Below are 135,358 nucleotides of genomic sequence, written 5' to 3'. Positions count from 1 at the left end.
CCTACTCAGTTAAGCCAACCAGAGTTACTGTCTGCCTACCCTGCAGAACTAGGAAGTTGAACCGTATTTGTTTACTGTGTCAGATTTGATTAAAAGAGATGCGATAACTGATCTATGTAAATGGGTTACAACCACGTTTCCTGATGAAATCAGCACATCTTCCACAACTGTTTTGTATTTCTTTCTATCTTTCATGCTCCCACTGTCCCTTTTTATCTGTCACTCGTTCTCACAATCCGCCTCTCACCTCCTCTCTCTTTCACCTACTCTCTCTCCATTATCCTTCACACTCTCTGCTCGTATCAAACCCTCTGCTGCATCTTCTGGAGGAAATCAGCGGGTCAGGCAGCATCTGCGGGAGGAACTGGGCAGTTGATATTTCGGGTCGAGGCCCTTCCTCTGGAATGCCAGTACCAAAAAGTCGATGGTCCATTTCCTTCCACAGACACTGCCTGACCTGCTGAGTTCTTCTTGCAGTTTGTTTTTTGCTCCAGATTCCAGCATCTGCACTCTCTTGTGCCTCTCTCCCACGTCTCACTATCTCATTACCTCTCTCAGAGCAGTAGAACTCCCATATTCTGCACCCTTGGGACTTTGGTGGTGCAAGCTTTCTGGACTTTTGGATGTTATCCAATTAATTCCCACTTTTTCATTTAACTTTTACATTTTTCTTGGTGGTGTAATAAATTTTCCGGCAAACCCTGTATGTTTAAAGGGATTGGGATAGTCAATGATGCACAGGAGCAACAGTTTGTACCATTTATTGTTCCTCTAGAGTCAGAGCAATACAGCACGGATACAGGCCCTTCTGCCCAACCAGGCCATGCTGACCATAGTCCCAATTTCCTGCATTCAGCCCACATCCCTCCAAGTCCCGCCCCTCCATGTACCTATCCAAGGGCTTTTAAATGATACCATTGTACCTGCCTCAACCACTTCCTCTGGCAGCTCGTTCCAGATACTCACCTCCCTCTGTGTAAAAAAAGTTGCCCCTCAGGTCCCTATTTGCATTTCTCCTCTCACAAACCTATGCCCCCTCGTTTTGGACTCTCCTACCCTGGGGAAAAGACTGTTACCGTCCACCTTATCTATGCCCTTCATGATTTTATAAACTTCTACCATTATCTACCAGCTAGGAGGACAAAGGCAGCAAATGCACGGGGAACACCACCACTGGAAGTTGCCCTCCAAGCCACACACCATCCTATCGTCCTTCCTTCACCGTCGCTGGGTCAAAATCCTGGAACTCCCTAACAGCATTTTGGGTGTACCCACACCTCAAGGCCTGCAGAGGTTCAAGAAGGCAGCTCACCACCACCTTCGAGGGCAACTAGGGACGGGCAATTAACTGTTGGCTCATCCCATATCCCTTGAATGAACTCACACAAAAAAAAAACCTGGTGTTTATGGCCTTGAAATTCCCAGCAACCTCCAGGCCACAAGACTGTCCACAAAGAGACCTCTCCTAGACTCCCTGATACCCTCTTGCAACCTGTGCTGCTCAGAGCTTCATAGAAACAGTGGAATACATCTAAATACAGAAAATAAAAAGGATTTGAAACTAAACTATTTTAAAAACCTATTCAACCTGTAGAAGTCAATTGAGCACATTAAATTAAAAAACAATGAAGCCACTACACTCCATACTGCTTGCCTGTGGCCACACAACCCACTCGCTTTCTGGATCCCTGGTTCACCTTCCAGGCTAATGTGTTATCCAGATCCCGGACCATCAGGATTTCCGAACAAGTGGATGCTGGATCAGAACAAGGGGATGTCCCTGTAGGACTGAGATGAGGAGGAATTTCTTCAGCCAGAGGGTGGTGAATCTGTGGAATACATTGCCACAGATGCTGTGGAGGCCAAGTCATTGGGTGTATTAAAGTGGAGGCTGATAGGTTCTTGATAAATGGTGAGGGGGGGGTTAAGGGTTACAAGGAGAATGGGACTGAAAAAGAAAAATCAGTCATGATTAAATAGCAAAGCCAACTTGATGGGCTGAATGGCCTAATTCTGGTCCTTTATTTTATGGTCTATCCCCATTAATTACCTCTCTAGCATGCTTTTTGACCCTTTCCATCTCCCTTCATATTTTGCACTCTCCCTTTCTCTCTCTCTAACCCCCAGTCTCCACCTTCTCTGAAAGCCACAAGAACACTGCTGGTGCCTTCAGTAAGAAGCCATTCTTCATGTACAAGCCTGAATAAATCACCGGTTTGCTATGAAATGCTTGGACATCGTCCCAATTCCACAAAGTAACAATAACTGAAAGCTCTGAAGGGCAGGGAAATGTTAGATGGGGAAATTCCTACTTTTAAACATCCTTTCGCTTTTCTGACATATGTTTTAATTTCTACACAATAGATCTGGACAAATTCCACTCATTGACAAATGCGAAAAGGACATGAAGATAATCAGGTGCCTCAGCCAGTCCAAGTTTCCTGTTTTCTCACACCAAGTCAAGGATAAGGTGATCAATCTGAACTCTTGTTTTTCCAGATAAACTACCATGCTATAAAAATTTCATCCATGTTTCCTTATGACATAGAAGGAGGAGGCCATTCAGCTCCTCTAGTCTGTTCTGTCTCACATTCCCCACGAATTTTTCTGTAAGCCATTTTCACTTGGTACAGCAACTGCTCTGCCTGTAACCGCAAGAAACTGCAGAGAGTTGTGGACATGGCTCAGCACATCACGGAAACCAGCCTCCCCTCCATGGACTCTTGTCTACATTTCTCACTGCCTCAGTAAAGCAGCCAGCATAATCAAAGACCACACCCACCCTGGACATTCTCCCTTCTCCCCCCTCCCATCAAACAGAAGATACAAAAGCCTGAAAGCACGTACCACCAGGCTCAAGGACAGCTTCTATCCTGTTATAAGACGATTGAATGGTTCCCTGGTATGATAAGATGGACTCTTGACCTCACAATCTACCCTGTCATGACCTTGCACCTTATTGTCTGCCTGCACTGCATTTTCTCTGTAACTGTAACACTTTATTCTGCATTCTGTATTGTTTTCCCTTGTACGACCTCAATGTACTGATGTGATGAAATGATCTGTATGGATGGCATACAGAATAAAGTTTTTCACTGTATCTTGGTACACGTGACAATAACAAACCAATTTTTCTCCAGTTTCTCATCAACTCCCCCCAGATTCTACCACTCATTTACTCTCAGGATGATATACTAGCCAACTAATCCACCAATTTGTATGTCTTTTGGATGTGGGAGGAAACTGGAGCATCCAGAGGAAACCCATGCAGTCAGAGGGAGAGAGTGGAATCTCCACACAGAGAGCATTGGAGGTCAGAGGGATCCTGGGGTCCAAATCCATAGCACCCTGAAAGCAGTCATACAAGTAGATCGGGTGATAAAGAAGGTGTATGGCATGCAAGCCTTCATTGGTCGGGGCACTGAGTATGAGAGTCAGGAAGTCATGTTGCAGCTGTATGAAACTTTGGTTAGGCTACACTTGGAGTACTGTGTGCAGTTCTGGTCGCCCCATTACAGGAAGGATGTGGAAGCTTTGGAAAGGGTATAGAAGAGGCTTACCAGGATGCTGATTGGATTAGAGGGAATGAGCTGTAAGAAAAGGTTCAACAAACTTGGGTTATTTTCTCTAGCGCGTCGGAGGCTGAGGGGAGACCTACAGATGTTTATAAAATTATGAGAGGCATGGATAGGGTAGATGGTCTGAGTCTTTTCCCCAGGGTAGAAATGTCAAGAACTACAGAACAAGCATTTCAGGTGAGAGGGGGTAAGTTTAAAGGAGATGTGCTGGGCAAGTTTTTTTTTGCACAAAGAGTGGTAGTGTTAGGGTTGTTGACAAGACGTAGGGTGTGTTGGCCTTCATTAGTCGGGGTATTGAGTTCAGGAGCTGTCAGATAATCTTGCAGCTCTTTAAAACTCTGGTTAGACCACACGGAGTATTGTGTTCAATTCTGGTCGCCTCATTATAGGAAGGATATGGAAGCTTTAGAGAGGGTGCAGAGCAGATTTACAGACAGAGAAGTCAGAGTGGGAGTGGGATGGAGAATTGAAGCTTCAGGTAACAGAGGCTGAAGGCCACCCCTGGAGTGAATGCAAGTGCTCTGCAAAGTGATTTCCCAATCTGCATTGATTTCTACATTGTAGAGGAGACCACATGTCTTATGAGGATAGGTTGAGTGAGCTAGGGCTTTTCTCTTTGGAGAGGAGGATGAGAGGTGACTTGATAGTACAAAATAAGAGGCATAGATCGAGTGGACAGTCAGAGACTTTTTCCCAGGGCGAAAATGGCTCACATGAGGGGGCATAATTTTAAGGTGATTGGAGGAAGGTATAAGGGGGGATGTCAGAGGCAAGTTTTTTTTTGATACACAGAGTGGTGGGTGCGTGGAACTGACTGCCGGCAGAGATTGTGGGGGCAGATACATTAGGGACATTTAAGAGACTCTTAGATAGACACATGAATGATAGAAAAATGGAGGGCTATGTGCGAGGGAAGGGTTAGATAGATCTTAGAGCAGGATAAAACGTCAGCACAACATTGTGGGCCAAAGGGCCTGTACTGTGCTGTATGTTCCACGTCCCTGGAACGGGCTGCCAGGGGGAGTGGTGGAAGCAGATACAAAAGAGGTGTTTAAGAGGCTCTTAGATAGACACATGAATATGCAGGGAATGGAGGGATATGGATCACATACAAGCAAAAGAGATTTAGTTTAATTTGGCACAGATGTTGTTGGCCAAAGGGCCTGTTCCTGTGTTGTACTGTTCTACGTCAGGATTAAACCCAAGTCACTGGAGCTGCGAGGCAGCTGCTCTACCAGCTGCACAAATGTGATCATTTTGTTTTACCTTTTCCTTCCTGCATATTTCTGTACTTGGGGTTTCTACACAGAAGGAGGCCTCCTGTCAGTGATCCCTGTGCTGGCTCTTCCAGGTTGGTATCCAATAAGACCCGGTCACTCCCCTGTGCTTTCCTCGTGGGCTTGAAAGGGGCTGTTGGGTATTGACCATACCTAAAGCAGTAAAGGATGAAAAGAAAGAACAGTTAGTTATCAAAGTACATCATCTGTACAAAAAGAACTTACAGTCCGAATATCAATACTGCAAAAATTGCTGGAAGCACTTAGCAAGTTAGGCAACGTCAGTCCTGAACTAACAAAGGGTCTTCAACATGAAATATTCACTGTTTCTCCTTTCACAGATGCTGCCCAACCCGCAGAGTGTTTCCAGCATTTTCAGATTTCCTGCATCAGTAGTTATTTTTTGGATTTTCATATCAACACCACAGTTTGAATAAGTCCATAATATCAATCCCGGCTTTATGTTGAAATGTTTCCCTAATAGTTGCTTGGTTTTCTGCGCCCTGCCAGGTTGTAAAAACAATGCAAGTGTTTTACATAGAATACATTTACATACAGGGCATAATATTGCATATAAGTAACTTTTCACACATACATTCACATGTAAACACCACAGCTAAGTATTGGTATTTATCATATGAACATGATCTGTACTTCAGATATTACTCAAAGGTCTTCAAATTGGATATCTTGCACAATATGGGAGTATTACACTTTCATTCCAAATGCTGAAGGTGCACAAAATCAGATCCCATTACAGTTTGGGAAGAAGGATAACTAGTGGCACATTAGTTGGCAACACAAGGACACTGATTTGTGACCCACAAAATCACCAGCCACAACATTCGTGCTGGGGCTCTTATCATATAAGAGGGCATGCACTTAAGGTGAGAGGGGGCAGGTTCAGAACAGACATGAGGGGTACGTTTTTTTTAAATGGAGAGTGGTGGATGCCTGGAATGTGTTGCCTAATAGGGCAGTGGAGGCAAACTCATTGGGGGCTTTTAAGAGGGGCTTGGATGAGCACGTGAATGAGAGGAATATAGAGGGATATGGGCATTCTGTAGGTAGGAGGGATTAGCTATGTCGGCACAACATTGTGGGCTGAAGGGCCTGTTCTGTTCTACGTTCTATGTAGACGAGTGATTTGGATATAGTCAGTTTGCAGATGACACGAATGCTGGCCAAGTTATTAAGAGTGAAAAGGGTCAGTGAGGCAACATAATATTATCAGCTGGCAATGGCAGATGGAATTTACTCCTGACAAGTGCAAGCTGTTGTCCTTTGGGAGGTCCAATTAGAGCAGAACATATACCAATGAATGGTAGAGCCTTAGAGCGATACAAAGATTGGTGGCGTTGAGGATAGTGAGACTTTAGAGAGGGTGCAGAAGATGTTTACCAAGATGCTGCCTGGATTAGAGGGCATGCGCTATAAGGAGAGGCTGGACAAACTGGGGTTGTTTCCTCTGGAGCAGCGGAGGCTGAGGGGAGACCTGATAGAAGTTTGTAAGATTATGAGGGGCATAGATAAAGTAGACAGATGGTATCTTTCTCCCAGGGTAGAAATGTCTAATACTAAAGGGCATGCACTTAAGGTGAGAGGAGGTAAGTTGAAAGGAGTTGTGCAGGGCAAGTTTTGTTTTACACAGAGTGGTGTGTGCCTGGAATGCGCTGCCAGGGGTGGTGGTGGAGGCAGATACAATAGAGGCATTTAAGAGGCTCTTAGATAGGCACATGAATGTACAGAGAGTGGGGAGGATGTGGACATTGTGTATGAAGAAGGGATTGGTTTATTTAGGCATTTAATTACCAGTTTAATTAGCTTGACACAACATCGTGGGCCGAAGGGCCTGTTCCTGTACTGTACTGTTCTATGTTCTAGAGCACATTGAGGAACAGAGGGACCTCGGTGTACAATTCCATTGATGGCTAAAATTGTCTGTGCTGGTAGATAAGGTGGTGAATAATACATATGGGATACTGGCCTTCATCAGCCAGGATAGAGAATATAAGAGCAGGGAGGTCATGGTACAATTTTTGGCAACAACATTTAAAAGACATGTGGACAGGTACATGGATAGGAAAGGTTTAGAGGGATATGGGCCAAACACAGACAAATGGGACTAGCTTAGATGGGTGTCTTGGTCAACATGGATGAGCTGGGCCGAAGGGCCTGTTTCCATGCTGTATGACTGCATGACTCCTTGAACTTCATAAGCTTTAGGCCACAGCTGGAGAACTGTGCGCTGTTCTGGTCACCACATGACAGGAAGGATGTGATTACACTGGAGAGGGTGCAGAGAAGGTTCACCAGGATATTGCCCCAGATGAAATGTTTCAGTTACGCGGAGAGATTGGGTCAGTTGGGTTTGTTTTTCTTGGAGCAGAGGAAGCTGAGGGAGAATCTGATTGAGATACACAAAATTATGAGGGGCATAAATAGTGAGAAACTTTTCTCTGTAACTGAGATGTCTAGAACCAAAGGGCATAGGCTTAAGGTGAGGAGGAAGGAGATTAGAGGGGATCTGTGGATTTTTTTTTTGTGCAGAGGGTGGCTGCAATCTGAAACACACTGCCTGAGAAGTTGGTGGAGGCAGAGACTCTTGCGACAGTTAAGATGTAACTGGATAAGCACTTAAATCACCAAGGCATTGAAGGCAACAGACCAAGTGCTGGTAAATGGAATAATGTGGATGAAGATGATGGTCAGCCTGGGCATGATGGGCTGAAGGGCCTGTTCTATGACTCTGTCATATGAGGAAACATTTTATTTTTACTGAGTGCCTGTACTGCCTGCAAGTGTATCAATCATTTCTTTGCCCAACTTGTAGACTGGAGCTTTAAACCCTGAAGAAACGCTTCCAACCCTTAAGAAATTTGGCTGCAACCCAAAAAGCAAATTGCAAGCAAAAAAACACTGATGCAAAATCATGGTACAAAAATAGAAAAAAAATACAGAGCTTCCAATGGTTTATTAACTGAGATCTTTCATCGGTTAGTTCTGTTCAGTATTAATGTTATTACAACAAAATGTAAAGGAAACACCATTTTAACATTTTAATCTGGATTGTTGAGTGAAAAAAAGTGACTGTGCAGTTATTAAAAATAATTCATGAATTAATTGTGGCTCTAATCAGTGTGAAACAGTGATCCAAAACCAAATAGTTTTGAATAATGCAAGAGGAAAATTGAGAAGGAAGGGGATAGGAAACAGCATCCTGTGAGCCAGATCTCAAATCACTAGGATTTCCAAATAATAGCATAGAAGACTTCTAAATAATAGCATTGGAGTTTACTGTAAATCCAAAAAAAGTCTGCTTAAGAAACAGAATCTTCTTTGAGTTCAAATCCCGAACCAAACAGTCCAAAAGTGCTTTTGACACAAAAACTTGCAAAACAGATTTGGAAGATTAAAAGCTGGTTACTTGATTAAAATCAAAGAAAATCAGTGACGTAAGTAAAATTAAAAACATTCCAAAGATATTTTATAAGCAAAGCTTAAATGGAGCGAAGGAGGTGACCCAAGATGTACATAAAATTATGAGAGGCATAGATAAGTAGATAGTCTTTCTCCTGTGGTAGTGGTTTCAAAAAACAAAAAAGGTCATGGGTTTAAGGTGAGAGGAAGGAATTTTAAAGAGTATCTGAGGGGTAAGTTTCTTTTACACAGAGAGTGGTTGATAGCTGGAGTGCACTGCCAGAGATGGTGGAACCGGAAACAATTACTGCGCTTAAAAACCAATCAGACAGACTTAAATAGGCAAGGCATAGAAGAATATGGTTCTAATGCAGACGTGTAGATGAGCAAGAAGGTCAACATGGATGTGATGGGCTGAAGGGCCTGTTTCTGTGCTTTCTGACTCTGTGACTAAGTGCATAAAGGGCGAGAGGAATATTGAAGAGTAGGGCCTTTTAGTGACCTAAATAGTAACCTGACTATGGAGGTGAAGGATGTGGGCGAGGGTTTGTTTCTCTCTCCACGGATGTTGCCTGACCCGATGAATGTTTCCAGCATTGTGTGTTTTCTATAGGTGGTTCCTCCCCAGCCACTCAGTGTTATGGAGTGTCAAACTATGGAGCACTTGTTTGGAAGATCACTGTCACTAAGTCTCCCAGACCTCTCTACTTTTTGCACAAGAATTCTTTGCTACTCTTCTTGGAAGAATTATACTCTGAAATCCTCAGATTAAAGAAAGAGCAAGCAATTCAGAAAAAGTACAAAGGAGCGAGGCTTTGGGTGCCTTCAGGCCCTCAAGTCTTCTCCACCACTCATGACATCTTTATCTTGGTTCCATTAACCTTGATCCGTAATCCTTTTAATTCCACTTCCAACAAAAAAATTATTGAAATTTGACATTTTCAGGGCATCCCCAACTTGTTCAGCTTTTTGGGGAAGAGTGTCCCAGATGTACAGAATCATAGAATCAAACAGCACAGAATCAGGTCCTTCAGACCATCTCATCCATACCGACAGTGATGCCTATCTACACTAATCCCATTTGCTTGCATGAGGTCATGTCCCTCTACTCCTTTCCTGTCTAAGTACCCATCCAAGTGTCTTTCAAATGTAGTTATTTCCGCCTTCACTAGCAGATTGTTCCAGAGATTCAACACCCTCTGTATGAAAAATCTATCCCCCACAGATCTCCTTTAAATACCTCCCCTCTCACCTGAAACCTGTCCCTTCAAGATCTGGAACCCCTGCCCTGGAAAAAAAGACTGACACCTATCCTATCTATGTCCCTCATAATTTTATGAGCATTTATATGTTCACCCCTCAGTTACTTACCTCCCAGTGAGAATAAACCCAGCCTATTCAATCTTTCCTTATAACAACAGCCCTCCATTCCAGGCAACATCCTGGTGAATTTCTTCTGCACTCTGTATATTGCCAGCACATCCTTCCTGTAGTGTGGTGACCAGAACTGTACACAATACTCCAGATGCAGTCTAACCAATGTTTTGTACAGCTGCAACATGAAGTCTGAACCCAGTAGTGTAGCGGTTAGCATAACGCTTTACAGCGGCAGTAACCTGGGTTCAATTCCAGCCACTGTCTGTAAGGAGTTTGTACATTCTCCCCGTGTCTGCATGGGTTTCCTCTGGGTGATCCGGCTTCCTCCCATATTCCAAAGATGTATGGGTTAGGAAGTTGTGGGCATGCTATGTTGGCGCCGGAAGTGTGGCGACACTTGTGGGATGCCCCCAGAACAGTCTACGCAAAAGATGCATTTCACTGTGTGTTTCCATATACATGTGACTAATAAAGATATCTTTTCTTAATGCCTTGGCCTATGAAGGCAAACATACCAAATGCCTTTTTTGCTACCCTATCCACCTGTGATGCCTCTTTCAGCCCCAAGGTCCCTCGATACAGCAACTGTCCTGAGGTGCCTGCTATTTACTCTATATGTCTGACCAGAACTTGACTTCCCAAAATGCATTACCTCACATCTGTCTGGATTAATTTCCACACAACTTTCCAGCTGATCTTTGTCCCACTATATCCTTAGACAACCTTTGCTCTCTACAACTCTTGTCAAGCTCACTAATCACACCACCTACATTCTTATCCAAGTCACATATATATTATAAACAACAAAGGTCCTAGTACCAATACACTTACTACAAACTTCCAGGCAGAGAAACACCCATCCATCCATCATAATCTCCCTATTAACACCAAGCCAATTTTGGATCTAGTTTGCCAACACATCTTTGATCCCTCGTGCCTTCACCTTCTGGACCAGCCTACCACGTGGGACCTTGTCAAAAGCATTATTAAATTTCATGGGTACCACGTCTACCACTCTGCCGTCATCAACTTTCTTTGCGACCTCCTCAAAAAACTCAATCAGATTTGAAAGATGTCATCTCCCCTGCACAAAACCATATTGACTCCTTCAAATCAATCCCTGCCTTTCCAAACATAGAACAGTGCAGCACAGGAACAAGTGTTGTGCCAAACTAATTAAACCAGTAGTTAAAAGCCTACTAAATGAGTCCTTTCTGCCTACACATCCATATCCCTCCATTCTCTGCACGTCCAAGTGCCTACCTAAGAGCCTCTTAAAAGCCTCTATTGTATCTGTCTCCACTACCACCCCTGGCAATGCGTTCCAGGCCCCCACTATTCTCTGTGTACAAAAAACTTGCTCCACACGTCTCCTTTGAACTTATCCCCTCTCACCTTAAATGTATGTCCTCTAGTATTAGACATTTTGACCCTGGGAAAAAGATACTGGCTGTCTTGTCTATCTAGGCCCCTCATCATCTTATAAACTTCTATCAGGTCTCTCCTCAGCCTCCACCACTGAGGGGCAACCAGAAGTGAAAGCAATACTCCAGATGCTGCCTAACCAGAGTTTTATAAAAGCTGCAACATAACTTCCTAACACTTGAACTCAATGCCTCAACTAGTAAAAGCAAACATACCATATGCCTTCTTTACTACCCCATCAACTTGTGCAGACACTTTCAGGGAGCTATGGTCCCTCTTTACATCAGCACTGTTACAGTTACAGAGAAAGTGCAGTGCAGGCAGATCACAAATTTGGTGCAAGGTCATTTACGTATTTTCTATCCTTTTAAGATCAACTGCATTTTATTGAGCATTCAAAGCTCATCGCAACTAACGGCAACTAATTTCCACCAGAGGCTGTTCCTCTGATTAAGAGTTGCCCCAAACTAAATGGGAGGCAATGAACTGCAAAGTACCCAGTGACTCTTCATCCAAACTTTTCTCCTCCATTTCTTTAACCATTATCAGATGTAAAAACCAGCAAAGAGAGGAAATTCTCATAAAGAATGGAACCTGTTTTGGTCAAATTCCATTCCAGCTTACCATCTCTAATTCTCTCATTTGAAACTTTCTCACTCTCCCCCCTACCATCAGCTTTGGCAGACAGGAAAGTTTTTGAGGACTTCTTTGCCAAAGTACTCAGGTGGCAGCATTTGGAAACAATATCTTGCAGTCTAGGATGACGGCACAGCCTCAGAATAAAGAGATGTCCCTTTAGAACTTTAGATGAAGAGGAATTTCTTTAGGCAGAGGGTGGTGAATCTGTGGAATTCTTTGGGTGTATTTAAGGGAGAGCCTTACAGGTTCTTGACTGGTGAGGGGCTTAAGGGTTACAGGGAGAAAAGGAGGGCGGTAGTGATAGGGGATTCCATAGTAAGGGGGGCAGATTCTGTGGATGTGAAAGAGACTCCCTGATGGTACGTTGCCTCCCTGGTGCCAGGGTCAGGGATGTCTCTGATCGGGTACACAGCATTCTGAAGGGGGAGGGTGAACAGCCAGAGGTTGTGGTACATATTGGCACCAATGACATAGGTGGGAAAAGAGATGAAGTCATGAAGAGGGAATACAGAAAGTTAGGTAGGAAGCTGAAAAGCAGGACCTCAAGGGTAGTAATCTCTGGATTGCTGTCTGTGCCATGTGCCAGTGAGGGTAAGAATAGGATGATTTGGCAGATGAACGTGTGGCTGAGAAATTGGTGCAGGGGGCCAGGGTTTCAGATTTGTTGATCATTGGGATCTCTTCTGGGGAAGGTATGACCTGGACAAAAGGGATGGGTTACACCTGAACTGGACTAGGACCAATATTCTTGTGGGCAGGTTTGCTAGAACTGTTGGGGAGGGTTTAAACTAGTTTAGCAGTGGGATGGGAACCGGAGGGATAGGTCAGAGGTTGTACAAGTAGATGCAGAGTGTAGAAAGACTGAGGAAGGATAGGCAGTTGAAAGGGCAAAATTGCAGTCAGTTGGATGGGCTAAAGTGTGTGTCTACTTTAATGTGAGAAGTATCAGGAACAAGGGTGATGAACTTAGAGCATGGGTAAGTGCGTGGAATAATGATGTGGTGGCCATTACAGAGACTTGGCTGTTACAAGGGCAGAAATGGTTGCTGGACATTCTGGGATTTAGATGTTTCAAAAGGGACAGGGGAGGTGGTAAAAGAGGTGGGGGGGTGGCTTTGCTGATCAGGGACAGTATCACAGCTGTAGAAAGGGAGGATGTCTTGGAGGGATAGTCCACTGAGTCAGTGTGGGTGGAAGTCAAACAAGAAAGGAGCAATCACTCTATTGGGAGTATTCTACAGACCCCCCAATAGCAGCAAAGACACCAGGAGCAGATTGGGAGGCAGATTTTTGAGAGGTGCAAAAATAACAGGGTTGTTGTCATTGGTGATTTCAACTTCCCTGATATTGATTGGCATCTCCTTAGTGTAAAGGGGATAGATGAGGCAGAGTTTGTTTGGTGTGTTCAGGAAGGATTCCTGACAGTATGTAGACAGGCCGACTGAAGGAGAGGCCATACTGGACCTGGTACGAGGCAATGAGCCTGAACAGGTTTCAGATCTTGCAGTGGGAGAGCATTTTGGAGATAGTGCCCATAACTCCTTGAGCTTTACCATAGCCTTGGAGAGGGATAGGAGTAGACAATATAGGAACGTATTTAACTGGGGGAGGGGGAGTTACAATGCTATTAGGCAGGAACTTGGGGGCATAAATTGGGAACATAAATTGGGAACAGATGTTCTTGGGAAGTGCACAGTGGAAATGTGGAGGTTGTTTGGGGAATATTTGCATGGGGTTCTGGATAGGTTTGTCCCATTGAGGCAGGATAAAGATGGTAGAGTGAAGGAACCATGGTTGACAAGAGATGTAGAATATCTTTTCAAGAGGAAGAAAGAAGCTTACCTGAGGTTTAGAGAGCATGGATCAGACAGGGCTCTGGGGAGTTACAAGGTAGCCAGGAGGGAGCTTAAGAATGGGGCATGAGAAGTCCTTGGCAAGTAGGGTCAAAGAAAAGCCCAAGGCGTTCTACACACATGAAGAATAGGAGGATGACTAGAGTGAGGGTAGGACCGATCAGGGATAAAAGAGGAAACGTGTGCCTTGAGTCGGAAGAGGTAGAGGAGGTCCTTAATGAATATTTTGCTTCAGTATTCACCAGTGAGAGAGACCTTGATGTTTGTGAGGATGGTGTACAACAGGCTGATACGTTTGGGCATGTCAATGTGAGGAAAGAGGATATGCTGGAACTTTTGAAAAACATTAGGATAGACAAGTCACCGGGGCTGGAAGGGATATATCCAAGGTTATTAGGAAAGCAAAAGAAGAAATTGCTGCACCTCCAGTGATGATCTTTGCATCCTCACTGGCCACAGGAGAAGTGTTGGATGACTGGAGGGTGGCAAATCTTCCTTTGTTTAAGAAAGGGAGTAGGGATAACTCTGGGAATTACAGACCAGTGAGTCTTACTTCAGTGGTGGGCAAATTACTGGAGAAGATTCTTAGAGATAGGATTTCTGGGCATTTGTAGAAGCGTAGGCTTTGAGGATGTGACAAAGCACATTGATGAAGGTAGAGCAGCGGATGTGGTGTACATGGATTTTAGTAGGGCATTTGATAAGGTTCCTCATGGAAGGCTCATTCAGAAAATCAGGAGGCATGGGATCCAGGGAAACTTGGCTGTGTGGATTCAGAATTGGCTCACCCATAGAAGACAGGGTGGTGGTAAATGGAGCGTATTCTGCCTGGAGGTGGGTGACCAGTGATGTTCCACAGGAATCTGATCTGTGACCCCTGCTCTTTGTGATTTTTATAAGTGACTTGGATGAGGATGTGGAAGGGTGGGTTAGTAAGTCTGCTGATGATACAAAGGTTGGTGATGTTGTGGATAGTGTAGAAGCTGTAGATTACAACAGGATATTGATAGAATGCAGAGCTGGGCTGAGAAGTGGCAGATGGAGTTCAACCCGGATAAGTGCAAAGTGATATACCTTGGAAGATCGAATTTGAAGGCAGAATACAAGGTTAATGGCAGGACTCAGCAGTGTGGAAGAACAGAGGGATCTTGGGGTCCACGTCCATAGATCCCTCAAGGTTTCCACGCAGGTCAATAGAGTTGTTAAGAAGGCGTATGGTGCGTTGGCCTTCATTAGTCAGGGTATTGAGTTCAACAGCTGCGAAGTGATGTTGCAGCTCTATAGAACTCTGGTCAGACCTTACTTGGAGTATTGTGTTCAGTTCTGGTTGCCTCGTTATAGAAAGGATGTGGAAGCTTTAGAGGGTGCAGAGGAGATTTACCAGAATGTTGCATGGATTGGAGATCATGCCTTATGAGGATAGGTTGAGCGAGCTAGGGCTTTTCTCTTTGGAGAGAAGGATGATGAGAGGTGACTTGATAGAGGTGTACAAGATGATAAGAGGCATAGATTGAGTGGACAGTCAGAGATATTTTTCCTAGGGCGATAATGGCTAACACGAAGGCACATAATTTTGAGGTGACTGGAGGAAGATATAAGGGGGATGTCAAGGGCAAGTTTTTTTCTAAAAAAACAGAGTGGTGGGTGCGTGGAACTCGCTGCCTGCAGAGGTTATGGGGGCAGATACATTAGGGACATTTAAGAGACTCTTAGATAGACACATGAATGATAGAGAAATGGAGGGCTATGTGGGAGGGAAGGGTTAGATGGATCTTGGAGCAGGATAAAACATTGTGGGCCGAAGGGCCTGTACTGTGCTGTTATGTTCTATGTATGTATGTCAGACTTTTGAATTCAATATGAGGGTTCATTCATATGTAGAGGTATCCATAAGTCATGCGTTCCTAACTGGTGTATGGTTTGTATTTTTAATTTCATATTTTTTTCCAGGGAAACTGAAAGACATTGGACACAGCACATGGTTTCTGCTAGCTCGATAGATTTATGGGCTGTTTCCTACTTTTGTATTCTGTTTTGATTTGGAACTGTACCTGGAAGGAAAGGATCCTAATCTTGACTCCATTATGGAAAAGGTTATTCTAAGACCCATTACACCCAGTTCCATCACACAGTTGGAGTTTAACAAATTGAGAAAGTCTCTGGAAATAAATCATTTAAATTCCATATTATGCAATTGTAATAAATCAGCTACTTGAAAATTGTGGTGCTGCAGGTCATGAGGAGAGAAAGATCAGCGTGTGCTGAGAATTTTTGCTTGTCGGTGTGGTGTCCCTGTTCACTAGGGCAAGGAACATGGATGGAGCTGCTAATGAAACATTCCTCACTGAAGGTAGCCAATTGTGAACTATTGAAGAAAGGAGGGAGGGAAATTAAGGAAGCACAGACCAGTTAGCCTGGTAGGGAAAGTGCTGGATTCTGTGTCACAGAAGTTGTGACAATCTGGGTATGATAGTGTTCTGGACAGGGTGATTCTTAATACTGAAAGGGACAAAAGTTAATTTGATTGGTAAGGAACGTTTCATACTTTACTCTTTGATCATTAGATCTGTGGCAGCAACATAGTTCAATCAGGTCTGCTGTAAAAATAAATCTGCCTATTGCAGCTTTACCGTATCGGTCATACGTCTGTGGGTCATATTTGTACTGGAGGCAGAAGGTTGTCATTTCAAGTCCAGCCTAGGGGCATCCATACAACTTTTCCTCAGGTGCAGACTTGTGGGATTCTTGCACTGCTGGAGGTACTGATGTCTAAACAAGATGTTAATAATTCACATGGTAACAGGAAGCATCCTATCAGGATGCACCATGGCTTGGTACGGCAACTGCTCTGCCCGGGACCACAAGAAACTGCAGAGAGTCGTGGACACAGTTCAGCACATCACGGAAACCAGCCACCCCTCCATGGACTCTGTCTACACTTCTCACTACCTCTGAAAAGTAGCCAACGTAATCAAAGACAATACAAAAACCTGAAAGCATGTTCCACTAGATTCAAGGACTGCTTATATCCCACTGTTATAAGCCTATCAACTAGACCTCTTGTACAATTGGATGGAATCTTGACCTCACATCATGGCCTTGCACCTTATTATCTGCCTGCACTGCACTCTCTCTGTAATTGTAACACTATATTCTGCATTCTGTTATTGCTTTTCCCTTGAACTACCTTGATGTGGTGAAATGATCTGTATGGATGGCGTGCAAAACCAAGTTTTTCACTGTACACGTGACAATAATAAACCAATTACCAATACATTAACAAGTTTGCAATTATGCAATGCAGGATATTCATATTGCCAAACATGTCATTACATTCCCAAAATAGTGGAGGAACTCTGCAGGTCAGGCAGCATCTAAGGAGGGAAATAAACAGTCAATGTTTCAGGTCAAGACCCTTCATGAGGACTGGAAAGGAGGAGGGCAGAAGCCAGAAAGCTCCAGCATTGTGTGGGTGGTTCCAGGTTCCAGCATCTGCAGAATCTCTTGTGACATCATTACATTTACTTTCAATGTTTACATTATACCAACATGAAATCGATGATTCATTCCTAACATTTCATCAGCAATAAACTTGATAAATTATTACACAGAGCACAGGATCATGAGCCACGCACAGGCTCAGGATGAACATCACAAAGGTCACTGCATCCCTTGCCAAATCCTGTTGGCAAACAGACATTCCAGGATGAGGTAGCCGATGGTCTCATCCATACTGCAGCCCTGTCTAGAGCGGTGTTTGGTGGGTGTGATGCTCTGGCTGTTCATGAAGGATCTCATGGGGAAGTCCCTTCTCACCACCAGCCAAGTAAGGTCTTCTGCTCGTTTGACAAGACGTTCTGCCGGATGACTCTGACAATCTGCGTGGGGTATGATCCCACAGGATCCACCACTTGCTTTTCCCATGGCAGCTCGAGGGTATTCCTTGCAGATCACAGCCTGACTGATTTGTACTCAAAGGTGAATTTCTATAGAAATACATTTATGAAGGACAGTTGCTACAGCAAGGTCCAAGTAAATGGAATGTCCTCTGCCAATATAGCCAGCTCTATCTTTCACAACTCTAGGGACAAGTGTGACCTCAGCACGTAGTGATACTTGGCACTTGCGTAACTAGAATCTGTGCAAAGCTTGTTGACTGGTTGGGTACATTTTTCACCCTTTTTAGTTGAAATTATCACTGCTCAATAGCATCAAAACTAGACCATGGTGCTGTTTATGGGACCCTGGCGTGTATAGACTGGCCCCCTCATCTCCAACGTTATGTAGCTTTGTAAAACTCTGGTTAGACCACATCTGGAGTATTGCATTCAATTCTGGCCACTCCGTTATAGGAAGGACGTGGAGGCTTCGGAGAGGGTGCAGAGGAGGTTCACCAGGATGCTACCTGGATTAGAGGGCATGTGCTGTGAGGAGAGGTTGGATAAACTAGGTTTGTTTTCTCTGGAGTGATGGAGGCTGAGGGGAGGCGTAGATAGAGGAGACAGCCAGAATCTTTATCCCAGGGTCAAAATGTCTTATACTAGAGGGCATGCATGTAAGACAAGAGGGGGCAAGTTCAAAAAAAGATGTACAGGGTAAGTATTCTTTTTAAAATAAACAGAGTGGTGGGGGTTAGAATGCACTGCCAGGGTTGGTGCTGGAGGCAGATATGATGGAGATATTTAAGAGGCTTTTAGATAGGCATATGAATATGCAGAGAAAGGAGGGATATGGACCACGTGCAGGCAGAAATTATCAGTTATATACGATATGATATCTTTATCAGTCACTTGTACAGTGAAACACAGTGAAATGCATCTTTTGTGTAGAGTGTTCTGGGAGCAGCCCGCAAGTGTCGCCACACTTCCGGCACCAACATAGCATGCCCTCAACTTCCTAACCCGTATGTCTTTGGAATGTGAGAGGAAACTGGAGCACCCAGAGGAAACCCACGCCGACACGGGGAGAACGTACAAATTCCTTACATACAGCGGCCGGAATTGAACCCGGGTCACTGGCACTGTGATAGCGTTATGCTAACTGCTACACTACCGTGATCAGTTTAATTAGGCATCATTAGTTTAATCAGTTTGGCACAACATTGTGGGCCGAAGGGCCTGTTCCTCTGCTGTACTCTTCTATTATGACATTTCAAAGATACTACATCAGCTGTAAAGTGAATTATAGCATTCTAAAGTCATGGAAGGAGTCATAGAAAGGTATGTGCCGTCGTTAAGGTAATTGAAATTAATTTACAATAGTAAACTTACACAGGAGCCAAAATCTCTTCGTCAGATCACACAATTCCCACATTTCAATGTTATTCTCTTATCTTTTGTGCCAAGGTAGCAGTGACTTTTTATCTGAATTGTAAGTCTTTATTTCCTATGCCCAAGCTGACTAATCATGTGCTGTACCTCACTTTACTAAAAAAACACATTTCAGTTATCAAAATCAGGTTTATTATCACCGACATATGTCATGAAATTTGATTCTTAAGAAAGCCATATCTGTTGTCCAACTGATAAGGGTAAATAACCCCAGAGCTGGTTACAATAAGGACTTTCTTTCTCTATCAAAATAGCAGTGATATGAAAATTTATGACCACATCTCTAATTCATTCTGCGCTGATGACTCTGACATACAGCCCTTTGTTTTTCCCAATTGCCACCTGCAACACTTAAAACCAAGCCCATTGTTCTCTGAAAATGACGACACAGGTGGATAGTGTCGCGAAGGTGTCTTGCTTACTTGCCTTCATAGGCAGAGATATTGAGTGCAAGTGTTGGGACATCAAGTTGCAGCTGTACAAGACATTGGTTAGGCCACACTTGGAACGTTGTGTGAGGTTCTGGTAACTACCCTTTCAAAAAGGTGTGGTAGTCCCAGAAAGAGAGCAGAAGAGATCCATGGGTATGTTGCCTTGACTGGAAGGCTTTAGTTACAGGGAGAGTTTGATAAGATAAGATATCTTTACTAGTCACATGTACATCGAAACACACAGTGAAATGCATCTTTTGCGCAGAGTGTTCTGGGGGCAGCCTGCAAGTGTCGCCACGCTTCCGGCACCAACATAGCACGCCCACAACTTCCTAACCTGTGTATCTTTGGAATGTGGGAGGAAATCAGAGCACCCGGTGGAAACCCACGCAGACACAGGGAGAACGTACAAACTCCTTACAGACAGCGGCCAGAATTGAACCTGGGTCTCTGGCGCTGTAAAGTGTTACGCTAACCGCTACACTGCCGTGTCTATTCATCATTATTAAAGAGAAGTTTCTACTGACCATAATGTTTGCTGCCAAGTTTCTTGAGATTTTTCTTTGTTGATCGCTGTCAATTCTTTCAAGGAAAATCATTCCTGTTTGACAAAATCTTCTCCTCAAAATCTTAGCTCAATAATCTTTGGAGAAAGCCATTTGCAGACACAAAAGGCTGCAGATGCTAGAAACCTGGGGAAGAACTCAGCAGGTCAGGCAACATCCATGAAGGGAAATGGCCATTCAATGTCTCAGGTCAAGACTCGTCATCTGGACTGGCAAGAAAGGGGTGAGATCGCTAGTATAAAGAGCTGGAGCAAGAGCTGGTGGGTGATAGGTGAGGGGGTTGATGGACAGGTGAGGGAGGGAGGGAGGAGAGTGGGAAGCTGGGAGGTGGTAGGTGGAAGTGACAAAGAACTGAAGATGATGGAATCTGATAGGAGAGGACAGCGGAGCATGGAATAAAGGGAGCGAGGTGGGGAGGGGAAGGTGTGTGGGTGATGGGCACATGGAGAGGGTGGGGTTTGGTTGGATCAAGAAGACAAAGAAAAGAACAAGGGGGGAAAAGGGATAGAGGGGACTGGTTACCAGAAGCCATTTGTGTTACATTCTTTAAAAATATTGTACAATATAATTCCATGCTCACTGGCCATTTGATAAGGGTGATCACTATCACAGCAACAGTCAGCCTATTCGTGAAGCAAAGAGCTACCCCTTATAGTAAATTGGAGCAATTGATGTCAGAATGAGCAATTCCAATCAAATGAAGAATGAGTGATTCTAATCAAACACGAAAATAATTGATACTGTTGTTACCCAATGGTTGATTCCAATTGGGTAAATAATGATTGATTCCAATAGTTTGAAGATTGATTGGTTAATTCCAAATACAATTCTACCCTTTTGAAAACATGAATTATAAAGTTATTTTGGGGCCATTTTCCCTCAACTTTCCTGATCAATTCCCTTCACAGTCAGTTCCAAATCTAACTCGCTGAGGTGAAGGAAACAAATATCTGCCTCAACTGTCTGAATAGCCTGTCTTCAGTCATTCCAATAGGGGCAGGGAGACAGATGCCTGAATCAAATTTGGGGTGAAGTCGTTGACTACAATTTCAGTGCAAGGTTGACCAACATTCCAGTTCAGCCAATCCTCTTGCACCTTACGGGTATCAACTGAACAGCTTCATGAATAACTGCAACCGCTGAACACAGAAGTATTTCATAAATGTTTACCCATTGAGGAGTCTTCAGAATTCATCCAGAACTAAAGGAATAACTGCTGACACGTTGATAGAGCTGTTCAATTAGCCCCATCCACCTGCTCCTTCCAAGTAAATCTGGAATCAGTGCAGATTTCAGATTCATTTACTCATATACACCAGGGTGTAAAGAAATTCCTTGCTCGTGTGAAGCTCACAGAATAAACAGTGTACGTGGTTATAATAAATACAGCAACGAGCATTAAACAGCAGGATGGTGCAGAGATTGTAGTGCAATCTGAAGTAGAGCAAAAAAAAATGCTGAAGTGAAAATAATGGTATAGAATTAAGTCCGAGAACATGGCAGCACCACTGGGAAGGGGATGTGAGAGAGGTGCTTGGTTCAGGAGTCTGATAGCAGTGGGGAGGAAGCTGTTCTTAAGTCTGGACTTTGGGCTTTCAAGCTCCCAGAGGGTAAAAGAGAGAAAGGGGAATGGCTAGGGTGGCAGGCATTCCTGACGATAATTGTTAGCCTTCCTGAAACAACGCAACATGGACTGGATGGAAGGAAGTCAAAGTCAAAGTTGAGTTTATTGTCACATGCACAAGTACATGTATGCACAGGTGCAATGAAAAACTTACTTGCAGCAGCATCACAGGTACATAGCATTACAAAATTAAGCATCATTCACAAGAAAAACATAAATTAAACTAATTATACACAAGTTTTACATTAAAAACACAATTAGAACAAAGATAACAAAGTCCATTTTAGTGCAAAGTGTTCAGAGTGGTCACAGTCTTGCTAAACTGTAGTGATGATTCAGGTTTTGATGGTTGGTTCAAGAACCGAATGGTTGAAGGGAAGTAGCCGTTCTTGAACCTGATGATGTGGGACTTCAGGCTCTTGTACCTCCTGCTCGAAGGAGAACATCAGGGAAGAAGTCCTAAATCCCTCCCCTGATCTCACCACCATTCCACACAAGTTCTTCTGCAGGAGCCTCTGATGGGAACTCAGAAACGGGTGATAGAGGAAGGATGAAGACACTTTGACCTGAAACGTTGACAATTCTTTTCTTCCCATAGACGATACTTGACCTTCTGACTTCTTCTGGCAGATTGTGTTTTGCTCCAGATTCCAGTGGCTTTTCATGTCATTTTGATTCTTCTACCCACTTCCACACTGACCTGTCTGTCTCGGCCTTCTCCATTGCTCTGGTGACGTCAAATGCAAATTAGAACATAGAACATAGAACAGTACAGCAGAGGAACAGGCCCTTCAGCCCACGATGTCTGCACCGAACATGAAGCCAAATTAAAATAAATCCCCTCTACTTGCACATGATCCATCTCCCTCCATTCCCTGAATATCCATGTGTCTATGTAAAAGCCTCATAAACACCACTATCTTATCTGCTTCCACCACCACTCCTGGCAGCCTGTTCCAAGCACCCACCACTCTCTGTGTGAAAAACATGCCCTGCACATCTCCTTTAAACTTTCCCCCTCTCACCTGAAACGCATGTCCTCTGGTATTTGACATCTCTACTCTGGGTAAAAGATTCCAACTGTCTACCCTATCTATGCCTCTCATAATTTAATAAACCTCTGTCAGGTAGCCCCTCAGCCTCCGACACTCCAGAGAAACCACCCAAGTTTGTCCAACCTTTCCTTATAGCTCATACCTTCTAATCCAGGCAGTATCCCGGTAAAACCCTTCTGCACACTTCCAAGGCCTCCACATCCTTCCTGTAATTTTCCAGTTTCAGGTTACCCCTGGTGATCTCCTCCCACATTCACCTGTCCACCTAGTGTTCGTCTCCCTTTGCTCACCTCTCCCATCCTCTCTCCCTCCACCCCCCCCCCTTCCCCAGTTCCATATGCCCATCACCCCCTCCTCATCTGGTTCCACCTATCACCTACCAGCCTCTGTTGCTCTTGCTGGGAGTCGAACTGGTGTCGCAAGGCTGGTTGCTTCACCCTGAGTGGGGTACTTCTGGTCGCACTCGTTAAACTCCCTTTGCCCTCGAACAGGGTCACCTTGATGTCCCTCGCCCCCGCTCCCTCTCCCCCCCCCGCCTTCGTACTGTGTACACTGGCAACCTTTCCTCTTCCCTCTCAGGAAAGGTTGCCAGTGTACACAGTACGAGGGCGGGGGTGGGGGGGGGGGAGAGGGAGATAATTGACTTGCACCTTTTTCCTCCACAGGTGTTGTTTGACCTGTTGAATTCTTCTAGCTTTCTGTTTCTCCTAGCTTTCTGAAAAGGATATTGGGCATATGCAGTGGTTAGTCTAACACTATTACAGCGCCAGCGACCCGGGTTCAATTCCGGCCGCTGTCTGTAAGGAGTTTGTACATTCTCACCATGTCTGCCAGGGTTTCCTCCGGGTGCTCCGGATTCCTCCCACATTCCAAAGATGTACAGGTTAGGAAGTTGTGGGCGTGCTATGTTGGCGCTGGAAGCGTGGCGACACTTGCGGGCTGCCCCCAGAACACTCTACACAAAAAAAGATGCATTTCACTATGTGTTTCGATGTACGCTTGACTAATAAACATACCTTTTTTTAAATTTATTTTATTTTTATTTGCAGCATGGTAACAGGACCTTCCTGCCCAACGAATCCGCGCCGCCCCATTTTAAACCCAATTAACCTACCTGTACATCTTTGCAATGTGGGAGGAAACCGGAGCACCCGGAGGAAACCCACACAGACACGGGAGAACATACAAACTCCTTACAGACAGCGACGGGAATCGAACCCCAATCACTGGCGCTGTAATAATGTCGCGCTAACTGCTACGCTACCATGCCTTTGCCTCTCCGAGTCCTTGGAAAGTTGCCTGCAACATGGCTAGTGGGATGTTGTTGGCTGTCAGACAGGGAGACTGCAACTGGCTTGAGAGGTTGACTTTGAACAGCGCCCAGACGCAGAAGACTGCTTCACGTTGCACCTTCTTGGCATGGTGAGTTGCGCTGGCTGGTTAACTGACAGGTGACTGGCAAGTTCACTGGTTGAGGGCAAGTGCCATGGTGGCAATACTCTGACACACAGCAAACCAGATTAGTATCCTCATCAGTTAGGGCACTGAGTATAGAAGTTGGGAGGCCATGGTGTGGTTGTACAAGAGACTGGTGAGGCTGCATTTGGATTAGTGTGTTCAGTTCTGGTCACCCTGCTTTAGGAGGGATGTTATTAAACTGGAAAGTGTGCAGAGAAGATTTACAAGGGTGTTGCCAGGACTCGAGGGAGTGGATTATAGGGAGAGGTTGGACAGGCTTGGACCTTTTCCTTTGCAGTGTAGGAGACTGAGAGGTGATCTTATAGAGGTGTATAAGAGAGATATAGAGATGCACACAGTCCTTTTCCCAGCATTGGAGGATCAAGAACTAAAGGGCATAGGTTTAAGGTGAGATGGGAAAGATTTAATAGGAACTTGAGGGGCAACTTTTTTACACAGAGGATGGTATGTATGTGGAGTGAACTTCCAGAGGAAGTGGTTGTGGCAGGTAAAATAACATTTAAAAGACAGTTGGACAGGTACATGGATAGGAAGTGTTGAGAAGGTAACGGGCCAAATGCTGGCAAATGGGATTAGCTTGAATGGACATCTTGGTCGATATGGACCAGTGGGGCTGTAGGGCCTGTATGACTCTTATGACTCTTGAGATATTATCTACAGCCATAATATCGTAAGCTGGGCCTCTCCCCAGCGGGCTGACCTTGCGTGCCAGAAATCTGAGCTCCAGCACCCAGTAATTGGGTGGCTCCAGTGCAGTGGACACAACAATAGCTTTCGGAGACCATACCAGGAGTTTGTAAATGGATTTTGTCACACTTCCATGCTGTAAAAGATGGGTTCCAAGCACTTTACAATTCCTGTCCTGGGTTGGTACCAGACCTCCTCATGGTTCTGGACATTGCATTCAAATATCGGTGTCTGCCAAGCCTACCAACGCATAATGAGATATATCCAATATCCTTCTTCTGTAGCCTGAGTGCCCATCAGAGGCCCCCGCAGTGTGGAATGGTGGCTAGAGTGGGTGACGGGTTTACAATCAGGACCTCCTCTCTTCGACACAGACAACTTACACACCAGTTCTGAAATATCAACCATCCCGCTGCCTCCACAGAGGCTGCCTGACCCGCTGAGTTCCTCCAGCAGTTTGTTTCTCAGCTCCAGGTTACAGCATCTGCCGTCTCTTGTGTGTCTCGACACTTTACACTCTGTTCCTTGCTCAGACGCAGATTGGAGAATTGCTCCCCAAACAGCTCAGGTGCATCCCACTGAGAGACCACCTCGCTCTCCGCTTGCCTCCCAGTCATGCTGTGCTCCAAGAAAAACTCCTCCTGGCCCACCTTCTCAGCCAGTAACTAGCTTGTGCAGAAGGACTGGGAGACGGCAGTGAGTAATATGGAGGCAGATATGATAGCAACATTTACGAGACATTTAGACAGATACATGAACAGGCAGGGAATGGAGGGATATGGATCATGTGCAGGCAGATGGGATTAGTTGGGTTGGCATCATGGTTGGCACAGATACTGTGGGCCGAAGGGCCTGTTCCTGTGCTGTACTGTTCTCTGTTCTATGTTCATTCAGTGAAAAAAATCTACTTCTACTGCATGTTAGGTGGGTAAGTTAGCAGACTGTTCAGTCCTGCCTACAGCTGAACTCAGTAACGCAGATCACTATTGGTCTGGTACTGGATAGGGGAGGGGTTTGCTGTTGCGTAAGAGAGCAGAAGACTTTTATATACTCAAAAAGAAGCTGGAGCATCTGCAGATTTTTTTTTGTGTCAGACTTTTACATACTGCAAGCAAGTGAGTTTATTACTAAATTAATGATTGTGTCAAAGCTTCTGATTATTGCTAGGAAAATTGCAAAGATTCCTAATCCTGTCCATACGTTGGGCTAACCCGGAAGGAGGTACAGAAGCCTGAAGTCCCACACCAACAGGTTCAAGGACAGTTACTTCCCTTCATCCATTTGGTTCTTGAACCAAACTAATCACTGCAGTATAGCAACACTGTGACCACTTCGATTACTTTGCACTAAAATGGACTTTGTTTTTTTTGTTTTAACTGTGTCTTCTTGTAAAGATTGTGTACAATTTATGTTTTCCTTGTGAACACTGCTTGTATGATGTTATGAGCCTGTGATGCTGCTGCAAGTAAGTTTTTCGTTGCACCTGTACATACATGTACTTGTGCATGTGACAATAAACTGACCTTGGAAACTCCGATGCACTGAACACAAGAGGCTATAGAGAGTGTTGGACACAGCCAGTTATAGCTCTCCCCACCACCCAGGACATCTACCAGAGGCGATGTCTCAGGAAGGCAAAATCCATCATCAGGGACCCCCACCATCCGGTCCATGCCCTCTTCTCGATGCTGCCATCAGTCAGGAGGTACAGGAGCCTGAAGACCCACACCTCAAAGTTCGACAAAAGCTTCTTCCTCACTGCCGTCAGGTTCTTGAACCAAAAACCGTAACACTATCTCGGACTACTTTGTTTTCCTCTCTCAATCTTGCACTTAGAGTTGTTACGTTTATCTTGTTGATTATTTGCACACATGTACGTTACGTATACTTTTGCTAATCTAAGTTTATGTTAACTTATGTTTGTCCTTGTCTTTTAATGTACTGTGCTGCTGCTGCAAAATGCTACTCTTCATGGCACATGCCTTTGACAGCAATTAACTTCAACTTGAATTTAACAGCCAGGTTAAATGGAGGCTGACTAATAAAGTTTGTTATATACTTAAATAATGTAGTTCAGTCAATTCAACAGGACAGTCACAACAATATTATTAGGAAGATAGCGTAGCAACCATATTAACTGGAATAAGTCTGTACAAGCCTTGATTAATAATTGGCAAGGTGAGCTCAAATCACTGATGTCTGGGGTTTACGTAAAATGAGGAATTGAGTGATGCTTGTAACACATGACTGCCCTCTGATATGTCTGAACAAGATGAAGTGCTGTCAGAATTAGACCGTGGATACCAATCTGTTCACATACTGTGAATGCAAACAAAGTCCCAGCATACCACCCACTGTGGATTGGGCAACTTTAGTCTACTCTGTAGTGATAATTGACAACTAAACTGATAGATTAGGATCAATTAAGATAGAGCAAACTACCTACTTCTTGCTAATCAACTGTGTTGCACAAGGTGGTGGATTTTGATTGAGAATCAGTCAAAGTTGAGTTTATTGTCAGATGCACAAGTCCATGTATGCACAGATGCAATGAAAAACTTACTTGCAGCAGCATCACAGGCACATAGCATCAGATAAGCAGCACTCACAAGAAAAACATAAATTAATCATAAATTAAACATTACTTTTTCAAGAAAGAGCACAATTAGAAAAAAAAGGTCAGTTTTAGTGCAAAGTGATCAAAGTGGTCATAGTGTTGCTAAACTGTAGTGATTAGGGTTTTGCCAGTTGGTTCAAGAACTGAATGGTTGAAGGGAGGGAGCTGTTCTTGAACCTGGTGGTGTGGGACTTCAGGCTTCTGTATTGCTTACCTGATGGTAGCTGCGAGAAGATGGCATAGCCCAGATGGTGGGCATCTTTGATGACGGATGCTGCCTTTCTGAGACAGAATCTCCTGCGGATACTATCCATGGTGAGGATAACTAAACTGATAGAAGATTAGGATCTCTTCAGATAAAACAGATGGGTTTGGTGTGCTGGGAGTGAGTTGCCTCCTGTTTCCGAAGGTGCATTTTGAGATTAAAAGAGGGTGTTAGCTGGGAGTTGCCTATTCTGCATTCGGTGAATGTCGATTTTGTATCCTAACCCTTGTGTGCTCGCATCAGGTGACATTTTGGATCCAAAATGGTGCTCATAATGATCAAGAAATGCACACTACGGATCCAAAAGGACCTGTGAAATCCTTTTATTTTAAGTTTCTCTTACAGACTAAGCACGCCTTCAAGGCCAGCATTTATTGCCCTAGTTTCCCTTGAGAAGGTGGTGATGACCCCTGCTCTTGAACTGCTGCAGTCTGAGTACTAAATGCACTACATCAGTGCCAAAAGGGAAGTTCCAGGATTTTGGCCCTGAAAGAACAGAGACATTGCCAAATCTCTGACTTGGGAGAAGAGCACATGTTACAAACAACTTTGTAGATTGTGCCTATGTGGTCTTCCTGAAATTATCTGCTTGATCCCATTTCCTGCCTCTTTTCCTGAAGGAGCTGTATTCTCTTTTGGTAATTATTACTTAATCAACTGCTTTTAGGCTGTGTGTGTTTCAGCTCATATAAGCTTTGCCTAAAAGAATCTAATCTTCACCCTGAACTTCTTTTGCCGATTTTCTTGTCATCTGGCTAACAATCTTCCTGACAGTGGAAAAAGATAGGTGGAGGAGTAGGGAGTATTGAGGAGACAGGAAGGTTGCAGAGACACCTAGATAGTTTAGGAGAATGGGCAAGGAAATGGCAGATGAGATTCAATGTTGAGAGATGTGCTGTTGTACACTTTAGAAAAAGAAATAAACGGGCAGATTATTACCTAGAAGGGGAGAAAATTCAAGGTACAGAAGTAGAAAGGGACTTGGGGGTACTCGTGCAGGATACCCCAAAGGTTAACCACCAGGTCAGATCCGCCGTAAGGAAAGCGAATGCTATGTTGGCATTCATTTCAAGAGGTGTAGTGTATAAAAGTAGGGAAATGTTGATGAGGCTCTACAGGGCACTAGTGAGACCTCATTTGGAATACTGTGCGCAGTTTTGGGCCCCATATCTTAGGAAAGATGTGCTGATGTTGGAGAGGGTTCAGAGGAGATTTACGAGGATGATTCCCAGAATGAAAGGGCTTACATATGATGAGCATTTGTCAGCTCTTGGACTGTACTCACCGGAGTACAGAAGAACGAGAGGGGACCTCATAGAAACATTTATAATGTTGAAAGGACTGGACAGAGTAGATGTGGCCAAGCTGTTTCCCTTGGTGGGTGAGTCCAGGGCACAATCTTAGAATTAGAGGGTACAGGTTTAAAACAGAGATGAGGAGAAATTTCTTTAGCCAGAGGGTAGTGAATTTATGGAATCCTTTGCCACGTACAGCAGTGGAGGCCCGATCGTCGGAGGCGTTTAAGGAGGAGATAGATAGGTATCTAATTAGTCAGGGTATCAAGGGATATGGGGATAAGGCCAGAAATTGGGGCCAGAAAAGAAAAGTTTTTTTTCCCCATTTCTCATTTCTTTTTTTCTTTTTCTTTAGGTCATGGAGCAGACTCGAGGGGCCGAATGACCCACTTCTGTTCCCTTGTCTTGTGATCTTGTGAAAAAATGCACTAGAAAAATTGTTGGTAAATTTGAAAACTTCCATTAAATTTTCCCCAGAATTTTCTTTGCATCGGGGAACAGTCCCAGCTTCTCCAGTTTGTCTGCTCATCGAAATTATTCCTGGTAAATTTCAGCTGTGTTCATTTAATTGGGAAAGTGCCAGTACAAGGATGTGGGCTGAATAATCATTTCCTTGTTTTTACAAGGAAATGATTATTCAGCCCACAGCCCGCAGCTCACAAAGGAGGCACGCCAGTGCCTCTACTTCTAATGATTTTGAGGAGATTTGATGTGTCACCAAAGAGTCTTGCAAATTTCTACAGATGAACAGTGGAAAGCATTCTGACTAGTTGCATCACCACTTGGTATGAAGGCTCCAATACAGAGGAGCGCAAGAGGCTGCAGAGGGTTGTAGACTCAGCCAGCTCTATCACGGACACATCCCTCCCCACCATCCAGGACACCTTCAAGAGGCGGTGCCTCAAGAAGGCGGCATCCATCACTGAGGACCCTCACCATCCGGGACATGCCCTCTTCTCATTACTACCATCAGGGAGGAGGTACAGGAGCCTGAAGACCCATACTCGTTTCAGTAACAGCTTCTTCCTCTCTGCCATCAGATTCCTGAATGGTCCATGAACTCCTGAACACTGCCTCATTATTCCTTATTTTTGCTCTATTTATTTTGTAATTTATAGTAATGTTTATGTCTTGCACTGTACTGCTGCCACAAGACGACAAATTTCATGACATATGTCAGTGATATGTCAGTGTCTTTTCCCAGAGACTAGCGAATCTGTGGAATTCTCTGCCCAAGGAAGCAGTAGAGGCTACCTCGTTAAATATATTTAAGACACAGTTAGGTAGATTTTTGTACAGTTGGGGAATTAAGGGTTAAGGGGAAAAGGCAGGTAGGTGGATCTGAGTCCATGGCCAGATCAGCCACGATCTTATTGAATGGCAGAGCAGGCTCGACAGGCCAGATGGCCTCTTCCTGCTCCTATTTCTTATGTTCTTATAATAAACCTGATTCTGATACTGCAATAGCCTTCGATCCACTGTAAGCCAAATTCAGCAGCTGCAGTATTTTCAAACAGATCATTAATCATTTCCCCTATGTTCTTTTGCCTCCATTTCATCCCATTCTCAGCTGCAGAGCTCAGGTTTCAGATGTGACTTGGCTGAGTCCAACCTTGTGCTCACTCCGCCCCCTTCCATTTAGGATATCTGAGCTGCTTGCGTCACCAAGCGAGGAGTATTTGAAGAGTACTGGGGGATGATATGAGACATTAGCTTGCTGAGAAACCACAGTCACAACTAAATCTGCTTGACAGTCTAGTCAGTCTGAAGTCCAGAAACTTATCTGATCGACTTTGATTTCGGTACCATTCGATACAAAGGAACTGAGCACACCTCAAAGCAGCACTGAGATCAAAACAAAGAGTGGGTAAGTGTGGCAAAGGATTAAAAAGGAACTGTTATACGGTGAATGAATGTGGTCAAGGTTGTGCTGTTAACAATTGCATGGTCATTAAAACAATTTGCATGTTAATAATTTTAATCCAGACAAGTTAGGATCTCTGTTTGCAAGGTTATGATACATTTTTAATCATTTAAAATTTTCATTACAAATAACCCATGGGGATATCCCTTCATGAAAATGTCCTTTCAACTATTAAAAATGTTCCAAGGTAGAAGTCGATTGTAATGCATTCTGTTTTGGAGGTTCTGAACTCTCCACTGCCACTTGCAGTTAAACTGGTCTCTCCGTGAGCTTTCTGCTTCTGTTTGTTTCACTTTCTGTGTTGTTGAAGCAACAACAAATGGGATTGGACTATGATAACAGCAGGAGCTACTCAGCCAATTGACCTTGCTCCCCTATTCAATGGGATCGAACCTAACCTGTATCTCAGCAGCATTTATCTCTCTGTAACCCTTACTTAACAAAAACCTAAATTCTGCTTGACCTCTCAATTGATCCCTAAATTTCTGGGAGACAGAATTCCAGGTACTTACCAGTGTTTTTGCAGAATTGCTACCTAAGGAATGGTTAATGTGTTAACCTGTTATGTGCTCTAATTCTGGACTTCCCCAGTACTTCAGTAAATAGTTTATTATTGGTGCCAGAGCGTGGTGACACGTTGCAAGCTGCTCTCTACAGATCTACTCATTACCCTTACTATAATCGTTACCTGTACTCAATGTGACTGCACTGTGTAATGAATTGACCTGTACGATTGGTTTGCAAGACAAATTTTCACTGTACCTCGGTACAAGTGACAATAGTAAACCAATAACAACACCAATACCAATACCAAGTTATACCCTACTAAAATCCTTTAAATGTCATTAGCACCTTGGTTAAATAATTCCTTAAACTTCCCTATAGAAAGAACCATAAATCTAGTCCAATGTAACTTCTGCAATCTTAAAAGACTTGAAACTTCAGGAATAACAAGGCAATATTAATCTTGTAAATCTGAAATACGTACATAACCCAAATAAAAGCTTTTTGGAATTCTTAAAGAGTTCTCAGATAGCAGTGCTGTGTTTTAGATGTTGTACATCCTGTCTGGTTGCAGTGTTGTCAGATAGTGGGCTCAGGTTCTGATATCAAAGGCTTGATGACCAGGGTGGCTGTTGCACCTGAACTAATGTTTCCCCAAACGCAGTTGTTTGTCATCAATGACATTCATTTATATGACACCTTTAATCCAGAAAAATCACCCCAAGGAACTTCTCAGACGAAGAAATGTACATGAGTTACTAAGGGAGATATTAGAGAAGATGACCAAAAGCTTGGTCAAGCAGGAAGACCTCAAAAAAGATTGCAGCAGAGGGGTGGAAAGATCTGCAGAGGAATTTCCAGAGATTAGGGTCTAAGTAACTGAAGGTATGACTCCCAACAATAAGCAAAGATGCATAACAAACCAAAATTGTGAGGAGGAAATGTCTTAGGAGGATTATAGTGGTTCAGGAAGGGAGGGGAATCCTATGGAGAGATCTGAAAACGAGAATTAAATCTTTGGTTTATATTTAATGAAAGTCCAAAAATTCTTCCTATTTATTGGAGATTCTGAATATAATCCTTGGAGTTGGGTATTATTTGTCAGTAAAGTCCAGCACCTGTGTTCTAGTATAATATTTGTTTACACTGTCTTTTGTTTGCAGAATATTAGAACTTATTTGCATTTCTTTAATATTTTTGTTTGATAATCCCCTACAGGTTTAAACATGCCAAACTATAAATTAACGTACTTCAAATTGAGAGGGAGAGCGGAAACAGCTCGTTACATTTTTGCATACAGTGGAATAAACTATGAAGATGAGACAATTGAAAGATCTGTTTGGGCCCAGTTAAAACCAAGTAAGTAGTATAGATTGCAATTTACTATTGTCACCTCTGAAACTGTTGAAGGACAACTTGCATTGATGTAATGTTCTTCATGATGTCCTAAATTATTTCACAGCCAACTGGAATTGGAACTGGAGACACAAGAGGCTGCAGATGCTGGAATCTGGAGCAACAAACAATCTGCTGGAGGAACTCTGGGTTTCGACCTGAAAGGTTGACAATTTCCTTCCTCCCAAAAATGTTGCTTGACCCACTGAGTTCCTCCAGCAGATTGTTTTTTGCTCTTCGCTGGAATTTGAATTGCTTTATTCTTGTCACATGTACTGAGGTACAGTGAAAAACTTGTCTTGCATACCGTCCATACAGATCATTTTGTTACAACAGTGCATTGAGGCACTACAAGGGAAAACAATAACAGAATGTAGAATAAAATGTTACAGTTACAGAGAAAGTGCAGTGCCGGCAGACAATAAGGTGCGAGGCCATTACGAGGTAGATTATGAGGTCAGGAGTCCATCTTATTGTACTATAATGCAGTACTTCTTGAGGTGTAGTCACTATTGTGTTGTAGGAAATGGAGCAGTTTATGCACAGATAATTGAGAAGCAAAATAGCATAGACACAAGAAATTTAAAATAAAAGCAATAATTGCTGGGAATTCTCAGCAGATCAGGCAGCGCCTGTGAAGAGAGAAGCACAGTTAGCCTGTTAATCAATGGCCCTTTGTCAGAACTGGAAAAGTGGAGAATCAAGTGTGTTTTAAGTTGCAGAGATGGGGAGGAGGATAATCTGTAATAGGATGGGGACCAAGGTTGCCCAGGTGACACAATTACTTGCAGTGCTGTCCAAGATGGGTGATGGTTTGTTCATGCCAGCTGATACGTTAAACACACAGACTGATGAGCGGATAATCAGCTCTTCAGTATTGGTGATTATTTTTACTTTCATGCTCCTCTTTCTCCCAATGCACTGCCTTGTCCGACGGATGGAAGTAGAAATCAGATTTTTCAGTGAGGGTCCTTCTTGCCTTGGATGGATTCACTTTGTGTCAATGCTGGTACTCAAAAATGTGTGGTTTTGATTTGATGTTTAAGGGCAGGGGTGGAGAATCGATGAATGTAAGCTTGACTCAAGATTAAAAGGGAGATTAATACAGGAAGCTAGTAACATTCTGACACCTTTTCTCATGAGGTTTCAAAGCAGGGCTAAGAGAAGTTCAAAAAGTTCTGAATATTCACCATGAGAGAATGTATAGACTGTTAAGATATCTTTAAGTTAATAAAGAGAGCATAGAGATGCAGCTAGTTGGGCTGTTGCCTCACAGCTCCAACAACCCGGGTTCAATCCTGAGCCCTGGTGCAGTCTGTGTGGAGTTTCCGTGTCCCCTCTGTGACTGTGTTGGTTTATTCTTGGTGTCCTGGTTTCCTCCCACATCCCAAAGGTTTGCGGGTTGGTAGGTAATTGACCGCTGTAAATTACCTGCAGCGTGTCGGTGAGTGGCAGAATGTGGGGGAGGTTAAAGGGAACGTGTGGAGAACAAATTACATGGAAAATTTAGTGGGATGTAAAACAGGATTACTCTGTGGGTTGGCATCGACCTGTTAGGCTGACGTGGCCTCCTTCAACCTTGAAGGAAAATATGACTGAGCATAATTTCAGAATAAAGACAGAGATGAGAATTAATTCTTCTCTCAGAAGATTGTGAATCTTTGGATTTCTCTACCTTCAGAGAGTTGTGGTGGCTGAGTCATTGAATGTATTCAAGTTTGAGCTAGATAGGTTTTGGTCTATGGTGGAGTCAAGGGTTAGGGGGATTGGGCAGGAAGTGGTGCTGAGACCGATTATCTGACTAACTACAATCTCATTGAATGGTAGAGAAGCTTCAGAGACAGATGGTATGACTCCTGCTCCTAATTCTTATATTCTTGCCAATTTTATTGTCATGTACACAAGTACAGTGAGGAACAGGTACAATGAAAAACTTGCTTGCAGCAGCATCACAGGCATGTAGATTCAGACAATATAGAGCATAAGTCATACATAAATTATACAAGATAGTGAAGAAAAAAGTGCACAAAACATTAGTACAGAAAAAAACACACTCAAGAGGCAGTCTGTAGTGTTCCATTGCTGAGGTGGGATTAGGTTTGTGCAGGTCAGTTCAAGAACCCCATGGTTGTTGGAAAAATAACTGTTCCTGAACCTGGTGGTGTGGGACTTCAGGCTTCTGTGCCTCCTGCCCGATGGTAGCAGTGAGAAGATGGCATGGCCCAGATGGTGAGGATCCTTGATGATAAATGCCACCTTCTTTTGAGGCAGCACCTCCTGTAGATGCTGGCAGTGGTGGGGAGAGCTGTGTCCGTGATGGACTGGGCTGTGTCCACTCCTCTTTGCAGCCTCTTGCATTCCTTTGCATTGGAATTGCCGTACCAGGCCGTAATGCAACCAGTCAGGATTCTTATGGTCAAACTGAAATGGGGAGAATGTTTCGACTTGTGGGAAAACCCAGAATGAGGGGCCTAACTACATTAGTTACCAATAAATCTGATCAGGTGATAAAGATATTTTTTTACTCAGAGAGTTGTGAGAATTTGGAACTCACAATCAGAAGAAGTGGCCGAGGTTAATAACCGGTTTCCAAAGCAGTAGAAGGACATGTTGAAAGTGAGATGAGGTAAGCAGACTGAGAGAGAACACAGAGAAGGTAGATGATTGGAAAAGCTTCCCCACAGCAGAGGAGTCTAAAGCGAGAGAGCACAAGTTTAAGGTCAGGGTAAGAGATTTAGTTGGGATCTGAGGAAGAACATTTTCACCCAGCGGTTGTTTGGAATATGGAAGGCACGGCCTCAGGGGAAGGAGAAGGCACGTACTCTCCTAATACTTAAAGCACATCTGGACAAGCACCTGAATTGCTAAAGTATGGAAGGCTATGGACTTCCGTCTTGGAACCTCGCAGCCTAATGGCATGAACATTGAATTCTCCCACTTCAGGTAATCCCCACACCCCTTCCCCACAAAACCCCCACCACCACCCTGCTTCTCTTCTTCCCTTTCCTAGCCTCTTTTTTTTCTACCTTTTTTTCCTCTCTCTCCCTACCTTTGACCCATCCCCCAGTGGATCTGCTTCCCCTGCACCTGCCTATCACTCTTACCTGCATCTACCTATCACCACCTTGTGCCCACCCCACCTCCTCTCTTTTGTCCACCCATCACTGCTCTGCTTTTCCCTCCTATATATCGGGCTTCCCCTTTTCCTATCTTCAGTCCTGAAGAAGGGTCCTGACCCCAAACATTGACCGCCTGCTTTTCTCCACGGATGCTGCCTGGCCTGCTGAGTTCCTCCAGCATCATCGTGTTTTTCATCTAGATTCCAGAACCTGCAGTCCTTTGTTTCTCAAGGCTATGGACTAAATTAATTTACTAAAAAAGATTTATGAGGATGTTACCGGGACTGGAGGGCTCGGGTCTGAAGGAAAGGCTGGAATAGGCTCTGACTTTTTCCCTGCAGTGTAAGAGGCTGAGGGGTGACCTTATAGAGGTTTATAAAATCATGAAACTCATGAGGAGCATGGATAAGGTGAATGGCCAAAGCTATTTCCCCAGGGTAGGAGAGTCCAAAAGTAGAAGGCATAGGCTTAAGGTGAGAGGGGAGAGATTTAAAAGAGACCTGAGGGGAAATTTTTTCACACAGAGGGTGGTGGGTATATGCATCAAGCTGCCAGAGGAAGTAGTAGAGGTGGGTACAATTACAATGTTTAAAAGGCATTTGGACAGGTACATGAATGGGAAAAGTTTAGAGAGATGTGGGCTAAAGACAGGCAAATGGGACTAGCTCAGAAAGGCAACTTGGTCAGCACAGATGAGTTGGGCCGAAGGGCCTGTTAACGTGCTGTATAGCTCTATAACTCTCCATGCTGGTAAATGGGATTAGTATAAATAGATAATTAATAAGTAGGGCGGCACAGTAGTGTAGCGGTTAGCGTAACGCTTTACAGCGCCAGCGACCCTGGTTCAATTCCCGCTGCTGTCTGTAAGGAGCTTGTACGTTCTCCCCTTGTCTGCATGGGTTTCCTCTGGGTTTTCCGTTTCCTCCCACTTTCCAAAGACATACGGCTTAGGAAGTTGTGGGCATGCTATGTTGGCGCCGGAAACGTGGCGACACTTGCGGGCTGCCCCCAGAACACTCTGTGCAAAAGATGCATTTCACTGTGTGTTTCGATGTATCTGTTGGTAGTTGGGATGGATACAGTGGATTTGTGTTGTATGACCTAAGAAGTCTATGCCTTTGAGTATAGTTGGGTTGAGCATCTTGCTTCTGCCCTGTATACCCTGTACAATTTTATGTAGGTTTGAAGCCAGGATTGAAAGTTTACATTTGGCTTTGACGGGAAGTTAGCTCAATACATGAGGGAGAAAGGAATAGGAGGACATGCTGACATTGGGAGACTATGTAATATGGGAAGAGGCTTGTGGTGAATAAATACCATCGTGGGTCAATGGGCCAAATGACACTGTGCTTCAAATTCTGAGAGGAAAGTCCTTGTAGCCTGAGCTCCTGATAACAGTATGGGTGTGGTTGACAAATATAAACTAAAGGAGGAGACCAATTGACCTGACAGTCAGGGTTACTTACAAAGAAATTGCAATGACCAATTTATATGTAATAATCTCATGTCTCCATGTCTTTTCTTTTCTTCAGTATTTGATATAGAGTGGGTAACTTTTTCAATAATACAATGTGGTGAATAGAAAAGCCTTTTAATCCCTTCTCATTATGTGTACCAAATTTTAAAGTCAAATTAGCCCTGGTTGTTTTGCTGTCTGGTTTCCTTCAATAATTTGGAGCAGGTGATGAGTTTCTGGAAACCACAGCATAGTTTAGTAGCACTGTGTTGCACAGTGCACTCTTGATGCCTTTGATGCTGTGAAGCAGTTCCTTTGTTTAATACAAAAACTACTGCAGAAATAAGGAAATATAGATCAGAATGTCCAGAAACACTGTGGGTCAGGCAGTACCGAGAAAAAGAGATAATATTCCTTTTTCAGTATTGGAACTTTGGCATTGTTGTTGTGAGTTTTAGGAGTTTGTAATTGGTTTATTATTTCACATGTACCAAGACAGTGAAAAGCTTTTGTTTGCCTACCATTCAAGCAGATCAGAATCAGGTTTATTATCACTGACATATGTCGTGAATTTTTTTTGTTTTGCAGCAGCAGTACAGCGCAAGACATAAAGACATAAAATTTCTATAAGTTACAGAAATAAATAAATAGGGCAAAAGATGAATAACGAGGTAGTGTTCATGGGTTCATACACCTTTCAGAAATCTGATGGCAGAGGGGAAGAAGTTGTTTCTGAAACGCTGAGTGCGGGTCTTCAGGCTCCTGAATCTCCTCCCCAGTGGTAGTAACGAGAAGAGGATATGCCCTGGTGGTGAAGGTTCTTAATGATGGATGCTGCCTTCTTGAGGCACCGCCTCTTGAAGATGTCCTCAATGGCAGGGGGGGTTGTGATGGAGCTCGCTGAGTTTATAACCCTCTGCAGCCTCTTGTGATGCTGTGCATTGGAGTTTCCATACTAGGCGGTGATGCAACCAGTCAGAATGCTCTCCATCATACATCTGTAGAAATTTGCAAGAGTCTTCGGTGACGTACCGAATCTCCTCAAACTCCTAATGATGTAGAGCAGCTGGCGAGCCTTCTTCATGATTGCATCGATGTGTTGGGCAGTCATGAAGATCATTCCATACCCAAGTATATTGAAGTAGCACAAAGGGAAAAATAATGGCAGAATGTAGAATAAAGTGTTAAAGAGAAAGCACAGTGCAGGTGGACAATAAGGTGCAAGGGCCATGATAAGGTAGAATGACAGATCAAGGGTTGAGACAGATTATCTATCTGTTCCACATATATTTTGAGTGAATAAGATAACATGATAGACCAGTATAGCTGATATCATATCCAATGTTTTCAATGCTGATGCAGAGAGTGGATTTAATTTGTCTGCCTGACTTCTGTTCTAGCTCTGCTGTTTAAACAACTCCCGATTCTGAAGGTCGATGAAATTGAACTTAACCAGAGCACTGCCATTGCAAGGTATCTGGCCAGAGAAACAGGTAAAGTTAATCATTATTTTCCCTTTCATTGTCTGTACTTGTGTGTTGATGCAGTGATACGATGATTAGTTCAATGTGATCTCATTGACAATGATACATTTATCGACATAACTCGCACATTTTCCTAACTTCCTTTCATCCTTTCCTAGGCTTAGCTGGGAAAAGCAACATTGAGCAAGCTCAAGTGGATGCCATTGTGGACACAATAAATGATTTCATGAACCTGTTCCCTTGGACGGAGAGGGACGAGGCTGTGAAGGTAAGACCGAGTTTGAACTTTGTATGATGTTGCAGTGTCTGTGGTGTTGATATCAAATTAGCAGGTTGCATTTTTGCTGCATTTGGATGTTCAAATTCACAGAGGGGTTATGAGAATCTAGACCCGTTATATTTGCTCCCTTAAAGCCTACCGATACTAACCCAGAACCTTAGGAGTTTAGTTGATCATCATTGATGGATCTCTCTCTTTTCGAACTCTGGGAGACAGACTATCATTGCCAGGGAAGTCATTGGTCTTGCTCCCCACAACTTCTCCAGTACTTTCTGTGATAATAATTACCTTTAGTCCCTTTCTTCCTTTGACTCTCTCCTTATTCTGCTGCGTTATGTCCTTTAAACAGATGCAAAATATTTATTTAACCCTTCTGCCATTTCTTTATTCCCTATTATAACTTCACCGGCCTTTAATTCCTAGGAACCCATGATTATTTTTACTGCTTCCTTTATGTAAGTGCAAAAGTTCTTAGTAATAGAGTCGTGCAGCACAGAAACAGGCCCTTTGGCCCGCCACATCCCTGCTGACCCTTTTGTGCATCTGCACTGATCCCATTTGCCCTGTATCCTTCTATGCCTTGCGTGTTCAAGTGTCTGTCTAAGTGGGTCTTAAACGTAATAATTGTGCCTGATTCCAAACCTCCTCTGGCAGCATATCCAGGATATCTCCTAATTTAAGATGTTCCTTCAGAACTACCTCTCAGGTAGACTTCTGGTCATCTGTCTTACAAATTTATATCTGATTAGCTTCCTTGAGGAACATTTTTGGTCACTTCAGCCAGTCATAGGTGCTCAATGTATGCAAGTTTGTATGCTTTAAAAAATACTTTTTTAATCATTGGTCCTTCTCATAACTCTCCCATTTATTTGGTTTGCTATTATTGGTACCAGTAGAAGGCTCTTTTATTTAATCTAATAATGGAGAAAGAAAAACTGAGTTAATGTTACAAGTGGAATGACCTTATATCAGAACTGACACAAACAGGAAAGGTTGGTTATCTGATGTTATTCTCTTGGATATTTTACTTTTTCGGTAATGTAGACTTGACAGACTGCAGTACTGTATCGAAGATCAATATCGTGTCCTGAGGGTTGAAGATCCATGCTGTGGGATCACTTTGCAGAATTGTGCAAGGATGAGCCTGAACTTTCAGTTGTCTCCACAGTTTCCCATTGCCCCACTGCAACTTAAAACATTCACTCACTCTTAAAGCTTTGATGGAAGGTCATTGACCTAAATGTTAAGCACATTTCTCTCTCCATAGATACTGCCTGACCCGTTGAGTACTTCCAACACTGTTTTTATTGTTGAACCATTGTAAGATTCACTGCAATTTGGCACTGACAGTTGAGAAGCAATGTCTTCTGTGAGAGAACCTCTCTCTCAATCCTAATTTTCTGCAACACTTACAAAAGAGTATAAGGGAATTTCAGAGTTAATCAATCCATCTAATCATTCTTTCTCCCTCAAGTACTTAAGTACTACTTACCTGAAGTACTCCATGTGGGAGCACCTTCCACAGTCTAATCACTCTACAAATTGGTCTGGAATTGTACGAGTGACTAACTTATACAGGTGAACCCTATGATTCCACTGCAACTCCACTTGCTACTCTGTCCATTGTCAGCTTGAAGCAAATCATTTCAACCTTGGAATCCCTGATGATACCAAGATGAGCTTCCAGCTCAAAGATGACTTTGCTGCCAGGGTTATGGCTCACATTTACTTGTAAGTTTGCTGTCTTAGCTGGTTGTTTATCTGCAATAGATAATAAATTTCTTCTTTCCAGCAAAAGATGAATGAAGATATTGTCACCAATAACATACCCATACTTCTGGATGGCTTGTGCAAACTCCTGGGGGACCGAACTTGGTTTGTTGGTGATTCAGTGAGTATAACTTAATGAACTTTATCACGACAACTAATAATAGTAAAACAAACATCACGTCATCTGTCACTTGTCAGCCCAGTTTGCATCCTATCGATGTCCCATTGTAACCCTTGACAACCTTCCACACTATCCACAACACCACCAACCTTTGTGTCATCTGCAAACTTACTAACCCACCCTTCCACTTCTTCATCCGAGTCATTTATAAAAATCACAAAGAGCAGGGGTCCCAGAACAGATCCCCGCGGAACACCACTGGTCACAGACCTCCAGGCAGAATATGCTCCATCTACAACCACCCTCTGCCTTCCACGGGCAAGCAGACAAACACAATTTCTTACTCTCGTTCCCCTCACCCAATCCAGTGGCTGTTAGTTTACCTAATGAGCAGCTTTGCAACATCGAGCGGCCCAGATTCCACTCCCTAAACTACGTACAGCTAAATACCAGTCCTGAAGAAGCATCTCGACTTGAAACGTCGACTGTCCATTTCCCTCTCCGGATGCCGCCTGACCTGCTGAGTTCCTCCAGTAGCTCTTTTTTTTGCTCCAGCTGAATCCCAGCCATTTTGCTTTATCAATTATTAATGATCATGTTCTTTAACTTTGAAAAAAAACCTAACATTAAATCTATTTTTCTTTATAGGTTACCTGGGCAGATTTTCACTGGGCTGTCTGTTCCATCACCCTCAGCAGCCTAAATGCCGACTTGCATAACTATCCCAAATTGTTAGCCTTGAAGGAACGAGTTGAAGCTCTCCCTCAAATTGCAGCCTGGATAGAACAAAGACCAAAAACTCCACTGTAAAGTTACAGCATCAAGTTCTCTGGAAAAACTATTACAGCACTTAAATGGATTTTTACATTTACAGACTAATGTATGACTCTTTGAGCAGTAATTTCAAATTGCATATGCCAGCCTTGGTCTTGTAATTACTATAGATTTCAGTAATACAAGCTTTAAGTTTCTAATTTGTTAACCTGTTAGGGGAGAGGCTGTAAAACAAGGCGTGCATTCCCTCCATTAAAAGGGTGATCTAATGGAGGCATTTAAAGGATCTGATAGATTTGGTGGACAAGGCTGACCCTAAATGGCCTAACTCTAATTTCATGCAATGTGAAAAAGCATTTCTTCATAAAGGGCTGTGAAAATCAATAACCTTCGCTCACAAAAAACTGGGGTTTTAGTGAGATAATTCAGAATGGGAGTGATACATTTTTTGATAGTATGGGATGAGGGATTGAGATAAAATGTAATTAAGATGCAGATCAACCTCAGGGCCAGACTGGCATCCAGCTACTCAACACAACACTTGGGATGAAATGGGGCAGTTGTCATCCTAGCTTGTTTTGTGACTCCTGGGATATTGTCTTCTTTATGTTGGACTGAACGATTTAAATTAACAATTTAGACAATGAAATATAAACCACAATTTCTGAATTTGCAGACGATACTAAATTTTAACACCAAGGGGGATTGTGCCAGATGACAAGATATTCATAGCCTTGAGGTATAGACATGCTGGGAAATTTCAGCAAGTGACGTGCTAAGCTTCAGTTCGTTGAAAATAAAGAAATTAAGTAAAAGGACGAATGGGATCTTGGCATACAAACCAGCCACTAAAAGTATCAGACATTAGAGGAGATATTTTTGGAGTACTGGAACTGAGAAATAGTGCAGTTGTGCTAAACATTCATTCTCTATTGTTTAGATTACACTGGAAATACTACATACATATTATTATACATAGGAATCAGGTAAAGATTTCTAAAAATTGCAGCAGAAATGTGAAGGGATCAACATGATGGGTACCATAATTCTCGAAAAAAAGGCTGAGGGAAGAGGCCTTTGTAATTTTATGTTTTGATGGAATGAAGGAGGGAACAACAAAACTGGAGGCCATCAATGTAAGCCCAGAAATGAAGTAGGGAATTCAGAATAAACACCATTACCTGTAGAGGTGCGAATGTGAAGTGGTTTGAGATGAACAGTAGATGTTAACTTGGATATACATCTAAATGTGTAATTCTCTACCAAAAATTACAGTTACCAATACTGCAACAGGGATATTTATTCATCTAAGCATTTCAACATAATTAACGGGAACAGTATGTTATTATGTAATAAAGGTAGCTTTGCAACAATTTCGTTAGTTGTGGCTTTCTGAAAGATGAACTATTGTCCTTGGTATTGGTATTGGTTTATTATTGTCACTTGTACCGAGGTACAGTGAAAAACTTGTCCTGCATACTGATCGTACAGGTCAATTCATTACACAGTGCAGTTACATTGGGTTAGTACAGAGTGCATTGAGGTAGTACAGGTAAAAACAGTAACAGTACAGAGTAAAGTGTCACAGCTACAGACAAAGTGCACAACAAAGCAGATCGTGAGGTCATAGTCCATCTCATCGTATAAGGGAACCATTCAGTAGTCTTATCACAGTGGTGTAGAAGTTGTCCTTAAGTCTGGTGGTACGTGCCCTCAGGCTCCTGTATCTTCTACCCGATGGAAGAGAAGAGAGAATGTCTCGGGTGGGTGGGGTCTTTGATTATGCTGGCTGCTTCCAATACAGCAAGAGGTAAAGACAGAGTCCAAGGAGGGGAGGCTGGTTTCCGTGATGCGCTGGGCTGTGTCCACAACTCTCTGCAGTTTCTTGCAGCTCTGGGCAGAGCGGTTGCCGTACCAAGTTGTGATACATCCAGATAGGATGCTTTCTATGGTGCATTGATAAAAGTTGGTGAGTGTCAAAGGGGACAAACAGACTTTCTTTAGCCTCCTTACCTGTTCAGTTTATCAATTACTTCCAAAAACAAATTGTGCATGCAACTTGCCTGCACTGTATATTCCAGGAAGGGAATCAAATCATTGAGTGATGATTTGTCAGAGTCATCGTCAGAGGGTCATAAAGCACGGAAATGAGCCCTTTGGCCCAGAGTCAGTGCCAACCACTAAGCACCCACCCACACTAACTCCACACCAATCCAGTATTTTTAGTTTTATTCCCCTCAACTCCCCCAGATTCGACCACTCACCAACATACTCAGCCACTTACCGCAGCCAATTAATCTACCAACTGCCATGACTTTGGAATGCGGGAGGAAACTGGAGTACCCAGAAGAAACCCATGCGGTCACAGGGAGAAGGGGCAAGTTCCACAAGGGATGTCAAGATTACAAACTGTTTGTTGAAGCTACGTTGAATTCTTACCTGCTGTGTCACTCTGCCCCCCTCACTTAGTTGCTTCTTGTGAGCTTCACTTGAAGCTCTTGTTGCTTCGAGAGCTTCACTGCAAACCTCTTGTTAAGTCGATGACAGTGCTGAGACCATTGGTGTTGGTTTATTATTGTCATGTGTACTGAACTACAGAGAAAAGTGTTTGTTTTGCATGCCATCCAGACAGATCATTCCATTCATAAGTACAATGAGGTAGTAAAAAGGAAAACAGAATGCAGAATATTGTGTTGTTAGAGAAAGTGCAGTGACGGGAAACAAATAAATTGCAAGAGCCACAACACTGTCATCAGACTCTTGAACGGATGTATAACAGGTCAGTTCAAGAGTCCAATAACAGGATAGAAATGTCTTTGAGTCTGGTGGTACTCGCTTTTAAGCTTTTGCATCTTCTGCCCCACGGGGTGGGAGGGGTTCTTGATTATATTAGCTGCTTTCCCCGTGGTAGGAGTCAATGGAGGAGGCTGATGTGATAATGGAGGGGAGGTGGTGCTGATGTGACATTTGTGAATATTAAATGGGACAGTGGAAGTTTTGGGTTTAATATTACCATTGTGTGAAAAGTAATTTAAATATTTTTCTGGCATTAAATAGGCTTAACAGCATCTATAACCCCTAGAAAATAATGATATCCCGAATCAGTGTCATTAACGATCTTGCAAATTTCAGAGAATGCATTGTTAATTTTGTAACAATTGAACCTTGAACAATTGGAAGTCGTATTTAATTGGTTTATGGGATAACTCATGTACATTTTAAATTCCCCCACCTTTGTGCTGATTTGACTGACAATATCCAGATTGTGCCAGAATCAGGAATATACAAAGCTGACAGAAATTTCCTAGGTCCCACCTACAGGTCCTCTCCAGCTTATAAACGTTTGACTTATGTACATACATATGAACGAGTGTTTGGGAGACTGGTGGGATGGATCTGCCGGCTGCAGTGGGGCTGCAGGCATTTTCTGCTGTGGGGGAACATGGCCTGTGACTGCATTTCCATTCTCACCACCATTAACCTCCAGCCTTTTCTGTTTATTGCCAACTTTAAAACTGGAAATGGAAGTCCTACAAGAAATATTTTAGTACTGTATATATCTGAAAACAGCAGAATCTTTATTTGCACTTAATTCTCCTTTCCATTTACTAACAGTACAACAGGTCAGGTAAACAAATATGGCCCCATCAATGGTAATCAGCACAATGCACATACAAAGAAACATTGAATATGAGAATTCTACTTATGAGCCAGCTGATGCCCACAGAGATTTTAACTGTAGCTGAGGTAGGAAGTCCACTGAAATATTAAAATAACCACAAATTGAGTGATTCTTTGCTTAATGTTTATAGAATCTAGAACTGGTAGGCTTAGAACATTTTCTTAGCAGGTTTACCATTCTAAGAAGCACTACATTTCTTATCAGAGTTCAATGAAAGCCAACCTACGGAAGTACATAGTCGAAATAGAATTCAATATCAGAACAAAAAGACATCTGATCTGAGAAAGTTGTTGAAGTTACAGGCACATGGATGAAACAAGTACAGAAAGGAATGAACTGTAATGCTGTAGAATCCATGCTTGCATTAGATGCAAACTTCCATTTACATTAAGCTACTGAAAGAAGTCTGCTTGTGGCTTAACTGTGGAACTACAGCAATACAATAATAATACACATCTTCAGTCTGCATCTGCTGTGTTTGGATGCAGTGTGACTCTGGACTGGTATCTCTCAAAAATCTTCTCATTCCCTTTTTTCATTTAAAAACTATTCTGTTACACCACAATGCAACACACAAGATCTTGGTGCTCGTTCATTCCAACGGAGGATCAAAGTTTTGAAGCTCTCCAGATTGTGTTCCACACAGAATTCAGCACACTTATCCCAACAGTGCTCACGAAGCATCAGAAAGGAAAATTCATCGCTACAATCCTAATGAAGTCTTCAATAGAGTTGCTATGTTCAGTGGAATGCTCCCCTCACCTGCTTAACAAAAGGAAATTTATATTAAAACAAATTTGGAATCACTGAGCTCCAACAGTAGAGGCAATGCAAAATCTTGGAACCACTAGTTTATATATTTGGTATTTTCTAACTATGATAAAATTCTTCTAGAAGCTGGTTCATAGCAATGAAAAGAACATAAGTATAAGCAGGAGAAGTCAATCCAGCCCATGAAACCTGCTTCACCAATCATTAGCATCACAGCTGATCTACCACAGCACCATCCTCATAAGAAAATTGAAAGTTAATGTCTATTGATCTGTGTTTTGAGTGAGCTTGAAGACCGGGCCTCCACATACATAAGATCTAAGACACCTTCATTAGTCACATGTACATCGAAACACACAGTGAAATGCATCTTTTGCGTAGTGTGTTCTGGGGGTAGCCTGCAGGTATCGCCACACTTCCGGCGCCAACATAGTATGCCCACAACTTCCTAACCCGTACGTCTTTGGAATGTGGGAGGAAACCGGAGCACCCGAAGGAAACCCACGCAGACACGGGGAGAACGTACAAACTCCATACATCTGTCTGGGTTTTAGAATTCCAAATGGTCACCACACCATGAAGAAATTTCTCTTTGTCCAAGTCTTAAATAGCCTACCCCTTATTTGGAAACTTGGAGCCCCAAGGCTGCAGAGTACTCAGCCCAGGGGAAATATCTTGCCTACTTCTGGCCTGTCAAACCCTTTAAGAATTTTGTATGTTTTGATGACAACACCTCTCATTCTTCAAAACTCAGAAGCATTTTTGAAGGAATGGGGGAAGAGGAAGAATAGAAAGTGACCCGATGGTAATACATGGTTAGTAAATTGCCCTTTAGACATTTGGAAATGGATTCTTGGGTTGAAAAGCATTCCTCTCTATTTATATGAGAATATACATCTCTTAAAAAGAAATGAGATACATGTATATTAATAAAATGTTTCACAGATACAGAAAGTATAGTAGATTCTTGATTACCTAGAGAGGTAAGCACTTACAATGGTGATGTAAAACACATTAAAAAGGCATCAAGCAAGTTCTTACTTTATTGCTTATACTATATGGATCAAAAATTCTCAAGCCAGTGTGCTTCAGCATCTAACCAGCTATCATAAGGAAATATACACCAGCTGGAAGAGTGACTGCCTATCCTGGTGCTGCAGCTGGGTGAAACGTTTCCAGGGGCAATTGGAGGATCAGATCCAGTAGACTCCCTCCCACGTGTGGGAGGAACTGAGGGTGGAAAGCGTGAAAATTCAGGGCACCTTGGTTGATTTATAAATCTGATAAATTTCTGTTGAATAATCAAAAGTTAAGGTGTTTAGTAGTTCAGATACTACAATCAAAAATATGTAGGCTTTTTGAAATAGTGCTAACTGGTAAGCTAACACAAGCAACTTGCTTTGAGAGGGGTGTGGAAAATAATTCATATTCAACTGCATAACTCACCTGTTTCTGTTGAGGTCATATCCTGTTCCAGTTTTAGTTTATGTTCCCCAATTTTAAGCATGGACTCTTCAATAGTGCCTTTGCTGATCAGTTTCACAATGTGCACTATCCTATAAACAAAAAACACATAACCAGAGTGCAATAAATATCCAAGCTTTCATTACAAATACAGAAACCATGGCCTTTTCAATGACCTCACAGATTTGTATGGGAGCAGACCATTTGTGTGAGGCAGTTGCTATCAAGGAAAAATATATTACTGTAGAGCTGGAGGTTTAGAGTCATAAGAGTTGCACAGCATGGAACAGGCCCTTCGGCCCAGATTGTCCATGCCGACCAAGATGTATATTCAAGCTAATCCCATTTTCCAGCACTTGGCCCATATCCCTCTAAACTCGTCATCCATATACTTGTCCACATACTTCTTAAATGTATCTACTGTACTTGCCTCAACCACTTCCTCTGGCAGCTAGTTCCATAAATCTACCACCCACTGTGTAAAAAAAGTTGCCCCTCTAACCTTAAATCTATATCCTCTAGTTTTTGATTCCCCAACCCTGGAAAAAGGACCGTTCACCCTCTGCTCCTCATGATTTTATACATCTCTATGAGATCACCCCTCAGTCTGCTACGCTCCAAGGCATAAAGTCCCAGCCTGCTCAACCTCTCTTTATGACTCAGATTGAGAGACAACTTTGTTGGTATGTGGGAAAGTCTTATACAAGGATACCAGGTTTCAACATGAAGTGCAAATACAACCATAAAGAACAAAAGCTCTTAAGTGCTGCTTCCATGCATACCAATTCCTGGAAAAAAAAACAGTGAAAACTTCCAAACAAACCAACAGAACAGCAGGAGTTAACTTCAAACCCTGAAAGAGGTAGGCTGGAACTGTAACTTTCAAAACTAGTGGCAACCAACTAATATCCACATTTCAATCTCCTGTAACCTCAAAGCTTTTCTTCAGCACAGCAACCAATCACCAAATTCCCAAAATTTCCTTCCTGAGATGAAGAATAATGTAATGTAAGTGGCATTAACACAAATATCCGTGAATGTTAACAGCCAGAAGCAGATGGGGAAATGTGCACTGGAAACATCAACTGTAAGATAAAGGGAACTGTTGTAAAACAGTAAGCTTTGTCAAATGAGTGGGTATCTTTAGTAAAAATCTCTGGCAACTTGCCATATTGTTATTCAAATTTTAAAGATTGAAGAGGGTCCATAACCTTGCAACAGCTTAAATAAGATTTGTCGGGTCTGACAGCAGCACTCAGTGGGTAACAAAGTGTTCATACTGATAAAGCCAAATAACAATAACATTTTTACAGTTCTTGATTTAGAATAAACAATCCCTCAGTCTCTTCTAATCACATACTTTTCTTGCTTTCCAAATGGTGTTTGAGAACATATCTAGCTCAGTCCAAAATATAACTAAAGGCTAATTAGAATCAATGTAGCCCTTTGAGCTTGTTCTTTATCTCTTTTACTAAACGGAAAAGAATGTACCAAGGCAATAATTGGATGAGTGGGTGGGGGATGTCATTGGTGCTGATGGTCAAGGAAGAAATTAGATTGTGATCTTGGGAAAGAACATTTGTAAAATTGGCAGCATGAATTGGGTTGGGGTTGAACAAGGGGAGGGAAGAATAACCAAACAAACTGGATTAGAGGAAACTAAGTTATTAAATAAATATGACACTATTAAGGAATTTCAAACCATCCTCTTTTCAGTGCCCCTAGGCTCTGATTTGCAACTGAATGGCCATCAAAGGATATGGATATTCCTGTTCTAATCAAGTCTTTACATAAATATTGTAGCATCAGCAAAAAAAACTTGTGTAAAGATTTTTTTTAAATTGCTGTAGAACTGTAGAACATTCAGATGAAAGAACTTATTTGTCAACCCCATTCACAGTGGATCCTCTCAGAAAACAGGCAACAAGTTTCCAGGCACACTGCCAAGCAGCTACTGGAAAGCATTCAAGGTCCTCAGAACTAATACCTTCACCTCTTGGACAGTGCTCCTAACACATGGAGACTGAAGCAGTGACCCACCGACTTAAAACTGGACTGGAGAGGCAAAACACTCTGCTGAGACAGTTTGAAATAAATGCTTTCGACAAGGCCTAGACTTTAGACTTCTTTTAAAATCTTACTTTTTCTGTCCTACTCGGTGACACCGATCTTCGGCCTGTTTATCATTGTAGGGATTGCAGTCAATATCGTGGAGGATGACAACGTTGGCCGAGGTAAGGTTTATACCTAGGCCGCCAGCTTTGGTTGACAACAGGAAAACAAAAATATCCATATCTGTGTTAAACTGATCTATCAAGTGGATTCTGAAAAAGAAAGTCAGTTGAAAAGTCGTTTGTAAATCTATGACATGCAAACTCTTCACACAAAGAGGAACAAAAGAGGCACACACAGTAAAAATAGAGGAAGTGAGGACCATTCAAGCACTAATCACACATTTAGATATGATGAAAGTCAAAAGAGTTACAAACACCGAGTAACATAGCAAAAGCTTGTCTGGGGTTGTGTGCAACCCCAGCATGAGCATACATCAGGAAATGCCCTCCTAAAGTCACTCTGAGCAATTTATAAACAAGGCAGAGGCAAAAACATCATGTGCTGTTATTTTATTGCATTAAAGAGCCCACATTTTTCCTCAGATCCAGTAGAGGATAAACTAATGAGGAAAAAAGTGACTTTCACAGAAACACGATTATAAACACAACTTTAGATTTTACATAATATTCAGCTCAATGAGAGCGAATAATTTATATTACAACTTAAACAATCAACATACGTTACAAAAAAGAAAACAGGCTGCTGGAGGAACTCTGCAGGCCAGGCAGCATCTGTGGAGGGAAATGGACAGGCAATGCATCGAGACCCTTCCTCTGGACTGAAAGAGTACAGGGAGATAGCCAGTATAAAGAGGTGAGGGGAGGCGTGGGGTAAGAGCTGGCAAGCAATAGGTGGAGATCGTGACAGAGGCAGTTTTCTGTTCCAGATTCCAGCAGTCCATGTTTCCAACATACATTATAATTTGTATTTGTATGCATGTTGTTGATTTCTAATAGATTGCAAACCAAGCATTAAAATGCTCATGTAGGGTTAAGCAACAGCTTTTTCTTTTAAACTTGCAACCAGATATCTAAAGTATGGATATACATAACATTACCTGTCAGAGATTTGGGTTTTGCCATCCAATCGAAGATACCTGTGCTTATGGTGCTTCAAGAAGACTTCTATAATGTCCAACATCATAGTAAACTGGCTAAAAAGGACAACTCTGGAACCCTGGTAAGAAGAAATTTCACTGTTTCAACAAATGTAGCTACAACTGGGATAATAACTGCAATAGGAAACCTCTTCAATACATTCTCTGATGGCATTGTGAAAGTGGATTCAAAATCATCACATTTCACGACGTGGCATCAGAAATGATCGATCCTGAAATACTTGCAATGGGAGACCACGAATAAGAATGAAAATACAAGTGCAAAGTTCACCTAATTCATGAGTCTACACCCCACAAGTAAAAAATACTAATAAAATAGATATCGAGGCTGCTCCAAGGGAAAATTAAATCCTTGGGCTTTTAATAGGAACAATTATGGCAGAAATTAGAAAAGTTAGATCATATCTGGATAAAACTCTAATGAACTAATATAAATTGAACACAGAAAGACAAAATAGATTAATTTCCTGCATCTGTAAGTTGTCTTAAACATGCTTCAATGAAGATTGACACTCATATCCAGTATAGTACTGATTGTGTGGAGCTACATTTCAATCATGGAGATCCAGTTCAAACTGTTAAATTCCTTCCGGCCATGTACACAGAGAAAAATTAAAGCTTCCACAGTACATCTTCAAATGGATAATACTCTCATTTACAAACATCACTGCATTCAACAAACATATTTGCTGTATACAAGCTTCATCGAATTTACATAATAGTCATCACAGGAAGAGCAAATGTCATATTATTCCAAATTTGGCTTCACCAAGTATCTATGAATTAAGACTGTGAACTTTGATTTGTTTTAAATATTACCTCCTCTTTGAGTTCTGAAAGTATATTCCCCAATATTTGGAACTTTCCTGAATCCAATAGCAAGTCTGTTTCTAACTGGAAGTTCCTTATGCTGCTGTACTCTTGACACAGACGGTGCAATTCAAAATCAGTCATCACTTCCATGTCTTGAAAGATGAAATCAGGATTGGCATCTCTATGAGTGGGCTCCTAAAAAGGAGTATGAGTTAGCAGCAAACAGAAATCACATACTGTACAAGCCCTGCCTAGTTTCACAACTCTGGCAAACTTTAAAGCGGTGATAAGTTTGGTAAAGTGGTATTTAACTTAGACTACATTTGAGATGAACAGTGTCAATCAATATACATAGAAAGTACATACACAAGTCCCTAAATCCCAATAAGGTATTCAAAGTCCAAGCGGGCAGTCCAGTTGTACTGATCCTGTTGGACTTGCTGTCATTTGGCTGAATTGGAGAGCAGCCACATTTATTTTCTTGGGCAAATGTAAAAGGCCCCATAGAACATATCCCAACATGGAGCAGCAGAGTTCTCCCCAAGGTCCCTGGCTAATATTAATCTCTTGATCAACATCTGATCATTAATAATAAAAGCAGAACATCTGGAGATACTCAGCAGGGCAGCAGCATCTTTGGAGGGTGGAAGAGTTAATGTTGGATGAAAATCATCAGCTTGAAACATTAAATTTCTGGCCTGACCTGCTGTTTCTCTCCGGTCTTTTCAATTTTTATTTCAGAGTTCCAGCATCTGCAGTCTTTTTGCTTTGCAGTACTAATATTATTTCAAATATTTTCTACACAAAAGTATTTATTTGATTGTTAAGCGATTTGGGACATGCCAAGTTTGTGAAATGGAAGGAAGCAGTTAGATAAGTCCTAGAAGTCATTATAAAAAGTTATGAAAATGACACAAGCCTTACCTTCTTCATTAGCTTGGCCATTTTCTTAAGCTTCTCAGTAGTATAATACTGCCTATGAGCAATGGGTGTTGCCATCTTTCGAAGTTGCATCATCACATTACATAACTCATTTTTTTTCTGTGTACAAACATAGGAGTTATTCACAGTATAGCTATCAGAATAGAATATGGAAGATACATTAGGCATCTTAGCAAAAAATATGAAAACAACAAAACCAATGGATAAAAAGGTCAGTATGGATGTGTGAGCAGAAGGGCCCATTTCTGTGCTGTACAAATGACTGTGGCTCTCCTTTATTTCAAATCAACCATGCACATAAAAGATTCAGTTGGCAAAATGGGAACCATACCATAGGTTTACACTCATCCGACTCATGCTCCTCAACTATCACATAGTGGGAAATAACCACAAAAAGGGGACAAATTTCAAAAGGGGCACGAGAGTAGTTCAAGCTGCATATGCAAGGAAAATAAACTGGAGAAAAGTTTAATATTAAACTGTTCACATTTATTGTCTGGAATGATCTTTCCAGAACAAGTTATAATAGGTGTTGACTGACGAGTGAAAAGCTGCTATTTCTAAGCTGAAATCGACTTTTAGAAGTCCCAAACTTCACTCTTTTCACAAAGTCACATGGCATCATGATTTTTGAGTTACTTGATATTGCAAAAATGTTTGGAGATGTTCCTTAAAAACATTATGCATAATTGATTTAAATAGTAGATCGTTCATGTAACTTTCATATTAGCAGGACTATAGCACAGCAGTATAAGCTGTACATGGTGGGTACCAAGAGTGGCGATGAGCATAACTATACAGACTGTCGCCAGGTACGTACACCCTACATATGAACGTAATATTAATTTCAGAAGTCTGATGTACATACATGTTCGTTCCTACAAACGTCAAAACTAGTTTCCCCTCTCTCTACTCTTAGTAATTGTTCTTTATCAGCTTTATGTGCTTTCAATGCCTTTCATTACAACACTGTGGAGGTATGGTTAACATATGAAGTACCACATATAGTATTGGCCATTCCCACCCATTCCCACTTATGGACAAAACCGACTTATAGAAATCTGTACAAATGGAACCCGTTCATTACCCAGGGATGGCCAGCTTCTTAAAATAACAATATACATTTATTTATTCACTATAACAGTGAGTAAATAAAGCCTGCTAGATTTTAATATGCCAAATATCACAGTCATACAGCATGAAAACAGGTCCTTCAGCCCAGAGTCTGTGCCATCAAACACTTATTAACACTGATCTCATTTTTTTCTCCCCATGTTCCCACCAACTGCCCCCAGTCACGTACACAAAAGGGGTAATTTACAGTAGCCAATTAACCTACCAAATCATGTCTCTGGACTGTGAAAGGAAACTAGAGCAGCTCAGAGGAAACAGAACAGAATAACACAGTACGGGCCTTTCATACCACGATGTTGTGATGACTATATTAACTTTTTCCACATTCAAACTATCCCCCTCTCTACTTCACCTCCCATAACCCCTCTATTTTGCTTTCATACATGTGCCTATCTAATAGTCTCTTAAATGACCCTATCATATTGGCCTCTACCACGCCCCCGGCAGTGCGTTCCAGGCACCCACCACTCTGTGCAAACAAACCTACTTCTGACATCTCCCCTGAACTTTCCTCCGTGCACCCTAAACGGGTAACCTCTAGTATTGGCCATTACCACCCTGGGAAAAGATGCTGGCTGTTGCACCCTGTCTATACCTCTCATAATGTTATATAGCCCTATCTAGTCGACTCTCATCCTCCGTAGCTCCAAAGAGAAAAGTCCTAACTCACTCAACCTCGTCTCAATAAGACATGCTCTCCGATCCAGGCAGCATCCTTGTAAATCTCCTCTGCACCCTCTCCAAAGCTTCCACATCCTGCCTATAATGTGGCGACCAGAACTGAACACAATATTCCAAGTGGTCTAACCAGTCTTACAGAGCTGCAACATTACCTCTTGGCTCTTGAACTTAATCCCCTGGCAACTCTGCATTCAAGTTCGATCTTCCAAAGTGTATCAACTTCACACTTCTTCTGACTGAACTCCACCTGCCACTTCTCCGCCCAGCTCTGCATTCCTGTCTAATTCCGTTGCAACCTACAACAACTTTCTTCACTATCTACTACACCACCAACCTTTGTGTCATCTGCCAACTTACCAACCCACCTTTCCACTTCTTCATCCAAGTCATTTATAAAAGTCACAAAGAGGCAGGGGTCCCAGAACACATCCCAGCGGAACACCACGAGTCACCGACCTCCAGGTTGATACCCCCCTTCTATAACCACCCTCTGCCTTCTGTGGGCAAGCCAATTTTGGTTCCACACAGCCAGTTTTCCATGGATCCCATACCTCATGACTCAAAGATCATCGTAACGCTCCAGCAATCTCTTCCCTCACTTCCCAGAGTAACCTGGGGTATAACCTATCCGACCCCGGGGACTTATCTATCCTAATGCTTTTTAGTAGCTCCAACGCTGCTTCTTTCTTAACCTTGACATACTCCAACACATTTAGCTGTTCTACACTAACCTAAGTCCCTGTCCCTGGTGAACACTGAAGCAAAATATTCATTCAGGGCCTCCCGTACCTCCTTCGCCTCCAGACACACTTTCCCCCATTATCCTTGAGCAGTCCTACCCTCACCCTAGTCATCCTCTTGCTCCTCACATGTGTAGAACACCTTAGGGTTTTCCTTAACCCTATTTGCCAAGGCCTTCTTATGTCCCTTCTAGCTCTCTTAAGTACCCTTCTTAACCTCCTTCCTGGCTACCTTGTAAGTCTCAAGAGCCCTGTCTGATATTTGCTTCCTAAACCTTAAATATGCTTCCTTCTTCCTCTTAACTAAACCTTCCACCTCTCTGGTTAACAGATTCCTTCATCCTACCATCCTTTCCACATGTAGAATTCCCCACCTATCTAGAACCCCATGTAAGTAGCCTCAGTGGGACACAACTATCTAGAACCCCATGCAAGTGGTCCCTAACATCCTCCACATTTCTGCGGTGCATTTACCAGAGAACATCCCAAACTTACCCCTCCCAAGTTCCTGCTTAATACCATTGTAATTTGCGCTCCCCCAATTAAACAGTTTCTCATAATGTTCTGCTCCTATCCTTGTCCATGGCTACACTAAAGGTCAGGGAGCTGTGGTCACTATCCCCAAAATGCTTGCCCACTGAGAAGTCTGTCACCTGACCAGGTTCATTGCCTAGTACTAGATCCAGTTATGGCCTCTCCTTTAGTCAGCCTGTCTACATACTGTGTCAGGAATCCTGTACATACCTAACAAAGTCTGCCCCATCTGAACCTTTTGCACTAAGGACGTGTGGCAATCAATATTAGGGAAGTTGAAGTCACCCATGACAACAACACCTGTTATTTTTGCACCTTTACAAAATCTGCCTAGTTATCTGTTCCTCAGTTGTCCCGGTGCTATTTGGGGCCTATAGAGTGATTGCTCCCTTCCTGTTTCTGACTTCCACCCCACATAGTCTCAAAGACAATCCCTCTTTGATGTCCTCCCTTCCTACAGCTGTGATAACTAATACCTGATTAGCAATGCACCCCCACCCCTTCTACCTCCCTCCCTATCCCTTTGAAACATCTAAACCCTGGAACCTCAAGCGGCCACTCCTGCCCTTGCGACAGCCAAGTCTCCGTAATGGCTACGTCATCGTAATTCCATGTACTGATCCATGGTCTGTTCATCACCCTTTATTCTTAACACTTCTTGCATTAAACACATTTCAACCCATCAAACTGACTGCATTTATGCCCCGTCCCCTGCCTATCCTTCCTCACATTCTCAGTACACACCGCATCTAATTCTACACCAGCTGATCCATCTTCTAACACTCTGGTTTCCCATTCCCCTACCAACCTGGTTTAAACCCTCCCCTACAGCTCCAGCAAACCTGCCCACAAGGACATTGGTCCTTTCTCAAATTCAGGTGTAACCCGTCCCTTTTATACAGATCATACCTACCCCAGAAGAGATCCCAGTGATCCACAAATCTGAACCCCCTGCCCCCTGCACTAACTCTCCAGCCACTCATTAGTCTGCTGTATCTTCCTATTCCTTCCCTCCCTGGTGCCCTGGCACAGGCAGCAATCCAGAGAATGCTGTGCATTCAATCCCTAACCCTGGCACCTGGAAGGCACCCCACGTGATAATAGGCGAGAACATGCAAATTCACACAGACAGCTCCAAAAGTAAGGATCGCATACAGATCATTGGAGCTGCAAGGCAGCAGATCCACCACTCTATTGCCCTACATACCTTTTAGTGATAAACTCAAATCATGGCCTTGGTTTAACGAGGAAGCAATGGATATTTTTTTTTTAAAACAGATTTTTACTACAACAAAAGCTTCAAGATAAATTTGAAAAGAAAATGGCACAACTAATTAGGACAGAGTATCAAAGCCCACCATTACAGGCACAGAACATACCATTACTGTTGATAGATTTCTTTAACTTCTTATAGAGGGCAGTATACGCCTGCTCCTGTTTATTGGACATTGCACACATCTCTATTCGATCTTGTTTTGGTGGCAGTTGCTGCAAGACCTAAATTACAGACAATTAAAGATAACAATTAGTTCATTTAAATGAAGAATCAAGATTGAAAAAAACATTAAAAATTGTCACTGGCTAATTTCAAATTTAATGAGATGACTTGCAGCCAACCTAAAACACTAGAATGTCAAAAGGATTTCAGCACTTGCTTTTTTCAGGGAAAAGCTAATTTTCATGGCATTTATTACTCTGTATATGTACACCTACGACAATAAACTGAACTTGAAAATTTTCATAGTGTCATTTTTGTTAAAATCATGATCAAATGATTGCCTGACTACCTACCAAAAGGCTGTAAAAATGCCCTCATTAATTTATATAGATCCCCAAGTTGCTAACAGTTGTAAAAGATCTTGATGTTTTCTCTCAAAGGCATCAGGCTTTCCCAACTGGCTGAATCACAAAATTCAAACAGAGCGACTTAAAAAAAGTGCTAATAGGATCAACACAAAAAGCGCTGGAAAAACTCAGCAGGTCAGACAGCATCTATAGAGGAAATGGACAGTCTACATTGAGACCCTTCATCTGGACTGGCCAATAGGATGGTTGCTTCACAGGCCTCAATTATGACATGGAGCCAAGTTAGCATCTGTGATAGTCTGTATGACAGGTGCATGTTTCTGCTAGCAACATAATACCGTGTCATCAATGATTAAACACTAAACATAGAGAGAACTTGCACAGTCCCATTAACAGACAACTGTACATTATGTTCTGACATGCTGCATAACATCAAGTGTGAACTAAAAATTACACTCAAGCATTTCACATGCCAGAAACTAAAACATTTCACAAAGATCATAGAGGGAGCTGCATACCTCACTCTTTACTCTCCTCAAGATAAACGGCTTCATGATTTCTTAGCATGAGCAATCCTCCCTTTTTCAAAAGTGCTTTGTTGCTCCAAGATTTTCTAGAGTGCAAAAACAAAGCATCAAGACAGAACAGCAAATGTGCAAGATTTACTTGCAGTCAAGTATATTTGCTCTTGAATAAAGTCAGAAAAACACAGAAACAATTAATTGAAAGAAAATTTAAGTAGATGAGCTATTACAGACATTTACTGAATTTATGAACCAAAAAAAGTTTCAAAAATATCAACTATATACAAGTACTAATATAGCCCTTAATAGGCAAATCTCCATCACTTTGCAGCAATAACTTACACAAAATGAGTTCAGCTATTTCTTAACAGTGACCAACACTTGGTATAAAGCTACATAAACTAATACTAAATTGGTGATCAAGATCCAAAGCACAGGTTAGTGACTGGAATTGTCAATGGAGACACCAGATCAAAGTCATTCAGGTTTGACTAAAGCATCGTGAAGTTCAGAGATCTCAGTACTTAACAGAGACTAACATGAGTTGAGAGAAGGACACGAAGAGGCTCCAGTGTGATTTAGACAACTTGTGTGAGTGGAGAACTGCTCCACCGATGCTGTATGACGTGGACAAATGTGAAGTTATCCACTTTGCTTCTCAAAATAGAAAGACACAAAATGATTTGAATGATGATGGATTAGGAAAAGGGAAGATGTAATGATACCCAGATGCCCTTTTACACCAGTCAAAGAAAGCAGAGTTTAAGTGCACCAAGCAGTCAGGAATGCAAATGGAATATTGACCTTCACTGCAAGGGGATTTGAGCACAGGAGCAAGGAGTTTTCACTGAAACCATCCAAGGTCTTGGTGAGACCCAATCTGGAGCTTCAATCTCCTCATATGAGGAAGGATGTTCTTGCCATGGAGGGAGCAAAAAAATGTTTACCAGTGAGCCCTCGAATGCATTACTGACGTACGAGGAAAGGTTGGGTCCATTAGGCCTAAATTCATTGGAATTTAGAAGAATGTTGGGAGATCTTATCGAAGCCTTAAAAATCTCTAATAGGATGAGAGAGGATGCTCCCGATGGCTGGGAATTCTGAAATAGGGACAACAGCTTCAGGATACAGGGTAAGCCATATAGAATAGAAATTAGGAGCAACTTCTTCACCCGAGAGTCATGGATCCATGGGTTCACTAGAAAGTTGCGCTACTGTGCAACATCTTAAAAAAAGTGAATTCAAAGTGTGCTGGGTATTAATAGGAATAATATTCAACAGTCCTGAAAGTCTGGCACCAAAGTCCCAAAGATTCTGGATTTACTGCTTTACTGTTTCTTAATGCTAAAGAGATTAAGGGATATGGGGAGAATGCAAAGGGTCAAATTCTTCCTTTGGCTCCTATACTCTGTTTTCTACTTCTTCAAAGAGGCTCTGAGAACATCTTTGAATCTTTCTCTCAGTCTGCCTGGCAATCTCTTCAGTGACAGAGCTTGAAATAGATTGCCTGATCTGGTTTTGGGCACAGAAGTTATGTGGACTGCCACTGTGAATGTAGCTAGGCCGTCAATACTAGAATATCTTCCTTTTTGCATACTTCGGTGATGAGGTTGTAAATGAGTAACTGTGGCTCTTCATAACATGTTTTAGGACTTTAGCAGGAATGCTGTCTGCTCCCAAAGCCTTGTTACCTTTGAGTTGGGGTTACGGCCTTTGTGACTTCCTGTTGGTCAGGAGTGCTGACATGGCTGACCTGGATAGACAAGTACGCTCACAGCAAGGGCAGAGTTGCAGTTGAGGATGTTCCTTCCAGGATGCACTGACTATCTATCCATCTTTGATTAGGTTACTCCAATCCCTGGCCCTTTGTGGGTTAGGACCTTGTGTTGGGTCTGCAGATGGCTTTTACAGCCCATGAAACATCCAGTAAGCTGCTGAGCCTCCTCTGCTCTCTCCATCCACCATCTGTTCTTCAGGGCTTGGGTTTCTCCCTTCAGGTGCCTGTAAAGCAGTTTCTTTTCCCTTGAAGAAAGATGGTTTTAATCCAGTAACACCTTACACTTGAAGTTAATTAACTCATTGATCTCTTGGTTATTTTCAAATTGTCTTGGTTCTACTTGTTAGGAAGACTTCAAGGCAGCCCATAAGCTGTAGATCTTTTGCAGCTCCTGTTAGCTGGGAGTTGACACAGTGCTCGAGAGGCACTGCTTAACAGCTACATGTCCTTGAGAGCATCGGCATTGATTTTCCTGCAGAAGGCTCCAGTTAATGCTGATGTTTTTGGGACCAGGTTAATGGAGATAACAGAATGGATTAGGCAGTGGTCAGTCTTGCAGGCATCAGTTCAGGTGATGTGGCCACCTTTGCAGTTCCTTGTTCAGATGACGATATTGTCCAGCACCTTTCAGTACTTGGACTGGTGGTGTTGCCGTGACACATTCATCACAGGGCATTCGTTACGGCAAGCATCTTGTCAAGACGATGACTCTGTTTGTCTTCCCTCACCTTTCTTGCCAATCACACCTTGCTCGAGGGTGGACTCTCTTTCCACCTTGGCACTGAAGTTGCTCAGGAGGATCAGTCTGCTTCTCTTTGGGGTCAAAGTTGAGTTTATTATCATATGCACAAGTACATGCATGTACAGGTGCAATGAAAAACTTACTTGCAGCAGCGTCACAGGCACATAGCATCAGATAAGCACCATTCACAAGAGCTGGTGTGGACCAGGAATTTTAAGGTCAGAGTAGAAGTCCTCCTTGGTTTCATCCCAAGCTTCAACGATTGGGGCATATGCACCGATGACCATAGCATGTTGGTGCCATGTTAGAGTGAGCCGATCAATCATAAACCATTCGCTAATTCCACACAGCGAGTCACTGAGATGCCGGACTAGTTCATTCTTGCTGGGAGTATCTAAATCCGTGAAGATGGAATTCTTCTTCCGGTTTGTCCCTCTAGAAGGTTTACACACCAATTTGTTCTTTAACATGGCCATCTTCTACCATTGTCAAAGTATCAGAGTTCTGGAGTATTAAATATGCAACAGCAGGAAAGATCAAAAGGTCTTGTGCTTGAATTCAAACTGAATCTATATGAACTTCTTTAGTCTGGGAGATTCCAGACTTTCTCCAATCTGGAAATATAGATTCGTTTATTCAACAGAATACTGAGATCATAAACAGTTTATTGGAAAACTATGTCATCCATACATACAATAGTATCACAAAAGGGGTAACAATTTCAGCAGCTGTGGCTGACCCTTTGTTTGAAGGATGATCTCTACCACAATTCGCTGATGGAACCAAGATGACTCAGTAATCCTAACCTTGGCCTAAAAATCTTCCTGCAGAAATTACAGACATTTCCATGCCAGAGAACTGCCAGTTGGATGATTTCTTTCCCTTCCTATGCATGCTCTTTTCAGTATAGAGAGGAAGCCACATCTCAGTGAAAGTGGCTCCTGCTCGAGCGAAGTTTTGGTAGCCTGCCCTTTCAGCCTGTTATGACAGTTTTCTCGAGAAATGCCTTCAGCTTGTCTTTGCAGCATTCCTTTGAATTGCCACATGATCCTCTGGCCATGAGGCGAGTTAGATGTGTAGAACTTATTTCAGAAGCAGTTTGAGAAAAATAGGCTCCAGACAGAACCAGGAGAATGTTCATTTTACACTGTAGGCTTACATACTGAGCACCGAGTCATTTTTAAAACAACTTTCCATGCACAGGAGCAATTCATTTGAAGTCTTAAAGGTCAGAGTTTAACAGTACAGAATAAAAACAGAAAATGCTGGAAATACTCAGCAGGTCAGGCCGTGCAAATGAGAAGAGAACAGAGCTAAGGTTTCAGGTCAAAGACCCTTCGTCAGAATTCTTTACCTGACAGCAGCACATTCAACAACTGCTGGGAAATGATAATTTTGTCCACTTCAAATAGCAAAGTCTACTGAAATTTATATCCTGTAGCAACTACACATACATTTTTTTTACTTTGCAAAGCAACTGCATAGATTCTGCAACAGATGTACGTTTTCTTTATTAGTCTAAATATAAATCAAGGTTGACTCAAATTCTGGTCTTGTTATCGTGGGACCATTGATCTAGTTCCTCAAATTGTTCTTTAAACCATCTCAAGCTTACGGTTTTAGATGAAAACATCCTGCGGATCTCACTGGTACTACTGCTGAACATGTTGGCATGACAAAGTTCAAGAGAGACATCAATTCGAGAAGATTATTCTGCAGTGGAGTCCCATGTCAGTAGCAAGCGATGTTCAGCCTATTAAAATACAAACAGAATTTCATACTCATGCAGATCAACATCCTCACCCAAGAGTGTTTTTATTCAGTCCCTGGAACAAATATTAACAAAAGGAAGAGAAGTGGAACAAAATTGCTTTCAGTAGTTGCAAGGAATACAAAACTGTCACCAACTAAAATTCAGTGATAAACAATGCAGGTTTGGAATTACAGTGGACTGCAAAGCAAATGGTGCACTAAAAAGGCATTTCAGTGATTTACAACTTAATTAATGTCATGATATGCTGATAGCGAATAGAACTCATATTCTTCAGCATGTGTCCTTCATCAAAAACGGCGTAATGGAGCCTCAAACGTCGAAAAAGGCCACGATCATCTGCATTACTGATTGCACAGGTATACCTGTTGATTGAATCAATAAATATACCAACAGTTAACGTACAAAGTGACGCAAACCAATTTAGTCAGTCTGCTGCATAGAAAGGATGGTTCTTTAGTGCCTTTGTTTTTCCCCATGCACTGCTAACAATCAGCACAGCAGTGACAAAATGAAGTTACAATATCACACATGAATGCAAATCCATTAGATTTTCTGTAGTCAGGTAATATTTTAGATATTTGAGAAATAGAGACAGAAATTATATCAAAATTGGATAATTTTAATTAGCACAAATCCTCAGTATCTAATTCAGATAGGACCTCATATTTTACTACAGGGAGCACTCATTTAATGGCTATGCCACCATACAAACAGGTATTATGGACTGTACTGTCTCTAGTGACGTAGAAGCAGTATAGCAGCAAAACTTTTCTTCTTGCAAACTTTGCTTAATTTTTCCAGCAGATTAGGTGTTCGTTCTACATCTACACAGACAAGTTGCAACGAGCACATAAAGACGTAGGTGGTCATCTCCTTATGCAACATTTGCAGTTCTATCACAGGTGTGCAATAAGATTCGCATAACTTACGTAGTTACTATTACATTGAAGTCCACAGATTTGTGAAGAATATCAGATCTGAGAACCCTCCGGTCTTCTAAAGATCCTAAACACCAAAAACATCAAATCTATATTAATACGTTTTATGAAAAGGATATTAAAAGGCTAAATCAGGAATTACTGCTGTACTTCCTTCTAAGTTATAAGAACTACAATAGAAGTCCATTGGGCAGATAAGACATTAATCTAAAGCTCTAATTGTCGTTGTGAGTGGAAGTAAAAGATCCCACGTCCTCACTTTAAAGAGTAGGAAAGTAGCTCCTAGTAGCCTGGCCAATATACACATCAATCAACATCAATGATACATTATTGTTGCATGACATCTTAATTAGTTCAGATTCACAGAAGTAAAGCCATCTGTAAGGGAACACAATGGAGATTCACCAAATTGATTCCTGGGATGGGCAGGTTGATTTGGGGGCATTTGGGGTTTTTTTTGGGGGGGGTGGGGTGGGGGGAGGGATGCAAGAGAGAGAAAGTAGGGGTTAGGGTGAAGGCTGTCCTGGGATGAGAGACTAGGCAGAGTGGGCCGTCTCCCACAGAAGAGGAACAGGCCCTTCAACCCACGATGTCTACGCTGACCATGATACCAAATGAAACATCCCATCTGCCTGCACATGATCCATGTGTCTGCCTCAATGCCTCTTAAACACCACAATTGTATCAGCTTCCACCACCATCTGTCAGCACTTCCAGGCACCTAACACTCTGTGTAAAAACTTGTCCTGCTTATCTCCCTTAAACTTTCTCCCTCTCAACTTAACACTATGTCCTCTAGTATTTGACATTTCTATCCTGGGAAAGAGACTGATTAGCTCCCCTACTTATGCCTCTCATAATTTCATAAATTTCTATCAGGTCTCCACTCAAGCCTCTGATACTCCAGTGAAAGTCTAAGTCCTGTCCAACTTCTCTTTGGACCCAATACTCTCTAATGGTGACCCTCCTCTGCACTCTGTCCAAAACCTCCACGTTTCCTGTAATAGAGTGACCAGAAATGAACACAATACTCCAAATGCAGCCTAACCGAAGGTTTACTTAGCTAGAGGAGATTGCATTGAAGCATACTAAAGGAAGTATAGATCGTGAAATCATGCAGCTATTAATGTCTCACTTGTATGAAAAACAAAATGAAGCAGCTAAACTTTAAATCTTAAAACTGTAAGGCAATATTATATCAAATTTGCAGCATCAAATTTATCTTAATCTAAATGGAAACTCCCTGAATGAACCATAAGACTATAATTCAGAAATACATACTGAAAGATTATAGATGTCCAAATCACAGCATATCAGTTCAAACTTTTAAAAGGCATACAAACCTTACCATAATACAGAAGAACCTTTAGATCAGGGCACCATTGCTTAAGCTCTCGGATCCAATTATCTGAAGAAAAATTAAGTAAAATGTTCAGTTATGTTTATTTAACATACAATTAATCATTCCTACTGGCTCTAGTTGTTACAAGCAGATGACTTATTTAAAAGTCAATTCTTTAAGTTGGTCATAACATTTGTCAATGTCTCAGTAACATCAGGAATGAATCATTGGGAAAATATCCAGAACTAGTGCACAGCCCTAAAAAAAGGCAGAAATTAACATTTTATTTATTAAGAGGCCATTTTAAATTGGTATTGTGAGTTTTAATGTTACCTAAGGTAGAGGCGGGGTACAATGATAAGATGTGGTCCTTTATCTCCTTCTTGGTACAGATAGGCAAGGAATGATATGGCTTGCACAGTTTTCCCCAAGCCTGTAGAGGTAAGACAGTACGTTATTGAACATGAAGCAACTACTCATTTCACAAAAATGTTGGGTTGTCAGACAATCTGTGAGTTTCACCTTGCCAGAGTCGGGAGTGGAGCCAGATTTGGAGGAGGGAGCTTTGGAAAAGAGGTGAGCCTCTGTGCATGAGAGTTTCACCTTGCCGAGTTGGAAGTTGGAGCTTTGCAAGAGGTGAGTTTCTGTGCGTGTGCTTGTGAGTTTCACCTTTCAAAAGTCTAAAAGAGGCACATTTGCGACCTGTTACCTAATTGATTGGCTAATCAACAGCAGCAAATAAAAAAGGTAGTATAAGTGGAGTGACCATTCTGTGAGTGGACCAGTGTTAGAGTGATGCACTTGAGGCTTTGGCGAGAGGAGGCGGAGGACTAAGGCAAGTCTCCAGTGAGTTTCTTTCATCTTTCTTTCACTGATTTTTCCCTTTAGTGCCAGGGTGGAGTAGTTAAAATGGCTTCAGGGTCAAGTGGCGTGTTTCATACTTGTGAGCATGTGGGGAGTTCTGGAGACTCCAGTCTCCTATAGCTACATCTGCACGAGGTGCATCCAGCAGCAGCTCCTTACAGACCATGTTAGGGAACTGGAGCTGCAGCTGGATGACCTTCGGCTCCTACGGATAATGAAGAGTACATAGATAAGAACTACAGGGGAGGCAGGTCAACTCCGAAGCTGTAGGAGGCAGGTAGCTGGGTGACTGTCAGAAGGACTGAGAATAGGCAGGTAGTGCAGAGTACCCCTGTGCTGTTCCCTTCAATAACAGGTATACCACTTTGGATACTGTTTGCGGGGGTTGGGGGGGGGGGGGGGGGGAGGGGGTGGGAAATGGCCTACCATAGGAATGCCACAGTGACCAGGTCTCTGGCACTTGAGGCAGGTCGTGTTGTGCAGAAGGAGTGAAGAAAGGAGACTCTGTGGATGTGAAAGAGACTCCCGGATGTATGTTGCCTCCCCAGTGCCAGGGACATCTCTGATTGGGTCCACAGCATTCTGAAGGGGGGAGGGTGAACAGCCAGAGGTTTTGGTACATATTGGTACCAATGACATAGGTAGGAAAAGAGATGAGGTCCTGAAGAGGGAATATAGGGGGTTAGGTAGGAAGCTGAAAAGCAGGACCTCAAAAGGTAGTACTCTCTGGATTGCTGCCTGTGAGGGTAAGAATAGGATGATTTGACAGATGAATGCATGGCTGACAAATTGGTGCTGGGGTTAGGGTTTCAGATTTGTTAATCATTGGGATCTCTTCTGGGGAAAGTACGACATGGACAAAAGGGACGGGTTACACCTGAACTGGAGGGAGACCAATATTCTCGTGGGCAGGTTTGCTAGAATTGTTGGGGAGGGTTTAAACTAGTTTGGCAGTGGGATGGCAGTGGCAGTGGTTGGTTATTTAGTGTACAAGTAGATGCAGAGTGTAGAAAGACTGAGGAAGGATAGGCAGTTGAAAGGCAAAATTGCAGTCCGTTGGATGGCTAAAGTTTGTGTCTACTTATGTGAGAAGTATCAGGAACAAGGGTGATGAACTTAGAGCATGGTAAGTACATGGTAGCCATTACAGAGACTTGGCTGTCACAAGGGCAGGCTGTGGCTGCTGGATATTCTGGGGTTTAGATGTTTCAAAAGGGACAGGGACAGAGGTAAAAGAGGTGGGGGAGTGGCTTTGCTGATCAGGGACAATATCACAGCTGTAGAAAGAGAGGATGCCCTGGAGGGATCGTCTGCTGAGTCAGTGTGGGTGGAAGTCAGAAACATGAAGGAAGCGATCACTCTATTGGGAGTATTCTACAGACACCCCAATAACAGAAGAGACACTGAGGAGCAGATTGGGAGGCAGATCTTTGAGAGGTGCAAAAAAACAGGGTTGTTATCATGGGTGAGCTCAACTTCTCTAATATTGGTTGGTACCTCCTTAGTGTATAGGGGATAGATGGGACAGAGTTTGTTAGGTGTGTCCAGGAAGGATTCCTGACACAGTATGTAGACAGGCTGACTAGAGGAGAGGCCATACTGGACCTGGTACTAGGCAATGAGCCTGATCAAGTTTCAGATCTCTCGGTGGGAGAGCATTTTGGAGATAGTGACCATAATTCCTTGAGCTTTACCATAGCCTTGGATAGGGATAGGAGCTGATGATATGGGAAAGTATTTAATTTGGGGAGGGGGAATTATAATGCAATTAGGCAGGAACTTGGGAGTGTAATTTGGGAACAGACATTCTTGGGGGAATGCACAGAGGAAATGTGAAGGTTGTTTAGGGAGTACTTGCATGGGCTTCTGGATCGGTTTGTCCCATTGAGGCAGGGTAAGGATAGTAGAGTGAAGGAACCATGGTTGACAAAAGATGTTGAACATCTTGTCAAGAGGCAGATGGAGTTCAAACCGGCTAAGTGTGAAGTGATACACTCTACTATCCTTACCCTGCCTCAATGGGACAAACCGATCCAGAAGCCCATGCAAGTATTCTCTAAACAACCTTCACATTTCCTGATACACTTCAGGAGATTGAATTCGAAGGCAGAATACAATGGTTAATGGCAGGACTCTTAGCAGTGTGGTGGAACAGAAGGATCTTGGGGTCCAGGTCCATAGATCCCATCAAGGTTGCCACGCAGTCGATAGGGTTGTTAAGAAAGCGTATGGAGTGTTGGCCTTCACTAGTTTGGGTATTGAGTTCAAGAGCGCGAGGTGATGTTGCAGCTTTATAGAACTCTGGTTAGACCAAATATTGTGTTCAGTTCTGGTTACCTCATTATAGGAAGGATGTGGAAGCTTTAGAGAGGAGATTTACCAGGATGTTGCCTGGATTGGAGAGCATGTCTTATGAGAATAGATTGAGTGAGCTAGGGCTTTTCTCTGGAGAGGAGGATGAGGAGAGATGACTTGTAGAGGTGTACAAGATGATAAGAGGCATAGATTGAGTGGACAGTCAGATACTTTTTCCCAGGGTGACAATGGCTAACACGAGGGGACATAATTCTAAGGGTGATTGGAGGAAGGTATAAGGGGATGTCAGGGGTAAGGTTTTTTTTTTAAAAGGTGGTGGGTGCGTGGAACGCACTGCCAGCAGAGGTCGTGGGGGCAGATACATTAGGGACATTTAAGAGACATGAATGATGGAGAAATAGGGAGCTATGTGTGATGGGAGGGGAGGGATAAATAGATCTTGGAGCAGGATAAAATGTTGGCACAACACTGTGGGCTGAAGGGCCTGTACTGTGCTGTAGTGTGCTATGTTCTATAAGTCTATTGGAATGGAGCCTTGAATCAGATTCAGCTCAAGTTTGGTTGTTATTAGTGACCCACCCGTAAACTGATTAAATGGGAACAAACTGGTCAGACAAAATGTCGGCACAACATTGTGGGCTGAAGGGCCTGTACTGTGCTGTTACGTTCTATGAATGCAAGTCACTTGTGTCTAACGTAGTAATATTTACTATGTGCAAAATATTCTCGGGGTAAAGCTATTACTAACTGTCTGAAAACAATACAGCTTGCATTTAAAACAGCACAGTAATAGAGAGAAAAAGAATCAAAGGAAAATGTTTTGCCTTTAATCCTCTGAAATAAAATTCTTTTGAAGTCTTTGTACATCAGCTAAGGAGGGGTAAAAATACAATTTTTGGTAAACTCAGAACATAACCTAGGGTGAAGCAAGGCTGTCAAGTTTATTATCACATGCACAAGTACAGTGAGGTATAGGTACAATGAAAAGCATGCTCGCAGCAACATCACAGGCATGTAGATTCAGACAGCAACACACAGACTATAAATTATGCATAAATTATACCAGACCGTGAAGACTGTGCAGAACAAGACATTAGTGCCAAAAATAAAAACAGTAACAAGGGGCTTAGTATTGAGTCACGGATACAAAAGTAGACAGCACCCTCCCATTTTCTCTCTTAATGTAAAAAAAAAATGGAGGTTTACAAATCTTCAAATAAAGGGAAACAAGAACACGTGTTGAGGAAGAGCAAAAACAAAGGCTCAGAGAATATTGAATTAAGAGTACTTTCTCAGAGGATGAATAAGCAAGGGTCACCAAATGTAATGGGAAATACCACAAAAATTTTTCTTGTACTTACCATTTCATCTGCTAATATTCCATTCACCCTGTGTTTGTTCAGCAAAGCTAACCAATTTAATCCGATTAATTGATATGGTTTAAGCTCCAAACTACAGAAGAAAACACAGCAATTAGCATATAAGGTATGAACAATCCAAAAGTAAACCCTTTGCATACGTCATACACTTCATATGAGTGTTAGACTTTCTTCCTGTAGCTCTTTCACTGAATTTTTTTTTTGAAGCAACACCCCTTTTGTTAGAAGAAAAACTTACTCTGGGAGACTTGTTAGTAAACAGGCACTTTTGTTTAGTTACACGTCAATGAGATGTGGATGTCACTGGCAAGGTCACAATCCCTAACTGCCCATGAACTTTGTGACCATTTCATTGGGCAGTTGACAATCAATCACAATGGGAGGTGGGTGGGTGGAGGATCTGGAATTGTATGTAGGGCAGACCACTGTATGGATGATGGAGTTCCTTTCATGAAGAATATTAACGAAGAGGGTCCTTTAACAATGAATTCGTAGATTTACTTGAACTTAAATTTTGCTGTTGCCAGCAAGATGAGATTTAAAATAGTGTCTCCATATCAATAGTGCAGACCTCTAACCACTCTGCTGCCATACCCTTGAGTTTTATGCAAGAATATTTGTACATAAAAAAATCAGAGTACACATCATATTCTGATATCCTGATTTAAAGAAAATAAGATTAGTGGCTAGGGAGGGGGAATGGTATCAGCAGGTTTCCTGGAGACCTTGGTTAGGCTAAAGACAATGCATGGCCCAGAATTTGCTTTTAAGTGTGGTTGGGTTCTACGATCTATGGAGTAGAACTTCAGGAAGTTGGAAAACTTCCACGTGCTGAAACTGATAAAAGTTTGGAACTCTCCCAAACAAACATCAATTGATTTTAAACACTAAGTTGATAGATTTTTAAAAATTCCAAATGGGTTAAGGAAAATAGGGGAAAAAGTGGTTTGTAAATGAAGATCAGCCATGATCTAAAGGAAATAAGGAGCCAAGTAATCTAATCCTGTTACTAAATTTTCAACTGGCTGCTTCAAGTTCTTAATTTGAAACCATATTTTAGCAGTACATTGAAAAAAAAATGTTGATATAGGGAGCAGAAGATTGAAAAGAGATAATATCTAACTTTCCAGATTACAGCAAATCAAGTGCAGTGAACTACAATGCAACCCAGTTACAGCAACCAAAGGGATATGGCGAGATAGAGTTGTTGACAGACATACCAAATACAATTCAACATTAAGACACAAACTAACAACTTTATACAGAAAGAATATTGAATGGTAATATTGAACATATGAAAGGCCCATATTACTAAGGATGTGGCTAAAATGTGTTATTTATTAACATCAATTGGGCAATTAGCTGAAAGATGGGGCTCAGGGGAGGAAAAACCTGTTGCAAAATTCGTTTCCACAGATATGAAGGATCCAGAAGTAAGGAAGTATTTCTACTTCATAAGGAACCCTGACCAAAGAAAATAAGGAAATTTCCTACCTGAGAATAAAGGAATTGTTGAGCTGAACATCAATAAAGGGGATAAATCATGAAGCTTTAGTTAATGGTAGGAATAAAATTGATTCTAGAACCAGGAATATTGACTATTTTCCTAATACCCAGCAAGAAAGTGACAGTAGTTTGCATGGGTAGATAAGAGACCAATACTTTTTTTTACTGCCTCAAAACATCACCATAATTAAAAGAAGTGTGGAATATAGCTCAGTTGTCAAAAATATTTATTGATAGACAATTCATAATATTCTGCACAATCACTGTAAAGGTAACTAAGCATCCTCCAGAGGGCGATCTTGAATTACAGCTCAACAGAAGAGGGCAAGAAAGTTTGATACCTCAGACTTATAAGGTGCATTTTATCGAAGCATATTTAAACTTTGATGTCAGATTTAAGAGCATCAAGTCCAGCACTATTTTGTCGGCAGTGGTTTACTTTGATTTTAAAGTGTATCAACTTTGTTCTTCAGGTTAAGAGAACAGTACTGTATGGAACATCTTAAAACTTGATTCCATGAGTGGCACTTCAGGTGGACAAAGGAAAAAATGCTGAGTTTATGTTTAAGCATAAATTTTTTGAAATCAGAGGACAAACTTTATTACTGGCTGTAATAGGGCCAGCTAGGTTTTCTCAATATTTTTGCTAATTATTTGACATTCATTTTGTTTTCATCCTAGTTATTCTTTCATCATGTTCTCTCGTGTGACATTCTTTTGAGGCTACAACTTCACTCTTAACTGGATCCGAACATTTTACCTTAAAGGCAAATGGTTAAAAGTTTTGTTCCAGTACTTTATGTAACGACTAGATAATTTCATTGATGGTTGCAGACCATAAGCATATAATATCTATTTTCCTTTACATTCATATGTTGTGTAAAAAAAATGTTGATTTCCTATACCAAACATAAAAAATTAATTCATACTTTCATTTGCTGCACTTCAATCACACAAATTTTAACTGTTCTTTTGCATTTCCTACCTGTCATTCTAGAATACATCCAATATAAATTTAGTATAAATACAAAACTCAAACAAACCACTGAACTCTATCCACTCCCTCCAGCTTTCCTGTGAATGACAAATCTAGTTTTATCAAATCCCTCAATCAGATTAAATTAGAATTAGGAGGTTTTCATTCACAAAATAATGAATGCCCCAAAATATTTCAGTATTTTATGGTGCATCTTACTCTAAAACATTGTTCATTCATTAAGTTCTTTATGATCTTTATATCTATAACTGTTAACACACTTTAAAAGGCAATATTCTCCTCTATATCCCAAATTTATACCCACATTTTTCTATTTTTAAACATTGGGATAGCATTACCAATACAAATTTCATGAGTAGCACCAAAATACAAATCAATGACTTGCAGATAATTAATCTGAAATTGGTAAGGTGCATCTCAAATAGTCCAATATTTGTACTAATACTTTTCAACATTATGAACACACAAGAAATCTACAGCTAAAAGCAATTAACACCAGAACTACTGATGTAGGAGTTAAAAGACTTCTTAAAATAAAAATGGACAGATTGATAAGTACATAAACTTAATGAAATCCATTTAATTCTTAAATTCTTTTTTGCAGATGATATAAATGTGTATTTCAAAACAAAGTAGGTTGCATTGTTAAAATGTTGCATAGTCATCATATAGCACTTTTCAAGTAACTTATTCACCTTTTACTAAGGATGTCTGGCTGTTCAATGGTTCTGTGACTTCCTCCATCTTCTGTTATTTCTGTCACTTGCTCTTCTAACCTTTGAGAAATTTCTGCACATCTGTTCATAAGTAAAAGAACCACTTCCCGCTCCTTGATTACTGTTTTGCAGTTCCATATCAGGTCTTCGGACAAACCATGAGGCCTGTCAAACTTTTTAAACTGGAAGATAAAACAAAGTTGTTCACCACATACTGCTAATAATTCTGCTAAAGCACTAGAAAATATTTCCTTTATCTTTATATTCAGCATGAAAGAAAATTTTCTCTGATTTTGTCATGTCGCTAAGAACCATGTGGTTTCAGAATATGGTTGTTACAAGTTGTTGTCATCACCAAATCAGGTCAGCCCCTTCTCTAAGCAATGATGTCACATCTACACATTTCTAGCCACCTGTACCACATCACATGTGGCTCAGTGATAATGCACCATGTTCCACATCAGAACATTGCGAGTCTAAGTCCTACTTGAGGCAGAAGAATAAAATCTAGCTGACACTCCACTGGTTTACTGATGAAGTGCTACCATGCTTTAGGTGCCTTTTAAGACATTAAACCAAGGCCCTATGCTGTATTAAATTTATCCTAAAAGGTGGTGATACACATTTCAAGAAACACACAACTGTCACCTAAACATTAGAGATGTAATGGTAGGCTGCAGCAAGTAGTACAAGCTTTGTTGTTTCTTGTTTCCCTTAATATCTGGAAATTCACTTCCTCAAAAATGGAACAATACACCATATTATTCTCATGAGCTGCTTTATCCTGTAATGAATTAAGCAGTTGACATTTGCAGCATAAAACATCTTGCTTACTGTTGGAACATATGTAACATGCATGGACTAAAAAGGAACTGGGAAAACAAGCCTTACACAGGTTCTACCGATGAGAATGTGGTGACAAAGCACGGACTAGGCATTGTATAACACAGTCTAATAGAGAGTCAAAGAAATGCAGGAAAAGTGTGTGTAACAGAGTACATTGTCATGTAGTGGTTGCTGCAGTGCATGTTATGTTCCTGATGAAACCAAGCACTGACCTCTAGTCCTTAACACAGTGCTCCAGCATTCACTTGGGTATCCTCCTCCTAAGTTTCTGACTAACCAAACTTTGAATTGAATAGATTCTGGTTTCATAGGAACAAAAAGTTCTTTGAGCTACGGCAATATTTCAATAGCTCCTCAAAATATTTTTAACTCCAGTAGCAGCCAGTATGTCAACACGTACATACATAACACAAAACAGGACAAAACTGCAAAAAGCTTAACCTATTTAGAGGAAAACAAGTGCAAACAAATTCAGTACCACAATGGCTTCTGATAAATTTGCATTCAAGATTTCCCTGTTGTGCAATTTGAGATTATTTGATCATACAAAACAAACAATTTCAAAAATACATATGTAATGTGCATGGACTAAAAAGGAACTGGGAAAACAAGCCTTACACAGGTTCTACTGATGAGAATGTGGTGACAAAGCACGGACTAGGCAACTATGCCTAGTTGACTATCTTCCTTCTTAGTTCACAATGAAGAGAGATAATCTCATAAAAATTCAATGATGCATATAATGTAAATTCCTAATGTGCTCCGATGCAAGGAAAGCTATACAAGAGGGGTAAGCTATTAAGTAATGAATACTATTTTTCTGTCTTGCTGCTGAGGTGGAGAATCTTCACATGCCTTCATTATTGACCCAAATCAAATCTATTTAACATATAGAAGGCAGATTCTGGATAATAAAGGGCACTAACCTCAAGTGATAGTGACAGCAAAGTGTCAGGAAGAGTGCCACAATATAGCACATCCTGCACTTCCCATCCTTCAAAAGGGAATGGTTGGTACAGAGTATAAAAATGCAATACGTCACTTTAGTGCACGATCCACAGAGATGCCCAAATTGGCCTTAATTCACTGGTACTTTGAGGTCTTAGTAGGGAGAGTGAAACTCAGATTTACACACATCAAAATGTATCTTTATGTAGAGAAAAGAGCACATTTGCAAGCTCCTGCAATTAGCTCAGAGAGCAAGCACAAGCATGACAGATTGAATGACCTCCTCTCCTAGAAGGTTGTACAATTCTGCAAATTCTTGAAAAGTTTTAGATTTTCTAACGTATAGGAAACCACAAATTTTCAACTCATACCTACTCTCTTAGTTTGTTAGTTCATACACACTTAGTTGGGCCTGACTATTTTAGCAGCTTTCATGTTGAATTACCAATTGAATATCTTATATGTGCTAATGCTACAGAACATAACTCAATTGGTACACGAGCTTTGAGCAGGATTTACTATAAGGTACTCTATATAAATGTAAATAAACTTAGCTTCTACAGTGTTCATCATCATAATATATGGGAGCTTCTTTTAATGTCAGATTGAGGCTTATTTCTTGGGTAGAATTGTTATTTAATAGCTATTCCTGATCTTGTTTGATGTCAGCAAGAGGTACAGCAAGATGAATACAATTTCATATGGCAATGAATAGAAACTAAACCAAAAGTTTTAAGAAGCTTCTACTTCTTACTGATACCCTACAAACTTGATCATTCTGAAAGCAGTTCAAAATGGCAATTAGCAAAAGGTTAGCCAAATCAGTGTTATGTGTCGAAGCAGTATCAGATGAATTGTTTCACATAAACACTATGGTTAGCCATGGTCCGCTACATTTATTTATCTGACATCTTTAACAAAATAAACCAACCCAAATGATTTAATAAAAAAGTTAACACCAAAACAATTCAGGAGATATAGAGTTGAAGATCCCTAGTTTGAATATGCATGTCAAAAATATTCAACATAATGTGTTTGAAAATCCTGCTGAACCATGGGTCTAACTAAGTATTTTCGTGCACTGCCATTTTGAATTTGAAGCATTTCTACTTGTGCTTTATGGCATGAGGGAAGCATCCAAGTTTCAGTGTTGATCACAGTAGTGCAAAGGGAAAGCATGTTAAGCTGACAATCATGCAGAAAATTGAAATCCTACAGCAACAGAGGATAAGTTGTCACACAACATGAGGGAATGTTTCAGTGGCGGTAAGGCGACCATACTTAAAGAGGAAATGTGAAAAGTTCTCCTTCACACGAAGCACAGCCTGCTCTTCTCTTCTAAAAACCTTGTTTCTTAGAATGCCACAGGGAAAGCATTCTGCATGGCCATGAAGGTGAGTGAGACAGGCAATATTGAAAAAAGCCAGGTATAATTTATGGCCAAATTCCATTAGTCTGTGACTGAAGACAACTTTGAAGACTTCAAAATTTCAGAAGCAATAAGACTTTTACTGAAGGTGATAACACAATGGACTGAACAAGGACCTACTTGAAGATGAGATTGTGATATTGAAACACCTGCAGTCAGCCTGATGATAGGTTGCCTCCAAGGTTATGAACCCCATTGAAGACATCCATGATGGCAATGGAATTAATAGCTAAGAATCAAAAAGGAGAAAATCAGCATGGATTAAGGGATAGAGCTGACAGATCAATGCACAAGAATCTTGGAGCAGAGGTGTTTCATCACCCAGCAAGATCATGAGCACCATCATTCTTGTGATCGCTTCCTCTTATTATTCAGAAGTAGTTGTTGTTGGCAAGGCTGAATTTGTTCACACCATTTGCCTACTTAGTTCAAGGGCAATTAATAGCCAAGCACACGGGTGAGAGTAGAGCCACAAAAACGCCAAATGGGTGAGGAAGGCAGATTTCCTACAATGGACATTACTTAACCAGATGGATTTTTAATAATAATGCAACAGTTTCCGTAACTGATATTAACTGTTAAATTCAGATTTAATAAATTAATTGCAGTGAAGTTAGGTCTTTGAATCAACAGTCTAGGCCTCTGGGCATTAGTGCAGTAATGCAAATCATACTAAATATCATTCCTGTCATGTTTTTTAAAAAAAAGATTTGATTAAATCCTTAAAACTGACAATTTATTACTTAATTAAAAACACACGTCTAATTGAAGAAAGCGTGAACCAGTTTAAAATTCACTGGCTGTAATTTGAGCTACAATCCAACTTTTCTTTCGCACAAGGACTCAACCAGCTGCCTTTGGTAACTTCTGTATCTATCTGGTCCAAGGAAAAAAGGTAAAGAGAAAACTTGCTCGGCCCCAACCATTATACCATCCCAAATACAAACTACATAAGTATTCAAAGAAAATTAGTTAACAGGAGCTGTGCCACTGTGCTGCCCTCTAGGGCATGTGGCGAGAACATTCCTTGTGATTTGAATAGTGGTGGTGGGAAGGTGACTGTCCTTTTGAAATGCTGAAAGGAGGGTAAGATATTTCTGGTTTTGACATCACACTGGAGATCTGACGTGGCAGAGGATGATCTACTAAACATTGAGGCTAGTAAGTGGAAGACGAAGATGAGAGGAAGGCTTTCATGAATTCGCGATAGACAACTGAAGATCCTGTCGCCTATCTCTGGGAAAATAGCAGGACAAAAATTTCAAGGATAATTGCAAGGATTTTTGCTAAGTTATCAGAAAAAATGAAGAGAGAATCATGGATGATGGAATTAAATCCCCCACAAGCAGGATAATGGGAGGAAGTGCAATATAGCTAGGGTTTCAAACTCATTTGATCTTGGTTCCATTACAAAGATGGTGAACATATTTTTTTTAAAGAGCTGAAAATCTTTAAACATAACATCTGATGGAATATTCTCCATTTCCTTGGATAAGTGCAGTGCCAACAACTCTCAAGATGCTTGACACTAGTCAGGGCAAGGCAGCCCACTTGGTTGGCACCCCACCCACCACTCGAAATAGTAATTCCCTCCAAGACCGGCACACAGCAGCTGTAGTGTACACCATCTATAAAATGCATTATGTGAATAGCACCTTCCAAATCCATAATCACTACCATCAAGGATAAGGATAGCAAATGTATAGGAACTTGCAGGTTCCCCTCCAAGTCACATACCATCCTGACTTGGAAATATATTGTCAGTCTTTCATTGTCTCTGGGTCTATTCCCTGGAACTGCCTTCACCAATAGCACAGTGGAAATACCTTTACCAGAAGAACTATAGCAGTTTAAGACAACAGCTCACTGCTACCTTCGAAGGCAATTAGAGATAAATAATAAATGCTGACTCCCCGATCCCAAAAGTAAATTTAAAATAATATATTTATAGTTAATACTCATTTGAGCCTTGTTCATTGACAAAAAAATCAGCGTTATATTTAGTTTCTTTATCTAGTTCACCAACATTCTTCAAGAAAGGAAACCTTCCATCCCTCCCTCTTCTGACCTTTATGGAGCTCATCAATGTAGTTGACTCTCAACTGATATCTGAAATGACCTCGCAAGCCACATAGTACAGGGTCCATTTAGCGCCAGACATTAAATATTGACTCGTCAACCAATATAATAAAACACAAGCATACAATGCATATCAATTCACAATTCCTACATATATATTACAAATTTACACACATCATTTACACCATTTGAAATACATCACAATGATAACCCAAAACTTAAAATCTTCAGAAAAAATGCGAGGTAGAATTCAAATCTACCCCATTTAAATCTTACTGTTCAAACTTTTATACCTTCCATCCTAATTCCATGCGAGTTAAGAAACATTTTCGAAAGACCCAACAGAGGTCAAAACAGTGCAATGCAGATTTGTTAGCTTCCCTATTGTTTCAAATAACAAAAAAAGTATTTTAAGAATAGCTCTGAATTCACATTGATGGTTAATAGTAAAAGCTAGCACAAATTATATCAATTGCATTCAACAAGTAATAAACAGCTTTTGGTTGCAATGGAAATAAACTGCACAAATTTCATTCTCATAATTAATGATCAATTCCATAAAATGTCATAAGAAATGCATGCATCATTTTTGCTAAGATAAACAACAAACATGAAAGACTTTCCAAAGAGGAACTTTGAATATTATTCTCTTTGGTGCCAACAGCTGCTAAGCGCTAAGCAATAACCAAGTTACAAGAGGCATGCTACAACAACCTTACATACTAAAAGCTGGGTGAGGCTACTAACAGTACATTTTGAAATAGAACAGAACTGGTAGATTTTCAGATGGTCTGTTTACAATCTTGGAACCACTATGGGAAAAACTTAGGTTGAAACAAGTCTGAAAATGAGCTGTTTGCTTAGCATGTGATTTCTACTTTACATAGCGCTTAAGGCACATTTTCAATTAAAAAGTCTAAAGAAGCGCACTAAATGTTTGCCATGTCAGACAGCAGTGAAGTGGACTTCTTTTAAATTAATAATCAAAAAAATACAAACTACTGGACTTTTTAAAGTAACAATCAGAAAAAAATAAAGAATTAATGTTTATCAAAAAGGAAAACTGCAGTTGCATCCATTGTCCTCAAGAATCTAAAGCATTATAGTACAGTTTTGATGCTTTAGTTACACATTACACCACTCTTTTGCTTTTACATTCTCTCAAGATGAATTCTACAGAATCTGCCCCAAATTAAAGGCTGAACTGCAATCACAAGGCAAAATGGTTACTCACCATTGAAAAGCTATCCTCTGAAAACAGATCCTTCAGGTAGTTTTATAAAAACTGTTTAAGATGTATACTGTGAACCAAGATGCAAAGCAACTGCAAAAAAGCACCTTTATCAAATAATAAACTAATAAATGTTCCAACAGAGCAAGAACATTTCTTCTAAGAGGTGCCAAAATAAACAAGAATGCATCTGAAGCCATGCTGCTGCCAAAGGAGCTCATTGTCAAACTCTTAAAATAATGTTCCATTATTTTTTTTAATAAGTTGAAACACAAGAATTGCCTGGCAGGTACCTAAGCTCCTTTACCTAGATCTGTCACAAACATCAAGGTTCTATGCTACCAGAATGAGTGACAGAATTACCAGCCAATCTGCTCGGATACTTAAAGTAAAATCATATGACTTTTATTCCAAACGCTATTGGCTCAGGATGATCCTAGTATCTGAATCTAAACAGAAAAGGCCACCCAATAAAAGGAAATATCGCAATAAGTGTTGCCTATACATGATTTTAGGATTATTAAAAATAAAATCTCACCAGTGCCTCCCAACTGTTAAATGGCCGGAGTTCAATAATCTTCTGAGCCTTTTTCAAAGAACACTGAGGTATGAGAGTAAGTTCATCCACTGTAGCATCCTGCAGGAAGCTGACAATTTTAGTCCTATATTCATCTTCCACCTCTTCACCTCCACTACTGTAGTCTTCGTCAAGGGAGCTGTCACCACCAGAAGCAATGGATTCCACATCTTCAGAATCACTACTTTCCCTCCGAATTATTCTGCCACCTTTTTGTCCTTTGTCATGTTTTTTACTTTTATTATTCTGTTCTTTTCTTGCTCCAGTTTGCTTTGACTGCACTGGTATCTCTTTTGGCTGTGCCTTAAGACTTGAAATGGCATCTTTTCCATTTATGCTCTCAGGTTCTGGTACACAAGGCACTTCATCTACATGCATAAAGAAATACATTTCAGTTTGGAATGGTTAAAGTAGAGAGAAAGTTTAAATTTAAAATGAAGTCTCATCTACAAATTTTTAAATAACCAATTTCATACAGAGAACTGACTTAAGGTATTTATGCAGTGTGAGCCAAGATAAAAAATGTCAATGTCACTCAACGATTAAGCTGACAAGAATAAAAGTTTTATTAAAGTATAGAGAAACACACCAAACAAGAGCAAGAGGCCATTTGTTTGTTCATGCCTGCGCTATCATTCACTGTGATCACCCACTTCAGAACATTGTTCCAGCCTTCTCCCCCATATCCCTTGTATTTGTCCTCCTGCTCCTCCTCTTGTTCCCTCCCCTCCATTCACCTCCTATCCTTCATCCCACTCTTCACCCCTGTACCATTGCCAACCCCTCTCACTCCTTTCCTCTCACCAACCCAGCCCCTCCCCTCACCCTTCCTCCTCTAGCTAGTCTCTTTACTCCCTTACTGTGTCTTTACCATCCCCCCGACCTCCCCTCCTGAGGCTGAGCAGTGTGTTCTCAAAGGCCTCAGCTTCGTACCCCTACATCCCCACCTTAATGAATTCCGAGCCTGGCACGATGCCAAACTCTTTTTCCATCACCTCCGAGCCTTCTTCTCTGGTAAGTAGTCCTCTCCCCCTTCTGATGACCTGTTCTCCTGCCCCCAGCCCTCTTCTTCCACCTGGACTCCCCCACCATGCCTGTTATCTTCCCTGGTCCCTATTCATAGCCAACTGTCAGCACAACATCAGCCATCTTGACTTTTCTGCTCCCCTCACCCCTTCTGAACACTCTGCTCTGCACTCCCTCCACACCAATCCTGACATTGTCATCAAACCAGCCGACAAAGGTGGTGCTGTGGTAGTCTGGCATACTGACCTCTACCTTGCAGAGGCCAGACACCAACTCTCGGACACTTCTACCTACTCCTGAACCATGACCCCACCAAGGACCACCAGGACATTATCTCCCGCACCATCATTGACCTCATCACCTCAGGAGATCTCCCCCCACAGCTACCAACCTGATAGTCCTGGGACTGCCCACTTCTATCTTCTCCCCAAAATCCACAAGGAGGACTGTCCCGGCAGACCTACTGTCTCCGCATGCTCTTGCCCCACTGAGCTTGTGTCCTTGTACCTGCACACTATCCTGTCCCCCCGTCCCCCCCCCCCCAGTCCAATCCCTTCCCACCTACGTCTGTGACACATAACAAGCTCTCCAGCTCTTCTATAGCTTTAAGTTCTCTGGCACACACAACCTCATCTTCACCATGGACGTCCAGACCCTATACACCTCCATTCCCCATCATGATGGCTTCATCGCCCTCCGCTGCTTTCTTGACCAGAGACAGAACCAATCCCCTTCCACTAACACTGCCTGGCTGAACTTGTCCTCATTCTAAACAACTTCACTTACGATTGCTCTCACTTTCTACAGACCAAGGGTGTAGCCACGGGCACTCGCATGGGCCCTAGCTATGCCTGCCTCTTCAATGGCTATGTCGAACAGTCTCTGTTCCAAGCCTACTCCAGCCCCTTTCTCCGCTATATTGACGACTGCATTGGTCCCACCTCTTGCACCCATGCGGAAGTTGACAGTTTCAAAAATTTCGCCACTAATTTTCACCTGGCTCTCCAAGTCACTTGGATTATCTCTGACACCTCTCTCCTTCATCTTTCCATCCTCCATCTCAGGAGATCCCTTATCCACTGACATCTTCTACAAACCCACTGACACCCACAGCTACCTTAATTACAGCTCCTCCCACCGTCTCTTGCAAGGACGCTATCCCTTTTTCTCAATTTCTCTGGCTCCGCCACATCTGCTCCCATGATAAGTAATCCGCTCAACAGCAGCCCCCCCCCCCCCCCCCCCAACCATGCCTCTTCTTTTCTTCCCTTTCCTAGCCTTTTTTCCTTCTTACCTTTGACCCATCCCCCAATGGATCTGCCCCTTCTCCCCTGCACCTGCCTATCACCATCTCTTACCTGCATCTATCTATCACCACCTTGTGCGCACCCTGCCTCCCCTCTTTTGTCCACTTATCACGGCTCTGCTTTTCCCTCCTAAATATTGGGCTTCCCCTTTTCCTATCTTCAGTCCTGAGGAAGGGTCCTGACCCCAAACGTTGACCGCCTGCTTTTCTCCATGGATGTTGCCTGGCCTGCTGAGTTCCTCCAGCATCATAGTGTTTTTCATCTCGATATTCCAGCATCTGCAGAGCAAGATTGGTTTCTCTCCCTTATATTTCTTAATGCTGAAGGGATCATCTACCTCCTTCTTGAGTATATGTTTTGACTTGGCCTCCATTGCCTTCTTAGAGAATTCAACAGGTTCTCCACCCCCTGGGTGAATTACTCATCTGTTCTAAATCACATACTCCATATCCCGATGCTATTACCATTGGCTCTTCTGTCATCGGAAATATCCTCCCTGCATCTAGTCAGTCAAGGTAGTAAAATTTTACAGGTTAATGAGATCCCTTCTCACTTTTCAGTGAATATCGGCCTAATCAACACTCTCTCCTTGTACATCGGCCCTGCCGTCCTTGTACTCAGTCTAGTAAACTTTTGCTGCACTCCCTCCATGGCAAGAACGCATTTCCTCATATAGAGAGAGCAGAACAGATGGCGTCTCACCAAGGAACTGTACAGATGCACAAACAATCTTTGTAGTTAAAATCCTATTAATATACCTTAATTATACCTTACTAATGACCCACTGCACTCCTGCCTCCCATGCCATTCCCAAATAACTCTGGCAAACCATAATCCCCCACAAATTGCTTAAAAATTAAAGACAATCTGCAACTGTCGCAAATGATGAGGACCCCCCTTCAATATGTTATTTTGCCGATGTTTAAACATCATGAAATGAAAAGCTTTTTAAATTAAAATTTTCATTCAAATTTAAATACATTATCATTGTGTATAACCAAAATAATTCTGCAAAGTTCCTGAATAAATTAGAATTTAAAAGTTAACTTCTACCTCAACAAACCAAAGCACACTGCTATGTTATGTTGTGCACTTGATGCAAATTCTCCTCAAAGTAATCTCTTTGAAGAAAATGTACTCTACCTTGGATGATCTGTGAAGTAGCAACTCACTTCAGCACAAAATATTGCAAATTAACTGCTTGAAACTGCAGAAGAAAATATTCAAAATTTGCAAAATTTCCCTTTGAGTTTGAAAACCCTTTCAGCTTTGACTTTAAATGAAAGAACAAAAATAGAGGTAACCTGAATCTTGATTGGCAAACACTTGCAAGGCTTCCAAGGCCTCCCAATAGGACCAGTCATGTTCTTCCAGGACCTCCCTAAGCTCCTAATAAAGAAAAGAATGAATTGCAAAGGCAACAATGATAAAATGAACCATTTTATTCTGCAGCTACATTCAATTATGCTTACACAACTATGCAGATTGTAATGATCAATTCCTCTGGAAAATCTTTAATTGCATAATGTATTTGAGGGTATTGCTCAGTCACAGTGCAATAATCCTTAGATTAACATGCTATGAAAACACCAATGTAAATTAGAATATTCAGTACCAGTCACGGTTATTCAGTATGTATAATGCAGCTTTAACGTTTAAGTGACAAGCATGTTATAGATTGGACCATGCAGCAAATTAACCATCAGCATTGTTTGATTCCTTATTCCATTTTTGGAATATATGAATTGTGCAAGTTATTAAATATTATCATTAATACTTCTGATTTTTATTATTTTATATTTAAGATAAGTAAGTAAAATTCCCTCTCTAGGCCCAGTACCTTCACACACACACCAAGTTCGCAAGGACTGAAGTAATCAAAGTATTTCTGAATAAATATATTTACTTTGTGACCAAGTTTCACTATAGTTATAAATAAAATGAAACAGAGAAATTAATGAAATCAAATTATTTTCAGTGTCAACTGTACTTCAGATGACCACATTCAAAAATGGGACTTTTTAATATCTTGAATTTTTTTGTTATCTAATTTTCTCTTGGAAGTGATTTTTTTTCAAGGAAATCTGGAAGAGGCTACAGTTTAAAGTACCCCAAATGATGCAGCAAGGCAAATGATCACTGTTTCCTCAGCCCATTAAAATGGGAAGCAGTGAAAGGAGTCTCAAACCTGTCTATACATTAGGAAGCAAACCAGAAAAGAGTACCTAAAAAAACAACACAATCTAATGCAAGTCCTTTTACTCTAATTGACTACAAAATTCACTGCTGTTGCTCAAATTCAATATGGGTATCATTCAAAAATAACACCTCATTCCTCAGCCTCACCCCCCCCCCCATACAATTGTTTTGAAACTAATCTATTAAGAGATTTACAAAGCAATAACAATTGATAGACTGCTGACATCAAGTCCTCTGTCATGGAAATAAAACTCAAGAGTAGTGGATAGAAAATTTGAAATTGAAGTTGAATATAAAAATAGAAAAATGAATACACCTTTTTAAGACGTAATGACCTTTTCAGACAAAAGTTATTTTACATTTCCTGTATCACTGAGAAGAGTCACTTTGGGTTTCAAAGCAAAGTACAACAGACAGCAGCTGCACAACTTGCCCGAATGAACAATATACATGGACAGTGTCAATTCTTCATTTTATCCAGGAAGTTATTGAGAGATTTCACAGAATCATAGAATTGTACAGCACAGCAACAGCCCCTCCAGCCCACCTCTTTCATGCTAACTGTGATGTCTATCTACAGTAATCCCATTTGCCTGCATTAGGTCCATATACCTCTATACTTTTCTTATCCAAGTACTTGTCCAAATGCCTTTCAAATGTTGTAACTGTATCTGCCTCCACCACTCCTCTGACAGCTCTTTCCAGGTAACCACCACTCTGTGAAAAACTTGCCCCTCAGATCGCCTCGAAATTTCTCCCCTCTCACTTTAAACCTCCAGTTCTAGACTCTCCTGCTTTGAGGAAAAAAATATTCTGACCATCTATCCCTCAGAATTTTATAAACCTCTATAAGGTCCTCTCTCAGTGAGGATAAACCCAGCCTACCCAATCTTTCCTTATAACCACAGCCTTCCATTCCAGGCAACATCTCTTCTGCACTCTTTCTATTGCCAGGCATTTTTCCTGTAGTATGGTGCAATACTCCAAGTGTGGTCTAACCAAAGTTTTCTACAGCTGCAAAATGACATTCCAACTCTTATACTCAATGCCTCAATCTATGAAGGCAAGCATGCCAAATGCCTTCGTCACTACCCTAACCACCTGTCGCCACTTTCAGAGATCTATAGACTTGCAACCCAAAGAGCCCTGTCATTTACTTTTATCCTACCAGAATCTGACTTCATGAAGTTCACTATCTCTTACTTGTCTGGATTAAATTCCATCAGCCCCCACTCTAACTTCCCAGCTGATCTATGTCCCACTGTGTCCTCCGTTGCCATCTACAACTCCACCAATTTTTACTTAGACTGCAAACTTGTTAATGACCACCTACATTCTCGCCCAGCAAAAATCTGCTGGAGTAACTCAGCAGGTCGAGCAGCATCTGTGGGAGGAAAGGAATTGGTGATGTTTCCTTTGCAGGGTTTTGACCCAAAACGTCAACAATTCTGTTCCTCCCACAGATGCTACTCAGTCTGCTCAGTTCCTCTAGCAGAGTGTTTGTTGCTCGACCTGCTGAATTCATCTCGCAGATTGTCTGTTGTTCCAGATTTGAGCATCTGCAGCGTCTAATGTCTACATTCTCATCGAAGTCATTTATACACATATTACAAACAACAAAGATCTCAGAAACTATACTGCGGTACACCACTCGTTACAGACTTCTAGACAGACAATCCCCCATCCACTATTACCCTCTGCCTTCTATCACCAAGCCAATATTGAATCCAGTTTGTGAAACCATTTCGAATTCCTTGTGCCTTAACCTTCAGAACCAGCCTACCATGCGGGACCTTGTCAAAAGCCTTACTAAGGCCCACATAAACCATGTCTTTTGCTCTCTGCTCTGTACTGCGTCTATCAATACTACAAGTTGCCTGGTAGCCTTACTCAGACTTGCATGTGTGTAACAAACTTTCACAATTTGATCCATACATAAATCTATTATTATTAATATAAAAACAATTTTGGACAGGCAAAAAAAAACAGCAATTTGGTTTTAGGTGAAAATTTTGCATCTCATGAAAACTAAACCTTGGCCTGTAACTAATCTTTCTCAGTTTGTTCTTGTTTTGATGATAAAGATATAGCTGCATTCAATTCTCGCACACAATGAAGTCAATAAGAGTTAGGACCAAAAAACAATAATATGGAGTAGAATCAAGTGTCGGTGTGAACTTCTGCCAACTTCATCATCTTTGTAGACTCCTTTCAAATGGTCTGCGAGCTGGGTATTTCAATAGAATAGATTCATCACTCAACACCTTAAAACTAATCTGTTGTTCACAACTGCTGTGATCTAATAAATGTCACAAACCAGCAACAAAAGAAACACACTGAGCATGATTCAGTGTTAAAAACTATTTTATTAATCACTACTTATGATAATACGTAAAATAAAAGTAAAAATGTTAGTATGTTAGAATTCAAAAATGTTAAACCTCGAACGTTAACCCCAAAACTAAACTCTTCGTGTGTGTGTGTGACAAAGTCCAAAACTCCCAGTTCCTGAATGGTTCTCAAAGTTCAGTTCCGCAAGCCATAAGGTGAAACATGAGCAAGGGCTTCTTCAACAACCACCGTTGTCTGAAGATAAGATGTAGATGTAGAAAAACATAGAGAGAGTACATACGAAATCCAAATGTTCCACGATGGAACCCAAACGACACTTCAGTGTTTACTCGGTAGTGACTTCCTCACCCCGAAAAGCATCCGAACCGTGGTCGTCCACATACAAATACCTGTTTCCTTCTACAGGTCAGCAACAAAGTGAACTCCACCGGATTACTTCCAACTTCCATACATGGATTTCAGTGGCAAACACAGTTATTGTTTCTCATCCATCGATAGAGAAAACAAGCAGGCTGGTGTCTCTCTCCCTTCTCTCTCTCTCTTTTTTCTTCTTCTTCAACAACGTCATTACGTCCTTTATCTTCTATTGACGTAAGCACGCCCCACACACACATACACACACTCTCTATCTTAAAGGGACTTTCACTGAGTCCATAACACCTCCCACCTAAAAAAAAATTTTCCAAGAAAATTTTAACCGCGCATACAGTTAGTAATGTTAATAATTATCATGCTACACAACTACAGACTATCAGATTAGTACAGATACATGTTTCCCATTTAACATCGGGAAAGACAATCAGCAATCACATTATCTTTGCCTTTAATGTGAGTTATCATGAGATCAAACTCTTGCAAAATTAAACTCCAGTTTAACAGCCTTCTGTTCTTGTTTTTGACTCGGCTCAGAAACACCAATGGGTTATGATCTGTATACACAGTCAATGGTTTCTGAGCGGTGCAAACATATACACTGAAATGTTGCAAGGCTAAAACAAGCGACAGTAATTCTTTCTCTATGGTGGAATAATTCTTTTGATGCTCATTAAATTTCTTTGAAAAGTAAGCTACAGGATGGTCAATATCATCAAGGTCACCCTTCTGCAACAACACAGCTCCTGCAGCTTCATCACTGGCATCTACTGCTAATGAAAATGGCTTTTCAAAGTCAGGTGTTCTGAGCACAGGATGGTAGCATAAAATGGCTTTCAGCTTCTCAAATGCTTCTTGACAAGAATCTGTCCAAACAAACTTTACTCCCTTCTTCTGAAGATTAGTTAGGGGAAGAGCAATATCAGCAAAATTTTTACAAAATTTTCGATAATATCCAACCATTCCCAAAAATCTTCTAACAGTCCTCATACCTGTGGGAATAGGGAACTCAGATATTGCTTGAACTTTTGCCTGAACAGGAGCTTGCTTGCCTTGACCTACAACATAACCAAGATACGTCACAGTGGCATGGCCAAATTCACTTTTAGCCAAGTTAACTGTAAGGTTAGCCTTGGAAAGTCTTTCAAACAACCTTTCTAACGCAGAGATGTGATCTTCCCAAGTATCATTCCCAGTCACTAAGTCGTCAATGTAGGCATCTGTATGTTTTAACCCATGAATCACTGAATTAATCATTCTTTGAAATGTTGCCGGAGCATTTTTCATTCCAAATGGCAAAACATTGTATTCATACAATCCAGAAGGGGTTACAAAGGCTGAAATCTCCAGTCCTCTATCTGTTAATGGAACACACCAGTACCCTTTTAATAGGTCAATCTTTGTAAGAAATTTTGCCTTTCCCACTCTGTCTATGCAATCATCCACCCTAGGAATAGGGTAAGCATCTGACTTTGTTACAGCATTCACTTTCCTGTAATCTGTGCAAAATCTAACAGTTCCATCAGGTTTAGGTACAATAACACAGGGCGAACTCCAATTTGAAGTAGAATGTCTAATAATATCATTTTCCAACATGTATTTTATTTCCTGATCAACAAGTTTACTTTTTTCCACATTCATTCGATATGGGTGTTGTTTGATTGGTTTTGCATCCCCAACATCAACATCATGGGTAATTATCGATGTTCTGTTTGGAACATCTGGGAACAGATTTTTAAATTTTAAAATTAATTCTCTCATCTGTTGTTTTTGTGAAACTTGTAAATGGTCCAACTTCGTTTCAAGGTTCTCCAGGATATTTTGGTTTTTCAGTTTCGATGGAACAATATTTGGTCTAAATTGGCTTTCCTCAACATCAACATCAGGCATTCTAGAAACAACCTTTTCACCATCCACCAAGGCCACAACTGAATCCCTCTCATAATAAGGTTTTAGCATGTTTACATGACAGAGTTGTGTTTTCTTGCGTCTATCTGGTGTTTTGATTATATATGTTAGATCAGTCACTCGAGATTCAATAACATAGGGTCCAGAAAAACGAGCTTGCAAGGGATTATTTTGGCTAGGGAAAAATACCAATACCTTTTGCCCCACTGCGAATGTCCTAGGCCGAGCACGTCTATCAAAATATGTCTTCATTCTTATCTGGCTTGTTTTCAGATTCTCTCTCGCTAGCTGGCAGACTCTCTCCAACCGAGTTTTAAATTTTTGGACATAGTCCAACAGACTCAAGTGAACTTCCTCATTAACCCATTGCTCTCTTAACAACTCCAAAGGTCCTCTCACCCTATGTCCAAACACAAGCTCAAAAGGACTAAATCCGATTGACTCCTGGATCGATTCTCTAACGGCAAACAAAAGTAAATGGATACCTTCGTCCCAATCCTTGGTGTTTTCAAAGCAATAAGTCTTCAGCATATTTTTGAGAGTAGAATGAAATCTCTCCAGAGCTCCTTGAGATTCTGGGTGATATGCAGATGATACAATCTGCTTTGCTCCCAGCTCATAGACTATTTGTTGAAAAATTTTTGACATAAAATTACTACCTTGATCAGATTGGATTTCTTTTGGCAAACCAAACAAGGTAAAAAATTTTACAAGAGCCTTTGACACCGTCTTGGCCTTAATATTTCTAAGGGGTATTGCCTCTGGAAATCTAGAAGTGGCACACATGATGGTTAACAAATACTGATTTCCAGTCTTAGACTTTGGTAAGGGGCCAACACAGTCCACAATCACCTTCGAAAAGGGTTCACCAAAAGCAGGAATTGGTTTCAAAGGAGCCACAGGGGGTTTTTGATTTGGTTTACCTACCATCTGACATGTGTGGCAGGTTCGACAAAACATCACCACATCTTTTCTCAAACCAGGCCAATAGAATTGTTTCAAGATCTTCCCTACAGTTTTATTCACACCAAAATGACCACCCAAAGGCATACTATGGGCCAGGTTTAAAATCTCATCCCTATAAACTTTTGGAACAACAACCTGATGAATAACTTCCCATTCCTCAGTAACAGGAACATGAGGAGGTCTCCATTTCCTCATTAACACTCCATTTTTGACATAGTATCCAGTTGGCACTTTCTCAATCTCCTCACATGAGAGAGCTTTTTCTTTCAATTCTGTCAACTCAGGGTCCTTTGTCTGTTCCACCATAAAATCCTTCCTTGACAAAGACAAATCTTTAAATTCAGGCTCACTATAAGGATGTTGATCCTCCAGTGAAGACAGAAAAGTCTCAGATAAGGCATCAAAATTTTCTTCCTGTTTAGGACTGTCACAAGGAACTACATCAGACTGCACCGGACTGTCTGTCTTGGCTAATTCTTTAGCTCTAGCTCTAGTCACCGCACATGATGGGTAAACATCTGAATCATCCTCAGACTCATCAATCCTTGGTTTGGTTGTTAACCGTACCACAGGATCACTTTCTCCATTTGCAAGGTCATTTCCCAATAACAAAGAAACTCCTTCCACTGGCAAACTAGGTCTTATCCCTATCTCAACTGGTCCTTCTACGAACTTTGACTTTAAAATCACCCTGTGAAAAGGGACAGACATGGTCTCACCTGTAACGCCTCGTACTAGATTTACTTCACCAGTGTCACTTTCTTCACCAAAATTTAAAACACTGTCCAGCAAGAGAGATTGACTAGCCCCAGTATCTCTAAGAATTTTCACTGGCACCTGGGGTGACTCATCATTCAGTGAAACAAAACCCTCTGATACATACGAACGGAATTCTTTTCTCACCTCCTCCAACTTTTCCGCTTTTCCCTCTTGCAAGGACTGATCTTTAACAGCATCTCCTGAACCTTTTTGATTTTTAATTGCCTGAAAGCAAGCATTGGGCCCAGCTTCCTTCTTTTTCTTCAAAAGGGCACAATTAGATATCACGTGGCCAGGTTTCCTACAGTAATAACAAGTACGCTCAACAGGTTTCTCCAGCCCTGGCTTCTTTTCATCCTTTCCTTTTTGATTACCTCCCAATTTAATCTCCGGTTTACCTGGATTGTCTTTGTAACTCTTTTGAAAGGTTTTAGGTTGTCCCCATTTGGATTTATGGGTTAAAGCATAATCATCTGCCAACCTAGCAGTTTCTTGTAAAGTTTCCACTGCCTTTTCATTTAAATATGTTGTTAATTCAGCTGGAACACATCTTTTAAAGTCTTCCACCAGTATCAATTCTGTCAATTTATCGTAATCCCCATCTACATTTTTAGCCAGGCACCATCGTTCAAAACATATTCTCTTTCCATTGGCAAATTCCATATAAGTCTGATCTGCAGATTTCCTCAAGTCTCTGAATTTTTGTCTATAAGCCTCAGGGACCAATTCATAGGCCTTCAAAATAGCTTGTTTTACCTTGGTATAATCAGCTGCATCCTCAACAGACAAAGCAGAATAAGCTTTTTGAGCTTTACCTTTAATCACACTCTGTACCATAAGAGCCCATCCTTTCCTTGGCCAGTTTGAACTCACAGCAACCTTTTCAAAATGTTGGAAATACTGATCAACCTGATCTTCTTCAAACGGAGGGACTAATCGAACCTCCCTGCTGGCTGAAAAACCATCATCAGAATCAGATTCCGAACTCCTACGCTTCATTTGTAACTCATGCTGCCTCTGTTTCTCCTTCTCCTCACTATCCAGCTCCATCCTCTTCAATTCCATCTGCTTCATTGCTAGATCAGCCTCTATCTTCATCTGAGTTAGCTTTTGTTCAGTCTCTAATTTCTTTTGTTCGGCCTCTAATCTCTTTTGCTCTCGTTCAGCCTCTATCTTTAACTGGGTTTGCTCTCGTTCGGCCTCTAATCTCTTTTGTTCTCGTTCAGCTTCTAATTTATTTTGTTCTCGTTCAGCCTCTATCTTTGCCAGCTGCACCTGTGCCTCAGAAATTGCTATTTCACTGCCAGGAAACTGTTTTAACACTTCCTTCTCAAACACCTTCTTTTCCACATAATGGCCAGCTATCAATCTCTGAATATCTGCCTTTCTCATAGACTGCTTTACTTCTGTAAGGTTTAGCCTTGTAGCAATCTTTATCAGATCATCCTTTTTCGCCACCTCCAATCCCTTTTGGGTTGGTGACTCCAAAAATGCCTTAATATCCATTGCTGCTGGTTTCCACACACACAAGCCAATTAAAAAGAATTTATCAGACCTCCCTCAAAAATCTTTGGATTGAATCTCGAACAAATCTCGTCAATCTGGGAAACGATCCCAGACGACACTCGTTAACCTTGGGAACTATCCCGGACGAGCCCCCAATTTTGTCACAAACCAGCAACAAAAGAAACACACTGAGCATGATTCAGTGTTAAAAACTATTTTATTAATCACTACTTATGATAATACGTAAAATAAAAGTAAAAATGTTAGTATGTTAGAATTCAAAAATGTTAAACCTCGAACGTTAACCCCAAAACTAAACTCTTCGTGTGTGTGTGTGACAAAGTCCAAAACTCCCAGTTCCTGAATGGTTCTTAAAGTTCAGTTCCGCAAGCCATAAGGTGAAACATGAGCAAGGGCTTCTTCAACAACCACCGTTGTCTGAAGATAAGATGTAGATGTAGAAAAACATAGAGAGAGTACATACGAAATCCAAATGTTCCACGATGGAACCCAAACGACACTTCAGTGTTTACTCGGTAGTGACTTCCTCACCCCGAAAAGCATCCGAACCGTGGTCGTCCACATACAAATACCTGTTTCCTTCTACAGGTCAGCAACAAAGTGAACTCCACCGGATTACTTCCAACTTCCATACATGGATTTCAGTGGCAAACACAGTTATTGTTTCTCATCCATCGATAGAGAAAACAAGCAGGCTGGTGTCTCTCTCCCTTCTCTCTCTCTCTTTTTTCTTCTTCTTCAACAACGTCATTACGTCCTTTATCTTCTATTGACGTAAGCACGCCCCACACACACATACACACACTCTCTATCTTAAAGGGACTTTCACTGAGTCCATAACATAAAAGCTTGTTACACATCAAGTTTTCGTGTAAAGTCATCATAGATTTAAGTCAATTCAGTTTTAACCTGTAGGTCACTTTGAAGAATGAGATTGTACATAAAAGGAATTCACATGGAACTGCACAAACCCATTTCATAAGGAGTTATTACAACAGCCACCTCAATCCATCAGTCTATTTCTGACCAGGTGGTGAGCAACCCAACCAACTAGGTTTGAAATAGTTCAAAATATACCTCTTAAAAGTAAATGATGTTAAAAATGATTTTTGAAAGAAAATTAACTTACCTCTTTATCTAAATCTGGAAACTTATTGTGAAGCTTTCTCAGTAAAGAGTCTTTCTTTTCATAATCTTCTATGGAATCTTGTGACTCGAGCTAAATTAAGTGGGAAGACATTACAAATTGTGTCCCATAAGTATCAAAACTGAACAAGTTAACATAATCAGTAATAGTTTGGAGACACTTGAAAACTATCTGTATTCTTACTTTATTCCTACATAGTAACATCCACAATCTTTAAAGATTCATGTAAACACAAATGCAAATTTTTTCATCTCAACAAGAAATCACAACTTTCTCTCTCTCCAGCAGCCTTTAATTCAGTGCATGGGAACTGGTATTGACAGACTAGCAAAACTTTAAACTGTTGCAGGAAGAACAGCAACAAGAACCATTTAAATCTCAGAAGAGAAAATTTTCTAGTGGTGTGATATACTTAAACTCATGTTAGAAATTTTGCAAGTTTTAAATAAAAGTAACATAACAGAATAAAAAAAAAGCTCCTGTTTTCATGAGATGATTATTGATATAATTTCTTGTTTGTAAACTTACCCGTGCAAGAGGATGATCAATTTTGCACTCAGACTGTCAAGATGCTTATTCATTATTTAAACGGAGTAGATTCTAGCCTAAAGGAATGTGGATATTTCAGGGGAGAGCAGAGGGATTGATATTCTTCCATAACCAGGAGACTCAAGGGCTGAATAACCTGCCTTGTGCCAAGGTTAAGAATATCTCTATAGTTAGAGTAGTAGATGCCAATGTGTAGTCCACAAAGGAACCGATGATGTAATTGAACTGAAGAATGCTAGCAGACTGGAATCATCGTCCAATCTATCCTCACATAATGTGCGGGGGAATATGGGCGTTGTATGCATATATACTGTGCGTCAGCTGTGATGTCAAAGTTTCAGAAAATTGATAAACGTTCCTCTTTTCAATAACGATGACACCGTAAAACTTTAGCACACTCATAGTGCGCACTATCATTACTGCACAACACTTGCAGCATTCTCTGGGTCAACACATGCAAAACCAGAGAAATTAGGAGATTGCTATTAGTGATAGGTGGCTTCTTCACAGGTTCCAAAGTTGCAACTTCCTCATATGCAATGAGCACACATGCACAAGTACTTCACATTCTATTCTCACTGCCAAAACCCTGAAAATTTAATGCTTTATTGAATGAAGAGTAACTGGCTTTTAAAGTCATTTGTTTGATCATCCTTGAGCAATTTTTAAATGTGTGGAGTGTCATTCTCTCAGAACAGTGATTTTTTTGTTAAAAGCTGATTACTTCAACCTATCATTTCCTAATCTTTATTTTACTTCCTTCAAACTGAGTTCAATTAACTTTTTAAAATCAGGCTCTTTACTTCCTGACTTGCAGTGAGAATTCTTTAATCCGATTGGCTAATCAATCAACAATAACTTCATTATGCTGTCTGCCACAGATCCAGTGCAATGGACCCAGACTTCAGGTCACTTTGGGATACAGAAGCTTACTTTGAGTCTGTTAAATCCAAGGTCAACATTTTCCTCACAGAAAAAATGGCATGTGCCACCTCTTTACCACTGACCACATTAGGTAACATAAACTGCCTCACATCCTCCAGATGGAATGAGTAACCTATATGGGGTTATTTGTTGGTCAAAAAAACAGTGCCTGGAAAACAGAGTCAGATTGCAGGCAGGCTTGACAAATTAAATTTATTCATAATTTTAACCACAGTGATAAATCAATGCCTTCAACTCACTTTAAAATAATGGGTACTTGCCAATATTGCAATTACAAAGTAGGGATGGTATTTGAATCTCAAATGGAGTTTCCCAAACCAATTTAACCTCTATGTAACATTTATTTCAGTTTAGTTAAAACAGAGCTAGTTAAATCAGAAATGTTCAAAGATTACTTTACTGGTGCTGAAGCAGCCCAACAAATAACACAAGACCATCTGACAAGGAAGAGAGACCTTAGAAATAAACCCTTTGGTAGTTCCTTATTCACTTTGTTATCCATGATCTCCCCAGCCAAATGCATCAGATTCATTATTCTATTAGATGTTTGTTATCTGCAAAACCTTCTGAAGCTGCCATGGCTTTATAATGGCATTTAAAGCAAACCAAAATATCCCCACTACAAAAGACAGAAAACTACAGTTCAGTCAGTGTTTCGCACTCTGAACAAATCTGTATTGTAGCCAGAGTTTAAGAAAACTCAAGGTCAGAAGTAAATTAGGAATTTCCAGATAGTGGGTGGCTACAACAATTTACAAAATACCTGGGATATCTTGGCTTGCATAAGTACTTATGAAAGCTGAAGCACTGCATCTTTAGCACTGGCAGTAGGATAAAGCTTAATTAGTTTTATAATCCTCACTAAATATTTCAATAAAAATGAGCAAATTTAAATAAAATTAAAGGAAAGAATTCTGGTTCTAATTGAAAACCTACTCGATTAGGTTTCTTCTTCTTCATGGTGCAGGAAATAGGTGGATCATCGCTTTCGTCCGAGCTGTTATTTTGGAATGCTTCTAGTTTCCTTTTCCGAGGAGTGGCTGTAACCACAAAGACAGGCTTTCAGATTGTCTACTTTTGCCACACAGCCTTGTTCATTATCTGTCCATAGATTTTCATGCAGTCAGCCATTAACAAAAACCCAAGACTAAGAACAAGTACTTGTTTTTAATACAATTTCGTGAGGAGGCCAACTTTTACAACCAAATCTCTTAAAAGTACTCAAGTGGTGAGCAGCTTCCTTGAACTGTAGTTTTTCCAGGACTTTGAATACACATCTCGCTGCCTCGGTAAAGTGGCCAACATAATTAAAGACCCCTCGCACCCCGGACATTCTCTCTTCGCCCCCCCTCCCATCAGGCAGAAGATACAAAAGCCTGAAAGCTCATACTACCAAGCTCAAGGACAGCTTCTATCCTGCTGTTATAAGACTATTGAACAGACCTCTTGTACCATAAGATGGAGTCTTGACTTCACAATCTGCCTTGTCATGACCTTGCACCTTATTGTCTGCCTGCACTGCACTTTCTCTGCAACTGCAACACTTTATTCTTCATTTTGTTATTGCTTTTCGTTTGTACTACCTCAATGTACTGACGTGATGAAATGATTTGTATGGATGCCTTGCAAAGCAAAGTTTTTCACTGCACCTTGGTACATGTGATAATAATAAACCAGTTTAATTTACCAACAATGAAGTTTTTAAGTTTAATGAAAACTAGTTCAGTAGTTTTAATTCTGACCAACTGTATACATGCATGTAATATATGTGGTCAGCTTTACATTCCTTTAATGAAAATGATCACTACAGTACTGAACAAAGGTCAATTATCTTTAAAAAGATTATAAAACTACCATTTAGGTTTTGCACAGGATCAGTAATTGAGGTCTCATTTAATAACTATAATTTGTGAGGAGGAGGAAGTAGGAAAAAGGCAAGATGGAGAATGCATACAAATCTTGTTCCTACATTATATTTTGGCATCTTCTATTATAAAGTAGATATTATGACAATAGCTGGCAAATCCAGCACATTTTTGACACCATGGACATTATGGGAATGAAAAGGATTGCAAGTATGAAACTTATCAAAATGTTAAACTTTACCAACAGGATGTCATAGTGAATTTCAGGAGCTTCAGCTTGTTCCAAATTATAGTAAAACTACAGAGGGCAATGGGAGCAAAATGTAGAAATGAAACAAGATAGAGTCCTACTGCTTGAGCAAGGATGGAAAATTCTGTCAGGATCCCATTTGTGACACAATCTCTGAACAGTGCCACAATTTTACTAGTTTAGGTGGAAGTCTATCCATTACTAAATTAGGGAAGCAATGTGATGATGTTTTATTTCTCCCTTTCATTCAAGGCGTGCATATACCATATAGTGTTTATACATTCTATTTCATCTTAATATATAATGACAGTACAAAGTTTATCAGGAGAGGCTTAATAAGTGTTTATCAGTTTAGAGGTAGCATGTTAATTGGAGGAAAAAGTTGCAAACTAATGCTTGCAATTTACATTGGATGCTTAATTATGAGGTATTCAAACTGTTGTCCTTCAGCCACATCAAAATCTCATTCTCATTAGCATTAACACCACCACAGACATCAACAAGCAGCATGTTTTTGTCTTGTGTGTTGACCAGGAAGCCCGAAACCCAATTCATTGCCTGCTCAGTGAAATGGTTTTAAGATCAATTTTTTGCCATCGCAGTTTGCATCGTGATCTGAGCAATAGTCCACATCATGAGATTTTTTGAAATGTGTAGTCTCACAAAGCATAGACTTCATCACTTCCAAAGTTTAATGAAAAAGTAACAACAATAAACTTGAATTTGTACAACACTTTACAATGCTGTTACAATCGGTATGCAAGACAAGTTTTTCCACTGTACGTGACAATAATAAACCAATACATGGCCTCTACTCTACTCCCTATATACTCATGACTACGTGGCCAGATTCTGCTCTAACTCCATCTACAAGTTTGCAGATGATCCACCGTAGTAGTCCATATCTCAAATAACAATGAGGTGGGGCACAGGAAGGAGATAGAGAGCTTAGTGACATAGTGTCATGACAACACCTTTCCCTCAATGTCAGCAAAACAAAGAGCTGGTCATTGACTTCCGGAAAGGGGTGGTGGTGTACATGCACCTGTCTACATCAATGGTGCTGAGGTCTAGAGAGTTGAGAGCTTTAAGTTCCTAGGAGTGAACATCACCAATAGCTGTCCTGGTCCAACCACATAGACGCCACAGCCAAAAAAGCTCACCAGCACCTCTACTTCCTCAGGAGACTAAAGAAATTTGGCATGTCGCCTTTGACACTCACCAACTTTTATCAATGCACCATAGGAAGCATCCTGTCTGAATGCATCCTGGCTTGGTATGGCAACTACTCTGCCGAGGACCTCAAGAAACTGCAGAGAGTTGTGGACACAGCCCAGCGCGTCACGGAAACCAGCCTCCCCTCCATGGTCCATACCTCTCGTTGCCTTGGTGAAGCAGCCAGCATAATCAAAGACCCCATTCACCTGGGTCATTCTCTGTTCTCTCCTCTCCCATCAGGCAGATGATACAGAAGCTTGAGGACACATACCACCAGGCTCAAGGACAGCTTCTATCCTACTGTGATAAGACTATTGAACGGTTCCCCTATACAATGAAATGGACTCTCGACCTCACAATCTACCTTGTTGTGACCTTGCACCTTACTGTCTACCTGCAACTTCCCTGTAGCTGTGACACTTTACTGTATTCTGTTATTGTTCTTACCTGTACTACCTCAAAGCACTCTGTACTAACTCAATGCATCTGCACTGTGTAATGAATTGATCTGTACGAATGGTATGCAAGACAGGTTTTTCACTGCACCTCGGTACAAGTGACAATAATAAACCAATACTTTCAACAGAAATACCCCAGGCAAGTCACAGCAGTATCAACCAAGATCTGATACATAGCCACATATGGGAATAAAGATTGGAGAGGATGAGCAATTGCCCAGGTACGTCCTGTCCCCAAAAGAAAGGTCAAATCCAATACGACTACTACCCAATCAATTTGCACTCAATCATCTGCAAAATGATTGAAGGTATAATCAGCATTACTTTCCAGCAGTTCTTACTCAAAAATAAGCTGCATATCAACACCCATCCTGGGTTTTGTCAGGACAACTCGGCTCCAGACCTATCAAAGCCTTAGCATGAGGACCAAAGGGGGAATTCCATGGGTGAGGTGAGAGTAACTCACCTTGACATCAGGGTAACTTTCGAATGTGGCATCGTGAAGCCCTGACTAAACTCATTTGAATAGGTATCAAGGGGAAAGCTCTCCAGTGAGTGGAGCTATACCTTGCACAAAGAAAGATGGTTGTGGTTGTTGAAGTTTGATCACCCTAGTCTCAGGACATTGTAAATGACCTACCTTGCATTGTAGGGTCAGAACTGGGGATGTTTACTGATTGCGCAAATTGGCTTAGATGTCAGTGTTACAATTGTCCTGGAACTGCTTGGCAAGAGCAGTAGCCAGATCCTAAAGCCTTTGTTACAACTAGTGCTCTCAGCCCTTTCTTAAAATATCATGTGGAGTGAATCAAATAGACTGAAGTAATGTTCTGATCGGATACAAAAATTAAAGCCTGACCTGAACCAAACCTGACCCTCCTCCACCCCCCACCATAGCACTTTTTCTCCTCATTCCAAAATATAGTCAGTACAGTTCAGCACAGCAATGTACTGAGCTGGCCCAGCCTGAATTCTTTCCATCTCCAGTGTGATCAGAATCTGACACCGTTGGATCTCATCAGCCACAAATTGGTTAACCCGACTCTAACCTGAAGGCTGCATTCCACAATAGTGGTGATCTCACTTGCCATGGCTGGCTTAAGATGACAACGAATAGTCACTATAGTTCCTGTATAGTTAAGATGCAGTAAATGCACAATAACACAGTCCGTGCAAGTATACTCCATTCTGAAATTTGGTTCTTAAGACAATAAAACTGAATTTTGGAGGTATAATATGCACATACTATTATAACAAAGAAAACAACAAGATGCTGGAGGAACTCAGCAGGTCAGGCAGCGTCCGTGGAGAAAAGCAGACGGTCAACGTTTCTGGTCAGGTCCTGAAGAAGGTGCCAAACCCTGGGTCTTATCCCATGTAATCCACTATTTTAAATTCCATAATAAGATTTTTACTTAAACCTTTATTACATCAGTTACAGAGCTCATGGATAAGCTTTATCTGCAATCAACTGCTTTGAACTCCTCAGTGGGTTAATACACCTAAGTTTATCCTCGAGTCCAAACAATTTACTTGAATAGGATCAGCATGAAATGTTCGCAGACCATAAAAAAAGATGTTCGATACCGGTAAGGGAACCAAGAATGGAACAATATTCTTTGGAAAATTCTGGTCATGCATTTTACACTAAACAAAAATAACTTGTGTTTCAAATGTGGAACCTTTATAATGTTCCATGAGGAGTTCAATTTAATAGCTAAAGGGCTGACAAGTTTAATGAAGCTGTACTGCAATACTGGTTGCAGCTTTCAGTCACTGCCCTATAGTTATATAGATTTTCCTCTGCATCCATTTTCACAACTACACAAATAGCTGCTTTGAAACGGAAGGTTTTTCCTGATCTGACCAGAGAAGAACAAAATCAACGATGAGGACTTTACCCCTCCCATCTCCTTGATAAAAGCTTCAAGAACCTGTTCGAAACAATTCGGTTTCCTGCCACTCCAAAAGAAAAAAAATCCAACTGTGATTTTTATGGAACGAAGGCTCAAAACCCCTTGGTGTGAGGACACATCATATCTTGTTATTTCCCCCACTGCTACCTACAATTAAATGTAACGGAAAATGACTGCCAGCACATTCATATCAAATGTATTAAAATACAAATGAATACACCAAGGTTAAACATGCCTGTTCTTCCAGTTATAGTACATACTTTTACAAAAGCAAACTAACTCTTTAAATGAGCTTTACAGATGCAAGTTTACATTTGTAGTGGCTAAAACCTGTCATTTGCCACATATGCTCTTTAGAAGTGTTTGTAAAAGTGGACATGTTAGAGCAGTGCATTAACATGCTCAAAGCAGATCAATATTTTGATCTTTTAAATTTAAAATATCAAAAATTGTCAAATAAAGCCACATGAAAGACTTGGAATATAACTAAGCACAATCTGGATAAAATTTTAGCTACCATTTACTGTAATTTTATGAAAAAGATATCAAATTCATGACATTTATTCTCTGCACGAGAACAAAAAAGGGCAAACTTTTAATACACAATGTTCAATATTCAACAATAAAATTAACTGACAGAAATCCCTTTCAACCTTTAAGATATTCAAGCAATGAAGTTATAAAAAGACATTAATCACATGACACTAATTAATTTTGCACAGCTTGAAAGCAGGCTTTTTTTTTTAAAAGGGTGAGAAAAAGTTAACAAAAACAATTTTAATTTGAACGTCTCTTAATGAATGCAAATATAATCATTAGAACATAAACTAGGAACTCCCTCAACCACTCCTTTGTCTCCAAATTGTCAACACTGATTTTGTACAGGGTGTTGAACAAAGAATCCAGTGGCAAAGTGGTAAATCAGATGCACTAGCATCTGACTCCCTTTTCTTTGCAGACTTTAATGTTTGTCCAAAGTGATTTGAGTTGTGCACAGCAGACAAGACAGCAGTTGCATATGGAATCCCCAGCTACCAGTCAGTTCTATTTAGTCCATATTTTATGGAATAGATTTCAACCAAATTGCCATTCCGCACCCCCCCCCCACCCCCACCCCATATACTTTATTAAAGGAACAACCTGTTTGAATAAACAAGAAAAAGTGGCCTTACCTTCTTCTCCAAACAAGATCAACCCTGAAGCGATAGCTCCATCTAATGTACTTGTTGATTCAATTACCTTGGTGAGAGAGAAGGAAAATAAGAGAGGGGTTTACAAAAAATAGAAAACATAGAAAACCTACAGCACAATTCAGGCCCTTCAGCCCACAGAGCTGTGCCAAACATGTCCCTACCTTAGAAATTACTAGGTTTACCCATAGCCCTCCATTTTTCTAAGTTCTATGTACCTATCCAAAAGTCTCTTAAAAGACCCTATCGTTTCCGCCTCCACCACCGTTGCCGGCAGCCCATTTCACGAACTCACCACTCTGAGTAAAAAAAACTTACCTTGACATCTCCTCTATACCTACTCCCCAGCACCTCAAACCCATGTCCTCTTGTGGCAACCATTTCAGCCCTGGGAAAAAGCCTCTGACTATCTACCCGACCAATGCCTCTCATCATCTTATACACCTCTATCAGGTCACCTCTCATAGAGAAAGTCGCTCCAAGGAGAAAAGGCTGAGTTCCCTCAACCTGATTTCATAAGGCATGCTCCCCAATCCAGGCAGCATCTTTGTAAATCTCCTCTGCACCCTTTCTATGGCTTCCACATCCTTCCTGTAGTGAGGTGACCAGAACTGAGCACAGTACTCCAAGTGGGGTCTGACCAGGGTCCTTTATAGCTGCAACATTACCTCTCAGCTCCTAAATTCAATTCCACGATGGATGAAGGACAACACACCATATGCCTTCTTAACCACAGTCAACCTGTGCAGCTGATTTGAGCGTCCTATGGACTCGGACCCCAAGATCCCTCTGATCCTCCACATTGCCAAGAGTCTTACCATTAATACTATATTCTGCCATCATATTTGACCTACCAAAATGAACCACTTCACACTTATCTGGGTTGAACTCCCTGCCACTTCTCAGCCCAGTTTTGCATCCCATCAATGTCCCGCTGTAACCTCTGACAGCCCTCCACACTATCCACAACACCTCCAACCTTTGTGTCATCAGCAAACTTACTAACCCATCCCTCCACTTCCTCATCCAGGTCGTTTATAAAAATCACAAAGAGTAAGGGTCCCAGAACAGATCCCTGAGGTACACCACTGGTCACCGACCTCCATGCAGAAAATGTCCTGTCAACAACCACTCTTTGCATTCTTCGGGCAAGCCAGTTCTGGATCCACAAAGCAATGTCCCCTTGGATCCCATGCCTCCTTACTTTCTCAATAAGCCTTGCATGGGGTACCTTATCAAATGCCTTGCTGAAATCCATAAACACTACATCTACTGCTCTTCCTTCATCAATGTGTTTAGTCACATCCTCAAAAAATTCAATCAGGCTCATGAGGCAGGACCTGCCCTTGACAAAGCCATGCTGACTATTCCTAATCATATTATACATCTCCAAATGTTCATAAATCCTGCCTCTCAGGATCTTCTCCATCTATTTACCAACCACTGAAGTAAGACTCACTGGTCTATAATTTCCTGGGCTATCTCTACTCCCTTTCTTGAATAAGGGAACAACATCCGCAACCCTCCAATCCTCCGGAACCTGTCTCCACTGATGATGCAAAGATCATCGCCAGAGGCTCCGCAATCTCCTCCCTCGCCTCCCACAGTAGCCTGGGGGACATCTCATCCGGTCCCGGTGACTTATCCAACTTGATGCTTTCCAAAAGCTCCAACACCTCCTCTTTCTTAATATCTACATGCTCGAGCTTTTCAGCCTGCTGTAAATCCTCAGTACAATCACCAAGATCTTTTTCCATAGTCAATACTGATGTAAAGTAATCATGAAGTATCTCTGCTATTTGTTCCGGATCCATACACACTTTCCCACAGATGCACTTGATAGGTCCTATTCTTTCGCGTCTTATCCTCTTGCTCTTCACATACTTGTAGAGTGCCTTGGGGTTTTCCTTAATCTTGCCTGCCAAGGCCTTCTTATGCCCCCTTCTGTCTCTCCTAATTTCCTTAAGTTCCTTCCTGTTAGCCTTATACTCTTGCAGATCTCTAACATTACTTAGCTCTCTGAACCTTGCTGAAAACAGTATAGTCGCTTTAATTCAATTCAGATTAATTTCACACAGATTTAATCCAGAGACCTTCTCTTAATCTTTTATTCAGCAAGGAACTGAGCCATTCATATCTGGTATGTCCTTGTACTGATACTTATCCTGTACTGATACTTATCCTGTACTGAGTGAGATAATTTCTATCGTGCAAAGTCAACTTCTGGATTCCTTCTGCTGATCTAAACCTTACTAGAATTAATTACATAATCAGAAATTAACAAATCTAAGATTAAAATAGTCTTAGTAATGCATAAAGACTGGAACATCATTAAAAACACCTCTGGCTCAATTTGCTAAGTTTTTTTTTCCATTCTTTGGAATGTGGATACATGGCATGGCTAGCATTTAGCTATAGCTATTCATTACAAGAATGTGGTGGTACTGCGATGAAAAGTGCTTTCCTGGGTCACCATGGGGGGAGCGGGTAGTTTATATTCAATCATGTTGGCATGGGGGTGCAATCATGTACTCACCAGAACATTTCATTATATTCTCAATCAAACGGTCAGAACCAACTTGCACTCACAAATTGAGCATGGCTGCTATTGTCTCAGTAATTCCTAGCTTTAACCCCCCTCCCCATAGACTAAAGAAACTTCCTTTGCTACAGAGCATTACCTCCTTTTCTTGTGTTGACTGATCTACAGTTAAAAGTTCATCCCTCTAGCAATTCTTTAATGGTGGCAATCCAGTTATGCAGCAACATCAAACTTGAAACCAAAAAGATGCAATTTCTATCTGTTTGAATATTAATCCAATAACTTTTGTTCTCCATGTTCCTTATGCTATTCCACGAAAATGGTTATCCATTCTATACAAATACATGCATGCCAGCAACCTCTCAGATGGCCACTCCACAGGTGTACTATAATGAAAGCTGGACCATGTCTTTATTGCACTTTTTAAACCAGCAATCCTTTGGACAACAAATTGCCTTCTTTTCCTCCCTTCTTCAAAAGAGAGGTTAACCAAACTGTCTGTAAACTCTACCATGGTTAATGTCAGCACAGACCAAGGATCAAAACTTGTTTTCCTGTACAAAATCAGTGTTGACAATTTGGAGACAAAGGAGTTGTTGAGGGAGTTCCTAGTTTATGTTCTAATGATTATATTTGCATTCATTAAGAGAGGAAGGGGTCAGGTAGTGTGAGGGTGGTTTGATGGACAGCACAACATGGTGGGCCGAAGGGCCTGTTTTGTGCTGTATGGTTCTATGGCTCTGTATGGTTTCAGTTACCTGAGCATATCAGCAAAAAAGCTGAATTCCAAGTTTCATAGTTTCTTAATTTAAATATGTAAGTCTTCTACTTACTTGCATTAGTTCAGCAACAGTTCTGTTTGGAAATATTTCTTTCAGTTTTTGTAGTTTTGTTTCTGTGCTGATCTCTAAATCTGCGCTAAAATGAGACGAGTTGCTGCAGTTCAAGGATGACCCATTAGCTTCTGGCAAAACATTCTCAGATGGAAAGTCAACAGCACCATTTCTGAAAGTTAAGTGGTATTCATAAATGAATAAACCATATAAGATCTGTACAAATAACAATAAGAGCTACAGAGTTATTCAGTATTAGGCAACATCAACACCATTTTTATGCCCTACCTTCAAATGTCTCACTTTCCTTAGTAGCAAAGAAACTACAGGTCTCAATCTTAAATGCAATCAATGACTGAGCATAACCAGCTTACTGGGGCAGAAAATCAAACATAAATGAACAAATTCCTCAACTCGCTAAGATTATTATTTTTTGCAGGTGGTGAAAATGATCTAATATGAATTATTATTGGTTTTGACCTGGTAAAATACCCAGCTCAGGCATTCAGATGTACTATACTGTGTAATGAATTGACCTGTACGATCAGTATGCAAGACAAGTTTTTCACTGTACCTCAGTACAAGTGACAGTACTAAACCAATATCAAAGTGAGGGGGAGGGTAACTTTAAATAGGGACACTAGCATCTTAGTCCAGTGCCAACTAGATCTTGTGGCATTTCAATGCTAGCCAATTCTGTCAAGTCTTTGGATGGAAACCAATGTATAAATTATTTACAGTAGTGAAATTAATATTTTCTGACCTCTCAACCAGCTCAATTCAGCAACCAGTTTCATAAAAATAAGTGCTACTTCATTTACCCTAAAAATGGGTTACCATCTATTGCCATGAGTTTAATGTTCAAAGGATCAGCACCAGTTATCATTAACAAAAATTAAAACCAAGTAAGTAGTACCCTGGATCCTGATCAAAATATAAAATCAAATACTTGTTCACCACAAAGGCAATTAAGTACTTTATAAATTTCAAGATATATCTAGTTTTCCCAACTCTTACCTTGCACTTATGATGGCTATGTAATATTTCTGAAGGAAGACAACATATACTTAGTGCATTGTAATATAACACTATGAAACCTTTTTTTTTAATAGGACTACCATTTGATTTACAAAGATTCCTTTAGTAATGTATAGATAACTGAAAAACTTTATGCATTATATAATTTGAAACCTTTGGATTTTCCTATAATAAATGACATATTAATTTACTCTTCTTCCTATCACTTACCCGGATCCTTATTCCAACAACCTTCCTTATCACTTAAAAATACTGGACAGTAATGATATCCAGATTGCCCAATCAAATGGAAACAGTGGCTTTTGCACTCCCTAATGTTCTCTTCTGACTTTCCCAGCTCCAGTCAAGCACTGTTGTTTGCACATGTAGAATTAGCTGACACTATCAAATCAAAAATACCTGACTACACTGACACAGAATTCAAAAGAACTAGGAGTAAGACATATGTGCTATCATTCAATAAGATCAATGCTGATCTTACCTTGGGACCCAGTTTCCCTGGGAAAAAGACCATAATCTACCTCAGCCTCCATTGCTTTCAAAGGTTCACAAAGAAATTCCTTATTTTAAATATTTGATCCCTTATTCTGGAATTACGCCCCCTTCCCCACCACGTTCTCAGCATCAACCCCACTGAGCTTTCAGAATCTTACGTTTTAGTTAGATTCTCTCATTTAAAAAAAAACTCAAAGTACAGCACAACTTTTTCTTATAAATTAACCTAGTGAATAACCTATTACCTACTAACCATTGTCACACCCTTCCTCATACTGCTTTATATCGGCAATCTTTCCCCTTCCTCCCCAGTCTTGATCCAAGAAGTTGACTTACACCTTTTGCCTTGACAGATGCTGCTTAACCTGCTGAGTTCTTCCAGTTTTTTTTAAAACCTAGTGACCCTTCTCTGAACTGCCTTAAAGACCAAAACAACATACAGTGTTCCAGATGCAATTCAACCAATGCCTTGTGCAGTTGTAGGGAGATTTTCCTACATTTACATTCTACCCCTTTTGCATTTTGGCTAACTATTGCTTTGAGAAGGGTGATTTCATTAGGCTAACATGCTCTTTCTATGCTTTTCCATCAGGTTCTGCCTCAGAATCACAAGCATCAGGAAGCATTTGGTTTTAACCATGGTGGTAGTAGTAATTTTGCAGATGGCTGAGTTGATAATTCTGTTTCTCCTCTGTGTAACCAGCCATATCACCTCTGCTCTTTGCTATGGTAATGTCTCTGATCCTAAGCAAACACTTCGGAGTCAACTCATCATATGCTCACAAGAAACCAATCCTAAAAAGTAATTCCTCCATTTGGCAAATGTTCAATGTCTTCAGACAGGCGAAATTCTTGGCCTGCTTCACAATTCTTAGTCACGCAATAATCATGTAAGCAGAGAGGAAAAGCAATGTATTTTCCTCTGTATTTCTTTTTCCCTCTCACCTTACACTAGCATCGTTATGTTCATTTAATCATTAAAGTCACATATAATTTGTTAATTTAAGTTTGTCAACTTATGTTTGTAATGTTCTATACTGCTCCAAAAAGCTAATTTTCATGGCATTTATGCCTTGTGTATGTATACCTCTGACAATAAACAAACTCAAAACACATGACACAGGTTAAAAGCTGTAGAGTGTTTTAGGGGGATGGGGGAGAGAGCAAGAGCTAGAGTGGTGGTATCAATATAATTCAATAAAACTTATAAAAAGATTTCTCTTTGAAGATCCATCTGAAATAATTCAGTTGCCAGATTCAAATAGTCTCATGCATGGAATCACACAATCAAAATTTACTCTTAAATGCCAACGTTCCAAGAGCTTAGTTCAGGGTTGAATAAAGTGCCAAGATCTTTAAGCCTCTGGTTCAGCTTGAGAAAGTGGGTAGAGAAGAGAAGAAATCCAGAATGTTTTGAAAAATGTAACTAAAAGTAGTAGTATTTGGATAAAATAAATAAAACCTCCCCACAAAGAGGTTGTGCATTATGAAGCTCTATTAAAATGTTATGGAAGTAATTCCCCATGAGTGCCATGTTCTTTCCCAATTGGAGTTCTCCTTAGACAGGAAAAAAAATACTTGGGTGGAAAGCAGAAATGTTGATACAGTGCAAAATAATGACAAATAAGAACAAATGCAAATTTTATGTCAGCTATTCCTTTCATGGGTTGTGATTATGGCCAGCTTGGGTCACCAGTCTGAAATGCCCCTGAACTGAGTGGCTATGAGAGTTTAATCATCTTAAAACTGATTCCATTTCCCAAAATTTGCTAAACTCAATTAATTTATTTCACCCACGTTGAACAAAAAAATGTTATTCAGTGGCCTACCCTCGACACAGATGGTTTGGTAGCTTTAAGAATATAGGGATAGGGAGTAAGAAAATCATAACTCCTTACTCCAAACTGCTACGTTGTGACCAATGCTGGAAATGCACATGATCAAATAAAGATCGTAAAGGCCGATAAAATGTCCAAACCTCTATGATTGACAGCATACAGCTGAGTTATAAGAATTTGAAACACTGAAAATTTGATAGAGCAGTAAGAAATCAAAATGAAACACTGGAGGATAAAAATAACAACGGTAATTTTACCACTGTTTGGTAACTCTATATATCATATACTGTATATATCACTACTACAAATTCTGGGTAAATATGATAACATTGAGATATGAAGCACATATTTACTTATAAAAGCATTCCTTACATTTTTTCAATGCAATCCTTTGGCTTTCCATTCACTTCTGTATAGGATGAACTGTTCTTTCTTGGCTCTTCATTTTCAGAATCAGAGTCTAGAAAGAGGACTCCTTTTCCATTTCTTTTGAAATGTGATAAAACATTCTTTTGGTTTCGTTCTGGTGTCTCTGGTATAGTCGTCACTAAGCAATTATAAAAGAAAAAAGGGACAAATTTTTTTTTAAAGCCAGTGAAAGTTGTGTTAATGTTTGCTCCAGCTAATTACCATCCAGTCAGTCTAATCTCAATTATCAGCAAAACAATGGAAGTATTAACAGTTCTATCAAGCAGCACCTACTCACCAATAACCTGTCCACTGATACCCAGCTGGCATTTTTCCACAAGATCATTCCGCTCCAGACCTTATCATGGTTTCGTGCAAGCATGAATCAGAAGCAAAGTCCAGATGTGCTGCAGAGAGACAGCCCTTGACATCAAGGCAGCATTCGACCAAGAGTGGCCATCAAGGAACAAAATGAAGTCAATTTGCATCAAAGAAAACAAAACTCCAATTGCTGGAGTCATACTTTGCACAATAGAAGACTGTGGTTGCTGAAAATCTATCATCACAACCCTAGGACATCACTACAGTAGTTCCTCAGGGCAGAGGCTCAAGCCCAACCACTGACAGCTGTTTCATCAATGACTTCTTTCCATAAGGTCAGACAGAGGTGGGGATGTTTGCTGTTCTTGCATGATGTTCAATTCCATTCGCTACTCTTCAGAAAATGTAACAGTTCATGCAACCGAGACCCAAACATTTAGGCATACAAGTCGCAGCATTTGACTGGTAATATTAGAGCCACAAAAGCGCCAGGCACTGACCATCTCCAACAAGCAAGTCTAACCACTTACCCTTGACATTCAATGGAATTTCATTGCAGAGTCATCTACCATTAACACCCTGGAGTCACTACTGACTAGAGCTTCAGCTGGATCAACTCAAATAAATATGATGGCTACAACAGCAACTCAGAGGCTCGGTATCCTGTTATGAGTGACATGCCTCCTGGCATCCCAGTCTTTCCATCATCTACAAGGCACATCAAGAGTGTGATGAAATACACTCCTTGCCACAACTTTCAATCAACTTTAACATGACCAAGTGGCACACTTGATTGGGAACCCATCCACCACTCTAAACATTCATTCCCTCCACTGCCAGCACAGACCGCCTTCAAAATCCACAAAACGCGGGTTTGTTCCCAATGGAACAGAAGAGGTTTCAAGTACAGGGATCTTGTTGAAAATAAAATAAGATTTCTTTATTTGTCACATGTACATCTAAACACACAGTGAAATGCATCTTTTTTTTGCATAGTGTTCCGGGGCAGCCCGCAAGTGTTGCCACGCTTCCTGCGCCAACATAGCATGCCCACAACTTCCTAACCCGTACGTCTTTTGGAACATGGGAGGAAACTGGAGCACCCGGATGAAACCCATGCAGACACGGGAAGAACGTACAAACTCCTTACAGACAGTGGCCGGAATTGAACCTGGGTTGCTGGTGCTGTAAAGCATTATGCTAACCACTACACTACCGTGCTGATGACAGCTGCAGTAATGTAGGCAGTTCCGCTTGCCACATTGTGGTAAGGATATGATTTCACTGGAGTTGATGCAGCAAAGATTCACAAGAATGCAACCTAGGATGGAGACAGGATAAGCTGGGTTCTTACTTTGGAATAGATAAGGTAATAGAGTGAGCTGATTGAGGTATTCAAAACTAAGGGGCGTAGAAAGGATAGATAATGCAAAACTTTTCCCGAGCAGAAGTGTCTATGAGTTTTAGAGGAGAGTTAAGCAAGAATTTTTTCACCCAGAGGGTGGCTGAAACCTAGTACACACTGTCTGAAGGGTTGTGGAGGCAGGTATTCTTAAAATATCCCAGTAAGGCCGAGTGCTTGGAAATGGATTTAGTGCAGACATGTACGTGATGGCAAGCACAGGCAGAATGGGACAAAGGGCTAGGTCTGAGGTCTTTTACTTAATCAACTCAAGGCTATGCTGGCACATTGAAGGAGGCAGTATATTTGATCATCTATGTCTGCCTTCGCTGAGAAGTAGCTGCCGAGATATGGGAAGTGGTCCACATTTTCTGGGGTCTTGTCACCAATCCTTACTGTCAGAGAGCAATGTGGCGCAGCAAGGACAGGCTGACAGCAGACCTTGGTCTCACAAGCATCGAGTGCAAGGTACAACCTCTTTCATGCTTTGCTGGAATGACTTGAAAACATCTTTCAGCTTAGCCTCCAAGCGTGCATAAACACAATCATCTCCATCCTGCATGTTTACCAGAGGTCTGAGTGACCATAGTTCTGGAATATAGTTGCCATTGTTGAAAAAGATTCTAATGAGTGAAGTTTTAAAATATCTATGACTATGGAATGCACAAAACAGGCAGCACTGATAACTGAGCCTAAAATTTATAGGTACTTTGCAATCTGCAATGTTCACTTACCAAATAGAATTTAATAACTACCCAGACACTGGATACACCAAATTAAATGGGCATGGGGAGGGGATGAACCCAGCCAGAGATGGAGAGTGGGGGGGTGAACCCAGCCAGAGAGGGGGTGTTGAACCCTACCCAGGAGGAAGGGGGGGGAAGTGAGGTGACAGTATGGGGGATGGGGCATGACTCCCCCACTGTGAGAAGGAGGGGGGATAATATTGCAGGGTGGGTGAATTTGACTGGAAAGGGATCACGGTAGAGAGAATGTTGGGGAGGGGTTGGTTGGGAGGGGTCAACGGGGAGGGTTTGGGAGTTCGGGAGTTGGGGATATGAGGGATAGGAGTGTGTGGGGGTTGGGTTGGGGGTGTGGTGGTTGGGAGGGGTAAACAGAAAGGATGGGGGTTGGGGGTGTGGGTGGAAGGGTTGGGGGATTGGGGTGTGTGGGGGAAGAGGTCGGGGGGGAGTGTGTGGGGGAAGAGGTCGGGGGGGAGTGTGTGGGGGAAGAGGTCGGGGGGGAGTGTGTGGGGGAAGAGGTCGGGGGGGAGTGTGTGGGGGAAGAGGTCGGGGGGGAGTGTGGGGGGGAAGAGGTCGGGGGGGAGTGTGTGGGGGAAGAGGTCGGGGGGGAGTGTGTGGGGGAAGAGGTCGGGGGGGAGTGTGTGGGGGAAGAGGTCGGGGGGGAGGGGGTGGGGGAAGAGGGCGGGGGGGCGTGTGTGGGGGGAAGTGGTCGGGGGGGAGTGTGTGGGGAAGAGGTCGGGGGGGGAGTGTGTGGGGGAAGAGGTCGGGGGGGAGTGTGTGGGGGAAGAGGTCGGGGGGGAGTGTGTGGGGGAAGAGGTCGGGGGGGAGTGTGTGGGGGAAGAGGTCGGGGGGGAGTGTGTGGGGGAAGAGGTCGGGGGGGAGTGTGTGGGGGAAGAGGTCGGGGGGGAGTGTGTGGGGGAAGAGGTCGGGGGGGAGTGTGTGGGGGAAGAGGTCGGGGGGGAGTGTGTGGGGGAAGAGGTCGGGGGGGAGTGTGTGGGGGAAGAGGTCGGGGGGGAGTGTGTGGGGGAAGAGGTCGGGGGGGAGTGTGTGGGGGAAGAGGTCGGGGGGGAGTGTGTGGGGGAAGAGGTCGGGGGGGAGTGTGTGGGGGAAGAGGTCGGGGGGGAGTGTGTGGGGGAGAGGTCGGGGGGGAGTGTGTGGGGGAAGAGGTCGGGGGGGAGTGTGTGGGGGAAGAGGTCGGGGGGGAGTGTGTGGGGGAAGAGGTCGGGGGGGAGTGTGTGGGGGAAGAGGTCGGGGGGGAGTGTGTGGGGGAAGAGGTCGGGGGGGAGTGTGTGGGGGAAGAGGTCGGGGGGGAGTGTGTGGGGGGAAGAGGTCGGGGGGGAGTGTGTGGGGGAAGAGGTCGGGGGGAGTGTGTGGGGGAAGAGGTCGGGGGGGAGTGTGTGGGGGAAGAGGTCGGGGGGGAGTGTGTGGGGGAAGAGGTCGGGGGGGAGTGTGTGGGGGAAGAGGTCGGGGGGGAGTGTGTGGGGGAAGAGGTCGGGGGGGAGTGTGTGGGGGAAGAGGTCGGGGGAGTGTGTGGGGGAAGAGGTCGGGGGGAGTGTGTGGGGGAAGAGGTCGGGGGGGAGTGTGTGGGGGAAGAGGTCGGGGGGGAGTGTGTGGGGGAAGAGGTCGGGGGGAGTGGGTGGGGGAAGAGGTCGGGGGGGAGTGTGTGGGGAAGAGGTCGGGGGGGAGTGTGTGGGGGAAGAGGTCGGGGGGAGTGTGTGGGGGAAGAGGTCGGGGGGGAGTGTGTGGGGAAGAGGTCGGGGGGAGTGTGTGGGGAAGAGGTCGGGGGGGAGTGTGTGGGGGAAGAGGTCGGGGGGGAGTGTGTGGGGGAAGAGGTCGGGGGGGAGTGTGTGGGGGAAGAGGTCGGGGGGAGTGTGTGGGGGAAGAGGTCGGGGGGGAGTGTGTGGGGGGAGGTTTGGGGTGGGGAGGAGGTTGGAGAAGTGTGGGGGGAGGTTTGGGGTGGGAAGGAGGTTGGAGAAGTGTGGGGGGAGGTTGGAGAAGTGTGGGGGGAGGTTTGGGGTGGGGAGGAGGTTGGAGAAGTGTGGGGGAGGTTTGGGGGTGGAGAGGTTGGAAGGGTGTGGGGGAGTGCTGGGGAAAGAGGTGGGGGTGGGGGGAAGAGGTGGGGGGGGAGGGAGGGAAGAGGTGGGGGGGGGAGGGAGGGAAGAGGTGGGGGGGGAGGGAGGGAAGAGGTGGGGGGGGAGGGAGGGAAGAGGTGGGGGGGGAGGGAGGGAAGAGGTGGGGGGGGGAGGGAGGGAAGAGGTGGGGGGGGGAGGGAGGGAAGAGGTGGGGGGGGGAGGGAAGAGGTGGGGGGGGAAGGAAGAGGTGGGGGGGGGAAGGAAGAGGTGGGGGGGGGAAGGAAGAGGTGGGGGGGGAAGGAAGAGGTGGGGGGGGGGAAGGAAGAGGTGGGGGGGGGAAGGAAGAGGTGGGGGGGGGGAGGAAGAGGTGGGGGGGGGGAGGAAGAGGTGGGGGGGGGGGAGGAAGAGGTGGGGGGAGGAAGAGGTGGGGGGGGGAATGTCATAGGCGGCGCCACCCACCCACCCACCCCCCCCCCCCTTCCACACGCACCCCCTCCCCGCTCACTCCTCCCCTCCCCTCACCTGCCGCCCCCCGGCCCTCGGTACCGGGCGGACTCCCCCCGCCGCCGCCGCCGCCGCCTTTCTTCTGGTAACGGAAACGGTCGAGGTTGAAGCCGCTCATGGGGGCGGATCCGGGCCCGGCCGCCGACCCGAACCCAGCGCTTGAACGCGACGCCGTGAGGACGGGAACCCGCCGGCCGGCCGGCATCGAGTGAAAGGACAGAGACAGCGAGCGAACCCCCCGCCCCCGGTCCTCCGGCCGCCCCCACTCCGGGTCAGACTTTCCCGCGAAGCGGCGCCGACCGACCGGCCGCCAGTGAGCACCCAGCCGATTGGGCGAGTCAGGCGGCCGGCGGACCAATGGGCGAGCGGGATGAATCGGAGTGAGCGGGCGGTGACGTGTGAGGGGGGAGAGATGGAGGGTGAGGCGAGGCCTCCACCCCCGCCCGGTGGCTGGGCCGCCGCGGCTCCGTGAGGTAATGTAGGTGCTCAGGCCGCTGGGAGACGGAGTCCCTCCACGTTCCTGCCTTCAGTGGGCCCTCCATTCCTCTGACACTGGGGTCCGGGGGAGGGAAGGAGTGAGCGGAAGTGTGTTGGTGAGCATAGGAGAGGGGGCAAAGGAAAAGGGGGATGGGAGTGGGGGAAGGGTGAGAGGGGAGGGGGAAGTAGTGGTGTGGAGGGAGGGAGAGGAAAAATGGGAGGGGGAGGGAAAAGGGAGTGGGGAAAAGGTGGAGGAAGGAAGGGGCGAGAGGGAGAGGGAGGAAGGAAGGGGGGGGGGGAGAGGGAGGAAGGAAGGGGGGGGGGAGAGGGAGGAAGGAAGGGGGGGGGGGAGAGGGAGGAAGGAAGGGGGGGGGGAGGGGGAGGACGGAAGGGGGGGAGGGGGAGGAAGGAAGGGGGGGAGGGGGAGGAAGGAAGGGGGGGAGGGGAGGAAGGAAGGGGGGGGGGGAGGGGGAGGAAGGAAGGGGGGGAGGGGGAGGAAGGAAGGGGGGGAGGGGGAGGAAGGAAGGGGGGGAGGAAGGATGCGGGGGAGGGGGAGGGGGGGGAAGGAAGGGCGGGAGGGGTAGGAAGGACGCGGGGACGGGGGAGGAAGGAAGGGGGGGAGGGGGAGGAAGGAAGGGGGGGGAGGGGGAGGAAGGAAGGGGGGGGGGGGGGAGGAAGGAAGGGGGGGGGGGAAGGAAGGGGGGAGGGGGAGGAAGGAAGGGGGGGAGGGGGAGGAAGGAAGGGGGGGAGGGGGAGGAAGGAAGGGGGGGAGGGGGAGGAAGGAAGGGGGGGGAGGAAGGAAGGGGGGAGGGGGAGGAAGGAAGGGGGGGAGGGGGAGGAAGGAAGGGGGGGAGGGGGAGGAAGGAAGGGGGGGAGGGGGAGAGGGGAGGGGGGAAGGGGGAAGGGTGAGAGGGGAGGGGGAAGGGGGAAGGGTGAGAGGGGAGGGGGAAGGGGGGAAGGGTGAGAGGGGAGGGGGAAGTAGTGGTGTGGAGGAGGGAGAGGAAAAATGGGAGGGGGAGGGAAAAGGGAGTGGGGAAAAGGTGGAGGAAGGAAGGGCGGAGAGGGAGAGGAGGAAGGAAGGGGGGGGGGAGAGGGAGGAAGGAAGGGGGGGGGGGAGAGGGAGGAAGGAAGGGGGGGGGGAGAGGGAGGAAGGAAGGGGGGGGGGAGGGGGAGGAAGGAAGGGGGGAGGGGGAGGAAGGAAGGGGGGGAGGGGGAGGAAGGAAGGGGGGGAGGGGGAGGAAGGAAGGGGGGGAGGGGGAGGAAGGCAAGGGGGGGAGGGGAGGAAGGAAGGGGGGAGGAAGGAAGGGGGGGAGGGGGAGGGGGAGGAAGGAAGGGGGGGAGGGGAGGAAGGAAGGGGGGAGGGGAGGAAGGAAGGGGGGGAGGGGAGGAAGGAAGGGGGGGAGGGGAGGAAGAAGGGGGGGGAGGAAGGAAGGGGGGAGGGGGGGAGGAAGCAAGGGGGGAGGGGGAGGAAGGAGAGGGGGGAGGGGGAGGAAGGAAGGGGGGAGGGGGAGGAAGGAAGGGGGGGGAGGAAGGAAGGGGGGAGGGGGAGGAAGGACGGGGGGGAGGGGAGGAAGGATAGGGGGGGAGGGGGAGGAAGAAGGGGGGGAGGGGAGGAAGGAATGGGGGGAGGGGAGGGGAGGAAGGAAGGGGGGGAGGGAGGGGGAGGAAGGAAGGGGGGGAGGGAGGGGGAGGGATAGGAAGGGGGGAGGGGGAGGACGGAATGTGGCGAGGGGGAGAAGGAAGGGGGGGGATGGGAGAGGAGGACGGTGGGGAGTGGGAGGGAGAGGATAAGGGGGGGAGGGGGAGGGAGGAAGGGGGGAGGGGGAGAGAGGAAGGAAGGGGGGAGGGGGATGGAAGGAAGGGGGGGAGGGGAGGGAGAGGGAGGAAGGGGGGAGAGGGAGGAAGGAAGGGGTGGAGTGGGGAGGAAGGAAGGGGGGGAGAGGGAGGCAGGAAGGGGGGGAGGGGGAGGAAGAAGGGGGGGCGGGGGAGGAAGGAAGGGGGGGAGGGGAGGAAGGAAGGGGGGGGGGGGGGAGGAAGGAAGGGGGGGAGGGGGAGGAAGGAAGGGGGGGAGGGGGAGGGGGAGGAGGAAGGGGGGGAGGGGGAGGAAGGAAGGGGGGGAGGGGAGGAAGGAGGGGGAGGAGGGAGGAAGGAAGGGGGGGAGGGGAGGAAGGAAGGGGGGGGGGGAGGAAGGAAGGGGGGGAGGAAGAAGGGGGGAGGGGGAGAAGGAAGGGGGGGAGGGGGAGGAAGGAAGGGGGGGAAGGGGGAGAAGGAAGGGGGGAGGGGGAGGAAGGAAGGGGGGGGAGGAAGGAAGGGGGGGAGGGGGAGGAAGGAAGGGGGGGAGGGGGAGGAAGGAAGGGGGGGAGGGGGAGGAAGGAAGGGGGGAGGGGGAGGAAGGAAGGGGGGGAGGGAGGGGGAGGAAGGAAGGGGGGGAGGGAGGGGGAGGAAGGGGGGGAGGGAGGGGGAGGAAGGAAGGGGGGGAGGGAGGGGGAGGAAGGAAGGGGGGGAGGGAGGGGGAGGAAGGAAGGGGGGAGGGGGAGGAAGGAAGGGGGGGAGAGGGAGGAAGGGGGGGAGGGGGAGGGAGGAAGGGGGGAGGGGGAGGAAGGAAGGGGGGGAGGGGGAGAGGAAGGAAGGGGGGAGGGGAGGAAGGAAGGGGGGGAGGGGGAGAGGGAGGAAGGGGGGGAGAGGGAGGAAGGAAGGGGGGGAGGGGGAGAGGGAGGAAGGAAGGGGGGGAGGGAGGAGGAAGGAAGGGGGGGAGGGAGGAGGAAGGAAGGGGGGGAGGGGGGGAGGAAGGAAGGGGGAGGAAGGAAGGGGGGGAGGGGGGGAGGAAGGAAGGGGGGGAGGGGGGAGGAAGGAAGGGGGGAGGGGGGGAGGGGAGGGGAAGGGGGGAGGGGGAGGGGGGAGGGGGGAAGGGGGGAAGGGGGAAGGGGGGGAGGGGAAGGGGGAAGGGGGAAGGGGAAGGGGGGAAGGGGGAAGTAGTGGTGTGGAGGGAGGGAGAGGAAAAATGGGAGGGGGAGGGAAAAGGGAGTGGGGAAAAGGTGGAGGAAGGAAGGGGCGAGGGGGAGAGGGAGGAAGGAAGGGGGGGAGGGGGAGAGGGAGGAAGGAAGGGGGGGAGGGGGAGAGGGAGGGAGGAAGGGGGGGAGGGGGGGAGGAAGGAAGGGGGGGGGGGGGAGGAGGAAGGGGGGGAGGGGGAGAGGGAGGAAGGAAGGGGGGAGGGGGAGAGGGAGGAAGGAAGGGGGGAGGGGGGGAGTGTAGTGGGGGAGGGAGGAAGGGGGGGGGAGGGGGAGAGGAGGAAGGAAGGGGGGGAGGGGGAGAGGGAGGAAGGAAGGGGGGGAGGGGAGAGGGAGGAAGGAAGGGGGGGAGGGGGAGAGGAGGGAGGAAGGGGGGGAGGGGGAGAGGGAGGAAGGAAGGGGGGGAGGGGGAGAGGAGGAAGGAAGGGGGGGAGGGGGAGGGAGGAAGGAAGGGTGGGAGGGGGGAGGAAGGAAGGTGGGGAGGAGAGAGGGAGGAGGAAGGGGGGAGGGGGAGAGGGAGGAAGGACGGGGGGAGGGGGAGGGGGAGGAAGGGTGAGAGGGAGGGGACGGGGGGAAGGGGGAAGGCGTGAGAGGGGAGGGGGAAGGGGGAAGGGTGAGAGGGAAGGGAAGGGGGAAGGGTTGAGAGGGGAGGGGAAGTAGTGGTGGGAGGGAGGGAGAGGAAAAATGGGAGGGGAGGGAAAAGGGAGTGGGGAAAAGGTGGAGGAAGGAAGGGCGAGAGGGAGAGGGAGGAAGGAAGGGGGAGAGGGGGAGAGGGAGGAAGGAAGGGGGGGAGGGGGAGGGAGGAAGAAGGGGGGGAGGGGGAGAGGGAGGAAGGAAGGGGGGGAGGGGGAGCGGGAGGAAGGAAGGGGAGGGGGGAGAGGGAGGAAGGAAGGGGGGAGGGGGAGAGGGAGGAAGGAAGGGGGGAGGGGGAGAGGGAGGAAGGAAGGGGGGGAGGGGGAGAGGGAGGAAGGAAGGGGGGAGGGGGAGGGGGAGGAAGGAAGGGGGGAGGGGAGGAAGGGGGGAGGGGGAGGAAGGGGGGGAGGAAGAAGGGGGAGGGGGAGGAAAGGGGGGGAGGGGAGGAAGGGGGGGAGGGGGAGGGGGAGGAAGGGGGGGAGGGGGAGGGGAGGAAGGAATGGGGGGAGGGGGAGGAAGGAAGGGGGGAGGGGGAGGAAGGAAGGGGGGAGGGGAGGAAGGAAGGAAGGGGGGGGAGGGGGAGGAAGAAGGAAGGGGGAGGGGGAGGAAGGAATGAAGGGGGGGAGGTGGGGAGGAAGGAAGGGGGAGGGGCGAAGGAAGGAAGGGGGGAGGGGGAGGAAGGAAGGGGGGGTAGGGGGAGGAAGGGGGGGAGGGGGAGGAAGGAAGGGGGGAGGGGGAGGAAGGAAGGGGGGAGGGGGAGGAAGGGGGGTGAGGGGGAGGAAGGAAGGGGGGGAGGGGGAGGAAGGGGGGAGGGGGAGGAAGGGGGTGAGGGGGAGGAAGGAAGGGGGAGGGGGAGGGGGAGGGGGAGGAAGGAAGGGGGGGAGGGGGAGGAAGGAAGGGGGGGGAGGGGGAGGAAGGAAGGGGGGAGGGGGAGGAAGGAAGGGGGGAGGGGGAGGAAGGAAGGGGGGGAGGGGGAGGAAGGGGGGGAGGGGAGGAAGGAAGGGGGGAGGGGGAGGAAGGGGGGAGGGGGAGGAAGGGGGGTAGGGGGAGGAAGGAAGGGGGGAGGGGGAGGGGGAGGAAGGAAGGGGGGAGGGGGAGGAGGGGGGAGGAAGGAAGGGGGGGAGCGGGAGGAAGGGGTGAGGGGAAGGAAGGGGGAAGGGAGGGAGGGGGGAAGGGGGGAGGGGGGGAGGGAGGGGGGGAGGGGGGAAGGGGGGAGGGGGGGAAGGGGGAGGAAGGAAGGGGGGAGGGGGAGGAGGGGGAGAGGGAGAGGGGAGGGAGGAAGGGGGGAGGGAGGGGGAGGAAGGGGGGGAGGGAGGGGGGGGAGAGGGAGGGGGGGGAGGGGGAGAGGGAGGGAAGGGGAGGGGGAGAGGGGGAGGGGGAGAGGGGGAGGGAGGAGGGGGGGAGGGGGAGAGGGGGAGGGAGGAGGGGGGGAGAAGGGGAGGGAGGAAGGGGGGAGGGAGGGAGGAAGGGGGGAGGGAGGGAGAGGGGGGAGGGGAGTGGGGGAGGGAGGAAGGGGGGGGAGGGAGGGAGAGGGGGAGGGAGGAAGGGGGGGAGGGAGGGAGATGGGGGAGGGGAGAGGGGGAGGGGGGAGGGAGAGTAAGGAGGAAGGGGGGAGGAAGGAAGGGAGGGGGAGAGGGGGAGGGAGGAAGGAAGGAGAGGGGGGAGGAAGGGAGGAGGGGGAAGGGGGAGGGGGAAGGGAGGGGGGTAGGGAGGGGAGGGGGGAGGGATGGGGGAGGGGAAAGGAAGGAAGTGGGGGGAGGGGGAAGGAAGTGGAGGGGAGGGGGAAGGAAGTGGGGGGGAGGGGAGGGGAAAGGAAGAAAGTGGGGGGAGGGGGAAGTAAGGGGGAGGGGGAAGGAAGGGGGAGTGGAGGGGGAAGGAAGGGGGGAGGGGAGGGGGAAGGAAGGGGGGAGGGGGAGGAAGGAAGGGAGGGGGGAGGAAGGAGGAAGGGAGGAGGGGGGGAAGGGGGAGGAAGGAAGGGGGAGGGGGAAGGGAGGGGGGTAGGGAGGGGAGGGAAGGGGGTAGGGAAGGGAGGGGGGAGGGATGGGGGAGGGGAAAGGAAGGAAGTGGGGGGGAGGGGGAAGGAAGTGGGGGGGAGGGGAAAGGAAGAAAGTGGGGGAGGGGGAAGTAAGGGGGAGGGGGAAGGAAGCGGGGAGGGGAGGGGGAAGGAAGGGGGAGGGGAGTGGAGGGAGGGGGAGGGTAGAGGGAGGGGGGTAAAGGGAAGGGGGAGGGTGGAGGGAGGGCTGGTGGGGGTGAGGGTGGAGTGGGAGGGTAAAGGGAGGGGGAGGGTGGAAGGGGGAGGATGGAGGGAGAATATGGGAGGGGGGAGGTTGGAGTGGGAGGGGGAGGGTAAAGGGAGGGTGAGGGTAAAGGGGGTAGAGGGAGGGAGGGGGTAAGGGGATGGGGAGGGTAGAGGGAGAGGGGGGAGGGATGAGGAGGGGCGATGGAAAAGGGAGAGGGATGAGGAGGGGCGATGGAAAAGGGAGAGGAGAAGGGGGGAAGTGGGAAGGAGGGAAAGGTGGGGAGGGGAGGGAAAGGGGGAGTGGGGGAAAGGGGAGGGATGCTGAAAGGGGAGGGGGTGAAGGGGAGGTGAAGGAAGGGGGAAGGAAAGGTAAGGGGATGGAAAGAGGGGGTAAGTGGGGAGGGGGAGGCAATGCGAGGGAAAGGGAAGGTGGGGAGGGAAATGGGAGGGGGTCAGTGGGGGGAAGTGGGACGGGGAGGGGAAGTAGGAGGGGGGAAGGAGGGTGGGTGGAGGGGGTTGGGTGTGGGGGAGGAGGAAGGGGGTGGGGAGTAGGAGGGGGTGAGAGGAGGAGGTTGCAGGGAGGAGACAGAGGTTGCAGGGGGTAGGGGTGGTGGTGGGGAGGGAGAAGAAAGAAGAGAGTTGGGGAAGAAATGGGGGCAGGATTAGGTGACTCTCCAGGTTTCCTCCCACATCCTAAGAGACCTATGTTGGTAGGTTAATTGGCTGCTGTGATTTGTCCCTGACAAGCACGTTAATGGTGAATCTGGGGAGGATTGATGGAGCTGTAAGGAGGATAAAACTGGGATTAGTGTAAATAGATGCTTGATAATCAATGCTGATTTGGAGGGGAGCTGGGGGGCCGTTTTCCATGCCATATGATTATGACTCCTTCATTGCCGAGGATGACAGGGTGGAAAGTAATCATTGTCACCAAATCCCACCATGGCAACTGTGGAAGAGGAGGCAGTCCAGAAACCCAGTTAATAATTCAGATTTTTCAATAACAACTGATCTTAGTAATGATGGTTCCAATATTGTTGGATTGTCAATAAAAACTTACCTGGCTTACTAATGTTGTCTTGGGAAGGAAATTTACCAGTATGGTCTTGTAAAGTCTTCTTCGGACTGCTGTCTAACTTGGGAGAGCTAATCCACAAACCAGTGAAGCAACAACTAATATAACCATACTCACAGAATCTTCCTTTTCAGACTGTGACAATACCCTCAGGACAGATCCATGTTCCTGTAACCTGGCCACATATTTCGGTATCATCCTTATGCAAGATGTTCCGGCTTCTGACTTGTTTATCAATAGATAGGTCATATAAGAAACTTTTTCTTCATGCAGAGGTATCTAAGACCAAGGGGTATTGGTTTAAAATGAAGAGTAAGGTTTAAAGAAGATCTGAGGAAGAATATCTTCACCCAGAGGGTGTTTGAAATCTGGAATGCACTGCCTGAGATGGTGGTGGAGGCAGAGACTCTCACAATATCAAGCACTTGAATCCCCAAGAGACACAAGGTTATGAAACAAGTGCTAGTGTGGGATTATTTTAGATTGGTATTTGATGGATGACATGGACATGGTGGGCTAAAGGGCTTGTTCTGTGTCCTACGATTCTATATGTTTGCAGACTCTGCTTCATTGGATGTTTCTGTAGGGTGAACTTTATGATTGGGGTCTCACCTTTTTTTTGGGTCAACACCTATGGCAAAATGATTTTTCCCATGACTAATCTGTTGAGTGAAGAGTTGTGAACCCTGAATTGACTCTGGCCATTCTGCTAAGGTACACAGGAAGACTTATTGAAAATGAACCTGGGCTCATTCCTGTACAAAGAAAATTCAAGTGCTTTTGCTAATAGCATGGCTTTTTCTGATTTTCACAAGTCCTGTTGAAGCTGTTGTCAATTTTCAGTTCTAGCTAATTTGGAATTTCCGGAACTGTAGTCTACTTTGGAATTCTCAATTGTCCAATATTATTAAGCACCTTATGCAAATCCAAGCACATTATAATGACTAGCTGGCTCTCAAACACCAGCTGAATTCTACATAAAGTAGTTGATCCTCGGTATTAATATATATTACAACAATTAGCTTATTGATTGACCACATGGGAACTGTTTTAATATAGAGACATAAAATAACTGAATTGACTTCCTAGTAGCATACAGGGACAGATTAAGAAGGTTAAGTGTTTACAACACACCATGTTCTGCATTTATTATATTGGAACAGGAAATAAGTCAGAAGTGTCCAATGCGCTCCTGTGTTTCTTATGTGCCATTTTATTTATGATTTATGTTTCTCTTGTGAATACTGCTTATCTGATGCCATGTGTCTGTGATGCTGCTGCAAATAAGTTTTTCATTGCACCTGTGCACAGATGTACTTGTGCATGTGACAATAAAGTCGACTTTCTATACCATGGTCATTATGTTTGCAGACTCCGCTTCATTGGGTGTTTCCGTAGGGTGAACTTTATGATTGGGGTCTCACCTTTTTTTGGGTCAACACCTATGGCAAAATAGTTTTTCTCATGACTAATCTGGTATTTGATGAACTCCCAAATAAGGTAAGGTAAGGTTTTTTTGATAAGGTATCTTTATTAGTCACATGTACATCGAAACACACAGTGAAATGCATCTTTTGCATAGAGTGTTCTGGGGCAGCCCATAAGTGTCACCACACTTCTGGCGCCAACATAGCATGCCCACAACTTCCTAACCCGTGCATCTTTGGAATGTGGGAGGAAACCAGAACACCCAGAGGAAACCCACGCAGACACGGGGAGAACGTACAAACTCCTTACAGACTGGCTGGAATTGAACCCGGGTCTCTGGCGCTGGAATAGCGTTAGGCTAACCGCTACACTAATTGATCAGTCATTTAGCATTGATCCAAGTGTCACTGAGCCATTTGGATCTCTGTGTCCTCGATTTATTCTATCATTAATTGCTTGCACTCGCTACTGTTCGAGCCAAGCAACCTTGGTGGTTCCCTCCGAGTGTGCGAACTTCACACAGACAGCACTGGAGGTCGGGATTGAACGTCAATCTGTGAGGCAGCAGCACGACCTGACAGTCTGGAATACTTTGTCAGTCTCAACATTACAATGTGATCAAGGGCCTTGTACTATTCCAAATAGTTTATGGCAAACGAGGTACCTATCAATCATCAGATAAAGCCTAATTATATCATTGATGCTTGGTAAAGTAATATGGAATCCCAATTTTCTGTCTGTGTCAGCTCCTGGACATATACCCATGTATGAGTTTCTTTGAAGGTGAATTTTATCAGTAAAGTTATAGAGTTCAAGTCAAATTGAGTTTATTGTCATATGCACAAGTAGGGTGAAGTACAGTACAATGAAAAACTTGCTTGAAGCAGCATCACAGGCATGTAGGTACAGACACACAATATATACATAAAATTATACCATACAGTGAGGAAAAGAAAGATGGCAAAAGCAAGACCTTAGTGCAAAAAAGAACAAAGACCCAATTCAAGACAAGTACATGGTAGGGCAAGAGGTGCTCTGTAGTGTTCTGTTGCTGAGGTAGGATTAGGGTTGTGCAGGTTGATTCAAGAACCTGATGGTTGTAGGAAACCTGGTGGTGGGGGACTTAAGGCTTCTGTACCTCCTGCCTGACAGTAGCGGCAAGAAGAGGTCATGACTCAGATGGTGGGGATCCTTGATGAGTTATAGAGTCATAAAGCATGGAAACAGGCCCTTCACTCCAACTTACCCGTGCTGACTAAGTCGCCTATCTGAGCTAGTCACATTTGCCTGCATTTGGTCCATATCCCTCTCAACCTTTCCTATCCTTGTACTTGTCCAAATGTCTTTTGAACGTTGTCATTGTATGCTCCTCTACCACTTCATCTGGCAGCTCAATTCACATACCCACCACCCTCTGTGTGAAAACATTGTTCCTCAGGTCCTCTTTAAGTCTTTCCCTTCTTACCTTGCATCTATGTCCTCTAGTTTTAGACTCCCATACTCTTGGAAAAAGACTGACCGTTCACCTTATCTACACCTCTCATGTTTTCATATATCTCTATAAGGCCATCCCTCAGCCTCCTACACTCCACGGAAAATAACCCCAGCCTATCCAGTTTCTCTTGATAACTCAAACCCTCCAGTTCCAAACACATCCTTGCGATTCTTTTCTGCAGCCTTTCCAGCTGAATGACACCCTCCCCATAGCTAGGCGACCAGAACTGCATGCAATACTCCAAGCTCACAACAAATATATTCATTTATGTAAGATAGATGAATGATTCATAAAATGTATAATAGAAATACATGTCTTTACACAACCCAATAAAAAGACTTGGTTCACTTTTTCCCTAAACATGGACTTTAAGCAGCCTTAATGAAAACTGAGTCTAGCCTGCTGACTTGATTTAAAACTATGCAAATTTGTGGTTCTGTTACTATTACTGGATATAAGCAGGCTTCAAATATAATTCTGCAGTTTGAGAACTCTGACCCTGAGCTGTCAGTCAACAAGTACTCCATGCAATCAACAACAGTGTTAACTTCTCAAAGGTTTCAGAAAGAACTGTCAATCAGCTGCATTAGGCTGGGATCCGTCCTTTGATCTGTGCCCGGATTGCATGGGATGACCTCCACAGCTATCCTGACACAAAGGCAGTGGATAACTGTGTCTTCCACAGCCACTGAATATAGGAGGCCTTGACAATGACAAATATGTTTGTGATTACAAATAATAATTCACAGAATTATTTCAGAGATCAGATCTGGTTTATTATCACTGACATATGTTGTGAAATTTGTTTTGCGGCAGCAGTACAGTGCAATACATAAAAATTACTATAAGTTACAAAAATAAGTAAATAGTGCAAAAAGAGAAATAATGAGGTAGTGTTCATGGACCATTCAGAAATTTGATGACGGAGGGGAAGAAGCTGTTCCTAAAATGTTGATTGTGGGTCTTTCGGCTCCTGTACCTCCTAATGCGAAGAGGGCATGTCCTGGGTGGTGAGGGTCCTTAATGATGGATGCCACCTTCTTGAGGCACTGCCTCTTGAAGGTATCCTCGATGGCGGGGAGGTTTGTGCCCGTGATGGAGCTGGCTGAGTCTTCAATCCTTTGCAGCCTTTTTAGATCCTGTGCATTGGACCCTCCATACCAGGTGGTGATGTAACCAGTCAGAATGCTCTCCACTGTACATTTGCAGGAACTTGAAGAGTATTTGGTGATATATCAAATCTCCTCAAACTCCTAATGAAGGAGAGCCGCTGGAGTGTCTTCTTTGTGACTACATCAATGTGTTAATATTTTAGGCAACAGATATGTGGGCTACAAATCTTACATCAATGCTGACTTCAGGATTGCTTTTTCCCAGCCCACCTTTCCTAACGTTCAGAAACTTCATGATCCTCCTCTTTCTTTGTCTCTCCCCACCCCTTCCCAGGTTCTGAAATACCAGTGACTGTTTCCATCATCTTGGCCTTCAGGCTATACCCCCTCCGTATGAAATTTGACTCCCCTGCACTGACAATGATGCCATTGCTACTGGGTTTGGGTGGGACAAAATGTGGAGTACGGAGATGATGGCCTGTGAGTCAACATGCACTGGATTCCATGTTCTCGCATTGATGGGAGGGGAGGAGTGTTTTCCTCCCATTTGCACCCCTGGTTCCTGGCTCAAAAGTTTGGAAGGAGGCATGATGGTGGTTCCTTAATGAGATGTGTAGTTAGGTTGATTATTTTGTTTTCAATGATAGATGTTTCAGGGCAGCCTTTAATGAAGACCCTTTAATATATTAGGATTACACAGACCTTCCAGCATGGAAGTAGGCTTTAGCTCAATGGATGTGTTGGCGTTTAAGCACCACAGTGAGTTTACCCACTTTTAACCCAATCAGAACATTATCCTGTTCCTGTTCTCCTAGTCCAGCTTCACCTTTAAAGCATATATTCTATTCAACTCAGCTGCTTCCCGTGGTAACAAATTTCATTTTCTCACCACTCCCTGGACAAAGATTCCTTTTGTTTTTATTTGCGACCATCTTACAATTATAACTCCTCATTTTGGAAAGACCTGCATCCCACCCTCATGCCTACCACTACCCCCTGCCCTCACCTCACCCATAGAAAAAGCCCACATACTTACAGTCATATAAAAATATATAATGATCTTCAGAAGTTGATCTAAAAAAGTCAATTCATTCTGAAAGAAATGCTTCTTGAATTATAAGTAGAATAATTACAACAATGCAGTATTAATATATTCATCTTTAAGGCTAACAATAACCCACATGACTTTGTCATTCATGAGTTATTGGGTCATGCTCATTTGCAGATTAGGTGGCATGTCAATAGATGACAACAGCGACAACTCAGGAGAGATGCTTCCTAATTGTAAGGACATCTTTATGTGTGGATCATTTAAATAGAAGAACAAAGTCTAAATGCAAAATTCCAACAGGTTTTTCCCCAGGTTTCAATGCAAAGTTTTCAATGGGATTTATTTTTCTCATTTGTTTTTTTAAATGGCATCAGTTGGTTAGAGTTGCAGTACAAGGCCTAGAGTGTGGACAGGATATGGTTACTATGGCTACCCCGTGATGATTCAGTTCCTTCAACTGAAGAAGTGAGTGGCAGTGACATTTAATTTACGCACAAGTTTCCCAGGTTTCTTCTTTTTATTATTCCTGCTGGGGCAGACTGCTAATGTCTCCTATTTAAATATTCAGGGTCTACAGGGGAGCACTTTTTGTGTGGAGGCGAATGATGGTGCGCAGAGCAAATGTCATGATAATGTACAGCCAGCACAAAACAATAAAATGGGGCTTGGGGTGGGGGAGGGGGTGAAGTGAGCAGGAATGGGCCTCAGAATTATTGTCAGTTCCACCTGATTTATCATAGTCCCAGACTACATTTTGTTTGAAAGCCTAAAAGTAATAAGGTGATCAGTTGAAATAATCTGACAGAAAAGTCAACCACAGGTTCTTTCTTCCAACCGTACTTTTAGGAACAATTGTTCTGCACAGTTGGAATACCAAGAACAATATAAATTATGAAAGAAGATTTAGATTCTTCCACCTCTAATCTATGCAGCGATCACAGCACACACAATTGTTAGTTTGGTGCTATGGTTGTGTCTGTTTATTACATTTGTCGAACATACAGTGATTTGTTTCAGTGATAAACAAATGCTTGTCAATAAGTTCAGCCTTGTCAACACTCACATCCAGCAATGAAAGGAACATTTGCAGTTTTAAAAGCAAAGCAAACTCTCAGTCTAAAACATGATAAATCAAAGCTCTAGAGTAGAGTTATACAGTCAGTTTGGTACTGCATGTTTTCATGATTACCTTTCAGTTGTTTGCAAGAATGCTATTTCACCAGACAGCAATGATAAAAGTGTACTCTTATGGAAAGATCACAACAATGTGACTGATTGCTACTGTTACACTGGGTGCACAAGCCTTTATGTTTTTCTAACTATGTGTACTCAGAACCATCTGACATACCAATTAGTGGATTCCCATGACATCAATGTATCTAATATGTATTGGAATTGTTTACAAGGATGCTATTTCTCCAGACCACTAGCAAGAATGAAGATGCTCTCTTGAAGCAAGATCTTATTAGATACCAATGTGACAAATGTTTCCTTTTTTCCACTTTGCTCCTTATTAGCCAAATCAGCAAATAGGAAGGAGAACAAGAGGACCCTATGGTTTACTCCAAGGATTTTCTCTGCAAAACATCAGCCTCCTACATCTGTTACACAGCTTCCTGTAATGAACCGTAAGCACAAACCAAATAAAGTAATGGTGCTGTCCAGCAACAAAAGTTGACCAATCAAGTTCACCTATGTAGTCAGCCCAGTGTGCCCACTGCAGAGAGTTAACTAGTTAAAAGCTGGTGGGGATTCTGGTATCAAAAGGACTGCAGTCATACGTTCCTGCTTGTGCTCATGAGAAAGTCACTGCGATAGTTATGTTCCTAAGAAACCTCACATTATAGAAAGTCGTGTTATAACAGAACAGGCTGTAGCTGCCTTCAAAGCATAAATTTAAACTTCTCAATTGTGATTGCACAATAGCCAACGCGGCCCGGGTAATGCAAATAGTGTTCCATAATCCGTCAATCGCATTATAATTAATTTGTATTATGGAAATGTGTGTTATAGCAGAACTACTTGTATAAAAATATATCAACATCATTTCCTAGCCAGAATATAGTTACAACTTAACTTCTGAAATTGGGGCTTAGGAGCAAATATTATCCACGTTCTGCAGATGCATGACCGTCAGTTACATCCAGATATTACCTGGCATTCACCATGCAGAGCTAATGTTAAGTCACACTGTGGCCATCAAAATGGTCTCACTTTTCTCATAATCCAGCAAAAACTTCCCCTTCAAATCAAGAAAGTTTTGATTAATACTAAACTAACTGATAGCTGCTTGCTCTGGTAGCTGGCCAGTGTTCAATGATCAGCATGTCTCCCAGTGTGCGTGATGCAATTTGACATGTGGAGGTCAGATGCTGAAACTTCTGTCTGCTTGTCACTGGACTCATGATTGAGCCCAGTGGTGGATAACTAAGTGATGAAGAGAGGGTCTGAATAGCATTAAGCCTTGGAGGATTGCTTGAACTAGGCACCCTAAAACTAGTGGACATGAAAAAAGGACATTAGAGGATGTCCTTCATGTTTGCAATCATAACTATCATGGCCACAGTGCCTGTCAGAACTGCCCATATAACAGACCAGCAGAGATCTACCCAGCAGTTTTCACTTTACATCAGATCTGTCAAAGACTAGTCATGTTTTCCAGACAGATGATCACCGCGGAAATATTGATGTTCAAATTGACCTGAATACAAGTCACCGAAAGCTAAGCCAAATGCAGGTGCAACAGGCTAGTAGGAAAACAGAAGGTATGTTGGCCTTTATTGCAAGAGGATGTGAATACTAAGATGTTTTAATCAATTATATCAGGCCTTGGTGAGACCACACCTGGAGTACTGTGTCCATCTTTTTGTTCTCCTTACTTAAAAAATATACTTGCATTTGAGAGTGTTCAGTGAAAATTCACCAGGCAGGTTTGTGGTTTGGCAGCTTGGCCTGCTGAGTTCCTCCAGCATCATCATGTTTTTCATCCAGATTCCAGCATCTGCAATCTTTTGTTTCTCTATAAGTATTAGGACTGAAATGAATGGAAATTTCTTCCTTCATAGTTCTTCTTGCAGGAGGTACAGAAGCCTGAAGTCCCAAGGTTCAGGAACAGCTACTTTCCTACAACCATCATATTCTTGTACCGACCTGCACAACCCTCACCCTACCTCAGCGATGGAGCACTACAGACCACCTCTTGCACTACCATGGACTTATTTTGCACTAACGTATTGTTTTTGCTGTCTTTTTTTTCTCTTTATTGTCTTGTATAATTTACGCATAATTTATATGCTGTGTGTTGTCTGAACCTACGTGCCTGTGATCCTGCTGTAGGCAAGTTTTTCATTGTACGTGTACCTTACCGTACTTGTGCACACTTGATAAGCCTTCGGAATTTTCCGCTGTGGAGAGCTGTGAAGACAGTCATTGACTGCATTCAAAACAGACCGATAGATTTCTGGATATTAGAAGAATGAAGGGATACAGGGATAGGGCAGGAAAAGGTGCTGACGTAGATCAGCCATGATTTTGTTGAATGGTAGAGCGGGCTTAATTGATCAAATGGCCTACTCCTGCTCATGTTTCTTATGCCCTTTTTATTCTATGCACCTCATCAAACACCTCTCACTATAGCAGGAGAATTGATGCTAAATTTTACCAAATATATTTGGTCAAGTCTGGATTAGCTATGCTTCTGTTGAAGGGAAGGATGACTCACCCTGGCACACAGACAGATGCATAATCTGTCTGGGTTTCCATGGTTAAATTAATGGAGTTTTATTTCCAGAACCATGAGAAAGGAAACTATGGATCTTGAAGTATTATCCAAAACTTTTCACTCTCTGGCAACATTCTGCATAATTTCAGCATCTGGATCCAATTACAATGAGGAAACGCATACTTGCTTTAGTAGAACCTTTGTAGTACCTTAGCAAATTAACACAAGCATAATGACGTTACAGCTTACATCTGGAGTGATCTGAACACAAGATGACACAACCAGTGGAGCTGCTGCCTTACTGCTCCAGTGACCCAGGTTCAAACCTGGCCTCTGGTGCTGTCTGTGTGGAGTTTGCACGTTCTCCCTGTGACCACGTGGGATTCCCCTGGCTGCTGTGGTTTCCTCCCACCTCCCAAAGATCACAAGATCACAAGACAAAGGAGCAGAAGTAGGCCATTCGGCCCATCGAGTCTGCTCCATGAGCTAAACTAATACTATTCCTATCTAGCCCCAATTTCCGGCCTTATCCCCATATCCCTTGATACCTTGACTAATTAGATACCTATCAATCTCCTCCTTAAACACCCCCAATAATCGGGCCTCCACAGCTGTATGTGGCAAAGAATTCCATAATTTCGCTACTCTCTGGCTAAAGAAATTTCTCCTCATTTCTGTTTTAAACCGGTACCCTCTAATTCTAAGATTGTGCCCTCTAGTCCTGAACTCACCCACCAGGGGAAACAGCTTAACCACATCTACTCTGTCCAGTCCTTTCAACATTCTAAATGTTTCTATGAGGTCCCCATGTGCAGATTGGTAGGTTAATTGGCAATTGTAACTTGCGTAGGTGAGGGGTAGAATCTGGGTGGAGTTGATGGGAATGTGGGGAGAATAAAGTAGGGTTGGGGTAAATGGGTGCAGACTTAACTGTTGCTGCAGACCTGGTGGGGCAAAGGGCCTGCTTCTGTGCTGTATGATTACGACCCCATGAAGTGAAGAGTAGAGAGAACAAAATGAATGTCTGTGATGGGGTGTTTTTCTCTCCTCTTTCCTCTGTCCTCTTCATCTCTTTTTGCAATTCCTCCAGACAGATTAGCACCTCACCACCCTCTCTCATCAGGCACCACCACTACATTTGTCACAGAGTAATGGAGCTCTGTAGCATGGAAACAGCCCCTTCGGCCCAACTCTGACCGAGTTGCCTAACTGAGTTCATAGCATTTGCCTGCATTTGGTCCATATCCCTGTACCTTTACTATTCATGTACCTGTTTAAATGACTTTTAACTGTCATAATTGCTCATGCCTCTACCACTTCCTCTGGCAGCTTGTTCCATATACCCACCACCTTCTGTGTGAGGGTGTCTCCTCACCACCACCTTATCACAGATATTCCATTCGTTTTCTCCACTTCCTCACTTCTCGACAATTTAAAACATCTACGATTTACAATCCTTCCTGGTTCTGACGTGAAGTATTAACTCTGTTTCTCTTTATACAGATGCTGCCTGACCTGCTAAGTATTTTCAGCAATTTCTCTTGTTATGTTTGATTTCATGCAAATGCAACTTTTTTGCTTTTTGATCAATGCAAAAATCTTGTTGCAATGACAGCACATTCAATAAAGCTGCATTCCATCGGTAGAAGTTCCGGTTGTGCCTCTGTTGATCACACCTATGAATAAAATGGTTGTGTTTTCAAATCCATCCCAGGGACTTGAGCAGCAAAATTCAGTGCTGTAGCAAGGAGTTGTGTTACAATGTTAGAGATGATGTTTTTCCATTAAACTGTGTCTCTATCTGTTTTCTCGGATGTATGTCAGTGGATGTTGTCTATATGAACTTTAGCAAGGCCTTTGACAAGGTCCCTCATGGCTGGCTAGTCTGGAAGGTTAGGTTACATCAGATCCAGGGGGAGACAGCTAATTGGATTTATAATTGGCTTCATGGTAGGAAGCAGAGGGTGATGGTCGAGGGTTGTTTCTTGGACTGTGATGTGCCACAGGGGTCGGTGCTGGGACCTTTGTTGTTGCTTCTACCCCACTGTGATGAGACTATTGAACGGTTCCCTTATATGATGAGATGGACTCTCGACCTCACAATCTACCTTGTTATTGCACCTTATTGTCTACCTGCAATGCACTTCCCTGTAGCTGTGACACTTTACTCTGTATTCTGCTATTGTTTTTACCCTGTACTACCTCAATGCACTGTGTAATGAATTGATCTGTATGAACGGTATGCAAGACAGGTTTTTCACTGTACCTCGGTACAAGTGACAATACTAAATCAATACCAATGCCAATACTAATTGTATTTATATAAATGATTTGGATGTAAATGTACAAGGCATGGTCAGTAAGTTTGTGAACGAATCTGCAAATGGCAAATGCAGATAAATGTGAGGTATTGCATTTTGGGAGATCAAACCAGGGTAGGACATATACAGTGAATGGTAGAGCCCTGGAGAGCGTTATGGAACAGAGAGACCCAGGAGTACAAGTTCATAGTTTGCTGAAAATGGCGTCATAGGTAGATAGGATGGTGAAGAACATGGAGCTGAATAAAATAGAGGGCTATGGGTAAGCCTAGCAATTTCTAGGGTAGGGACATGTTCGGCACAGCTTTGTGGGCCGAAGGGCCTGAATTGTGCTGTAGTTTTTCTATGTTCTATGTTCTATGCTTGGCACGCTGGCCTTTATCAGATAGGGCATTGAGTACAGGAGTTGGGAAGTTATGTTGCAGTTATATAAGAAGTTGGTGAGGCCACACTTGGAGTATTGTGCACAGTTTTGGTCTTCCTTTTTTAAGAAAGATGTTATTAAACTAGAAAGAGTGCAGAAAAGATTTACCAGGATGTTGCCTGATCTTGGGGGCCTGAGTTACAAGGAGAGGTTGTGTAGACTAGGACTTTGTTCCCTGGAACGTAGGAGATCGAGGGCTGACCTGATAGAGGTACAGTATATAAGATGATGAGGAGCATGGACACGGTGAAAGCACAGTCTTTTTCCCAGGGAGTGGGTGCTAAAAACAAGAGGGCATAGGTTTAACATCGGAGGCGAGAGATTTAAAAGGGACATCAGGGGCAGCTTCTTCACACAAAGGGTGGTGCGTATTTGGAATGAGCTGCCAGAAATAGTGGTTGAGGCGGGCACATCAGCAACTTTTAGAAGCCATCGAGATAAGTCCATGGATAGGAGAGGTTTAGAGGGCTATGGGCCAAACACGGGCAGATGGGACTAGTTCACTGGCAACATAGTCAGCATGGACGAGTTGGGCCATAGGGTCTGCTTCCATGACTCTGTGCCAAGGTTCTAATACTACTTTACAAGGGAGTTGTTGCCTATATACTGGCCAATAAAATCATCCAAGTTCAGTGGAAGGAGAAACAACCCAACACTAGAGTCCACACCCAGGCCAATATCTCAGTCCTGAGGCCCTGTTTGCATTCAGTTGGGCAGTCCCCATTGTTCACATCTGACACCAAGCTCCCAAAACAGACACACTTATTCCAAACTCTTGTCATAGGAAGAGATCACCAGGCAGACAGAGGGAAAGATTCAAGAATATGCTCAAAACCTCCCTGAAATACTACAGCATCTCACTGGTGTTTGGGAATCCTTGGCCATGACTGCTCAAACTGGAGGAACACTTATAGGTATGGAGAACCTTGAGTCCAAGTGCTGGGAGCACACAAAGGGCTAGTAAGCAAAGGGTGGGAATAAAAGGATCTTGTTCTGGTTGGCTACCGGTCACTAGTGGTGTTCCGCAGGGGTCGGTGTTGGGGCCGCTTCTTTTTACCTTGTACATTAATGATTTGGATGATGGAGTAAATGGTTTTGTGGCTAAGTTTGCGGATGACACCAAGATAGGTGGAGGAGTAGGGAGTATTGAGGAGACAGGAAGGTTGCAGAGAGACTTAGAAGAATTGGCAAGGAAATGGCAGATGAGATTCAATGTTGAGAAATGTGCAGTTGTACACTTTGGAAACAGAAATAAATGGGCAGATTATTATCTAGAAGGAGAGAAAATTCAAAGTACAGAAGTACAAAGGGAATTGGGGGTACTCGTGCAGGATACCTTAAAGGTTAACCACCAGGTCGGATCGGTGGTAAAGAAAGTGAATGCTATGTTGGCATTCATTTCGAGAGGTATAGTGTATAAAAGTAAGGAAGTGTTGATTTGGCTCTACGGGGCACTAGTGAGGCCTCATTTGGAATACTGTGCACAGTTTTGGGCCCCATATCTTAGGAAAGATGTGCTGATGTTGGAGAGGGTTCAGAGGAGATTTACTAGGATGATTCTCGGAATGAAAGGGCTTACATATGACGAGCATTTGTTGGCTCTTGGACTGTACTCACTGGAGTACAGAAGAATGAGAGGGGACCTCATAGAGACATTTAAAATGTTGAAAGGACTGGACAGAGTAGATGTGGCCAAGCTGTTTCCCTTGGTGGGTGAGTCCAGGACCAGAGGGCACAATCTTAGAATTAGAGGGTACAGGTTTAAAACAGAGATGAGGAGAAATTTCTTTAGCCAGAGGGTGGTGAATTTGTGGAATTCCTTGCCAGGTACAACAATGGAAGTCAGATCATCGGAGGCGTTTAAGGAAGAGATAGATAGATATCTAAATAGTCGGGGTATCAAGCGATATGGGGATAAGGCCGGAAATTGGGGTTAGAATAGTTTTTTTTTCACCCGCCCCCCCCCCCCCCCAATTTCTCATTTCTTTTTCTTTTTTCCCTTTTCCTTGGAGCAGTCTCAATGGGCCGAATGGCCTACTTCTGCTCCCTTGTCTCGTGATCTTGTGATAAACAGCAGAAGGAATGCACCATCTCACAGACTGGCGTCCCCTGCTCCATCTGTGGAAGAACTTGCCTCATCCATCACCTTAGAACTCAAAACTGATTATCCTAAATTCTGAGGGATTGCCAAGGAGAAGTATATACTGTATGTCCCAATCAACAGCATGGAAATGATTATTTGGCCACTGCTGTTTGTGGAATTTTGCTGTTACAAATTGGGTCCTGCATTACCACTTATTGCCTGCAAAGCATGATTGGCAAACAAGCCTTTCAATAATGCACTGGAATATTGGTTTTGGTTTAGTGCTTATCTCTGTAGTGAGACTTGAACACACCACCTTTTGACTCGGAGGTACCAGTGCTGCTGCTTAGCTGCAGCTGATACCTAGTATGTAGGCAAATTGGCAAAATTTTGGTTTGAAGTCTTACACTGATTATGCACAAATAATACAAGATGGTTCTAATGCATCCACTGAGATATTGAAGTTTAAAAGCCAGAATGTGATTTGTGGAATAGGCATTCCATTGGAGGGTTATGCTTGATAGGCCAAAATAACACGGGGTACGATATTCAAGATTTTTTTTGTAGAAATATTTATGAAATTTAATACCATAGAAAATGAAGATAAGCAGT

The 135,358-nt window shown here is 43.3% G+C and overlaps 2 protein-coding genes across 2 annotated transcripts; one reads left to right on the top strand and one right to left on the bottom strand.

Moving 5' to 3' along the window:
* The first annotated feature begins 30,567 nt into the window (after positions 1 to 30,567).
* Positions 30,568 to 43,118, top strand: LOC127567334 (hematopoietic prostaglandin D synthase-like). Its single transcript, XM_052010109.1, has 6 exons — positions 30,568 to 30,785; positions 32,565 to 32,705; positions 38,717 to 38,809; positions 38,959 to 39,068; positions 40,873 to 40,971; positions 41,620 to 43,118. Exons 2-6 carry the CDS (start codon positions 32,573 to 32,575, stop codon positions 41,779 to 41,781), a joined length of 597 nt encoding a protein of 198 aa, XP_051866069.1. The 5' UTR covers positions 30,568 to 30,785; positions 32,565 to 32,572; the 3' UTR covers positions 41,782 to 43,118.
* A 2,184-nt stretch (positions 43,119 to 45,302) lies between these two features.
* Positions 45,303 to 114,021, bottom strand: LOC127567321 (SWI/SNF-related matrix-associated actin-dependent regulator of chromatin subfamily A containing DEAD/H box 1-like). Its single transcript, XM_052010067.1, is given in 26 exon segments — positions 45,303 to 46,192; positions 47,645 to 47,754; positions 49,804 to 49,986; positions 50,835 to 50,953; positions 51,714 to 51,902; positions 52,632 to 52,747; positions 57,118 to 57,235; positions 58,063 to 58,103; positions 58,106 to 58,157; positions 62,203 to 62,255; positions 62,258 to 62,340; positions 62,583 to 62,723; positions 63,291 to 63,366; positions 64,648 to 64,707; positions 64,975 to 64,990; positions 64,992 to 65,075; positions 69,183 to 69,273; positions 72,399 to 72,601; positions 79,491 to 79,897; positions 83,167 to 83,251; positions 93,075 to 93,164; positions 95,523 to 95,626; positions 101,466 to 101,532; positions 104,859 to 105,030; positions 108,602 to 108,776; positions 113,698 to 114,021. Coding segments are annotated over 26 exon segments (3,084 nt in total). The 5' UTR covers positions 113,885 to 114,021; the 3' UTR covers positions 45,303 to 46,130.
* Between the last annotated feature and the right edge of the window lie 21,337 nt (positions 114,022 to 135,358).

Source organism: Pristis pectinata, chromosome 2 (assembly GCF_009764475.1).
Source record: "Pristis pectinata isolate sPriPec2 chromosome 2, sPriPec2.1.pri, whole genome shotgun sequence".
Classification (NCBI taxonomy): Eukaryota; Metazoa; Chordata; class Chondrichthyes; order Rhinopristiformes; family Pristidae; genus Pristis; species Pristis pectinata.
The sequence above is the reverse complement of the archived record's forward strand: the minus strand, read 5'-3'. Positions and strand labels throughout refer to the sequence as shown.

Bases quoted from the DNA above. Each gene is read 5' to 3' on its own strand.
- LOC127567334 (XM_052010109.1), top strand. From the start codon at position 32,573: ATGCCAAACTATAAATTAACGTACTTCAAATTGAGAGGGAGAGCGGAA. The intron at 39,069-40,872 runs GTAAGACCGAGT...TCTTCTTTCCAG, and splicing joins AGAGGGACGAGGCTGTGAAG to CAAAAGATGAATGAAGATAT. The intron at 40,972-41,619 runs GTGAGTATAACT...TTTTCTTTATAG, and splicing joins CTTGGTTTGTTGGTGATTCA to GTTACCTGGGCAGATTTTCA.